At 43.5% G+C, this 144,179-nt stretch overlaps 1 protein-coding gene, 2 long non-coding RNA genes, 2 other non-coding genes and 1 pseudogene across 10 annotated transcripts; 2 read left to right on the top strand and 4 right to left on the bottom strand.

Moving 5' to 3' along the window:
* Window positions 1–18,030: 18,030 nt before the first annotated feature.
* On the bottom strand, window positions 18,031–30,848 carry LOC149315489 (uncharacterized; annotated as a pseudogene). The gene is made up of 6 exons (XR_016280358.1): window positions 30,713–30,848; window positions 24,927–25,265; window positions 23,746–23,844; window positions 21,934–21,955; window positions 19,334–19,376; window positions 18,031–18,659 (listed from the first exon to the last, which is right to left on the bottom strand). The product of XR_016280358.1 is annotated as an uncharacterized LOC149315489 (transcript).
* A 46,338-nt stretch (window positions 30,849–77,186) lies between these two features.
* Window positions 77,187–78,460, top strand: LOC149315488 (signal-regulatory protein beta-2-like). Its single transcript, XM_089513318.1, has 2 exons — window positions 77,187–77,511; window positions 78,111–78,460. Exons 1-2 carry the CDS (start codon window positions 77,187–77,189, stop codon window positions 78,458–78,460), a joined length of 675 nt encoding a protein of 224 aa, XP_089369444.1.
* A 4,650-nt stretch (window positions 78,461–83,110) lies between these two features.
* On the bottom strand, window positions 83,111–94,636 carry LOC149315485 (uncharacterized). Of its 5 annotated transcripts, none has more exons than XR_016280372.1 (8): window positions 94,501–94,636; window positions 92,770–93,044; window positions 91,422–91,633; window positions 89,345–89,496; window positions 88,668–88,788; window positions 85,975–86,017; window positions 85,015–85,232; window positions 83,111–83,392 (listed from the first exon to the last, which is right to left on the bottom strand). It is a non-coding gene; the product is annotated as an uncharacterized LOC149315485 (long non-coding RNA). The 5 variants fall into 5 exon arrangements; XR_016280369.1 differs by having other exon boundaries at window positions 94,378–94,635; XR_016280373.1 differs by having other exon boundaries at window positions 85,100–85,232; window positions 94,378–94,635.
* On the bottom strand, window positions 88,129–88,262 carry LOC149315487 (small nucleolar RNA SNORA5). The gene has a single exon (XR_016280780.1). It is a non-coding gene; the product is annotated as a small nucleolar RNA SNORA5 (small nucleolar RNA).
* On the bottom strand, window positions 92,419–92,552 carry LOC149315486 (small nucleolar RNA SNORA5). The gene has a single exon (XR_016280779.1). It is a non-coding gene; the product is annotated as a small nucleolar RNA SNORA5 (small nucleolar RNA).
* Window positions 94,637–125,268: 30,632 nt separating the features above from the next.
* Window positions 125,269–126,383, top strand: LOC149315484 (uncharacterized). Its single transcript, XR_016280668.1, has 2 exons — window positions 125,269–125,351; window positions 126,211–126,383. It is a non-coding gene; the product is annotated as an uncharacterized LOC149315484 (long non-coding RNA).
* Window positions 126,384–144,179: the final 17,796 nt, after the last annotated feature.

Here is a 144,179-nt window from a genome sequence, read left to right as displayed (position 1 = left end):
CCTGAGCCTGTTTTTAAATTCTCTTAGACTTCTTTTCTTAGCTCCCCCAGTTTGAGATGTTATTCACACAGTCTGCATGTGGATGGATCATATTCATATATATATCCCTGCAGTACAAGATTTCTAATACCTCCCAATCATTGCTGGGCTATACTTGCAGGCACATTTTCCTCTAAGAAAGCATTTCAAAACATGTTCTCTCATCTGCAGACATCATTTTTGCCATCTCTAGACTCCATCATTTCATTACCGTCTCATTCATAGAATCCTAGAGTTCGAAGAGACCCAAAAAAACATTTAGTTCAATTTAGAGCCATTGCAGGAATCTACTCTAAAGAATCCCCAACCAGTTCCTCAGGTTCTGTTGCATGGGTGTGTAGAAAAGTTCCTAGACCATGGATGAGGTTAGTTAGTTGGTTAGTTAGTTAGTTAGTTAGCTTATATCCCACGTTTTTTCCCACCACAGAATTAAGGGTAGTTCTAACAAGTTAAACTAAAAAGTACAACTTAAAAACTATTCATCCAGAAGAGCTTTTTTTAAAAAAAAATCAAACAATTCTATTTAAAAATGCAAGCTTAAAACATTTTTTAATAAAAACCCACATTTAATGCATAATAAAAAGATACCATAGTGGTTTGAATGCTGGAGACCAGTTTGATTCCCAGCTCAGCCATGAAACCCTCAAATCACATGCTCTTATCTTCAGGAGAAGGCAATGGCAAATCTCTGAACAAAGCTTGCCAAGAAAACCCCATGATAGGTTCAACTTAGGGTTGCCAAAAGTTAGAAATGAGTTGAAGGTACACCACCACCACCACCACCACCACAACCCATTAAAAGCCCAATCTCATAAGAGGTACGGTGCAATGCACAATTGCCCACCCTTTCTATATAGGCACCCTATATCTCCTTGTTCAATTGCCTTGGAGGCTGGTGGATTCTCCTGTTTTGGAGGTCTTTCAACAGAAGTTGGATGGCCGCCTCTCATGAGTCCTGTGTATTTTTGCAGGACTGGGCATTGTACTAAATAGCACTTGGGATCCATTCTAGCTCTATGGTTCTACAGTTGTTTCCTTCAGGCTAGGCCCAAAGGGTCATGCTTTCTATGCTTCTGCATTCTGGAATGCTCCGTCTTTGCATGTTCAGTCATCTCACTGTGCCAAAGGTATGTTGCAAGTGGAACCTTTCAGGTTGTGAGTGTAGTTTATGCATGTTGCATTAGCCTGGGGAAGCTCAGGGCCCCCGATGTGTATTCTGTTGTGCGTCACAGTATTTCTTTCTACACTGTCTAACCAGACAGAAAAAAGTCCTCTCTCCTTTTCAGTTACAATTTTCATCATGGACTTCCTTTGATCCTTGTGTGACCATCCCCTGGGTTACATTTTTATTGATGCCTCAACCATCTGGTAAAGATCAGCAGATGGAAAAGGCACTTGAAACTGCATGATCCCAAAAGTGCTAGGAGGACAAAAAGGATGACAGGACGATGGCTCAGCCTTCTCACAGAATTGCCATCATTGTGGACATCCATCATGAAGAGATAGATACATTAAGAATGCTGGCCAAGATTCCACACCACAATCTACATTTCAAAACTTCACAAATCCATAGCTATGTTGCAGAAACTCAATGAAACCCTGTCAATGAATTGCAACAATGCACATCAAGTCATTGGCAAAAGTGCTCTAGTGTGCATTGAGTACTTCTGATGTGCATGCAGCACTGCTATATTCCTCCAACACTTCCTAGCTAGTATCTGAATGTACATTTGGGAGTCACCTGATAAGCATTGGTGCCTGTGATGCATCAGGCCATGGTGCATCAGTCACACCATCATTTCACAATCGATGCCCATATGATGTAACATCATGGTAGACCCTAGGTGCATATGAAGACTGGGAAGATACCTAATCCAATTTTGTGCACATGTAAAGCCATGTATGATGATCCTGCCCATTCTCTAAGGTCTGCAGGAGAAGGCTTTCGCTTGGTCCCGCCACCATCCAAGGCACATCTGGTGAGAGCCTTTTTGGTGGCTGCTCCCAAGTTATGGAACGCCCTTCAACAGGAGTCCTTTTGACCCCCTCCTTGATGTCTTTCTGCAAGCAAGTAAAGACCTTCTATTTAAGGAAGGTTTTGGCTTTTAGTGTATGTGGCAGATAAAGTTTGTAGTGTTTTCATTCTATTACATTTTTAAACATCTTTTAATGCTGTTTTAAAACTTGTTTTTAATGTAATTTTAACTAGTGTTCTTTTAAATAGAAATTTAGTGTAGTTGCATTTTAACCTTTGTATTAACAGATTTTAAATTGTATTATGCTTTTAAAATGTTGTATGCTACCTTGGACCCCAAGGTGGCAGAAAGACAAGATATTATATAATTAAATATATAAATGAAGATGTACGTCCCAAAGAGAATGCCAGCCTACTTAAATAAATAAATAGAACAGACGTCTGATGGTAAGAGCTGTTCAACAGTGGAAGATGGAGTCCCTCAAAAAGGAGGAGGAGGAGGAGGAAATGGAAGAGGAAGAGGTAGAGGTATTATTGATGAGTTGTTGACCAAGCATCTATGGTCTTTCTCACACAGGGAAAATTGGGGATTTAAACAGCAATTATCCTGTGAAAATTGTGCAATCATGATTAACATTTTCACACGACGCCATGATTAAAGTGTCATTATTCCGGGAATAAACAGTCAATAAACAGCAAGAAATCATTCACTGGGAAATCCCAGGGCATTCCCAGGATAATGGTTCTTTCATTGTGATGTGTGTGAAAAATGTTAATCACAATTGCACGATTTTCATAGGATAATTGCTGTTTAAACCCCTCGATTTTCCCTATGTGATAAAGTCCTAAGGCACAGTAAAGCGTCATTAGATAATGTGGCACATTCGCAGTAGTGTCACTTTTTGTGATTGTGTTACTATGAGCATGTCTAATAATAATAATAATAATAATGCTCCATATTTTTCCCAGCCATGGGACTTAGAGCAGCTAACAAAAGTTAAAACAGAAACAGCTTGTGGCAACCTAAAACCTATCATGAGGCTTTTCTTGGCAAGGTTTGTTCAGAGAGGGTTTGCCTTTGCCTTTCTCTGATGCTGAAAGAGTGTGACTTGCCCAGGGTGAGTTTCCATGGCTTAGTGGGGATTTGAACCCTGGTCTGCAGAGTCATAGTCCAGTTTTCAAACCACTACACCATGCTGGTTAAGTAGTACAGGACACTAAAAATGCCCCAAACCTTTGCACACATAACTATCAGTTCCCGTTGCCTGCTGGAATATAATGAGTTGCTGATGAAAGGATAGCAGGGAGTTCCAATTCCAAATCCACTCAGTTTTACCACTTCTCCTGCCAATGCTCTGAGCTAAATGGGATTTCTTCCAGCACTAGGCTCTAGTTCCCATTGAACCCATCTTTCCTCCTGCCTTTGTCCCTCAATTACCATAGTTAAGACTGAACTTGTCACCTCATCACCATACCCATGTGTTTTGCATTTCTGCGGCTATTCATATCATCTGATTATAAAGGTCCTTCCTGGGCACCTGCACACTCCATGCATCTGAGGAAGAAGACCAAGTCCATGACAGCTTGTGCTACAACATCTTTCACACGGTTAGTCTCAAATGTGCCACAAGATCCTTTTCAATGCAGGACATGCTGTGTGGCATACATAATCTGCCCTCAGGCAAAGGGCAAGAAAGGGACTTTCTAAGACGAAAGGTTGGCAGTCTTCCTCTTTTGCCCCCAGCCTCTGCTATCTGAGTTGAGTACCTTACCATGTCTAATAGCAGGGCTGGACCTGCCTCCCAGCCACAACTCAAAGCAGGACTTTTTCACCTCTGTCAGCTCATCTTTATCTCTGTTCATGCTGACAACGTACATGAGAGAATGTTTTAAAATATCATAATTGCTTTACATTTACCTTGAGGCCATCTTTGACTTTCTCTTGGTGGCAGTTTCTCAGTAGATCTGAAACTCTGGAAGGTAAGGGCTCTGAGTCATCCGTATAAACTGAAGCCCAAATGTGGCGTGCTGAGAACGTTGAGCTTTGCCCTCCCTTTCAGTGACATCTAGTAGAACTCTTCTAGATCACAATACCATGAACTTCTAACTATATTTCCTTCCTATTGTAGCTGGGGAGGGAATTGGGGGAAGCTTTAATCTTTGAATGCACTAGCTTCCTCCATTCCAACAATAGGATCATAGAATCATACAATAGGAAGGTACCACAAGGGTCATATAATCCAACTGTCTGCCATACAGGAATAGAAAACTAACACGCTCCTGAAAGATGCATATCCAACCTCTGTTTAAAGACCTCCAGAGATGGAGAGTGCACCACCCTTTGAGGCAATCAGTTCTTCCACAGTTGAACAACTTTAATGTAAAAAAAAGCTCTTCCCAATGTTTAGGTGGAATTTATTATCTTCAGGTCTCTGGAGCTGGCAAAAAAAGCTGGCTCCATCTTCTACATGATATACCCTCTGACATTTAAAGATGGCTCTCATGTCACCTCTCAATCTTCTTTTCTCCAAGCTAAACATCCCAGCTCCCTAAGTTGTTCCTCCTAAGGCTTAGTTTCCCAAACTTTGATAATCTTGGTCATCCTCCTCTGGGCATGTTCCTTCTTGAACTGTGGTGCCCAGAATGGACATGCTCCAGGTGTGTTCTGACCAAAGCTGGATGCTGTACTCCACATGATGCAGCCTAGAACTGCATTAGCTTCTTTAGGCTGCTGCATACAGTTGATTCATGCTTAGCTTGTGTTCTACAAAGACTCTTTGATGCTTATCGCATATACTTTTGTCAAGTCAGTTGTCACTTAGTTGTGTCCTGCCCCCCAGGGTCATCCAGCACTGGGGTCAGGGCTACCAGGGGCATGGGGTGTGGGGCTAAAAGGGTGCATTCACCTCTTCTCCCTCCTCATGGCAGTGGTGGCCTTCTCATAAGGAGACCATTGCTTCCTCAGGGAAGCAGGGCTGGGGGTGCTCGGTCTTCTCCCTCCTCATGGTTGTGGAGGTTTCTTCATGACAAAACCACTGCTGCCACAGGGAAGCAGGGCCAGGTGTGCTCACCCCTTCCCCATGGGTTGGAGGATGGCCAAATTGGGTGTTACCCCTCTTTATCCTCAGGTTGAGCACCTCTTTCCTTTTCTGAGAACACAGAGGCAAAGAAGGTGTTGAGTAATTCTGCCTTTTCTCTGTCCCCTGTTAGCATTTTGCCATCTTCTCCACGTAGTGGCCCTACCATTTCCTTCTTCTTCCTTTTGCTGCGAACATATCCAAAAAAACCCTTTTTATTGTTCTTAACCTCTCTAGCAAGCCTGAGTTCATGCTGTGCTTTAGCTTTTCTGATTTTACCCCTACACATGCCTGCTATTTCTTTGAATTCCTTTTTCGTTTCCCCCTTTTTCCATTTCTTATACATGTTCCGTTTAAAACTTACCTCAATTGAAAGTTCCTTAGTCATCCATCCTGGTTTCCTGAGACACCTCCCATTTTTCTTTCTCACTGGAACTGTTTAATAATAATCATAGGTTTTATTTATATACCGCCCAATCACTGGGAATCTGGGCGGTTTACAACAGAGGGGATAATAGACAGTTCCCTGCCCTCAGGCTTACAATCTAAAAGACATGACACAAAAGGAGAAGGGAATGGTGAGGGGGGCAGGGGATCAGGTCCAACATTCTTCTCTCCCTCTGAGGCCTGGACCAAGGCAGATGGACTGGAGGGAGGGCTCTTCTTCTTCAGGCTAGCCCTGGTAGAACTGGGCCAGGTGATTCTCTCCCTCACCGGCTGAAAGATGGCAGTTATGGAGGGAGGACGCTCTATATTCAGGCTAGCCCCTGATGACGCTGGGCCAGCCTGTTCTCTCCCTCACAGGCCAAAAGATGACAGTTATGGAGGAAGGGCGCTCTATCTTCAGGCTAGCCCCTGATGATGCTGGGCCAGCCTGTTCTCTCCCTCACCGGCCAAAAGATGGCAGTTATGGAGGGAGGACGCTCTATCTTCAGGCTAGCCCCTGATGACGCTGGGCCAGCCTGTTCTCTCCCTCACCGGCCAAAAGATGGCAGTTATGGAGGGAGGACGCTCTATCTTCAGGCTAGCCCCTGATGACGCTGAGCCAGCCTGTTCTCTCCCTCACCGGCCAAAAGATGGCAGTTATGGAGGGAGGACGCTCTATCTTCAGGCTAGACCCTGATGACGCTGGGCCAGCCTGTTCTCTCCCTCACAGGCCAAAAGATGACAGTTATGGAGGAAGGGCGCTCTATCTTCAGGCTAGCCCCTGATGATGCTGGGCCAGCCTGTTCTCTCCCTCACCGGCCAAAAGATGGCAGTTATGGAGGGAGGACGCTCTATCTTCAGGCTAGCCCCTGATGACGCTGGGCCAGCCTGTTCTCTCCCTCACCGGCCGAAAGATGGCAGTTATGGAGGGAGGACGCTCTATCTTCAGGCTAGACCCTGATGACGCTGGGCCAGCCTGTTCTCTCCCTCACCGGCCGAAAGATGGCAGTTATGGAGGGAGGACGCTCTATCTTCAGGCTAGCCCCTGATGACGCTGGGCCAGCCTATTCTCTCCCTCACCGGCCGAAAGATAACAGTTATGGAGGGAGGACGCTCTATCTTCAGGCTAGCCCCTGATGACGCTGGGCCAGCCTGTTCTCTCCCTCACCGGCCGAAAGATGACAGTTATGGAGGGAGGGCGCTCTATCTTCAGGCTAGCCCCTGATGACGCTGGGCCAGCCTGTTCTCTCCCTCACCGGCCAAAAGATGACAGTTATGGAAGGAGAAAGCTCTATCTTCAGGCTAGCCCCTGATGACACTGGGCCAGCCTGTTCTCTCCCTCAGAGGCCAAAAGTTTGAAATTGTGCCTTCAGTATCTCTCTTTTGAGAAACTCCCATCTGTCCTGAACTCCCTTCCCTTTTAGTATTTCTGACCACAGGATCACCCTCAATACTTCTCTAAGTTTACTGAAATCCGCTCTCCTAAAGTCTAGGATGCGTGTCTGACTCTGCCTGGCTTCTCCTTTCCACTGTATTACAAACTCCAGGAGAACATGGTCCCTTCCACCTAATGATCCCACCACTTGTACCTCATTAACCAAGTCATCCTTGTTGGTTAGGATCAGATCTAAAATAGCTGAAGCCCTTGTTGCCTCTTCCACCTTTTGGACCATGAAATTGTCTTCCAGGCAAGTGAGGAATTTGCTAGGCCTTGAGGATTTTGCTGAGTTTGACTTCCAGCAAATATCAGGTAGTTGAAGTCGCCCATCACTACTACATCTCTCTTTTCTGACTGTGTGGTCATCTGTTCTAGAAAGATATCATCCAATTCCTCAGTCTGACTTGGGGGTCTGTAGTAGACTCCCACCGTAACACCCTTGTTGTTTCCCTCCCCTTTAATTCTTATCCAGATGCTGTTCACCTGGCTTCCATGATTGATGTCCAGGATCTCTTCACTGGTGTAAATATCTCTGACATATAGTGCTATTCCTCCTCCTTTCCTGTTTGGCCTATTTCTCTTAATAAGGTTATACCCCTCTATTTCCACATTCCAATCATGAGACTCATCCCACCAGGTTTCAGTGATGCCTATTATATCATATTTGCTTTGTTGTACTAGGAGTTCGAGTTCATCTTGCTTATTTCCCATGCTCTGTGCATTAGTGTAGAGACATCGCAGACCATGGTTCCCTTTTACTTGCTGCCTGTGCAAGTTTTTTTGCCTCCCACTGTTGGGTCCTTGCACTGTTTGCCTTGTTTCCTCTATGTCAGTTTGACTATTTTCGCCATCCCTTTCGCCTTCCTTAATATTGTCTCCCTTCCCCTCGGAACTCAGTTTAAAGCTCTCCTGATCAAGTTCTTGAGACTGTTGGCAAAAACATTTCTTCCAACTGGTGTGAGATGCAACCCGTCTGTTGCAAGAAGTCCCTCCTCATGGAACCGCAGCCCATGATCGAAGAATCCAAATCCTTCTCGGCGGCACCATCTGCGAAGCCAGTTGTTCACATCTGCTATTTTCCTCTGCCTTCCTGGACCGTGCCCTTCAACTGGCAGAAGAGATGAGATGACAACTTGTCATCCATTCCTTTCAGCTTCGTACCAAGCGCCTCATAATCCCTTTTGATGTTCTAAAGGCTGTGTCTTGCAGTATCATTAGTTCCCACATGGACCAAAAGGAAGGGGTATTGGTCAGTAGGCTTGACCAGTCTTGTCAGCCTCTCTGTCACATCACGGATCTTTGCCCCTGGGAGACAACACACCTCTCGAGACATCTTGTCAGGCCTACAAGTCACTGCTTCTCTACCCCTCAGCAAGGAGTCCCCCACTACGACCACACGCCTCGACTGTTCCCTCGGGTGGGACTCTCAGGCTCCCCTGCTCTGTCCCTGAAGTCTGTCCATGCTGCTCTTCTTCATCCTCCTTGATAAGGGAAAGAGCTTCGAATTGATTCTCCAGCTGCAAGAGAATTGTTGTTGCTGTTGCAGTTAACTGCCTTCAAATTGACCTTGACCTTGACCTATGGTGACCCTATGAATGAGAGACCATTAAGTCACCCTGTCATCAAAAGTACTGTCCAGTTTTGAAACCGTTCCCAGAAATGGCCTCCCTGGAACACATTGGGAACACATTTGGAACACATTTGGAACGCCTGGTGGTGATGGCGGCGTTCCGCTGTGCGGTAAACTAGCGTTCTGGCCCTCATCACGTTCCAGGCTCGCGCCCGTGAGAACGCATTGGGGAACGCTTTTACCCTAGTGCGGTAATCTCCATTGTGTGAGTAGTCATGCGTTTTCAGGCACTGCATAAACACATTCCCTATTGTCCTTTAACTGGACACCTCTTGATTGTTGTGCAACAGAAGCACACATCAGTGTGAAGTTGGCAGTATGGCTGGTTGCACAAGAAGGCAACCCAGTACACAGATCCAAAGTGTAGCTGTACTGGTAAAACTGCTGTGCAACCCTTCTATCAGAGCTTGACCATAGCTCCTCTCATCTATGCCTCCAAGTGTATATTGGGAAATTCTCAAGGAACAGAGCTGTCACAACTATGGGTGCATATGCAAAGGCCACTGCCTTGCAGAGACTTGTCTTTGTGTTGTACACTTGGATGCAAGCTGGGAGAGGCTGGCAAGGAGATGCATCTCCACTCACACAGGCTGACATTTCCTTATTGGCATACACATGTGGCTTAAGTGAAGACATGTACCTTTTGGAAGGGCTGATGGGGGCTATTTTCTTGTCCCTTTTCCCAAACCTTGCCTCCTAAGGCTAAGGCCAATTAATTTTAGTACCTGAACTTTAAAGTTCAGACTGTAACCCAAAATGGATTCATTGCCCCACTCCCATAGAAACCACTAGCTACTTCTGAATATATGTATTTTTTCACATTGGTCATGAGGGATAATAGTCCAAAAGAAGTCAGTATTCACCACAAAACACCCAAAGAGCTTCATTTAGATCTGAAGCCAGATCTTGCCCCAGCCAGCATGGCATAGTGGTTTGAGCACTGGACTATGACTCTGGAGACCAGGATTTGAATCTCTGCTCAGCCATGGAAACCTGCTGGGTGATCATACACAAGTCACACTCTTTCAGCCTCAAAGAACCCTGTGATAGGGTTGCCTTAGGGTCGTTGGAAGTTGAAATGACTTAAAGCACACAACAACAACAGCTTGCCAAAAACTCTGTTTCTTTAGGGACAGGGAAAATGACTCACCTTTTCCCTGATAAAAAAAAATATTCAACAACAACGCAACAAAAAACAACATTCTGTATGGGTTTGGGAAGGCGGAAACACAGGGCAGCTTTGCCATTGGAGGCTTCTGCAGTGTCATAACAGCACAAAACAACACGCATCAACAGACCAATCTTGAAAAATAGTGGGCTTGTGGTTTGGAGCAGGGCTGGAGGAGGAGGAGGCGGAGGCCGTGTGCTCTCTAAAGAGCCAATGCAGAACCCCCCACTGACCGGAGCAAGTGTCAGGAAGCAATTGCAAGCTCAAATTGTTCTGCGATAACCCTTGTGGGAAATAACTAGACCAAGGTAAAATTGCTTTCAGAATCATGATAAACACCAGGAAGTTGGGAGCTCAAAGCATTTGTTGAAATTCTATTTTGAAAATCCAGCATTTTTCATGGCAAAGCAGGCCTAAGCGACAGCACAGAGGGATTTGCTGGGGAGAGGTACAAAATTAACCAATTATGGTAAACTTCATTTCTTTGTTGATCTATTGCACCTTCCCTTTTATGCTTATCACTCCCTGGGCAGCATCTAACACCACTGAAACAATCCTTATAACAAAAAACAACTATTCCATTGAAACTGCCTAGCAATAAAATACTGTATAACCATACCTGCTGCAGAATTAAACCTCATTCAAACAGATTTAAAAAAAAGGCTTGGAAACAGTGGTGTCACTCAGGGAGTGTGAGGAGTCCGGTCCACACTGGGTGATGCCTCAGAAGAGGGGTGACACCTGGTCTGTCCCTCCTCTTGCTGTGGGATGTGTGGCACCTGCTCCTTCTTCTCCACTACCATGACTCTCTCTGTGAGGAGGAAGCCAAGGCATCAGCAGAGACAGCGTGTGCCCCTTCCATCCCCTTCTGCTAGCTTACAGTGTGCATGCAGCAGCCAGACAAGTGAGTGAGGTAGTGGAAGAAGATGGAGGAAGGGTAGGGTAGGGTAGGGTAGGGTAAGGTAATAATAATATATTTTATTTCTTTCCCATCTCTCCTTAAGGCTCAAGGCGAGGAGATGCAACATGTTAAAATACAAAACACAATTTAAAAAGTAAACATATAGAACCAGCAATTAAAATACAATACCATAAAACCATTAAAATACACTTACTATATATACTCATGTATAAGTCTAGAAATTTAGGTTAAAAAATTGGCCTAAAAAACCTGAGTTGACTTATCCACAGGTCAATGTAAGTACTGTACTTTAACTCATATATATATATATATACACACACACACACACACACACACACACACACCTGGGCTACCCTTGTGCCTGGTTCGGAAACTACAGCTGGTTCAAAACATGGCAGCCAGGCTTGTGTCAGGAACATCTAGAAGGGACCACATCACTCCAGTTCTGAGGTCCCTCCACTGGCTGCCTATTGGTTTCCAGGCCCAGTACAAGGTGTTGGTTATTACCTTTAAAGCCCTAAATGGCTTGGGTCCAAGCTATCTCAGAGACCGCCTCTTCCCATACAATCCTCCCCGCGCTCTCCGGTCCTCTGGGAGGAACTTGTTGCAGCCTCAAAAATCGAGGTTTGCGGCGACCTCCCGGAGGGCTTTCTCTGTTGTCGCCCCCAGGCTCTGGAACGGCCTGCCGGATGAGATCCGTCAATTAACATCTTTGGACAGCTTCAAAAAGGCTGTCAAGACGGATCTCTTCAGGCAGGCCTTCCCAGACTGAAATATCCCGGCCTCAGGATCTCAGGATTTCCCCCCTCCTCAGTAATGTCTCCAAAGCCCCCTTTTCTTTAGAACTGAAGTTGCAGTGGTTTATTGGTTGGTATTATTTTGTTTAATTTATTGTTATTTTAACTAGTTATTGTGGTTTTAATTTAGATATGTTGTTTAATAACTTTTTAAGGGGGGAGGGAAATATATTGTTTTTATGCTGTATGTTATTTTAATGTTGTAAACGGCCCGGATTGGTTCGCCACAGGGCAGTATATAAATAAAAATTTATTATATTATTATTATTATTATTATTATTATCACACACACACACACACATGCGCGCGCGCACATGCACACACACCCTGGTGAAAGGCAAGAGTTTAATCTGCCCTGGAAGCATTGACCCTCTTCTACTCTCTCATCTATTCAACCTTTAGTATGAGTACAAATAATTATTCCTGCTGTATTTTTGTGAGTTCTTTGGCATTGTTTTCCTTTGCTCTAACCTTTACATTTTTCACTACATATCCCTAAATTATACCCTTGACTTATCCACGGATCACATCAAAATCCATAATTTTGGTCCCAAAACCTGCCCTTGACTTATACATGAGGTCAACTTATAGTCGAGTATATATACTATATAGTACATTCTTTAAAATATAATGGTTAAAAACCATGATTTAAAATTGACTGGGTGGGCCTGCTGGAAAAAATATGCCTTCAGTGCTGTTTTAAAAGCAATCAGTGTTTTCAGCTGGCGATTCTACTCAGGCAGGTCATTACACAGTGTGGGGGCGGCAGATGAAAAAGCCCCCTGGGAAACCATTGCTAGTCTAGTCCTGGCCGACTGGAGCAAACATTTCACAGAGGACCCGAATGTACAGGGCAGATTGTACAGGAGAAGGTGATCCTGTAGGTAACCTGGACCCAAACCATGTAGAGCTTTAAAGGTAGTAACTAACATTTTGCACTTTGCCTGGAAACTACTGTTTATACGCATGTATAAGTCTAGACATTTTAGTCAAAAACACTGATCCAAAAAAACCTGAGTTGACTTATCCATGGATCAATGTAAGTACTATATTTTAACTCTTATATAAAAAAGGAATCATCCCCTGGTGAAAGGAAGAGTGTAATCGGTCTTGGAACTACTGACTTCCCTCTACTCTTTCATCTATCCAACCTTTAGTGTGAACACTGCTGGAATGTCATAAGTTCTTGGGCATTTTCCTTTGCTTCATCCTTTAGATCCTTTGTTAAGTGCCCCTAAGTTTTACCCTTGACTTATCCATGGGTCATATCAAAATCCATAATTTTGTCCCCCAAATCTGCTTCCACTTATACATGAGGTCAACTTATAGTCAAGTGCAGTGATTATTATTATTAAAAGATAACTATACAGATTTATAATGTCAGTTTTACATTTTTCACATCATGTTCATTCCATTACACATCACTGAAACATTACCTTATGTGAAAAAGGAAAAAAAGATAACTCCAATTTACCTACCTCTAAATTTCTTCTACTACATATAACTGGTTTCATATAACGTTTGTTTTAGCTCAGTATATACAACTTCTGATTTCCTGTCTTTTCATAGTCTCAACAGTTTGAAATGTATTAAGCACAGCTCTTTATAGTAATTTTTCCTTTAGATATGTATTTATCTAAACTTCCCATTTCTTCTTACATAATTCTACAATGGGATTCTCAGGAGAGTGATTTTAAGATTGTGATGTGATTAGTCTGGCTGGCATATTCTGAACCAGTTGAAGTTTCCGGATTTGGTACAAAGGTAGCCCAATGTAGAGTGCATTGCAGAAGTCCAGCCTTGAGGTTACCAGCGCCTGCACTGCCGTCTGTTTTGCTTTTGATCCGTGTTCAATAAGGGTAGGCCACTGTCTCCAAGTAGCCCTTTCTGGAACTGGCTGGGCATCAGCAAGAGGAGGGATGAATGTACTTCTCCTGGCTTCACCTCCACCAGCCTCCCACCTAAGGAGGAAGCCCAGCAGTGATGAATGAGAAGGGCAAACATTCTTGGGAAGATTACTTTTTCAGATAGGGTCTTTCAGAATTCCCGACAGAATTAGACTAGGACAAGATCACTGGGTGAGCCTTGATCAAGCCACTATTTCTAAACCAACTCCTTGTCGCTGTGAGGATAAAAGAAGGCCAATTCTCTGGTCTGTGATTTGGATATCTTAAGGACTACCATGTAATGTTAGTGTGCACATCTTATTATTCTACTTCAATTTCCCTCATCTGCAAACTAAGTACTGTCAACACTACAATTAATGGTCCAATGCCCTTGTGGCCTGTCAGGAGGTTCTTTTGGGGCCCTGAATCATAGCCTATGATCTCACTTTTGCAGTAGAGGAATTTCTGTTAATAAAGGAGCGATACAGATGGGCAGCATGCAGCCGTCCCTTTTCGCCCCAGATCCACTCCCTGGTGGGAGCAAAAAGAAACCCCCCCAAGCAGCTCCCTGGAAGAGGCGTCATAAGTGCCATGGCACGGTGTTATGATGCCCCTTCTGCGCTGTGCCATTTGGGCACTGCGGCGGAGCTGTGTCATCATGGCGGGTGCCGTCCAGAAGGACGTGCATCAAAATGGAGCCTGGGCAGCGGTGGCATAATAACTTGGTGTGTGTGGATGTTCAGCCCTCACCCTGCTCACAGGCTGGCACAAAGTGCCGATCTGTATAGCCCCAAAGTCTCTAACAAAGAAGCTCTTTTTTATAAAGTCCTTTTACACTTGCCCAGCCCCCACTTTTTCTCTTTGTTCTCTCTCTAGCCAGAACTTTTTAAGCTGCATCAATACTAGGAAGAGGATGGATGAGGGCTGGAGAAACACAAACTTTTGGTGTCAGGTTGCAGCAGTATGTCTGCAGTAAACAATGCAGTAAAGCCTTATCTGGGAAAGTTGGGAATTCTGCTCTAGCCAGTCCTACTCTAGCCACATGCGCTTGCCTACAATAGGTGAAGTAAACAGTAGCTGCCTCTAGAATCCCTTACTAAGCATGCATGAACTGCAAAACAAAGAGAAAGGGGAACAACAGAAAATTCCCCCTCCCATGCATAGGCCTATACGTTTGGCCACCAAAATGGAAACGTACATCTGTATTATTTTAATTGTTGGAAGCCGCTTTGATTGTTTCTTAAAAATAAGCAGGATATCAATAAAAGTTTTATTATTTTTATTATTATTTATAATTTATTATTTATAAAAAAGGTGGAGGCTAGTGAAAAGAAAAATGAATCTGAAAGAAGGTTTAAAATGGTGTCTAGAAGGTTCAAAATGTTTTTGTTTATTTATGCAAGGATTACCTGACCTGGTTGTTTCATTTTACTTGGGCACATTGTTAGTTTTGGTTGGAAAGATTGCTGAAGCAAGTTAAATGGCTTGTCTTTTTTTGTGGTGCAGGAACGTATCCTCATTCAGTCCATGTTATTCTGCCTCTGGTACCCAATTTTCTGTTTAAGAAATAATGCCCAGGAATGCATCTGGTTTGTTAACCAAAGTATGTCTGTATCCTTACAAATCCTGCCAGGATGCTGTTGGTTGTCATCATGTGCATGTGTAAGTACACCTATGGAAGTCAGTAGCGAGTTCAAGGTCATAGAAGTAGAATTGTGTATGCAGGACCACTCTGTATGCAGATGTCCATTCTCAGTTGTTGTGTACCCATCTGCCTCTGCTGAAATTCTCATAGCAAAATCAGTCAAAGGATATAACATAAAGTCAGACTGAATCATGTCAATAAGCCTTCAGGGGAAGCCAATAAACATCACTGTAATCCAAGTAAATGCACCAGCCACAGAGGCAGAGGAAGAAATTGAGAATTTCTATGAGGGAGTCCAGCAAGAAATTGACAACACCAAAAAAAGGACTGCTTGGTTATCCTAGGTGAGTGGAATGACAAAGTAGGAAGCAGAACACAATCAAGACAACAGGGTGGCTTGGGTTCAGTTCAAGTAAAAAAGCAGGAGAGAGGGTGATTTCCAAGCACCACAATCTATTCATCACAAATACCTCCTTCATACAGCTGGAGAGCAGACTGTACACATGGACATCACCAAATGGTCAACACAAAAAACACATAGATTATATAATAGCAACAGAAGATCGACCAGGTGCAGACTATGGCACAGACCCCAAACTACTAAAACCCAAAAGGAGAATAAAGCTGAAAAAGAACACCAATATGCTGCTCCTTTTTGTGCTGGGGAAAAAAACGCATTTTCCACTGCTGCCATGGCTTTTCAGCATTCTTGCAGTGTGTGATCTCTAAATGCCATGCTGCTGGAGCACCGAAAAGCTGCCCCAGTGTGGACCACAGAGTGGTATAACACTGGCTTTGAGGTGGAATCAGGGTGTGCGTCATGCACACACCATACCCCCACACTGCCCCAAAGCTGGTGTATTGTGCCAGTCTGTACCGGCCCTTAGCTGCACATTTGGTACCTTGATTCACTTTTTGCAGTTTTGATATTTGTTAAATACAGTCTGCCCTCTGCAGCCACAGATTCTGCATCCACGGATTCCACCATCCACAGCTTGAATTTTTTTGTTTAAATGCCAAAAAGCAAACCTTGATTTTGCCATTTTTTTAAAGAAAGGACACCATATTACTATGCCATTGTATGGGACTTGAGCATCCACGGATTTCTTCTGATTTCTTTTGTTAATAACTTAACGAAGATGTTGTTGTTAACTGCCCTAGGAAAGTTTTAACCTTGGCTGGATCTGCATTGCAGAAATTCTCTGGTTTGATCCAACATTAACTGCCATGGCTCAGTGCTATGAGATTCTGGGAATTGCAGTTTGTTTTGGCACCAGAGCTCTGCATGGACAACGAAGCCATAGCTGCCCATTTATAAGAGCTGAGCAGGGCAGTAGATGACCAGGGCATATGTAGGTCTTTCCTTCCTAGGGCCACCATAAGTTGAAGTCAACTTGACTGCACACAACAACAGTTCTCTTGCAGAAGGTTGCTATTCAATACACTGGTTGCATAGCACAATTAATGCATAACTTCCAGTGCAGAGATTTACAATCTACAACCCTGATGTTTGCCATGATATCTCTGTCTGATTGGCTGATATGAGCATGGGGAGCGCATGGGGTAGTTTTGTATTTTTGGCAGGGCAAGGCAAGGAGCGAGCTGTGGCCCGGCTGTCCCCTCGGGTCCCTTTGCATGTGAAAAACACTGCCGGCACCAAGAGCAGCCCTCCCTTGCCATCTGCCATGCAGGAGATGAAGCCATGAGCAAAGAGATCCCTCCTGCCAGCTCCGAGAGTGTGATTAAGAGCTCCCGGCCAGGAAGGCAGCTTGTGAAGCCATGTTATGCAAGGACAGCTTTAATGCAATTAAGAAGCCAAAGGGGGCCACCGAGGCCCCTTCAAGAAGGAGCAGAAAAGGAGGGCAGTCGTGGGGTGGGGGCAACCAGTCTTCTCTTTGAGCACTAGAGAGCACCATTGCTGGTCTAAAGGGATGCTTCTGCTGGGGATGGACTGCCTGGCACTGCAGCAGTGTTTTGGGCCTGGAAAAAACTTTGATCAAAAAGGCTTTTGTCCATTTTGGCGGGGGGGGGGGGGTAAAGGCTACTTTAGTCCATTTCTGAGCAATGGCAGTGCTACAGCGCCACCAGCTCACATGGGTTAAAGCTTCCAGGCTTCATCTGAAGCTTGCCACCCAGCCAACATATTAGCAAAACATCTGCAGAGAAGCTGTACTGTTGTTGTTGTTGTTGATGATGATAATGATGATTCGGTTGAAAGAGACTCTATCGGGGAACACAGAAAACATTTCCAAATATAGGAAGAGGGGGAAGGAAGTGAATAGGTTTTGTCACCAGCACATCCCCTTTTGCAGGTCAAGGGGTTGCTTTCTTGCAAAGGAGGAGAACTCAAACGCAGCTTGCCTATGCACTCACTAGGCTATGAGCACCATTCCGCCATGATGCATCATCCAATTTGCATCACTCGCTTCTGAAAATATATCATCCCTCATCAACTTCCTAGGGACACCCCTCTTTCCCTCCCTTGCTGTCATGGCTTTGCTTGCCTCGTAATCAAATTAATTAGCTCTGGATGGCTTGGCTTAGCCTGTTGTGAGTCTTCTTTTATAAGGACACTCTGCTTTTGGAGGTTTTTTTAAAAATGAAGTCATCTTAAGTCAACCCTCTCCTTTGTAAGTGTGTAAGCAGCTGTGTAATGTCCCCCACCCCCAGAAAGGGGGTTCAGAGAAAGAAATGGAGTGAAACCCTATTCAGTCTTTCTTCAATGATTTTCCTAGCCCATTGCCTTGCCCCTTCAGACCTTGCAAAGAGGGTCAAAAGCCATATCCTCCAACATTTCACACATGAAACCTGGGACACGTGTGGCCAGGCAATGTCAGAGTGTAGTCAAGATGGTAAAAATTATTAAAGAAAAACAACACATAAGCTAGGAGAGGCTGCAGCAGTTTGCTTTTACCTGAGCCTTCTGGGGAAAGCAAGATTCTGCCCCTCCTCTCTTCTTCCAACTAATTGACTACAAACCACTTTTGTAGTTTGAACTCTGTTTGCAGGAACTGAAATAAGCTGGAGACAAAGAGGGAAATTGGTGGGGGAGGGAAAAACAGGGCATTTTAAAAGCAGCTGAAAAAATCAGATGACAGAGGATTGCACTTTGCACTGTCCTTGACAAATCGAGGGTCATCTTCGCCCTTAACAGTAGGCTCAAGCTAATGCAATTGCTGCAGCCTATGCTGTTTTGTGTGTTCGCCTTCAGTAATAACTTGGACACTCTCTAATGTTGCTTGGCCACACACATCCCAGTTTTCATCTGTGAAATGCTGGCAAGTATGCTTTTGGAATAAGTCCACCAGCTTTCTGAATTCCCTCTCTGGTGGGAAAAAGCAAGAAGAGTTTGGTGCAGAAATGAGAGATGGCATCTTTCTTTTGCTTCTGGCCAGGACATTCCATTCCATCTTGAATTAGTAGGCTTCTTTCTTTCCTTCTCCCTGGCTTCACACACTGGCATAGTTTTATTCCAGGTTTTTTTTAAATCAAGACAGAGAAGCATCCTTTCTCTTTTAAGAACTGGGCCGAGGAACAGTCGGTGTTATCCGTATGGTGGCATATTCAGGACGTTCTTCTGGATTGCTTTGCTTGGCTCTTTGTAATCCCTTTGGATCCTTTAGGTCAGCATACACAATCTCTTTATCCCCTGAGACCTGAAAGAAAAATTGAATTATGAACTCCTTTGGGAAGGCATTAAAGCCAAGGCAGGATATGCCGTAATTCCAGACGAATGCAGAAAACCCATTCTGTACTTTGGACTACAGCCTGCAAAATCTGTCATGGGGGCTGGGAGCAGGGTTTGGAGAGTTGCAGTCATAAAAAGTAACTTTTTCTAACCCATGAGGGAAACTTCAGAACATGATATCAAGTGCAACTTTCTTTAATTAATTATTATTAATTTTACTGAGATTCCACCTTCCTCCCCATGCTCTCAAAGCAGGATTTAAGTGAGGTCTCTCATGCGTGCAACCCATCCTGTCAAAGCACACAGGTAGCCCTCTCTCATACTTTTGACTTGGTGGGTGAGGGAGTTAGTTGATCGTGGTGGAAGACAAGATCTCAAGGATTTAATACCTGTTGCCCAATTGGTTGTGGAACTGTGTGATCCAGCATAACCACGCTGGTGCAAATGAACCCCACACTGAAAATGCAGGGGATGTTTGCCTCTGTCCCCTCCTGCTCAGCTTGTATATTTCCAAATACACTGATTTTCCAACCTCTGAAGTTACTCTTTCTGTACACACAACAGTCCCTGCAAAACGGCTGCCCTCGTGACTTTCCGATCTGTAGAGAAGTAGGAAGTGCATACCAATATGATTATTCATACCTGATTAGGAGTTTCTGTGCTCTCTGGAAGGGAAGTTTCAGAGCTGGGAAGAAATAGTGCAGAGAATACAAATTAGATGCCCTGATGGATACCTTGCATTTCTATCCTCTTTGTAAGCTTTGACAGTATTCAGGGCTGTTTGTAGGCAAACCATTTTCTACCTCTCCTCTCTCAGTACAAAATTTGGTAACAAAGAAGCCCAGATTCCCTGCCTAGAATAACCAGAATTCATCACCTTGCCACCACTATCATAAAAATGCACCAATAAATGAATAAAAATGTGATTTTAATTCCCCCACCCCCACAAACTTTGTACGTTTCCCCAGAGATTTCTCACAGAATGGTTGTGTTGTTAGGGAGCAGGAGTCATCACCAAGAACCATTACCTCAGCCTTCCTTAGCCAATGGCCTTCCAGGTGTGTTGGACTACAAACTCCATCATCCACTTGCCTTGCTGGCTGGAGATGATGGGATTTGTAGGTCAGCTCCCCCAGCAGAGGAGAACCTTCTTGGGGAAGGCTCAACTAGATAATGAGCAGAAGTTATTGTTAGAGATGAAGTAATGGGATGCATAAACAAAGCCACCTTCGAAATTAATCTTCATCAGATGTAACTGTGATGATAGTGGGACCAAGAGAAAGACCTTCCCTGAAGGTCTTAACACTCAAGTAGGCTTATATAGGAAGACACAGTCTTTCAGGTTGGATACCTGCCTCATAGAGGGTCAAGGTGTTATAGTGGTCTCTTTGGAAATCAGGGTTTAGAGATCAGGGTTTGAATCCACACTAGGCCATGGGGATGTCACACTCTCTCAGCCTCATAGGGTGGCAAAAAAAAAAACACCTTCTGGACAAATCTTCCTGAGAAAAACCCAAGACAGAGTCACCTTAGGATTGCCATAAGTCATAAAAGACTTGACGGTGCACAACTACCACCTGGCTCTCAGGGGTACCTCTCTGTGTCCACCTTGTGGCATCACCAGGGTGGTTCTCCCCTGGTCTCACATTTTGGCCCTGAAATCTCTGGGGCTGGCATGTTCCTGATGGAGGGTGCATCTACATTGTCGAAATAATGCAATTTGATACCACTTTAACTGCCACATCACCATCCTACATAATCCTGGGATTTGTAGTTTTGTGAGGCACCAGCACTCTTTTGCAGAGAATGGTAAAGATCTTGTAAAGCTACAGATCCCAGGATTCCACAACACTCAGTGGTGTTCAATTGCATTATTTCTGCAGTGTAGCTGCACCCTCCGTCAAGATCTAGCTTGGCATAGTGGTTTGAACCTGGGAACATTCCCTCCTCAGCCATGGAAACCCACTAGGTGAGCTTGAGTGAGTCACACACTCTCAGCCCCTGAAAACCCTGTGATATGACAAGGTCCACACAAATGCAGAGATTACACCTTAGGGTCACCAGAAGTCAGAAACTACTTGAAGGCAGGGAACAACAATATGAATTCATAGTGGCAACTCTGCCAGTATTTTTATTTTTCGTGTAGGACTGTGGGAAGGGACAAGAATCCACCTTTCCCTTCATGCAGTTTCCTGATTTCAGTCCTCCCCCTCTCCTGATTTTATTGGCTCCAAAGCTGGAGAAAATGGTAGTATTTAATAACAACTTTGAGAGAGAAATGTATGTTGATGTGGGGAAATGGCGTAGAAGGCAAAGCTAGAGTTCCTCTGCTCTCATCTCCAAGCTCACACCGTTTCCAAAAGCAACTCTTCCAGATGATAACACCCAGAATCCCCCAGTCAACAAAAGTAAATTTTCCATGCTCTGCTGGCGCCACTCTTCCAATCAAGTTTGGAAGTCCCTGCAGAGGCATTAAAGTACAAATAGCATAAGGATGGAAAATACAAATAGAAAGATCAAGGGATTCAGTCACATGCCTCCTGCATCATTCAGCCACAATTTGTCTCTGCAAACAGGGGGGAAATAAATTATGCACAGAAGCCAAATTTATGCAAATGACAGGTTGCAGCATTTCTTGGCAAAGGCCGCCAGCTCCCATGCCAAGAAGGCTTGGTTTTGATCTCCAAGACTTTGTCTGGCATCCTGAGAGATGCCTGGAAGTTTGGACATGCCCAGGGGATGTTTTTTTTCCTATGTCCCTCCTGTCCAAACTGTCACAGCAGACCAGTGGTGACAGTGGAGCCAGTAAGGCAGTGAATCCACTCTGGGTTTGAGTCTGAACATCAGTGGAGCTGTCCAAGATCCTGAAGCCAATCCCCTTAGTCCTTGAATAAGTGACTTTAAAATTCTTACTAAAATCCAGAGCGGATTCCCTGCTCCACTGAGAGGGACGCCATCAGCTGTAGGACCCTCATGGCATATCAGAAGCTTCTCCATAAACTCTCTGATTCAAAAGCTATTTGGCACGCAGACCTAGCGGCTGCTGCTAGGGAAACATAAAGTGGGAAAGGGACCCAGTTGTGTTGTTTGCGTGAAACTGCTGGTGTCACATTCTCTGAATCCAAGCTGTTTTAGGGGCACCGCTTTGCCAAATTGCTGTTACTCTTCAAATGTTCAATGGCTCTCCTTCCAAATACTAGTGGGGAAAAAAGTTAATTAAAGGATATATAATTTAGACAGACCTTGAGGTGCAACGGTTCCAACCTAAATACATACACACAGGAGAAGAGAGGGCAGGATTAATTACATGGCTTTCGAAATTTAATTTGAAGGTATTTATTGCGATTAAATCCCTTCTCTCCTCCAAGGAGATTAAGGCAGCGGGAATGTTCCTCACCTCCCTAGAAGAGGTCATACTGTCCCCGTAGCAGGAGCCCTGTGCAGGGTGACCAAATGCCCTCCTTTTCCAGGACATGTCCTATATTTGAACCTTCTGTCCAGGAGTCATTCCAAAATGTCCTCTATTCTGAGCATGACTAAGAATCATGAACTGATAGTTATATGAGTGTTTTTAGCTTTTATTTGGTCATGCCCTAAATTTTTCTCGAATGTCCTACATTTTACGGTGCCTTGTCCTCTTTTGCGGTTAGGACATCTGGTCACCCTGGCCCTGTGAGGTTGGTTCAGCCACCCAAATGGGATCTAGACCCAGGGAGAAAGAACCTAGCAGATTCCACGGCAGGGAATGTCCTCTAAAATTTAGCTAGAAGTTTAAAGGAACTTTTCAAGGTGCTGATCCTCTTTGGGAGCTAGAGCTTTGCCCCTTGGGAAACTCCTTTGAAGTTCAGCCAAAACCCCAGAGTAAGTTCATCATCCCACTGACATGAGGACCAGAAAGCACCACAGAAGCTGCCTCTCCCTGGTCCAGATTTGACCTTCTGAAGACAATAAAGCTAAGAGAAATTGACCAGCCCACCAGCATCCCATGTCTGTCATAGCTGATAGGGATTAGAGATGTAATTCCTTCTTAATTTTCTTCTCAAAATGAGCAATGAGTAATTTGAGCTCTGTTCTCACCCCAAGAAAATCTTCAGAAGGGTTATTCAGGCAGAGAAAATAATCCCGGTAGAATGTGGGTTGAATCTTTGCTGTTCTCATACATTTCGAATATATTTGATTAAGTTGGGGGCTCCCAAAAAAAAACCACTTAACCTAGGATAATCGATCTCAAGCTTTTCTAAAAGATTTGCCTTGTCGGCTGTGTAAATAACCAGTGTGAATAGACCTGGGATAAACTGGGATAAAACTCTGCCTGCCTTGAACGTGTTTCGAATACATCTGTATCATCGACTCCATCTTTATTTGCAGTGCCAACATGTGTGAGCAACATGCACAGAGATGCAGTTCCGTTTTTAAAAAACAGTGTGAACAATAAAACTGGAATGTGTGAGTGAGATTATTCAGATAGTTGATCTTAAAAAATGTCTGAATAACCCCCAAAAGTGCAGTTTCCAAAGGCTATTCACAGTTTGAGATTTAGGTCTAATCTGCACTGCAGAAATAATGCCGTTTGACACCACTTTAATAGCCATGACTCCATGCTTTGGAATTCTGGAATGTGTAGTTTTGTGAGATATTTAGCCATCTCTGTCAGAGAGTTCTGGTGGCACAACAAACTACAGATCCATTATTTATGCTCTGCAGATTAGACATTATTCTGCATAAAATTCACATATGATTGCTTTGTGGATTTTCTGTGCAGGAAACAGCATTTTCTGGAAAATAATAGTTTATATGCAGAAAAAAATGCTTGCTGTTTTCTGCAGAAAAGACCATATATGAATTTTGCATAGAATAACTCCCACACTGTGAATATTCTCGTCAGTCCAGGATTGTCTTCATCGAGGTTTCTAGCCACTTGGGAAACATGTTTTCAACCAATTTTTGAATATTTTTAAAAATATTCTTACAATCCCCAATTGCGGATCCAAACCTACACTCTCCCTGTCCTGGCCCATTCTGATCCGCATATCTGAATATTTTATGCCACTTACCTCTTTTCTTCTTTCTGTAAGCATAAATGGCTGCAGCAAGTAAAAGAACAAGGAGGGCACAGACCAGGATCGGAAGGATATAGACAGTACTGTTGGAAGCTGGAGATAAACACAGCAATGTCAGGTTAAATATTTGAGCTGGCAATCTAAGTGTCTCCATGTGTTTGGAAATGTTTTAAACAATAACTCCCAGACTTCCCCTCTTAGCCAACATGGTGCTAAGCTGGTTTCTGGGGACTGTCAAATTTCTGAGATCTGTTTCTGAGTGGCAGCAACCATCCAGCATCTCTCAGAAGAAAGAGTTTTGGTGCCCCCCTTTATCTGTTCCCTAATTCTCTTTTTTAATAGGAATACCCAGCAATAGAACATGGCATCTTCTAAAGATAATGCAGTTTGATATCGTTTTAGCCTTCTCTTCCTCACAGTGCTGATTTCCCAGAAGCCTACAAATCCTAGGATTCTGTAAGATGGAGCCATGGCAGTTAAAGTGGTATCAAACTGCAGTATTTCTACGGTGTAGATGCTCTTCAATAGTTAAACCACTATACTAGGTTCTCAACAGCCTAGTCTGTTTACAGGGCCAGTTACAGAGAGTACAAGCACTGTCCATCGAATGAATGTGAATTTGTAGCAGGCACTAGACAATTGGCATGGGAGATTTGTTTGTTTGTTTGTTTTACGTTAAAAACAACCTTCATGGGGGCCCTGAAAAACTTGGAACCAGGCCCAGTTCAAACACTAATTTATTTATTTGTTTATTTATTTCATTTTTATGCCACCTTTGAACTTTATTACATGGGGAAATCGGGGGTTTAAACAGGCATTACCCAGCGATATTTGCATGATTGCAGTAAAGATTTCCACACACAATTGTGATTAAAGATGACTTATCCTGGGAATAACTAGGGAATAACCAGCAACAAATCATTCATGGGATTTCCCCTTGAAGAATTTGTTCCTGGTCATTCCCAGTTTATTCCTGGGATACAGCATCTTTAATCGCGATGCGTGTGAAAATTTTCACTGCGAATGTGCAAATATCGTTTGATAATGCCCATTTAAACCCCTGATTTTCCCCACTTGTGATAAACACCCAGGTCTTACTACCACAAGGAATGGTCTGAACCAACAGAATAAATGATTACAGAGAAAGCAAATTAGCCCTCATTTCCGCCTCTCACCTTTCACAACCACCTGAGTTCCATGCCCACTTTTCCAGTCTTTGTCACCTCCAGTTTCTTTCTTCTGCTTCACACAGTAATATGTCCCAGCATCCTTGAGAGTGACGTTATGAAGGATGATGGTGAAATCTGTGTCAGAGCTTTCTTCATGCCTTGTAACTCTCTCAGACTCTTTATGTGTCTTGTCTGCATAGATCAGTTTCCGATTGGGAACACTGCCCAGGAACCACTTCACAGGTCCGGGTGAAAGTCCGCTGGCCACCTGGCATTCCAGCTTCAGGGATTCTCCTGTTAGTACTGAGATCCAATCCTGCGGCTGGATCACCTGATCTGCAATACCTGAAAAGACAGGCACCAATTGGCTATTGCAATTCCTCATTGCTCTTGGATTGGCCAGAGCCATCCCCCTTCAACAAAGCACTGGGATCCTATGTTCCTCTTTCCCCTGAATTATTCAGAATGAAAAATAGTCGAGGCAAAACCTGAGGATCTCCAGAGTGGCGATGCATACAAAATTTGACCACAGTTTTCTTCACTTGGGTGCATCCCTAGTGCAGGCCCAGAATAATTGAGCACTTCCTCAGACTCCAAGCACAGTTAAAAGTGCTGGTTATGATGTATAAAGTCCAACATGTTTCAGGTACAGTGGCTTATTGGTATCCACTGTTGATACCAAAATCTGTGGATGCTCAAGTTCCATTAAATACAGTGGCAAGGTAGAATGGTGTCCCTTATAGGAAATGTCAAAACCAAGGTTTGCTATCTGGAATATATACAAGCCATGGATGGTTGAATATGTGGATACAGAGGGCAGACTGTACAAAGATCTGAAAGCTCATGCCACCTAATATGATCTTACTGGAGTTTTACAATTTTAGGAGGGGGCTTTCCCTCAGTTCCACCATCATCATAGGCATGTTGAGTGAGGGCATGGGACACAGCCTTCTTCTCTCAGGTTGTGTAACTCCTTCCCCCATGAGGTTGGACTGGCCCCCTCTCTGTTCTCTGTCCATTTGCAGGCAAAGACCTTTGTGTTTACCCAAGCCATTGCATGTTGCCTGTCTGTTGCAAAAGGTCTCTTAATTGTAAAGGTAAAGGTTTCCCCTTTGACAAGGTTGTCAAGTAATGTCCAATTGTAGAGGACAGTGTTCATCTCCATTACTGTACTAAGTCAAAGAGCCAGTGTTTCAAAGACTACTCTGTGGGTCATTGGGCCAGCATGACTGCAAAGAAAGCTACAGTCGGCCCTTCTTATACACTGATTTTTTTATACATGGATTCAAGCAACCATGATTTGAAAATGTTCAAAAAAAGTATAAATTTCAAATATCAAACCTTGATTTTCCATTTTGCTATGTCATTATATAGAAGAGACCCCAAGGGGCATCCACTACAATCCTCTGCCTTGGAGTAATATACCATTAAAGCACTCCTGGAGACAGATGGACATAGAATCATAGAACAGAATCATAGAATTCTAGAGTTGGAAGAGACCACAAGGGCCATCCAGTCCAACCTTCTGCCATCAATCAAAGCAACCCTGACAGATATCCATCCTCTGCTAAAAACCTCCAAAGAATGAGACTCCACCACTCTTCAAGGAAGGAGTGTGTTCCACTGATGAACAGCTCTTACCATCAGGAAGTTCTTCCTAAAGTTCAGGTAGTATCTCTTTTCCTGGAGCTTGCATCCATTGTTCCAGGTCCTGTTCTCTGGAGCAGCAGAAAACAAGCTTGCTCCCTCCTCAATATGACATCCCTTCAAATATTTAAACAGGGCTATCATATCACCTCTTAACCTTCTCTTCTCCTGACTAAACATACCCAACTCCCAAAGTCTCTTCTCATAAGGCATGGTTTCTAGACTGTTAAGCCATTTTGGTCACCCTCCTCTGGACACACTCCAGCTTCCTTTTGAATTTTGGTGCCCAGAATTGGTCGCTGGATTCCAGGGGAGGCCTATCCAAAACAGAATAGAGTGGTACTATTATTTTCCTTGAGCAAGACACTGTACTTCTACTGATGCAGCCTAGAATCCTATTGGTCTTTTTAGCTGCCACATAATATATGCAACATCTCGATATAGGACGTCTGTCGGATGTGGTTCCTAGTGAGGGACTATACACAGTATCGCTCCCAAGCACCCTCTCAGACCCACTTCCAAACGTAAGCCCTGGTATACGGAAGATCTCTGGGCAAGGAAGCGGGAGCTGCGACGGCTAGAGTACCGTTGGCGGAAACACCTTCGCTTAGACGACAACACTCTCCTAGCCCAACGGTTAGAGGACTACGGAGAGGCGATACGAGCAGCAAAGAACTCGTTCTATGGTGCTCGTATCGCGTCCGCGGAGTCACGTCCAGCAGAGTTGTTCAGGGTAGTTAGGGAGCTTACTCAGCTCCCTCCTACCCTGAACCAGATCCTTGAACCTTCTAAGGCCTGCTGTGACTTATTTAATGACTTCTTCGTGGATAAAACTTCTCGGATAAGCGAAGGTCTTAACGCCGACATTCAGGCAGAACCTAGCGTAGAGGTGTCCAGGGCCTCCGTGGACTTTATTAAGCTGGATCGGTTTGAGTTGGTAAGTACCGATGATGTGGACAAGATCCTCGGAAGTGTTCGGAAGACAACCTGCTCTCTCGATCCCTGTCCCTCGTGGCTAGCAGCCCAGGGGGGACCGGCTGTAACTTCATTGTTACGCCGGATAATTAACACATCTCTGAGGGAAGGGCAATTTCCATCTGTTCTTAAATTGGCCCTAGTAAAACCTATATTAAAAAAGCCCTCCCTCGACCCCCTGGTGTATAATAATTATAGGCCAGTTTCACTGCTGCCATTTTTGGGGAAGGTGATCGAGAGGGCGGTTGCAATCCAGCTTCAGGGGGTCTTGGATGAAACGGATTATCTGGACCCATTTCAAACTGGCTTTCGGGCGGGTTATGGGGTTGAGTCGGCCATGGTCGCCTTGGTCGATGATCTCCGTCTGGGCATCGACAGGGGAAGCGTGTCCCTGTTGGTGCTCTTGGACATCTCAGCGGCTTTCGATACCATAGACCATGGTATCCTTCTGGGGCGCCTGACAGAGGTGGGAATTGGGGGCACTGCGCTCCAGTGGTTCCGGTCCTACCTCTCCGGGAGGTCCCAGATGGTGCAGCTGGGAGACGTGTGCTCCGACGAGAGGGCCCTTAAAACTGGGGTCCCTCAAGGAGCCATTCTGTCTCCCATGCTATTTAACATCTACATGAAACCGCTGGGAGAGATCATCCGGAGACATGGGGCGCGGGGTTATCAGTACGCTGATGACACCCAGATTATCTTCTCTATGTCTCCGACTGATGCAGTGACTGAGGATGGCGTCTCTCCTCTCGTGGCCTGTCTGGAGTCAGTAATGGGCTGGATGAGGGAAAACCGACTCAAGCTGAATCCAGAGAAAACGGAGGTACTCGTGATAGGTTCCCCTGGTCCAGGAATGACGGTGGTTCCACCTGTCCTGAACGGGGTCACGCTCTCTGTGAAGGACTCCGTGCGCAGTCTGGGGGTGCTTCTTGACTCGTCCCTTCACCTGACTGCTCAGGTGAATGCGACGGTCAAGAGCACCTGTTATCAGCTTCGGCTTATTTGCCAGCTGCGCCCATACCTGGCCCAGAGGGACCTTGAAACTGTGGTACATGCCCTGGTAACCTCGAGACTGGATTTCTGCAATGGACTCTACATGGGACAGCCCTTATACCAAACCCGGAAGCTTCAAATGGGGCAGAACATGGCAGCAAGGCTGGTTACTGGTACGTCCAGGGCCAGCCATATAACACCGGTTTTAAAAGACCTCCATTGGCTGCCCATTCGCTTCCGGGCGCAATATAAGGTGTTGGTAATGACCTATAAAGTCCTAAATGGCTTGGGCCCAGGATACCTGAAGGACCGTCTCTCCCCGTACATTCCGCCCCGCACCCTCAGAACATCTGGGCAGCAACTACTTAGGGTTCCCGGGGCGAGATTATCCTCCACCTCTAGGAGGTCCTTCTCCATCGCCGCCCCGGCCCTTTGGAATACGCTGCCCATAGAGCTCCGCTCAGCTACCTCCCTGGCCCAATTCAAACGGGATTTGAAGACCTACCTGTTTTAAATAGCATTCCCCGATTAAGGCCCTATAGGCCCCCCCCTCCGCCGCACAGGCAATGGATTGGCTAACCCGGGGGCTTTTGCTTTGTTTTTGTTTTTGCTTTTTGCTTTTGCTTTTGTTCTGTTTTTGTTTTATTGTATAATTGATGTAATTTTGGTATGGTTTTAATTGAATATTGTGTATTTTAACTGCTGTAAACCGCCCTGATCTTATGGAAGGGCGGTATACAAATAAAATTTTTATTTATTATTATTTATTTATGTCACTGCATCACACTTTGCAGCTTGTCAATATCCCTCTTGAACTGTAGTGAGCAGAACAGGATCCAGTATTCCAGGTGAGGTCTGACCAAAGCAGAATAGAGTGGTACAATTACTTTCCTCGATCTAGACACTGCTCCTGAAATATAGGCAAATATTGGCTTTTTAGCTGCTGCATCACATTGCTGACTGCTGTTCAGCTTTTGTTCTACTAGGACTCCTAGTTCCCTTTCACATGTACTGTTTTCAAGCCACATGTCACTCATCTCATATCTTTGCATTTCTGTTTTTCTGCCTAAGTGTAGTACCTCACATTTCTCTCCCTGTTGCAATTCGTTTTGTTAGTTTTGGTCCCGCTTTTCAATCTGTTAAGGTCATTTTTAATTCTGATCCTGTCCTCTGGCTTGTTAGCTCCTGTCTATGCGATGCAGGAGAAGTTTTTCTAGGCTTGTATGAAGCTGCTGGGACTGACAGAAGGTGCTGCACAAGCCCTGTACTGCCAGACCTTGGGGAAATTTTTTCCTCAAGCCCTGTTCTTCTGCTGCCAGGGCTTACAAAACAAGAAGGGCCATAGGTTACAACACTGACAAGCACAATGAGCCCAGATGAATACATCCATCATCTATTTCCCCAGTCCCTTCTACTCATTCCTGGACTTGTTTGGTGTATTTCCATTGCACAGCTTCAATATCCATATGAACTTCTTTGCCCTGAGTTAGAGACACCTGAGACCAGCGCTCCAAGTGCAAAAAGTGACACAGTTGTTAGCCTCACCTACAAAATCAAACTTCCTTCTCCTTCAGTCCTGCTTGCTGGAAGATTTGTCAGATTAAGTACAGATAAATGGCCGATGTTAATCAGTGAACCCTAAAGACTATCATTCATTTATTTTATTTATTAAAATATTTACTTACTGTCCTTTGTCCAAAGATCTCAGGGTGGCACACAATTAAAATCAATTAGGGCCCCAAACCTTTCATAAACAATCAAGTTTTTACTTGGTGCCTAAACAGCAGCAATGTTGGCACCAATCGGGCCTCCAAGGAGACGATGGTCTATATCTAGGGTGCCACAGCAGAGAAGGCCCTCACCAGTGTCCTTGCACAGCATGTTGCTCTGACTGATGGGACACAGAGGAGGGCCCCTCCAACCAGAAGCATCACTTGGGGGGGGGGGGTGCAGGGAGTTCTGACTGCACAAGGTGCCACCTCAAAGGGAGATGTCACCTGATGCGATGGTAGGAAGAGGCTGCCCTCTGGATCTGGATGGACTGCTGGTCAGGTAGAAAAGTAAGTCGCCACCCTTTCCCACCCAGCCAGCAGCTCCACCAGACCTGGAAAGACCATAGCATCCCGCCCCCACCAGTAGCGGCATCACTCAGGTTGGCGTCACCCAGTTCAGTAACCCACCCCCGTGCCTGCCTCGGAGGAAGTGTGTGTGCTGCTGTTGCTGCTGCCGCTGTTGCTGCCGGGCGCCTCCCTGGGCGGAGAGGACACCAGTGCAGTTGCGCACCGCCACAGGGAGGATGCCTTCGGACTGGACCATCTTCACAACTGCGCAGTTTTGTCCTGTGGGGGGGCAGGCACTGAGTTGTGCCCCGGCTAGCGTGTTGTGAATTGATGTTGCATTTTTATTGTTTGAGCTGTTTGTCGCTGGCTGTATTGAGATATGTATTGTTAAATGCTATTGCTATGTATTGAGATATGTATTAATATGTATTGTATTGAGATATGTATTGTTTTATTTTCACTGTTGTACACCGCCCTGATGTTTCGAAGGGCGGTATATAAATAAACCTTTATTATTATTATTATTATTATTATTATTATTATTATGGTGTCACTCCCTCCCATTGATCACTTCCCATCCCACACCATCCAGAACCTTTAACGATGTTGTCTGTACTAATGTTACTCATTAATCATAATGCCTGCATATCACTGACTGTAATGGTAATAGCTGTGACATAAAACAACAAGCAAAATTAAAATTATACCTTTAAATTGCAATATCATACGCACAGCCTAAATGTATTTATATATACATAGTTTCATGCAGTTGAAGTGAAAATTTGGTAAAAGGTAGTTAAAAAAAAGTAAAGAATAAAAATATTTTTTAAAAAATAAAAAGTTTACATTTTAACATTTTAATTTAAAAAAAAACCTAGGGCCTCTCCTGTCTCCTTCCACTGAGCCTCACCCCATTCACTCCATCTCTTCAGCATTTTAATGGGAGACAGGTAAATGCCACAGTCCATTTTTGCCAAAAAGCAGATGTTTGAGGAGCAGTGGTGTCACCTCCTTAGAGTGTCACCTGGTGCATTCCACACCCCCAAAGACAACCTAATGGTGACACTGCCCACCAGTGGCTTCTGATGGAAAAGGGTTGTCTTCCAGGTCTGGTGTGTCTGGGTGCAAAAATGAAATGCCTGCCTTTTCTGCCCAGCCAGCAGCTCTGCAGACCCAGAAAAGTCTGTTGAAGAGAGAAGGGGGCTGTTAAAAATGATCCAAACTGGGTGTCAAATATATTAGTTATGCCACTGTTTCCAACAGACCTGAAATCTCAGGCCAGTGCATATACAGAGGTTTGCTCCTTCAAGTACTCAGGTCCCAAGCCATTTAGGGCTTTAAACATCATGAACAGGCATTAAATTCAGCCTGGAAATGTCTTGGCAGCCAGTGCAATTCCATTAAAACTGTTATATGGGTTTTATATGATGTTCCTTTTAGCAGGAACATCATATTGCAAGCAGCAATTTCTGAGACACCTTCAAGGCAGGCCCATGCACAGTGCATCAGAGCAGCCAAATTACCAGTGCATGGGCTACAGTGGTTACATTATCCCTGAGTAATTAATTTCAGTAGGCAGATCTATATCTGAACAGATTTGTATATGCTGGGGTTCTAGGACACCCCCCCCCCCTAAATGAATAACAAAATCCATGGATGCTCAAGTCCCATTAAATACAATGGCTTAATAAAATGGTCTCCCTTATATAAAATGGCAAAATCAAGGGTTGCTTTTTGGAATGTTTATATTTTTAAAATATTTGCAAGGCATGGATGCTTCAAACCGTGAATAAAAAATCCATAGATGCAGATGCCTGACTGTATTTTCTTTGGGTGGAACTAGGTGCAATGTATAGATAGGCAACTTGATTCTAAGTGCTAAGAATCCCACTTAGATGGAAACCCTACTGAGATCAATTTAAAATCAGGGAGCATTGTTCTGGTTTCTTAATTGTCAAACCCATGCCATGCTGCCTCGTGTCATCAATTTCAGCTATCCCTTATTGTTGTTTTCGAAATCCTTGCAACCTTATTTAGTTCTCCACCTGGAGATTCAAAGAAACGCTATGATTCCTTGAGACTTCAGTCAGTGTCCAGACACTTGGCAATCCAGCCACCATCTGAGATGCACCAAATGAGGCTTGTTCATAAGTAATGCCCCATTTGTCAATTGCTCTCTGCAGGTGGGCTTTTCTGGCACCTAAGCTGATGTTATTTCAACACCAAGCAATCTCTTTTCTCCTTCAGTTAGAATCATGATCTGTCATATCATGACGGTGTGCATTCCAGGTACGTTTATTTCCTTTTGCTCCAGTTTTGTTGGTTTGTTTTAAATTTCTCTTCTTGTGTTCTGCCACTTTGCAAGCCACCCAATGCGTTTTGATTGAGGGGCGCTATGCGGAAAGCTCGGATGACACACTGTTCAAGAATTCATTTGCATGAACTCTTTTTCCCCCCCAAGCTAACATCCCAGGCTCCAACTGACACACAACACGTCTCCACACTTTTTTTGCATAAAGAAACAACAATTAAATAAATCAGCGCTGTTCAAACATTTGGTAGGCCAGGTAATCAGGCATTCATTTCTAAGGATCTAACTCAATGTGCTAAGCATCTAACTAGTGGCTTAACACTGTCATTTCTGCTTTGATAGGAATTAAGTTAATTTGGAGGAGAAATGATTATATGGTAAACAGTAAATAGCAATCTCTCCCCTTTTCCTCTCTTGACTTGCATCACTGGCAGAATTATAGCTGTTTGATAGCACTTTATTATGGTTCCACCCAACAAAATCCTGAGATCTGTAGTTTTGTGAAGTAGAATCGTAGAATCATAGAATTAGAAGAGACACCAAGGGTCATCCAGTCGAACCTCATTCTACCAATACACAATACACAACCAAAGCACTCCCATCAGAGAGTCATCCACCCTTTCTTTAAAAAAACCTATAAAGAAAGAGTCTCTGCCACCCTCCAAGGGAGAGTATTCCATATTGAACAGCTCTCACTGTCAGAAAGGCCTTCCTAATATTTAGGTAGAATCTTTTTTCCTGTAGTTTGAATCCATAGCTCCCTGTCCTCTTCTCTGGACTTGCAGAAAACAAGCTTGCTCCATCCTCAATAGGACATCCTTTCAAATATTTAAACATAGCTGTCATGCCGCCCTTAACTGTCTCTTCTCCAGGCTGAACATAGCCATCTCTCTAAGACTAAACTGCTCCTCATTAGGGTTTATGGTTTCCAGACCTTTCACCATTTTGGTTGCCCTCTGGATATGCTCCAGTTTTTCCACATCCTTCTTGAATTGTGGTTCCCAGAACTAAACACAGTATTCCAGGTCAGGTGTGACCAAACAGAATCAAGTGGTACTATTACTTCCCTCAGTCTAGACACTACACTCTTATTGACGCAGCCTAGGATCATATTGGCTTTTTTAACTGCTGCATTACACTGTTGAATAATGTCTAGCTTGTAGTTAGGCCCTAAAGTTCCCTAGCACAGAATTCAAACTACAAATCTGAGGTTACCACATGATGGAGCCATGACATTTAAACTGATATCAAAGTAATCTAGCTGTGAGGTGTGGATGTATCCCAGGTCCCATTCCCCTGTTTTTTCCATCTCTACTAAAGGGGCACAGAAAAGGAGGAGACATTGCTATTTGCTACATGGACAGGGAAAGTGCAGTCTTCTAAATACTTACATTTCCAAACATCCCTGTGAGTGATCTCTGGTGCAAGGGGGAATCGCAATAGTGACCATCCTTCTAAAGAGATTATCGCATTGACTGATAATCCAACTGCTCCCCAATGGGATACAGTTGGGATGCAGGTTGCTACCGGGTATTATCAGACTTAATCCACCGCTGATTCCACCAAGCGATTGCAACCTGGCTGCATTCCTGGGTCCAGGTGTGCTTCAGAGACCACTTTTCCAAAACAAGAGCTTGCCATGCAGGATGCAGCCGGGTTGCATTCTCCCGGCAGAATCGGTGGTGAATTAAGTCTGAAAATACCCAGTAGCAACCACAACCCAACTGTATCCCATTGGGGAGCAGTTGGATTATTACTCAATGTGATAATTTCCGAACACTCACACCAGAAATCACTCATGGGAAGGAATGGAAATATAAGTCAGCCAATTCCTGATCAACAGGGGAATAGATCCTTGTCACTCACAGTGGCTGCTGCTCACTAAGTAAGGATTTGGAGGACTGGACCAGGAGACACTATGGTCAAGGTTCAAAACTCTCTCTGAGAAGATTCCTTTAGTTATATATACAGTAGCGAGTGCTTTGATTGTGTATTCCTGGCATGGCAAGGGGTTGGATTGGATGGCCCTTGAGAGGTCTTCCAACTCTACAATTTTATGATGCTATGTTCCTATGAAATTCTTGCAGACAAGCTTGTAAAATGTGGGCTAGACAAAGTAACTGTTACATGGATTTGTAACTGGTTGACCGGCCGAACCCAAAGGGTGCTCAACAATGGCACCTTTTCATCCTGGAGAGAAGTGACCAGTGGGGTCCCACAGGGCTCTGTCCTGGGCCCAGTACTGTTCAACATCTTTATCAATGACTTGGAGGAAAAAATTGGGGGAACACTTATCAAATTTGCAGATGACACCAAATTAGGAGGAATAGCTAATACTCCAGAGGACAGGATCAACATTCAAAATGACCTGAATAGACTTGAAAGCTGGGCCAAAGCTAACAAAATGAAATTCAACAGGGAGAAATGTAAGGTACGGCACTTAGGTCAGAAAAAAAAAATGCACAGATACAGGATGGGGGACACCTGGCTGAATGAGACAACATGTGAAAGGGATCTTGGAGTCCAAGTAGACCACAAATTGAACATGAGTCAACAGTGCGATGCGGCAGCTAAAAAGGCCAATGCAATTTTAGGCTGCATCAATAAAAGTATAGTGTCTAGATCAAGAGAAGTAATAGTGCCACTGTATTCTGCTTTGGTCAGGCCCCACCTGGAATATTGTGTCCAGTTCTGGGCACCACAATTCAAAAAGGACGTTGAGAAACTGGAGTGTGTCCAAAGGAGGGCGACAAAAATGGTGAAGGGTCTGGAAACCATGCCCTATGAGGAACGACTGAGGGAGCTGGAGATGTTTAGCCTGGAGAAGAGAAGGTTAAGAGGTGATATGATAGCCCTGTTTAAATACTTGAAGGATTGTCATATTGAGGAGGAAACAAGCTTGTTTTCTGCTGCTCCAGAGACTAGAACCCGGAACAATGGATGTAAGCTCCAGGAAAAGAGATTCCAGCTCAACATTAGGAGGAACTTCCTGACAGTAAGGGCTGTTCGACAGTGGAACAAACGCCCTCGGAGTGTGGTGGAGTCTCCTTCTTTGGAAGTCTTTAAGCAGAGGCTGGTTGGCCATCTGTTGGGGATGCTTTGATCTGGATTTCCTGCATGGCAGAGGGTTGGGCTGGATGGCCCTTGTGGTCTCTTCCAACTCTACGATTCTATGATTCCTACGACTCTTGAAGAAGATCTCCTTCTTTGGAGACCTTTCAAGGAAGGTTGGATGGACATCTTTCAGGAGTGCTGTACTTGTGTATTCCTGCCTGGATGGAGATTGGAATAGATGACCTTTGTGGTTCCTTGCAACTCTTGTGATTATGAAATCAGTGCCATAAAAATAAGGAGCAACAGCAGGAGAAGACAACGAGTGCTCTCACATCTGGCTAATGAGTTTCTTGTTGGCATGACTTACTGTTAGGGCATCTGGAATTCTGCCCTACCCTGGCCTTAATGTCTGATCCTGGAAAGTTCTTGATGTATTCTTATGCTCTAGTGCTTTTCCCACTGCATTATCTGTATCCCTTTGAACAGCTGCAGGTACTCATTAGATGTAGGAAGAGTCCTGTAGCGGAGATTCCCCCCATAAGCAGCCCTGGGGCAGAGGCTGGGCTCTTACAAAGCTAGATGCTGAATATCTGAGACTTTTATACTATTAAAGGGTGAAACCTGTTCATTTCCTTGAGCTATTGTCTGACTTTTCTAACAGTTCAAAATAATGATGTGTGCAGGTGTGTGATTTTACAATGCCGCAGTGTACTTTTCCTACAGTCTCTCTTTGTTTTCTGTCACATGACGGGAGAGTTTGTTGCAGCAAATACAAAACCAAAAGGATGTCTCAAGTCAAGCACAGAGAAAACAAATCCTCCATTAGTTTCTGCTCACCCCCATTTCTTTTCATATCTTTTTCATGTCCAGATTCTTTCTCCTGCTTCATGTACAAATAGGCTTCAGCATAAGGAGATTAAAAAAGAGCCTTGCTGGATCAGACCACAGTGGGGAACCTGATGCCCATAAGAAGTCTCCAATAAGAGGGCATGAGTTGAATCCTACTCACCCATTGATGTTCTGCTATATTGCTGCTATATTGAAGAAATAAAGCAGTTTGACACCACTTTAACTACCAGTGCTATGGAACTCTGGCATTTGTAGTTTTGTGAGCTATTTAGCCTTCCCAGTTACAATACTCTGGTGCAACACCAAACTACAAATCGCAGAATCCCATAGCACTGAGCCATGGAAATTAAAGTGGTGTAATTGCAGCGTAGTGTAGTGGTTTGAATGTTGGACTGAGACTCTGGAGACCAGGGTTCAATTCTCAGCTCTGCCATGAAACCCACTGGGTGACCTTGGGCAGGTCACACACTCTCAGCTTCAGGAAGGCGATGACAAACCTCCTCTGAAAAAACTTGCCAAGAAAACCCCATGACAGGTCCTCCTGAGGGTCACCGTAAGTCAGAAACGACTTCAAGGCACATAACAACAACAAGCTGCTTTATTTCTGCAGTGTAGCAGCAGCCAGGGACATACTACCTCTGATGCTAAAAGTAATATATAGGCAATTCAAGTTGAGATGATTACAGTACTATAAACCACCAGCCAGCTGAAGAAAAACGAAGGCTATACATGAAAATACAGTGAAGGTTACAAGTGGTATATGGTTGCTGGGTGCTATCATGCTTCCCTCTGGGATAGCAGCAATACAAGAGGATTTGGTGAAGTGCTCGGCACACCAGCACCTCAGTCGGTGCTGCTTCAACCATTCTCACTGAAAATAAGCCTATCAAGGCAGAGTATAGTGTAGTGACTTGAGTGTTGGACTATGGTTCTGGAGACCAGGATTCGAATCCCAGCTCAACCATGACACTCACTGGGTGACCTTGGACAAGTCACATTCTCTCAGCCTCAGGGGGAGGCAGTGGCAAACCTCCTTTGAACAACTCATGCCTGTGATAGGTTCGCCTTCAGGTCGCCGTAAGTCAGAAATCCAGGAGTTATGAAGGCACACAGCAACCACAACAGATAAGGCAGGCAGCAAACATTCACCAGGCACTGGAAGCAATATCTAATGCTCACTCTGTGGAAATCACACCAAGCCAACTCAGAGTATCTGCCCTGCTTTCTGGACCCTTAGAAGTGGATCTCTTCTTCTGCTTACCCCTCTGCCTGTCCTGGGGTGGGTCTACACTGGCCAGAATACTCTGGGTTGTTTCACAATGTGTTACCTCATATTGTGGAGCAACGCCAGGCAGCTGTTTACACAGGATCCCATTGTACTGCCCACCACCAAGGTCAGAAACAAGGTGCCCAGCATTGATTAGTGAGTCTGTCATCAAAAGTTACCTTTACAGAGTGGAGATTGTTCATGGTTGGGGTGAAAGTTTGGTGTGAAATTATGTATATTGGCATCATCACCTTCCTTTCTTTTACTTTGGGCACACTTGTGAGAGCCAGTGTGAAATAGTGGTTTGAATGCTGGATTATTAATCTGGAGACCAGGGTTCAACTCCCAACTCGGCCATGAAAACCACTGACGTTTGCAGTCTTCTTCTCTTTCTACCTCCCTCCCCCTTTCCCAGCATTATTGTCTTTTCTAACAACTCATGCCTTCTCATGATGTGGCCAAAATACGACAGCCTCAACTTGATCATCGTGGCTTCCAGGGACATTTCAGGATTGATCTGTTCAAGGACCCACTTGTTTGTCTTTTTGGCTGTCCATGGGATCCTCAGAATTGTTCTCCAGCACCACATGTCAAATGAGTTGATTTTCTTCCTATCTTCTTTACTGTCCAGCTCTCACATCCATACCTGGTGTTAGGGCAGTTAAACTTACATAATTCACCAACAGGAATCCAGCATTCCTGTGTGTTGGGTACAGAACTACATGTGTGGAACGCTATGTGTCTGATGCTGGATTTTGTGTATGATGCTGGATTTTGCCCAAAATCTCCCTCCTCTGAGCAGCCAGCTTCTCCAGGGTCTTCCTCCTCTTTGCTCACAGACTTTTCTCCCTCCTGTCACCACTGCCTACACATAGTAGTTACACCTACACAATTCACCAACAGGACTCCAAGATCCCTGAGTGTATTATCTGCTTCTTATTTTGTGCATTGAGCGCTTGGTGCATTTGGGCTAAGCAGCTTCTTTTTCCCTCTTCAGCTACTCATCAGTGTGCTGCTTCTTCCTCTTTGGAAGAAGAAGGGGGTGGCGCACGTGTCTGAGCTTGTGATGTTCCATGTGCATCAAACAAGGAACTTTGCCCTCTTTTAAAGAATGATGAAAATGACTTGCAAATTGGTTGCATACTTCTCTGCCTCTCGTAACTAGTTAGTGAGAATGAGGAACATGTGAGAGGAACATATGTGGGAGAGGAAAATGCAGGACAAACAGCAGTGGATTATTGCAGCTCTTAACCTCAAGACCCATAACCATGTGCAATCATGTGCGCTTACAACTTCTAGATCAGGGTAAGCAACAATGGCAGATCCAGACATCAAATTTCTGAGCCTGTGTCCCTTGAGGGGGGGCAAATGGACTGCTAAAAGTATTGTTGTTGTTAAAAACCATCATGACAGCTTCTACTTTTGGAAACCCTATGAATGAGAGAGCCAGTGTGGCATAGTGATTAGATTGTTGGACTACAACTGGAGACCAGTGTTCAATTTCCCACTGGGACATGAAACCCATTGGGTGACCATGGGCAAGTCACATGCTCTCAGCCTCAGGGGAAGGTAAGGGAAAACCTTCTCTGAAAAAATCTTGCCAAGCAAACCCCATGATAGGTTCACCTTTGGGTCGCCATAACTGAAAAAGGAGACCTTTCACCATTTTGGTCTCTTTTGGGCCTCTTCTGGACATGCTGCAGCTTGTCAACATCCTTTTTGAATTGTGGTGGCCAGAACTGGTCACAGTATTCCAGGTGAGGTTTGGACAAAGCAAAATAGCATGGCACTATCGTTTCCCTTGCTATATAGACACTATACTACTGTTGATGCAACCTGGGATCACATTGGGGTTTTTAGCTGCTGCATCACATTGTTGACTCATGTTCAACTACTAGAACCATTCCTTTCACTGTTGTCAAGCCAGGTGTCACTCATCCTATATCTATGCATTTCATTTTTTTCTCTCCCTAAGAGTAGTACCTTAAATTTCACTCTGTTAAAATTCATTTTGTTAGTTTTGGCCCAGCTTTTTAATCTTTTAAAAAGTTATATGGATACTAAAAAGACAAATAAATGGGTCCCAGAGAAAATCAAGCCTGAACTCTCCCTAAAAGCCAAGATGTCTAAACTGAGACTGTTCTACTTTGGCCATATCATGAGGAGACATGACTCACTAGAAAAGACAACAGTGCTTGGTAAGATAGAAGATAGTAGGAAAAGAGGAAGGCCATATTACAGATAGTTGGATTCAATCAAGGAAGCCACATCTCTAAATCTGCAATACTGGAACAGGCCTGTTGATGATAGGATGACCAGAAACTTTATCACACCAGCCTGCTGTCCTGCCACAACTGCACCAGTTTAAGAATGGAAGCATATTGCTTTAGCATCATTTTTCATCATACTTTTCCTCATGAGAGCACTTTGGCGATCCATGGTCCCATGATCTGTTTCCCACAATGCCAAACATCACCTTCCAGAAGGAAAGCAGGAGAACAAGCATTTATGGCTGCCAACCACCTCCTGAAGTCAGCCACCGTGTGACACCTGGAATACATGGCTGAATGAGACTATGTGTGAAAGGGATCTAGGAGTCCAAATACACCACAAGTTGAACATGAGTCAACAGTGCGATGTGGCAGCTAAAAAGGCCAATGCAATTTTAGGCTGCATCAATAGAAATATAGTGTCTAGATCAAGGAAAGTAATAGTGAAATTCTATTCTGCTCTGGTCAGGCCCCACCTGGAATATTCTGTCCAGTTCTGGGCATCACAATTTAAAAAGGACATTGAAAAACTGGAGCGTGTCCAAAGGAGGGCGACAAAAATGGTGAAGGGTCTGGAAACCATGTCCTATGAGGAACGACTCAGGGAGCTGGGGATGTTTAGCCTAGAGAAGAGAAGGTTAAGAGGTGATATGATAGCTCTGTTTAAATACTTGGAGGAATGTCATACTGAGGAGGGAGCGAGCTTGTTTTCTGCTGCTCCAGGGACTAGGACTTGGAACAATGGATGCAAACTGCAGGAAAAGAGATTCCATATCAACATTAGAAGGAACCTCCTGACAGTAAGGGCTGTTCAACAGTGGAATGCACTCCCTCGGAGGGTGAGGAGTCTCCTTCCTTGGAGGTCTTTAAACAGAGGCTGGATGGCCATCTGTCAGGGATGTTTTGGTTGTGGGTTCCTGCATGGCAGAATGGAGTTGGACTGGATAGCCCTTGTGGTCTCTTCCAACTCTATGATTCTGTGATGGTGAACAAAGCAACTGGCTTTGGAAAACTTTTGGCAGCCACAATCACTGCAAAGGACAGAGGAAAAGTAGCAGAATCACACACTGCCTGAGAAGTGGAACTGCAGCAGAAGGGACCTATCTCATGGCGGCACTAATAGAATAGCAACGAAATTGAGAGTCTATTGATTGGTTTTGCCTTTCAATGAAAAGGTGCGCTACAGTAATGAATGGAATGCAGGACAGCATTAGGATGGACACAATATTATGTGATAAGGGCCAGCCAAAGATGCTTTTATTCTGTTAAAATCCCAGTTTTCTAGCCTCGTGTGATAAATTTCCTGAAGGTCTCGCACTCAGAGGGTCATCATAAGTTAAAGGCTTCATCCACACTGCAGAGGGAAGGGTAAATGTCTCACAAAACTACCACTCCCAGGATTCCCTAGCATGGAGCCGTGGCAGTTAAAGTGGTGTCAAACTGCATTGTTTCTGCAGTGCGGAGGCAGCCAAAGTTAACTTTACAACAAAAATGTAGAATTCTCAGCCAGAGAGCTCTAGTGCCTCGCCAGTCTATCAATCCCAATATGCCAGAAAATGAAGCCATAGTAATTAACATGGGGTCATAATGCTAGAATTCCACAGTGTGAAAGGGCCCTTTGTCTCCAAAGGCAACCCTGTGGTTTTCCTCTCTATTGGGATCCTTTTTAAATATATATAACATAACATCAATTACAAACAATTAAATCACCTACATTGAACCCAACACATTACAGACGCTACACAGCACATCACTATTGATAACCTTCCTGGTCTCTTCACTTCTTCTGTTGTTTGACTGCAATTTCTTACTTCAGAAGTTCTTATTGTATGTTGTGACACCATATTCATATACATAGTTTTAATTCTTACTTCACAGTTGATATTTTCAACTAAATTCATTCCAAACCAGTAACAAAGTCTGGTCCCCATTCTTTTCTAAGATAAACTATCAAAGACTCCCATATCTTATTAAGTCTATGAAAAGATCCATGTTTTGAGATCTTCTAGGAAGGCCCTTCTATTTGGAGATTAGCGCACTGCCTTTCATTCCCGCTCTAGGCGGGGGATGTAAACACACAGGGATGGATTCTACTGCACAGCTCCATCCCCGGGCAGGACTCATCCCATACCTCACCTGGGCTTCTCCCAGACCTTTTAAAGAATGGGAAAATCCTGTTCTTTAAAAGGTCCATGATAAACCCAGATTGGGTACAGGATAAGTACTGCCCAGAGGCAGAGCCATGCAATAGAATCCGTCCTTGTGCATTTACATCCTGCACCCAGTACAGGAATAAAAGGCGGTATGTCAGTCTCCTTTGGACTTTATCACACTGGACAAATCCCATGCAGAAACTAGATTTAAAAGTAGAAAGAAAACCACAAATGCGGGGTGTTTTTCAGACGACGTTAGCACAAAAGAGAAATACAGTGGTACCCCGGGTTATGAAATTAATTCGTTCCGCCGCCGCTTTCGTAACCCGGAAACTTTCGCTAGCCGAAAAGCCCATAGGCGCTAATAGCGAAAGCCGCGATTCCGTGTGAAATCGCGCCGAAAAGCACCAAATTTTTCTTCGTAACCCGAAATAACCTTCGTAACCCGGAACTGTTTTTTTCAATGGATTTTTTTCGTAACCCGGAAATTTCGTAAGGCGGCGCATTCGTATCCCGGGGTACCACTGTAATGTGAAAATAACCCAAATGGAAAGTCGACAAAGATTACTCCTTTTTACTTTCAGGAAATTCCAAAAGTAAAAAGGAGTTGTTTTTGTCAGCTTCTTGTTCAGGTTATTTCTCTTTCAAGCAAACGCATCTGAAAACATCCCACATTCGCGGGGTTTTCCAAATTTTAAAATCCTGTTTCTGCATGGGATTTAAGCCATTTGCCTCCGTGTGATAAAGTCCTTTGTCTCACCACCCGCACAGATTCACCTTTTGGGGATATGAGAGAGGACCTTCTTGGTTGCTGCTCCCAGGCTCTTGAACTCCCTTCTTAGAAGGCTTAGGTTGGCACCTTCTCTATTATTTTTCCATAGGCAACTGATTTTTGTTTCCACAGTCATTTGAGGACTGATGGCTCAAGGGGAAAGGACCTTGAAAAATGGGCTCTATTGCCTTTTTCTTGATTTCTTTTTAACGTTTATGTTTATAACTGGATTTCATTTTATTGACAGTTTAGATATATTCTAAAACCCTGTCCTTTCCCTGCTTTTCTTTCACAGCAGGCAAAGACATTGTTTTTTTTATTCAGGCAGGCTTTAAATGGGTAAGAAGGGAAGGTTCTTATTGAGATGTGTGGTTTGCTTTCAGGACCCCTCATGGATGCCAAAATCTGTGGGTGATCAAGTCCCTTTAAATACAATGGCATAGTAAAATGGTGTCCCTTATATAAAATGACAAAAACAAGGTTTGTTTGGGAATTTATATTATTTTTGAAAATTTTTGAATCTATGGATGGTTGAATCCATGGATAAAAAATCCGTGGCTACAGAGGGCCAACAGTAATATCAGTAACAACATTGGACCATTCCATCATCGGTCATGTGCCATCCTCCAAAGACCGAACCACACTTTTCCATGCAGTTTCCTGTCACTTTCCTCGAGTCAACCTCATACACATGCTCCAAGAGTACAACCTGGAGGAGGTTGCTACCAGAAAGAAGTGCCTTGACTGTAATTCCATGTTATGTCTCCCAACCCTGTCCCAAAGTATTTTTCTGTCCACCATGGAGAAGACCTCAGACTTTTTCAACAGTTTCTCTTCAGCTGCTTTCCTGAACCCAGTTACAGCCCTTAAAACTGCCTCCTATTTTTCAAAAAAAGAAAAATTTCTAATGATTCCCAGATGCGGTGGGTTACCTATTTTTTTTATAGTTTTTTGTGGGATTTTTTGGGCTATGTGGCCATGTTCCAGAACCTCTGGGACCCATAAATAGGTTATCTATTTACTTGACAAATATGACTAAGAAAGAAGGGAGATGCATCATAGCAAAGTTTGCAAAGGAAAAAAGGAAAAAGAAACCTTAAGAAGATGGGAGAAGTGAAGCTGTTTTCACATCCACAGCGTCAAATAATAAAATCAGCATGAAGGAAGGAGCACAGAAGGCAGTGTGCTCTAGGAAAAGGTGTGATTGTTTGGCTGGATCGTTGAATATTTTATTGCAAGTCCCAGTGGTTTAATTTAAAAGTGCCTCCTGTGATCTCTGGCTTGTACTCACCTGTAGTTCTGTTTGCAAATGGATTCACCACCAGCATGAGAAACAGACTCCAGAAGGAGCTGTAGAAAGCCATTTGAGATGGTATTGATGCAGCACAAGCAATCCCCCAAGTCCTGTCGCACCTCAAAAGACAGACCGCTTGATTATTGCATATGTCGGTGCAACCCATAAAGCCAGCCAGCTATATCCAGTGATTCAGTTTAAGGCATTTCTAGAAGCTTGTAGTCAAGGTCTAGCCCACAAAAGACAAATGGGAAGTCACAACAGGAAATTGAGGCAAGCATGATTTCAACATCATTAAATCACTATCTGCTGTGTTGTTATTATGTGGCAGAGGGGGGAAAACGCCTTTTGAGCTAATGAGTATAGAGCTCATTTAATGCTCAGCGGAGTTTTGCTTAAGTCTTTTGGTAACAGACACAATACAGAGGGAGGCAATGCTTAGGAATGTTAGTTTGTTGGACTGAAAGTCACCAAACTTCTGGCTGGCCATACTGGCTAGGGGATGCTGGGAGTTTTAGTCATAACTGCCGGCATCCTGTATTGTAGTTACAGGTTTATAACCTAGAGGTATGGATCTGTAACTGCTCCATATTCACCTATGCAGACATAGACATATGAGTTTATCACACGAGTGAAATCCCGAAGAGAAACAGGATTTAAATGAGATTTAAATTTTAAAAAACCCACAAATGGAGGAGGTTTGTCACACGAAATGACTGCCAAAGTGAAATAACCCAAAGTTACAGTGAAGGTAAAACAGAGAAAAGGGGCAGCATTTTACTTTCAGGAAGTTCCAAAAGTAAAAAGCTGCCCTTTTCCTCCGTTTTACCTTCGCTTTAACTTCATGTTATTTCACATTAACAGTGACGTCATGTGATAAACTTCCTGCATTTGCGTTTTTTTTCTAATTTTGTGTGATAAACTCCAATGAAGAAAGAGAAATAGTAAAAGAATTCCCATACTGGGGATCAAACTTTGATAGAAATGGGGGCTGCAGCCAGGAAATCAGAAGATTAAGAATGAGGAAGGTGGCTATGAAAGAACAAGAAAAGATTCTAAAATGCAAAGATATACAACTGAGCACAAAAGTTAGAATCATACAAGCCGTTGTATTCCCTATTGCCATGTATGGATGTGAGAGCTGGACAGTTATGAAAGAAGATAGAAAGAAAATCCATTCATTTGAGCTGTGGGGCTGGAGAAGAGTGCTGAGGATCCCATGGACAGCAGCCAAAAGGACAAACAAATGGGTCCTAGAGTAGATCAAGCAGGAAACGCCAAGATGACCAAACCAAGGCTGTTCTACTTCGGACACATCATGAGACACATCCATGCCAGGATTCTCTGAAGATGTCAGTCACAGCTGCTGGTGAAACGTCAGGAATAAACTCTTCTAGAACATGGCCACATAGCCTGAAACCCCCACAAAAACTATACAATGGACTTTATCACACGGGAGGGAAACATCCTCCTCCCATCATTGACTTGCCATTAAATCCTGTTAATAGCACAATTTGGGGAGGGGGATATCACACCCCCATGTGCTTCTCCCATTCTTGTCCATCTGTAAAGAGTAATGGAGCCATCATTTGGTATTAACAGGAGTTTCCATTAATACCAAATGACACCCCCATTACTGTTTACAGAAGGGAAAAGAATGGGAAAAATTTCCATGGCTGTGATAACCTTCCCCCGATTGCTCTATTAACAGGATAAAACCTGAAAAATCTGGCCAAGTAAATTTTGTGATTGGATTGCTATAAATCAGAGTTGACTAGGACTGCATCTACACAGCAGGAAATAATGCAGTTGGATACCATTTTAACTGCCATGGCTTCATTCTATAGCATTCTGGGAACTGTAGTTTTGTGAGACATTTAGATTTCTCTGTCAGAGAGCTTTGGTGCCACAACAAACTACAATTCCCAGAATTCCACAGGATGGAGCCATGGCAGTTAAACTGGTGTCAAACTGTATTGTTTCTGCAGTGCAGATGCAGCCTGGAAGGCACATAACAATAATGACCAAAGTTTTACATGAAAAATTGGATGCACATTAAATGTTGGATTCACCTTAGCATCACCATAAGTCAGAAATGACCTGAGGACAGTACACACATATATGTATGTATGTAAAATATCTACATATTTTGATAGCTACAGTGGTACCAGATGCGCCTTCAGTCCCATTTAATTATTTTGGATTATTTTGTAAATGAATATGAAGGTGAAGGAGGCTTTCTTAGTCATCCATAAAGAAATTATAGAAAATATAATTTGCCTCTGCTAATGCAGACGGAGGAAATGGTGGATGCAAAAAGCAAACAATAAAGTACAAAGGACTCCTTCTTTCTTCTGCAGCTGGAAAGAGAACTGCTAAGAAGCGGGAGAGAAAAGGAGTATTGGACCGCATTAAGCTCTTCAGCAAGGTTGGTTCATCTGTTCCAGCTGCTGTCGGCCTTTCAGCTGCGACTCCCTGATGAGTGAGTGAAATGTATAGAAATAGTCTTCCCATTGATTGTGAGGCTCCGGTTTCAAGGAGCAGTGAACTGCTATAATAGGTGCTTTGGGAGGGAAACGGTGTGTGATTTTGTGCCGTTTGCAAGAAATGGATTTCCAAGCCAAGAGGCCAGCAGCAAGTCTAACATTAAGTTATCTACAGCTTTTTGGTCACCAAGTTTCCCAAAAGTTCAGAACCTGAGACTCAGTGGATGGTGCTCAGAAGCTAAAGGCAGACCTGGGTGGCTGGTGAACAAAATACAGCAGCAGGGAAAATCAAACACTGTACCTGCTGGGGTGGCTGTTTTATCAGTATCAGCTCTGGCTCTGCTGTTGCGCAGAATGAGGTTTGACCCAGGTGGTAGCAAGATGTTGCAGGCCAGGGCTCTATGCCATGAAGTTTGCCATGTGCTCCTGAGTTATGGTATTCTCCATCACCATGTACAGATGTGAGAGCTAGACAGTGAAAAAAGCAAATAGAAAGAAAATAAACTCTTTTGAGACGTGGTGCTGGAGAAGAGTGATGAGGATACTGTGGAAAGCCAAGAAGACCAACAAATGGGTCCTTGAACAGTTCAAGCCAGAAATCTGCCTGGAAGCCAAGATGGCAAAACTGAGGCTGTCATACTTTGGCCACTTCATGAAAAGGCATAAATCATTGTAAAAGATAATAATGCTGGGAAAGGTGGAAGGAAGTATAGAGAGAAGACAGCAAGCCAGATGCTTATACTCAATGAGCGAGGTCACGGGCAAGAACCTGCAGGTCCTGAGCAGAGTGGTTGAGGATAGAGGGTCTTGGAGATATCTCATTCACAGGGTCGCCGTGAGTCAAAACCAACTCACAGTCAGTTAACAACAACCCTTTGCTAGCCTGTTTCCTCCTACAGTGATCAAAGATCTTCTCTCGGGGGTGATGCTTCCACTGTAGGTTTCACTCTAGAAGAGGCATGCAAAATGCTGAACTTGTTTGGGGAATAGGGATCGAGACCTTGGATGGAAGGCTCCTTTAAAGTTTAGGCTCAGAGCAAATGCACTGTCCCACTGACAGGTGGACCACCAGCCACCATGGATGGCCCCTCAATGCCACTGTTGAAGAAGGATGTGATCACCAGTCCAGTTGGGTGACATCTTGTCCTTTGCCTCAGGCAACAGCATATCACTCTCAACCCAGAAAACCCCATGATAGGGTCACCTTAGGGTTGCCATAATATGGAAAGAATTCAAAGACAAAGCCATATCAGTCTGGAAAACAAGTCTTCAAAGGAAATTTGTAGTACCTTTGAGACTAACCGAAAGAAAGAATCTGGTAGCATTTTTTGTAGATTAGAGTCTACTTCCTTGGATGCATGTTTGGAGTTGAGAATCCAGAGGTAGACCTATATAAGCTGGTTGTGTGTAAGAACATCAATTCGAACTCAAAACATTGTGGGTTTAGAGATGGAAATGACTTGAACACACATAGCAACAAAGAACAAAAGGTCAGCATAAGTCGAAATCAACTTGAAGGCACATAAAAAGGCAACAACGTCCTTTTAGTTGTATGTCTTCTAACTTTTCTAAGCTGTCCCAATTTGCAGAGTTGGAGGAAAGGTGAGACGATGAGGATTATGGTGGTGAAAGAGCCTCCTTTTTTCTGCAGCATAGGCTTTTTCATGGAACAGGAGTTGAAGCTGTCCTCAGTTATTGGCATTCAATGACAAGGAACGCTTCAAGGCTCAAGATCCAAAAGGGCAAATCCGTCATGCCATCATCATTCTCGCTCATCACCTTTGAGCAGCTTACATGGGTCTGCAATCCAAATCACAAACTGGCTGAGTTAACTAATTAGCCCATGTATTAATGCTGTGTTTTCTCCCATGCGAGATCGAATGGGGACTAACTCTTCTGAGAGAGCGCCTTCCATCTCCCTAGTTCATAAGCACTTTTATTCAAAATAATTAAACCATTTAAAAACAACAACAAAAATCTCATGGCCAATTAATTCTTGGCAATTTTAGGTCAACAGAAATATTTTTAATTACTTAGCTAAAACAGAGATAGACCTTCTAAGAGGATCGAGAGGCAATCTCTCTCTCTCTCTCTCTCTCTGACACACACATCCACACAAAATTATTATGGGCTCCATCAGCCCCTCAGAAACAGGCAGACATAACAAGATTGCTTTCATTTTCAAAAATCCAAGGTGGGCTTAAAAAAACTGAGTACAACAGGAGGATAAAATAAATTGCAGGGATGTTGAGGAAAGTCAGAGACAGTACTGGATCTCTCTAAGCAAAGTAATCAGTTGGCCAGTCAAAAGCTGAATAAGTGTTGGAGTTAGCAGTTTTTGCATACTTATACTCACTAGTAGTTAAATTGCATGCCACTTTCTAGGAGTGCATCTACACTGTAGAACTAATGCAGTTTCACCTCTCTGTCTTCTCAGCTCCACGTTTAACATACCCAGCTGCCTAGGTTGTTCCTCATAGGGCTTAGTTTCCAGTCTATGAACAAAAAGTTAAGCTCCATTTCCTTAATGTTTAATCTCAACTTAATTCAATTGTCCTCAAAAAGGGTGTCCTCCAGACATGTTGGGCTAAACTTGATAGTCACGTTGCAGCCAAATACATCTTGAGGCCACCACAATGGGAAATCTTCTCTAACAGAGGAGTTTAGCACTTCCCTTAAATAACCTGGCCTACCTAATCCAAATTCAAACCTAAATCAAGAGGCAGCCGGGTCCTACCACAAGGATTTTGCCGCCGAAGCCACTGGGTGAGTACAGCCCAGCTACAGCCCGGGTCCCAGTCGAGCTCCAGCAGCCTTATTTCGAAGATGGGACTTTCCAATTTGGAAAAATGGCCCCTGGAGTTTTCCTGGGACCCGGGCTGCAGCTGGGCTGTATTCGCCCAGTGGCACCAAATCCTTGCGGTAGGACCTGGCTGCCTCCCGAGTTAGGCTTGAATTCGGAAGAGGTAAGCTAGGTTATTTAAGAGGAGCGATAAGCTCCAGAATCATCCTTTTTTGTCTCCCCAGCCTGTCCCCAGCCAGCCTACCTTTCACTGAATTCAAGAGGAGAGTGGCACCAGGACCATCAGTATTCTTCTAATGCCATTTCAAAGGTGTTGTTGACTTCTTCTTCCAGAACATCTCAGTAACTTGCCTTAAAAATGAGAGTTATCTCTTGATCCCACCACCTGTGTTGTGCCCTGAAGAAGAGTATTACCCCTTTGCGATACAAAAGCACTATGGAAATGTTTCTTTCAGAGAAAGACTGCCAGCTGAGCTGCCAAATAAAGCACAACTTCTCACCACCAAAGCCAGACTCTTGATATCAGCAGCATCCTATAAGGTATGATATCTCTGGCTTTCAACTTCTGACAAAGTTCTGCATCCCCAAGACAGTAAGCCATGGAAGCAAGAGGCATCCAGTGTCAGAAGAGTCCAGGGTCAAGAAAGCTGTAAATCAGAGTCAGGTTTCCAGGGAGACACAGTAGCCAAGCCATTAAAATATCCAGGGGTCTTAAAGTGGATAAACACACTTGCACAAGCCAACCTGTCTAGAGGAAGGATGGAGTTGTACTCAGGAAAGTAGCTGATCGCTGTAACTTCCTTACATAGGCAGCCTGTTCAGCCAGCACCCAGATCCCAAGCAGTATTTTGGGGGACCTCTCACTTTTGATCAGAAGATAGAATGCAGTCAAGAAATCACAACAAGATTAATAATGGGAACAGCAGCTATGAAAGAACTAAATAAAATCCTAAAGAATAAAAGATACACAGTTGAAAACTCAAGTTAGAATTGTCAAAGCCATTGTATTCCCCATCACCATGTCTAGATGTGAGAGCTGGAGAGTGAAGAAAGCTGATAAGAAGAAAATTAATTCCTTTGAGATGTGATGCTGGAGGAGAGTGCTGAGGATAGTGTGGATGGCCAAAAAGACAAATAATTGGGTCCCAGAACAAATCAAGCCTGAACTCTTCCTGGAAGCTAAGGCTGAAAACAGACAGCCCCTTTGTGCACCGTCATACCACGGCAACTGCACACAGTGGACCAATCTGGCCTTTTCCTGGCACAAAAAGAGTGGCAGAAAGCTGCTCCTTTTAGCACTGGGGAAAGGGCACTCCTTTCACCACCACTGCGGCTCTTCTCCACTCCTGCGGCATGTAGCATCTGGTCGCTGCACCGCAGGAGCATTCCCACATTGTCCGCATCTGGCTGGGTGGGCAGTGTGAGGCTGGATTGGGGGCAGAGTCAGGACATGCGGCCCCCACGCCCCACACCACCCCCGAGCTGGCTCTTATTACTGTTCTGTTTTGCCCCCAAGGTGACTAAATTGAGACTGTTGTACTTTGGTCACACCATGAGAAGGCATGACTTATTAGAAAAGACAATAATGTTAGGAAAGGTAGAAGGCAGCAGAAAGAGAAGAAGACTGCATGCAAGATGGATAAACTTAATCAGGAAGCAGAGAGCTAGAGAAATGGTGGGGGGTGAAGACATCTCATTCACAGGGTCACCATGTGCCAAGGTCCACTCAAAGACAACTAACAACAACAATTCAAGGTTTGTTTGTTTTTTGTTTGTTTTGTTTTGGGGGGGGGGGGTTTCGGGCTATGTGGCCATGTTCTAGAAGAGTTTCTTCCTGACGTTTCGCCAGCATCTGTGGCTGGCATCTTCAGAGAATGTTTGCCTGGAAAGGACTTTTTTGGAACATGGCCACATAGCCTGAAAAACCCACAAAAAACCATGGATGCCAGCCATGAAAGCCTTTGACTTTACAAACAACAATTCACTTTGTCTGTGAGGGACAAAGTGCCTGAGTATCTGAGTCCTTTCTCTATGTGTGCAGGGTCTCTTCTCCAGCTCCTCTACCTCCTCTGAACCCAACATGACCTGCTGAACCAAAAGAGGACTTGGCTGCTGTGGCTCTTCCAAAGGTGCATCTGGGTCATCTCAGCACTCCAAAGAAGATGAACTCTCAAGGGGACACACACATCACACCAGCAGGAGCACACTCCACAGTACTGAAAGAGAGAAGGAGCCTTGGTGCCGCAGTGGATAAATGCTGGTTCTGCAGCCACAAGGCTGTGTGTTCAATCCCAGTGCTCCAAGGATGACCCAGCCTTCCATCCTTTTGTAGGTTGGTAAAAGGAGTACCCAGCTTGTTGGAAGCAATGGGTTTACAGATTGTAAACCACTTAAAGAGTGCTGAGTTCACTGATAAGCAGTACAGAAATATAAATGCTATTGCTATTGAAAACACGGCTGCAAGCTTACTCTTTATTGACTGGACAACAGCCAAGCAACACCCACATCTGCCTGATCAGGGAAAGGAGGCCATGGCAATGGTAGACCAGCATAACCCCTCTACTTCCAGAAGAAATAGGAAGAAAGGGTTACAGCAGCAGCTATCCCTGAAACCCTGCTGATCTCTGCAGCTGGATCTTCTGCAAAGAACAAGCAACTTCCTGAGAGTCTGACTCTGTTGTTCATTAAAGCTGGCCAGGAGATTTATGAAGTCACCCTTGCCCCTTGCACAACTTGGATGTTCAAAAAAAGATTTGTGTTTACAGAAGATCCCACTGCTGGTGGCATTGCCGAGGAGCTGAGGCTGTTTCTGTCCTCTTTCTTTTGGGGGAGGGAGGGAGCTTTGCCAGTCCTCCCCCTCCTCCCTTGGTAGGTGGCCAAGAGATTGCCACAAACCTGTGGAGCACTCAGGTGGCTGTCAGACTGAGGTGGAGGAGGGCATGGCTGTGGTAGGCCTGTTTCATCTTTGGAAGGCCAACTCCCAAGCAGGGCATGACAGATGACTGAGACAGTGACACCTTTGCACTCTGATGGTTCAGTGTACATAAACTTTGTTTCATGAACAAAATTACTTAAAACATTACATAAAATTACTTTCAGGATGTGTGTGTAAGATGTATATGAAATATAAATGAAATGTGTCTTTAGACATGATCCCATCTCCAAGATTATGTATGTATATGGAAGTACAGGTATTCCAAACATTTAAAAAATCCAAACCCCCAAACACTTTTGGTCTCAAGCATTTCGGATAAAGGTCACTCAATCTTTCCAAAGCAGCAAATGCTCTTCCAGGGAAGGATGGGCAGTGGAAATTTTGCCACCTCCTTCCCCTGCTGCCTGAGGCAATCGTCTCACTGAGCTTCATGGAGAATCATAGAATCACAGAATTGGAAGGGACCCCAAGGGCCATCCAAACCAACCCCATTCTGCCATGTAAGAAGACACAATCAAAGCCATCCTGACATTTGGCCATTCAGCCTCTGTTTAATCACCTCCAAAGGAGACTTCACAACACTCTGAGGCAGCTTATTCTGCTGTTACCATCAGGAAGTATTTCCTAGCCTTGGAGACAGGGATGGATGGTTTCCAAAATCATCCATGCGCTAGATCCACTGCTTGTCCTGGTCTGTGCCACTTGCAGGTGTGTTTCTTTTAAAAGCAGAGATCTCACTAAGTTCTGACTTGAACGTTTTGCTTTATCTGCTCAGTTTCATCCAGTCTGGACCTAGATGTGGTCCCACCTTCATTTATCCAGCTGAAAGATTCTGTGAGGATCACCGGCAGTGTGGAAGAGTTTTATCCCAGCAACATAACTCTGGTTTGGCTGGAGAACTGGGAGGAGGCCAACCTGGATGAACATGACATTTCTATAATCCAGAATCGGTGTAGGACATTCTCCCTTGAGCATTCCCTAGATGGGTTTTTTTTGCAAACCGAGCAGATGTTGTCTGTATTCACCATCCAGGTAGTATGTGATTCATCAGTGAGCCTATCCTTAACGCTGACAGTTCCTTAAGCATCTGATGGTAGTGGTGATACCAACTGTTCATATGACACAGGTACGCCTGGATCTCACATTCTGTCTCTTCATGGATGTGAAGCTGCTTTGAAATACATAGAGGAATGTCTGGCTGATAGTTCCTGCCCCTCAGAACTGCATAATCCAAAACTCTCCACAGGCAGCCTAGAACTCCTACTGGAAATCCTTGTAATAGGAAATAAGGATGTAAGTGGAGTTCTGATGAATCAGAATAGAGGTTGATGTAGCACAGCAACCTGCTGTGGCTCATGGTGCCCAAGCAAATGCCTATGTGGAGACCACCAGCAGGGCAGGTGGGCAACAATCCTCTGATGGTGCTTTCCAGCTGATGACACTCAGCGGCACAGTGAACTAGAGGCTGGAAATGCTACTTTTGTTACAGCAATATCTAGAAATTATCATGCTGACAAGGGAAGCTCTTCACACTGTATTCTCAAAATGTAATGCAGATATAAAAGGACTGAGAAGGGAATTTGTATGAAGGCACTGGAAGGCAGTATTAGGATGGAGCAAAAACTTAATAGGGACTTGGATTTGAGCTAGGTAGACCGTCAGTATGTCAATTTGTATATGTTTTTGTATATGTTGGAGTACATTAACCGTGTAATGTTGTTGGCTTTGTTATATATATATAAGTATGTGTTTTTATTTATTTTTGCTTTATTATGTATGTGAACAAATGTTTAATAAATATATATACAGTGGGCCCTTGGTATCTGCTAGGTTTTTGGTTCCAGGAAACCCCATGGATAACAAAATCTGTGGATGCTCAAATCCCATTAAATGTAATGGCAAAGCAAAATGGTTTCCCTTATGTAAAATGGCAAAATCAAGGTTTGCATATTAGATTCAATATATTTTTAAAATATTTTCAAGTCTTCCAGTAGTTTCCAATTTATGGCACCCCTAAGGTGACCCTATCATGGGATTATCTTGGCAAGATGTGTTCAGAGGAGATTTGCTGTTGTTGTTAGGTATTTCACTTCTATGGGCTCATTCACACTGGTGGTATTGCTCCGGAAGGAACTGATCAAATTTGGGGGGCTCCCTCTCCGGAAGCAAGTGCTGACTACCAATCAGGGGCATTTTAACACGAATGCCCTCTTGGAGAATTCGGGTTTAAGGTGAAGGTGCCTGGCTGTCAATCAAAGTTAGTTCCGCGATGGTCATAGGTGACGTTTCCAGCACTGATAGGGGCATCAGAAGTGTGCTTTCCACCCCTCCTTTTTTTTAAAAGGACCAGGCATCACTTGTCAAATTTAAAAACCTCTGGGGTGTGTGTGTGTGTTGTGGGCATTTAGGTCAGTGTTGTAGATTATTATCTGCCCTTGGCCCCATTTTCAACCCCCAAATGAAAGCTAGTGCCATCTCTGTAGCTTGTATCCCACTCCCTTGGTACCCCAGAATGCCTCATACACAGGTAGTAGTATTAATAACAACAACAACAACAACAACAACAACAACAACAAAATTAATTCCTCACCTCGGAATGCCAGAAAAGGATGCATTTTTTAAAAACTTTCCCTAGGCTACCCCTGAATTCCTTAGAGACAGTACAAAAGCTGTATCAATTTACCAATTTGCCTAATTGGAAAGAGAAGCATTACATTCACATTCTAACATTCATTTGCTTTGGGGCAGTCATTCCAAAGGAAAAAATAGGCTACTCCTGAAGACAGTAGCAACAGCTGTATCAATTTGCCAAGTTGCAACAGTACATTCAAATTCTAATTCATTCTCATTGCAGCAGTCATTCCAAAGGAAAGAATATGTGCATATGCGCGCATATAAAAAAAATAAAATCCAAAGGTCTCTGCTGGATGGCAGAGGCTTTCCTTGCTGTAGCGCCCTGACTTGCCCTGAATTGACCCTTGCTCCTGCTCACGATCTATCTATATATCTATGTATATCTATATATCTTTACCTACAAACATGCGCATTTTGTGCCAAAAATAATAATAAAAAAATAAAATCCAAAGGAAAAAGGTCTCTGCCACATAGCATAGGCATCCGTTGCTGTAGCGCCCTGACTTGCCCTGACTTGACCCTTGCTCCTGCTCGCGATCTATCTATATATCTATGTATCTCTCCTCCTCCTTCCTTCAGACCCTCTCCTTCCTCGGGGATGCCCATTGACTCTTTCTCCCAGCTTCTTCATCCTCCTCCTCCTCTTCCTCCTCCTCCTTCATCACTTTCTCCACCCCCACCTCTGAAGCCCAAAAGTCACCCCTTTGCATCCAGATTCAGCTCTTTCCTCCTCCTCCTCCTCCTCCTCCTCCTCCTCCTCCCTCCCTCCCTTCTGATGATGGGAGGGAATGCCCTGCCCTTTGTCCACCCTCTGACCTAAATCCCTCCCTCAATTTGCCCCGGTCATGATCAGGCGCAAGTTCATATTCCACAGAACCGGGGTTTCTCAAAAGATACGCTATTTGAGCCGATTTCTTTTAACCCGCTCTAAGGGGCATTTGCCACAGAACGGGTGTGCAAGCCTCTGATTCGCTTGTGGGGGATTTGGGGTGAATATGAACTTCACGTGCAAGAATCGGTTTGAAAACCGGTGTTTTTTGTAGTCTGAACGGCCCCTATGCCGCCTTTCTCAGAAAAGGGACCTAAGTCTGTAGTGTTCACGAGATAAAAACATTATTAAAAGGACACAATAACAATGTAAAAGTAATTAAAATCATCTAGTTAAAATGGTATAAAATTAATACAAAAACATGCAACAGTTAACTAAACATACAAAACATAACTAAAAGACACACGCCCTTTAAAAAAAACCCACCCTGTCCTGATTATACAGTGCGCCTGTGCTATGCATGGATGCATTTTACATGGCTTCCAGCTTACGTGGAAGTCGCTTGGGGAGAAAACAATGGCACACACGCCCATGGTGCACACTCGCCACTCCGCCACATGCATGTGCCCCATTATTTCCTATGGAGCGCGACCATAGGCGGATTTTCCCTTACAAGAAGAGGACCCACTGTATGTTTAAAAGACCACTTAAATAAAAATATTTTTGCTTACTGGTGAAAGGCAAGGAGGAAGGGGGGGGTCCAGCCTAGCCACCCACGCAAGGGACTCTGCTGTTGCCTTCCCTGAGGCTGAGAGAATGTGACTTTCCTGAGAACACTCTCAGGACCAAGCTGGAAATTGAACCCCGATCTCCCAAGTGCTCTGAGAAGGGTAAATGTCTCACAAAACTACAATTCCCAGAATTCTATAGCAGTGATCCATGACAGTTAAAGTGATGTCAAGCTGTGTTATTTCTGCCATGCAGATGCAGCCTTAGGGGGCATTCACACTCAGTTTTTTGTCCCAAGGTAACGCAGATCACAGCTCTGATGCATATCGGGATCTTTGTTCCCATAACGTTTTGGGTTCGCGAATCTCTCCGAATCATTTTAACCCCTGTGTTATTCACACGTGCCATCATTTCAGGATAAAATGGAACTGCCTCCATTCCCTTGAATGATACAGAGCGATCCGAATCAATTCAGAAGCATATTCACACTACCAAAGATGCGGATCAATCTAGATCTTTCAGGAAAACACGGGAGGAAAAATGGTGTCGAATATCCTAGGTTAAGTGGGTTTTTTGGTAGCCACTGAGTGCCTTCAGGGCAACTGTGAACACCAAGAAAATAACCTGGATTCGTCACAGATTATTTTTGTAGTGTGAACGGGGCCATAGTTACGAAAGAAGTTTGATCCTTGTCATTACATAGATTAGTCACTAGATGGCAGTGGATGCCAATATATCAGGCTGGATTGAAATAGGTGCCTATAGATGTAACTCAGCAATAGGGGAACAGTGTAGGGGTCTTTACTCATTTTAGCAGATATCTTTTTAATGTAGGGTGAGGCATGAACATAGAAAAGACAGCTAGAGTTTAGGAATGCAACAGAGGTGAAAAATTAGTGCATCTTTCAACAGCTGAACAGCAAAGCCCTAAAAAGGAACTTCTGCCATTACTTCCTATTGCTTTCCTCCTCTCATTGCTACTGTGCAAAGGACTGGCAATGGGCATCTACATGTTCTATGAAAACGCATTTAAAGGAAGCTTCAAAATTGCTTTCTTTCTTTTTAAAATTTTTTTGTAAGGAGTTCTTTAAGAAGATACATTCTGGTTGGGAGGTGCTTTACCTGTTGGCCACCTACCAAATTTCCATTGTAAATCTCTCTGAGATAAATCTCTAATAGTTTTATGCTTTCTCTTTTAGGTTTTAATGCATCTGTGCTTTATAATATTTGGTACAGTTTTGTTTTGGGGTGTGGGTTTTTTTTCCAGATTTTTAAAAAATTGTAGTTCTATTTTTGCCCCATTTACCCCTAAATTACACCTGTTTTTAAAAGAGGAATGCAGATATCTGAGAGCCAGCGTGGGGTAGTGGTATGAGCATTGTATTACGGCTCTGGAGATCGAATTCCTGCTCCGTCATGGAAATCCACTGAGTGACCTTAGGTTAGTCACACACTCTCAGCCCCAGAAATCCCCATGATAGGTTTTCCTTACTGTTGCCGTTAAGTCAGACACAATGTGAAGGCACACAGCAGTAGCAGCAGCAGCAGCAGCAGCAAATATCTACAGATCCAGTGGTTGCAGTCCACTTTTAGGGGACATTTCAAAGAACTGGTTATTACCTATGAATTATTATTAGCATTATTATTAGTAAACTTTATTTATAAAGTGCTGTAAACTTGCTATGAAGCTTAGTTCCAGTCTATCTGGCAACTATATCTCTCCCTGTGAGCCCGCCCAGGCCCAAAGATACCCAGAAGGGGCCTTTCCTTTCACAGGGATGGTTGCGAAGTCGAAGGCTTTCATGGCCTGCATCCATAGTTTTTTGTGGGGTTTTGGGGCTCTGTGGCCATGTTCTAGAAGAGTTTGTTTCTGACGTTTCGCCAGCATCTGTGGCTGGCATCTTCAGAGAATGCTGGCATGGAAGAGAGTGGGCTGTGTCTATCTATCTATCTATCTATCTATCTATCTATCTATCTATCTATGCCGTGTGACCCTGAGTTGGAAGGAGTGGTTTCCATGTTAATCTGTGTATTGTTCTGTTGTTGAATGACCAGGCCTCAGGCTGGGAGGCTAATGCAAACGAGGATTAATGTCTGCTAATTGGTGATCATTATCTGCTGGGAAAGCTTCTGACTCTGAATGGTTTCCCATTTGCATTTGCTGAGTCCTTATTTTGCTATTCCTCAGGACTGATAGCCAAATTTTGTTCACTTTAAGGGTTTCTTCTTTCCGGTTGAAATTGTCCAGGTGTTTGTGGATCTCAATGGCTTCCCTGTGCATCCTGAGATGGTAGTGGTTGGCATGGTCCAGAACTTTGGTGTTTTCAAACAGTATTTTATGCCCAGGATGGTTTGTGGCATGTTCTGCTACTGCTGATTCTTCTGGCTGGCCCAGTCTGCAGTGTCTCTCGTGTTCCTTGATTCTTGTTTGGACGCTGTGTTTGGTGGTCCCTATGTATTCTTGTGCGCAGCTGCATGGTATGCGCTAAACTCCTGCGGCTGTGAGAGGGTCTCTCCTGTTCTTTGCTGAGCGTAGCTGACATTTGCTGGCGAAACATCAGAAACAAACTCTTCTAGAACATGGCCACATAGCCAGAAAAACAAACAAACAAAAAAAAAACCTACAGGAATGGTTGTTGGACACACAAGCCAGGGCCTTCTCAGTTACTGCCCCTAAATTCTAGAACTTCCTTCTACAGAAAATAGAATGGCTCACTCTTTGCTATGCTTCCATCAACAGGCAAAGATGATGATGATGGTGATGATTAATTTTATTATTTCCAACAGGCTTTTAGAAGTTGGAGGAATGAATGGATTACCTTATTGCTAAGTGATTTTCCAAGAGAGAAGAATGGTCAAGAGACTATAGAAATGTTCAGATGATTGGCATGAATATCTCAGATGAAGGAAATCTTGCGCTCTCGGAGAAGTGTCCTTTGTCTGTGAATGCACAGCCATGTCCTTTGGCCAAATTACCATCATCGCCCTCCATAGACAAAAGGGATTGAATGGGACTTGCGCATGCGTTGTATTTGGCTTATGGGGGGGTCTGGAACAGATCCCCCGCGTAAACCAAGGGCACATTGTATTTTTAAAAATTCAGGCATGCTATTAGAATTGAAGGCTCTGAACGGTACTGTTTTTCTAATGTGTAAGCTGCCCCAAATTCCGGTCTTGAGGAAGAGGCAGGATATAAATAAAGTTAACTACTAATACCATTATTACAACTACAAGTATAGTGTCAATTTCTTGTGCAATAACTGTACATATACAGGCAAAAAGGGCTTTGGACAATCAGCATACACCTCCTTTCTTGTAGAAATTAACGTACAAGATAGAGCACCAATTCTGATACCATCAGAACAGGGGAGGAGCAAATAAGCTGCTCCTTTTATCACGCACAGTCTTAAGTCACTTTTTGCAACGGATTTACCAACATCATCTTGTTAAAGAACACTTAATCAGCATTGTAGACATTTATCTGTGGATAGATTTATCTGTGGATAGATCTGGTACTAAAATATCTTTACAATAAGCTTCCTCTCTTATGCACTCTTTCCTTCAGCTGTTTTGCAATATTCACATTTCAGAATCAGATTCTTAGGAAGCTGATAAGAGGTTCTGCATAAATGAAAAAGTTCAGTTTTTTTCTTGATATTACCGTTGTAACAGGCTACAAATTGCATATCTTTGGAAAGGCATACTATATTATAGACAGCTCAATTGCAGATTCATTATTGCATTTTCCAATGTATCCATTTTCCTATTTTAAAAACTGGACTAGGATAGGGCAGTTGTCCCCAAAACCTTGAGTCGACTTATCTATGGGTCAGTGTAAGTACTACACTTTAACTCTTATCAAAAAAGGAACCATCCCCTGGTGGAAGGCAAGTCGACCTATAGTCGAGGGAACTAGTAACTGGCTTCATTCTTCTCTGTTTCCCCAAAACAGCAAGGTAGAAATTGTAAATGATAGCATTAATCACACTTTTTCTTCTGCAGATTTAAATGTTCAAGTAATAATCAAACACTAGTTAGCAACTTAGAAACACTTTGTATAAGAGTAATATTATTAACATGGTTTGACCTGATGATTTGACCTGAATTGGAAAACAGTGTCATTAGACCTATATGAGTATAAAAGTATCCCCTTTCCATTAATATTTGCATTCAGTTTTTATGTAAATGTATAATCACCTTACATTACATACTGACATACTGGATATGTCAGTACTGACTAAGATGGCAACTTTCTTATCTAAACATATCCTCCTTTCTTTTTCCATACCTCAAATACTAAAAGTTTCTAATTATAGCATTAACTTGCTTATTTAAACCTCAGTAATATCCAAGAAGTGAATACCATATATACTCAACTATAAGTCGACCTCATGTATAGTCGAGGGTAAGTTTTGGGGGCAAAATTATGGATATTGATATGACCCTTGGATAAGTTGACGGTTAAACTTAGGGACATGCAACATAGGATCTAAATGATGAAGCAAAGGAAAACAATGCCAAAGAACCTACAATATTTTGGCAGGCATAACCATTTTGGCTCACACTAAAGGCTGGATGGAAGAGAGAGTAGAGGGAAGTCAGTGCTTTCAGGACAGATTGCACTCTTGCCTTTCACCAGGGGATGGTTCCCTTTTTAAGAAGAGTTCAAGTATAGTATTTACATTGACCTGTGGATAAGTCGACCTAGGTTTTTGGGGGCAATTTTTTGACTAAAATTTCTAGACTTATACATGAGTATATACAGTAAGCTATAAGTATTCATACAATCAATGCTCAGAATGGGTAATATTTACACTTGAGCTAAAAAAATTCCTGTACTTCAGCCAGATCAATAAGTCATCTGACAGAATTCTTTTTGGCAAACCTTCAGTAGAAGGGAATCCCACAGAAAGAGAAAACCACTTTCTTTTAAAGGATATTTTTATACTACCTTACAATATTGGGGGCACTGCTTTGCAGTGGTTCAGGTCCTACCTCTCAGCCAGATTCCTGATGGTGTCGCTTGGGGACAGTTGTTCGGCCAAGAGGGAGCTCAAGTCGGGTGTCCCTCAAGGCGCGATTCTGTCCTCAATGCTGTTTAACATTTACATGAAGCCACTGGGAGAGATCATCTGGAGACATGGTTTAATCAGTACGCTGATGACACCCAAATATATTTCTCTATGTCTCAGACTGATGCAGTGACTAAGGATGGCATCTCTCCTCTGAATGCCTGTCTTGAATCGGTAATGGACTGGATGAGGGAAAACTGACTCACGCTGAATCCAGGTAAGAAGGAGGTGCTTGTAATAGGGACCCCTAATCTGGCAATGGAGTTATGCCAGCCAGTTCTGGATGGGGTCACACTTCCCCTGAAAGACTCTGTCCACAGCTTGAGGGTGCTCCTCGACTTGTCGCATCACCTGATGGCTCAGGTGGATGCAACGGTCAGGAGCACTTGTTATCAGCTTCGGCTGATACGCCAGCTGCGCCCCTTCCTGGAGCAGGGAGCCCTTGAAACAGTAGTACACGTGCTGGAAGCCTCTCGACTCGACTTCTGCCAAGTTCGGAAACTTCAATTGGTACAAAATATGGCAGCCTGGCTGGTCATGGGCATATCCAGAACTTCCCATATTACACCGGTTCTAAAATCTCTCCACTGGTTGCCTATCAGTTTCCGGGCAAGGTACAAGGTGTTGGTTCTAACCTTTAAAGCCCTACATGGCTTGGGTCCTTACTTGTGGGAGCGCCTACTTCCATACGATCCTCCCACACACTTCGGTTCTCTGGGAAGAATCTGCTACAACCTAAGAAGACCAGATTCTCTGCAGTGACCCAGAGGACCTTCATTAGCCTCCCCCAGGCTCTGGAATGACGAGATCCGCCATATTACCACCTTGGAAGCCTTGGCTATTAAGATGGATCTCTTCCAGCAGGCCTTCCCAAACTAGGTTAGATCCATTAGACTTGCCTCCCCCTCTAATGATACCTTTATTGTTCCGATATCAAAATTGATTGATACCATCCCCCCATCTCCCCCTCATTTCTTACGCTAATCTGCCTGAAATTTTAATAATAATAATAATAATATGTTTTATTTATAGACCGCTATTCCGCGATGATCATAGCGGTGTACAGTAAAATCGTTAATACAATAAAAATACAGTTAAAGGAGGGAGAAGTCTCATCCTTCAGGCAGTCCCTGATGTTGCTGGGTCTGCCTGATGGCTCCCTCTGAGGCCGAGATGACAGTTGAGGAGGGAGGGGCCTCTTCCTTCAGGCAGTCCAAGATGTTGCTGGGTCTGCCTGATGGCTCCCTCTGAGGCCGAGATGACAGTTGAGGAGGGAGGGGCCTCTTCCTTCAGGCAGTCCCTGATGTTGCTGGGTCTGCCTGATGGCTCCCTCTGAGGCCGAGATGACAGTTGAGGAGGGAGGGGCCTCTTCCTTCAGGCAGTCCCTGATGTTGCTGGGTCTGCCTGATCGCTCCCTCTGAGGCCAAGGTGACAGGAAGGAGGGGCCTCTTCCTTCAGGCAGTCCAAGATGTTGCTGGTCTGCCTGCTGGCTCCCTCTGAGGCCGAGATGACAGTTGAGGAGGGAGGGGCCTCTTCCTTCAGGCAGTCCAAGATGTTGCTGGTCTGCCTGCTGGCTCCCTCTGAGGCCGAGATGACAGTTGAGGAGGGAGGGGCCTCTTCCTTCAGGCAGTCCCTGATGTTGCTGGTCTGCCTGCTGGCTCCCTCTGAGGCCGAGATGACAGTTGAGGAGGGAGGGGCCTCTTCCTTCAGGCAGTCCAAGATGTTGCTGGTCTGCCTGATGACTCCCTCTGAGGCCGAGATGACAGTTGAAGAGGGAGGGGCCTCTTCCTTCAGGCAGTCCCTGATGTTGCTGGGTCTGCCTGCTGGCTCCCTCTGAGGCCGAGATGACAGTTGAGGAGGGACGGGCCTCTTCCTTCAGGCAGTCCAAGATGTTGCTGGGTCTGCCTGCTGGCTCCCTTTAGTGTATTCCTATGGGACAGTTTTAAATTTGGATGTTTACTCTCTTTGTATGGGTTGATCACTGTTTTTATGATGGGGGGGAGGGTTGGGTTTTTGGGGTTTTGAAATTGTAATTTTTAATAGTTTGGTGTTTTAATTATATTGTTGGAATCTGCTTTGATTCCTTTGTGAAAAAGCGGAATACAAATAAATATTATTATTATTATTTTCAGAATAGTTTCCATAACAATAGTAAGAGGTATTTCTTTACTAATGGTTAGATTACATCAAGACACAACTAGTAGCCAGGTCACAATCCCTTTGGAATTTTGTAGCTCAAATCCAGCCCAAAGAACTGTAGTTGGAAATTTGGAAGAAACTGCTGTAGACTCAGACACAGTAGTGAAATGCAGCCAGTAGTAACAACAAAGTGGGTAAGCACAGGTATAGACTCCAAATAGTCTGAGAGCAGAGCCAGACAAATCATGGTAGAGAAGAAGTCAAACACAAAAGGCAGATCTAATAAAGAATTGAATGGCTTTTTATCATCCAAATACATCAGGGCTGCAAATCTGAGAAACCAAGCAACTGCTGCATCTGTAAACATCCCCACTCCTAGAAGATTGTTCTGCCACAACCAAAAACATATTTTAATGTTATTATATAGTATTAAATAAAATTTTGATTTAAAAAACAACTGAAGGATTTTAAGAAAAGGGCTTCTAAGAAAGTGCTCTGTTGTCATTTTTAAAAAGACTGTTTTTACTGCTTTTTAAGGGTACATGTTGAATTGTTTCAAAATGGTTAATAGTTTCATTCAATTTCAGTACTGGCCCTTTGCATGTTTTAAACTATATTCTAATCAAGTGAATTTGCAAGCCATCATGAGTTGTAGTCTTGGGGAAAAGGCAAGGTATAAAAAAAGATAATGGTGATGGCTATGATGATGATGATGGCAATGGAGAGGATGATGGTGGTACAAGGGAAGGGAAGTTTTGGCATGAACTTCTAACCCAACCTGCTGATAGCTGAAATCCTCTCTATAAATGGTTTGAGAGCCTAAATCTTGTGATTATCTCTGATAACAATGCAGGTGAGGGGATATACAGAATTTAGGGGGGAGGCATTTAAATGCCCACAGTGTGACCTTGCTGTTTGTACCTGGAGTGGTACATGACTTTGCTGTGTGCTGGATTTTTCTGACCTGAAGGCTTTGAAACCCCTAAATTGACATTAGTTAATGGTAAAGGAGAGGAATCTCAAGGCAGGACTGTTGCCTTGAAAAGTAAGTTACCTGTCTAATGTAAAGTCGAAGGCTTTCATGGCTGGCATCCATAGGTTTTTGTGGGCGTTTTGGACTATGTGGCCGTGTTCTGGGGAAAAAATTATTCCTGATGTTTTGCCTGTATATGTGGCTGGCATCTTCATCTTCTCTGAAAATGCCAGCCACAGATACAGACAAAACATCAGGAATAAACTCTTCCAGAATACAGCCACATAGCCTGAAAAACCTACAAAAAACTATAGATCTCTGTCTGACTTCCTCATTTCATAGACTTGGTGTGCATCTACACTGTAGAAATAATGCAGTTTGACACCACTTTTAACTGCCATGGCTCCATCCTACAGAATCCTGGGATTTGTAGGTTAGTGAGGCATCAGCACTCTTTGGCAGAGAAGGCAAAAGACCTTGTAAAACTAGAAGTCCCAGGATGCCATAGGATGGAGCTCATACATCACTTAAAGTGGTGTCAAACTGAATTATTTCTACAGGCTGGAATTCAGTGTGGAACTTAAAGTTATGTCTAGCAAAACAACTTATAAATACAGAACTAAAAGTACTCAAATTCCACACTGAAGGACCAACCAAACCCGTGTATACTTCAGAGGAGACATTGGGATGCTCCATTATAATGCTCTTGAGGACTTGAAATTTATACTGCATGCCACACTCTCAGAAAGACCATCAAAATGCTGTGATTGAGAAGGAGGAAGCAACACAATTTCCTCTTTCTTCCTCAAGACAAAATAACATGAGAGAGAAAATGAAATAAAGTAAAAGAGAGTGCAAAGCCTTATTCCTGCCTGCCATCTCAATGGCTGTCTTGAGAGTCTTTTTTGGACTATTGTGTCCATTTCAGCCGCTGAGCCTTCCCTCCCAACTTCTTAGTAAGTCTTAAAATGTAAAAAATCACATTTGCTACCTGCATCTCAATGTATCAAGGCCTGTAATATTAATACGGCTGCAAACCCGACAATCCCCAAATAGTGCATAATTTTACCAATGCTTGATGTAATGTTATTCCGTCGGCTGTGCTTCCAGGGAATTCCTTGCAAAAATTGTATTTGTACAGGTGGAGATGGATTAGTAGAGTCCTTATGTCATGTGCTGTTCTCTTGTAAGAGGAGTGAATAAGACAAATTATACCTCTCTTACACCAGTTCCCTGAAGGGTCTTTTGATTGGTACTTGATTTATTTATTAGCAGGTGCTAATAAATGTTTAACGGAAATGGTTGCAAAGTTTCTTCTCTCTGCTGCCGAGGTTCGTAAAAACCTCATTCTGGCCCATTAATAATAGCTGGTGTTTTGTGTCCTCTTTTATAGTTTATTATGTTTTAAGATTTTAAATAACTGATGAAGTGTTACTTGCTCTATCGGTTTCCTATTGCATAATGTTGCATTGTATTTTGTATATTTATCTATTGTGTTCTCTTCCTCTTCACCTCTTCCCCAGCAGAGGACAAAAGGGGAGAAGATGGAAGGAGAAAGAAAAACTGGGACATTTTAAAAGGAGCTGAAACAGTGGGACAGCAGAGAATTATTTGGGACTGTCCCTGCCAAATTGGAACAGTTGGTGGGTATGCCCTATGACAATGATGGCAAACCTTTTAGAGACCAAGTGCCTAAACTCAGTGGTCTTCCTGCACCAGGTTTCACCTAGTGCCAGGCAGGAGGATTTCTAGGGTAGGGACTTCCAGAGGTTGACTTAGAATCATAGAATCATAGAGTTGGAAGAGACCACAAGAGACATCCAGCCCAACCCCCTGCCATGCAGGAAATCTCAATCAAAGCATCCCCGACAGATGGCCATCCAGCCTCCAAGGAAGGACACCCCACCACTCTCCGAGGAAGGATTGTGTTCCACTGACAAACAGCCCTTACTGTCAGGAATTTCCTCCTAATATGAAATCTCTTTTCCTGCAGTTTGCATCCATTGTTCCGGATCCTGTTCTCTGGAGCAGCAGAAAACAAACTTGCTACCTCCTCAATATGACATCCCTTCAAGTACTTAAACAGGGCTATCATATCACCTCTTAGCCCAGGTAGTGAAATTCATCCACCTGTCCTGAATGGGGTCACGCTCTCCCTGAAGGACTCAGTTCACAGCTTGGGAGTGCTTCTGGACTCATCGCTCCAACTGACATCTCAGGTGGATGCGGCGGTTAGAAGCGCTTGTTATCAGCTTCGGCTGATATGCCAGCTGCGACCCTACCTGGACCAGGGGGACCTTGAAACTGTAGTACATGCTCTGGTAACCTCTCGATTGGATTTCTGTAATGCGCTCTACATGGGGCAACCCTTGTACCAAACCCGGAAGCTTCAATTAGTGCAGAACATGGCTGCGAGATTGGTCGCTGGATGTTCCAGGGCAGACCATATAACACCTATCCTAAAAGATCTCCATTGGCTGCCTATTCACTTCCAGGCCCAATACAAGGTGTTGGTAATTACCTATAAAGCCCTAAATGGTTTGGACCCAGGGTACTTGGAGGACTGCCTCCCCCCATATAATCCGCCCCGCACACTTAGGTCAGCTGAGAAGAATCTGCTGAAGGTCCCAATTGCACAATATGCGGTGACCTTGCAAAGGGCCTTTTCCATCTCGGCCCCAAAAATGTGGAACAACCTTCCCGACGAGCTCCGTTCCACCACCTCCCTGGACCTTTTCAGAAAGAACCTTAAGACCTTTTTCTTTCACCAAGCTTTCCCCCCATGAGATGTGATATTATGCCCTCTCCCCCTATTGTGTAACGATTTTCGCAATGTTTTTGGATCAATTCAACTAAGCTGGCTGTGTAATAGTTTTTAATATGATATTTTTTACATTGTTTTTATTGATATGTATGTATTTTTATGTTGAATTTTAATCTGTAAGCTGCTTTGATCATTGTGGAAAAGCGGGATAAAAATAAAATCTATTATTATTATTATTATTATTATTATTATTATTATCTTCTCCAGGCTAAACATCCCCAGCTCCCTAAATCGTTCCTCATAGGGCATGGTTTCCAGACCCTTCACCATTTTAGTCACCCTCCTTTGGACATGCTCCAGTTTCTCAGTCCTTTTTGAATTGTGGTGCCCAGCACTGGACACAGGACTTCTGCCTTCTGGGGGAAAATGCAAGGCACACTCTCTCAGCCTCAGGGTGGCAAGAGAAAACTCCCCTCTGACAAAACCTGTCAAGAAAACTCCATGATAGCTTCACCTTAGGGTTGCCATAAGTCAGAAATAACTAGAAGGCACCACACACACAAGTCACGCTCCCTCAGCCTCAGAGGATAGTACTAGAAATCCCCTTCTGATCCCCCTTTGACGAAGCTTACCCAATGATAGTTGCACCTTAGGGTCGCAAGGAACAACTTGAAGGCACACGTACACACCCCCAAAGCTCACTCTCTCAGCCTCAGGCTAGCAATAGCAAAAATAAGTCAGCAACAACTTGAAAGTACTACACACACATGTCACACTCTCTCGGCCTCAAGGGATGGCAAGGGCAAACCCCCCTCCACTCTGTCCCCTGCCCTCTTGTGCCTTTAACTAGCTCTGGGAGCCAGTTAAAGGCATGGGGGGGGGATGAACAGGAACACTCTGGCTCTTCCTCTTCCCCTGCCCTCTTGTGCCTTTAACTGGCTCCCCAGAGACAGTGGAAGGGACAGGAGGGCAGAGGAAGAGGAGGAGCCAGTTCATGTGCCAGCAGAGGGAGCTCTGCATGCCAGAGACATCATGCATGCCATAGGTTCACCACCACTGCCCTAGGAGTTAGAGACCTTCTAGAGACCCTGTTATTAGCAGTCCTGCTTTTGGCTTCCTTCCTTGTTTGATTGATTGACTGATTGATTGAATCAGCCAACCTATAATGCAATCCTTTTCTTTACCTACTGCCTTCCACTTTACCAAGCATTATCACATTTTCCACTAATTCGCATTGCACCTTATGTCCACAGTGTGACAGTCTCAGTTTAGTCACCTTGACTTCTATGGAGAGTTCAAGCTGGATTGTCTCTATTTTTACTAAATACTCTCAAAGCCTCCAAACCCCACCTGAGCTTATAAACTAAGCAGAGTCAGTTCTGGTTAGCATTTGGATGGGAGACCATCAATGCATACTGGATGCTGTAGGTCTGTTTCAGAGGAAGGAACTGGCAAAACCACCTGAGCATTCCCTGGGGTCACCATAAGTCAACAGGTGACTTGAAGGCACATACACACACATTCAGAAAGGGCTCAATTTGCATGTGGACATATTCTGAAAATTCAGACTTTGCTAATATTGTGTGTTGTGTGCCTTCAAGTAGTTTCTGACTTATGGCAACCCTGGCGAGCCAATGACAGGGGTTTTTTTGACAATATTTGTTCAGAGGAGGTTTGCCATTGCCCTCTCCAAGGCCGAGAGAGTGTGACTTGCTCAAGGTCAACCAGTGGGTTTCTTGGTCAAGCTGGGAATCGAACCTTGGGCTCCAGAGTCCAACTCTCAAACCACTATGCCACACTGACTCCTAATATTAGAGACCCACAAACGGCCAATAAAGAAGGGGCAACACTTGTCATGTTGGCCAAAGTGAGTGGATTTACTGAGGTCTGCTTTTCAATGTCAAATATCAAAATGCTTAATGTTACTCTCTTCTCTCTCTTGAGCTATTAGCGCTGAGATAGTGTTTATAACATTGAATGATGATCAGATATTGCAAGCACCAAGAATAAATGTTGAACAAATGTTTGAATATCTAAAAACAAATAATCAACATGGAGTCAATTCACAGGGGATACTTGTTACAATAATCTGGGCAAAGCAATTTTGTTCCAGCTCTGGTCATAATCCTCTATCTGAGATATTTGCTTTGACTATGCTCTTGTGAGTCAATGATATTTATAAAAAGAAAGCAAACGCACTCCATCCGAATTCTGTCTTGCACTATGGCATGCCCATAGAATCATAGATCCAGTGTGAGATCCAAGGTGGTGTAGTGGTTTAAGCATCCAACTATGACTCTGGAGATCAGGGGTTGATTCCTGGCTCAGCCATGGAAACCCACTGGGTGACCTTAGGAAAATCACACTCTTTCAGCTTCAGAGGATGGCAACAGCAAACCCCTTCTGAAGAAACTTGCCAAGGAGGCCCTAAACCTAGGGTTGTCATAAGCTGGAAATGACTTGAAGGCATGCAACAACAAGAAAGAATAATATAATCATAGGTCAGAAGGGGCTGCCTGGGCCATCGAATCCAACACCACCACCACCACCCGCCACTCAATGCAGGATTTCCAGATAGACCATCCCTAGCAAGTAGCTGTCCAACCTCTTTTTGAAGACATCCACCACTTCTCTAGGCACTTGGTTACATTGTCAAACTGTTCTCACCTTCAAGAAGTTCCTTCAACTGTTCAATAAAAATCTATCCTCCTATAACTTGAAACCATTACACCTGGTCCTACTCTCTGGGGCAACAGAGAACATGCTTTCCTCTCTGTGGCAGCCCTTGAGATATTTAAAGAATGCAATCATGTCTCCCCTCAGGCTTTGTTTCACCAGGCTGAATATGTCCAGCTCCCTCAATTTTTCCTCATATGCTTTATTCTCCATACTTCTTATCACAAAGGGTGAGACTAACTGAAAGAGAAATGTTGGTAGCATGAGCTTCTGGAGACTTCGTAGGCTTGAATATACTTCCTCAGATGCATGACTCTACACATGTGAGGAAGCAGACTCAAGTCTATGAAAGTTCATGCTACCAGCATCTCTCTTTCGTTTGGGCTCAAAGGTCCTACAAGATCCATTTGCATTCTATTTTCCAGACTAACATGGCTATGTCTTCCTTTCAGGGACTTCTCCTCCAGACAAACAAGCTGACACAGTGAGTGTGTTACCCGGCATCTGTGGTTCTGAAAACAAGGAATGGGGACTGCATTGTTTATTTGAAAGGAGGCTGTGGATTCTCTCAAGATGCCAGCCACAGATGCTGTCGAAACGCCAAGAATAAACTCTTCTAGAACACAGCCACATAGCCAGAAAAACCCACAAAAATATATGGATGCCAACCATTAAAGCCTTCGACTTCACAGACTGTGGATGGATGGCTTGGTCCCTGGTTGAAATGACTATCAAAAATTTTGCCAGAAATGTTGGCTTGATGGAAATTTGCTGACATGTGCACTCTGCAGGAGTGACTTGACCAATTTTAGGAAGCTCTATTAGAGTGTACAAACTGTGCGATCAATGTGATCTGTCAGAGTGTGAGTCAGAAAGGCATTTCTTTTAATAAAGCAAGATCCTTGATTCACCAATTTGTTCTCCTGACTGGACTAAGTGTGACACAGGAAAAACTCCCTTTGAAGCCTTCCTATGAATCTATACATGAAGCTTTAGGGCAAAATAAAGCAGAACACAAAGCTTTCTTTCAGATGTGGAAGCACACAAGATGTTTGTCTCAAGCACCAAACCAAAGTGATCTGCTATCTGAAGTGGCAGAGTAGCCTCCAATGCCTCTTTTTCCTTTCCCAGCATAACCCATCATCTTGCATTAACACATATATGCACAAGCACACCCATTAAGCAATTAAGCATGGCAGGACATTCATATAATTTACATAAAGAGTTATCATGAGCTAACAATATCAAGACTGTTCATATTGATAGTGTCATAGTGTCAGGAGCTGCTTACGCAGCTTACCTGCCATGATATATTTAGTAGTTGGAATGATGGATTATATAACAGTTTACCAATATAGAGCAGTGGCGATCTCATTTGCAGGTGGTGAGATAACAGCCGGGAAGAGACTGGCTTTTAGCAGAAATATTCAATGTGAAAACAGCAACAAAATGTAGAAGGGAGGTGTGGGAACAAGAATGTAGCGCGGTCTTGTGATTTAGTGGGAATGAATGGGAAATAGTCCCACCATGATTTTGAAATTATGTATGATTTATTTAGTACAAGATAAAGGGTTGCTGGTCAGTTTTGACAATGGAAGTCACCAGACTGGATCTATAGTTTCTCAATAAAGATTTCTGGGTCAATATTACTAAGCCTGAATTTCTGAATTTTAGTATCCTGCTGGATCTGACCTGTGGGCATCGACAGGGAAAGTGTGCCCCTACTGGTGCTCTTGAACATCTCAGCAGCCTTTGATACCATTGACCATGGTATCCTGAACGCCTGAGGGAGCTAGGTATTGGGGGGCACTGTGCTCCAGTGGCTCCGTTCCTACCTCTTGGGCAGATTCCATATGGTGAGGCTGGGGACAGCTGCTCTTCCACGGGAGAGCTGACATCTGGTGTCCCTCAGGGCACCATTCTGTCCCGCATGCTATTCAACATTTACATGAAGCCACTGGGAGAGATCATCCAGAGACATGAGGCGCGGTGTTATCAGTATGCTGATGACACCCAAATTTGTTTCTCTATGCGTCCGACTGTTACAGTGGCTAAGGATGGTATCTCTCCTCTGAATGCCTGCCTTGAGTCGGTAATGGGCTGGATGAGGGAAAACAAACTCAGGTTGAATCCAGAGAAAATGGAGATACTTGCAATAGGAACCTTACGTCTGGGGAAGGAAATTTGTCAACCTGTCCTAGATGGGGGTCACACTTCCCCTGAAGGATGAAGTCAGCACGAGGGCAGTTAACAACATATTGAGGATGGAACAAGCTTGTTTTCTGTTGCTCCAGAGACTAGAACATGGAGCAATGGATTCAAACTATAGGAAAAGAAATTCCACTTAAACATTACGGAAAAAATTCCTGACAGTAAGAGCTGTTTGACAGTGGAACATACTCGCTTGGAGTGTGGTGGAGTCTCCTTCTGTGGAAGACGGCTGGATGGCCATCTGTCAGGGGTGCTCTGAATGTGCATTCCTGCATGGCAAAGGGTTAGACTGGATGTCCCTTTGGGTCTCTTCCAACTCTAGGATTCTGTGATTGTATGATTATATTATTCCAAAGTCAGAGCAATGGTAGTTGCAACACAGAGGGAGGGCCTCTCAACAGCCTCTGGTTCAAGGCACAATGGAGATGTGTCTAGCTGCTCCTCTCTCCCCCAGAGGCTACAGAGATGGCATTTGGAATGGAGGAAGGAGGTCTAAAGCATGTGAAAGTATCTCTGTAAACTATGTGGGCAATGGATACTTCTCACCATCCACAGATTCAACTGAACAAGGGAGATTTGTATTACATAGATGCTAACTACCCACCCTTGCCTCCAGAACAGAGGAAATCTAGTGCCAAAGGATATCATGGCAGAAAAACCACACCATAACTGTTCATTATGATCCCTTGCTCATACAAGGGCATTCAGTGCATATCTTTCTAGAGAAGTAAAAGCTCTTGAGAAATCTGTGATGTGTAGGAAATCCTGTAGTACAGGACACTGATTTCTCACTAAGAAATGCTGGAGGAAGATATGGTAATTTTATCTGAGAATTTTAACTTCTGCATCTGAAAGAGGATCAGGAAGTTATAGCTCAGACGTGTCTTCTGTGCCCCACCATCTCTAATGGCCACCTCCAGGTTCATCTTTAACTTGCTTTCCACATGCCTGCTGCTCTTCCTTTCCCTGGGAATGTCTGGTGAGTGTTACGTGTCGAGATTACGCTGGTTGGATTGCTCAATTTTGTTTGAAGCAGCAGCATCATGAGATGGTGGGGAAAGGGGAACTCACAGAGCTGAGAAGAAGCAAGCATGACATCTGATTTAGCTCAGGGACTATCCCAGGGCTGGCTTGCTAAGGAGCAACACAGAAAGGGAACTATGTAGCCATCAGATTTGAGGATAATTTTAAAAGCAGAAGGCTGGCTGGGGTCCCATGCACCCCTCACATTGGCGTTGAAGTCAATAAAGTTGGATTAAGGTGCTTGGAAGAATGAAGTCCTTCTTGAGGTCTCCTTTGGGTGTGTGTGTGTATCCTATTTGGAGATTGGTGGAATGGAGGCTAATTAACGCAATCTACAAATAAATAATAAAATGTGAGATACCATCGTTGTTGTCACGTCATTTCTGACTTGTGGCAACCCTAAGGTGAATCTATTATGGGCAAAATTTGTTCAGAGGAGCTTTGCCATTGCCTGCCCTTGAGGCTGAGAGCATGTGACGTGAGCAAGATGAGTTTCATGGCTGAGCGGGGAATCGAATGCTGGTCTCAAGTCATAGTCCTACACTCAAACCACTAGAGAGCTGCACAGTTATCTTCTCTGAACCTGGACATATTTTGAGATCTTTTGGGAAGGCTCTTCTCTCTGTCCTGCTTCCCTTACAGGCATATTGGGTGGGAACATGGGACAGGGTCTTCTTGGTGGCTGCTCCCAAGCTCTGGAACTCCTTTCCTAAAGAGGTTAGACTAGAACCTCCTTCCTATCTTTCCACAGACAAGTGAAGCCCCTTTTATTCAGGCAAGTCTTTGAAAGCTGATTCTTCAGGGGAAACAGGTCTTGTGTGACGTTCTAACTTTCATTTGTAATCGTTGTTTTATTTTAACTGGATTCACTTTTATGATGCTTTAATTGCTTTGGAACTTTTGTATGATGTTAATTTTTAAATTATTACTTTTATTTTCATCTTTTCATCACCACCAAACACTTTGAAAAGTATGTTTTCCAGAAATATAAAAGGAAAGACCTCTGAAAAATCTGAGGACAGAGAATCCTTCCTGACTACAGATTCCATTGAGACAAGACAGTCCAGCTTATTGTGAGAATGATGCTGACCTTTTGGAACAAGGAAAACCTAGTACAGGCAGATTCTATAATACATTTCAACTACAGTCCACCTGCTTTATCCAAAATAATAGCAAAAAGCTCAGCATATTATGATCCCTGGGGTATATACCTATCTGTGGCGAATTTTGCTAGACTCTTGCCAGGCCACATTGGAGGGAAAATTCCTCCCAGGCCTTGAGCTGCTGATGCCGGTAGACTTTCCAGATTTCAGGGCTTCACTCCTTTTCTCCAGGCCTCAGAGTGAGGGGAGGAATCTCAGGGCGACAGTGCTGTCTTCAAAAGTGAGTATGCATAGTATGGTGAGATAAGGATTCTGACTAGGAGAGGAAGTATACTTAAGTTAGTATAAAGGAAACTGTGATAAGCCTGCAACTGTTAGATTAATATAACCGCACAAAGTTTGGACACAATTTTGTGTTATTTAATAAAGTTACTGTTTATTTATTACAACAGATGTCTCTCTCTGAGTGACTTCTAGACATTATAAATAAAGGCAAACATGCTACCTGAGATATAGAATTAATAATAAGAAGACACATGGGACACTAGCCCTTAGACACTTAGAGAAAGTGTTAAAAAGCTAGAAGCAGGGCCAGAGTCAGTACCCATGGGCCTTTTCTGAAAAAGAGGTAAAGGAAACATTATGCATATAACCATGCATATAGGAGCCCTGGTGGCGCAGTGGTTAAGTGTTTGTACCGCAGCCACTCATTCATTAAACACAAGGTGGTGAGTTCAATACCAGCCAGGGGCTCAGGGGCGACTCAGGCATGCAGCCTTCTGTAGGTTGCTAAAATGAGTATCCAGTTTGTCGGGGAGCTTACACATTGTAAACCACTTAGGGAGTGCTTAAGTACACTAATAAGCAATATAGAAAAGTACTTGCTATTGCTTGCTATATAAGGAAGGTCCCACCACAATTACCTACAGCACCTGGCATTCTTTGGTGGTCTCCTATCTAAGTATTAGCCAGGGCTGACCTTGCTTAGCTTCCAAGAACAGAGGGGACCTGGTGCCTTTAGCCTCACTCCTCGCTTTTTGGCTTGCTGACACTGTACAGGTGCAACACAAAGACCACAATCTTGTCCATGGTGCCTGTAGAACAATGGCATCGCTAAGGGGGCACAGGAATTGTGGAAACACCAGCTGATATCCCAAAAGAGGGGTGATTCTAGTTGGGTTTTCCTCCCTCTGTGGGGTGACATGGAGCAAGCATGCCCCTCCTGGCTTCATGGTGGCAGTGGAGACAGCCTCCTCACAGGAAGGCTTCCTCTGATGCGGTGAAGGAGATGCCCAAGGATACTAAATAAATAAATAAATAAATAAATCTTTTATTTCTATCCCACTTCTCTGTTACAAACAATCGGAGCAGCTTACATAAAAATTCCAGCAACAACATAAAGGATGCTCTTTCTGGCTCCACTGCCACAGTGATGGGGAGCACTGAGAGCACCTTTTTGGAAGCCACTAGTGCCTGGCAGTCCCCCTGCACCAGGTGTTACCAGGGGTATGGACACCACTGCCTCAATAGCACATTTCAAATGAGTTGGTTTTCTTTTTGTCTGGTTTCTTCATTATCCAGCTTTCACAACCATACATAAAAAGTAGAAATGCAACGGTGTGGACAATCCTAATGTTACATCCTAACTAATCCATTAAGCCAAGGGTATGTATCCACTCTGTAAAGTACTACACTATTTTATCCTCATGCCCAAGAATGAATTATTAAAGTAGCTTTCTCCTCCCAGGAACAGAAAATGAATATTCCTCTGCAGTATTCTTCCTGTGTTTGAATGTCTCAAAGTGTTGCAGAGGAATTCATCTCTGGGGGGAAATAGGTGGGGGTTTTCTGCAAACTTGCATCTCCATATTCTGTGCAGAAAGCAGGTTTTCCAACACCAGAAACCCATTTTCTGTGATCTATCTATCTATCTATCTATCTATCTATCTATCTATCATCTATCCCACCTTTTTCCTCCACAGAATTAATTTCTTTGCAACATTTCATAAATTTGAATAAGGAAAGGAAATCTCATAAGGTTCTCACTGGCCTATTATTCTCCCTGATGGGGTTTCTGAAAGTAAGGAACCTTTTTCAAAATCTGGAAATAATTGAGAACATGCTTTCTTTCCCTAGAAAGGGCCTTCAGAGTTTTCCTCCATGGTTTTCCATATCTTATCAAAGTCCATCTTAGACCTGCTGTGTTTTGTTGATTATCATATTCTCAATTGATCAAAGCAAGAAAGGATGGCTAGGAGGACTTGTAACAGTGAATTGGTGTCTGTCTTTTCAGGTAAAGAGTATCCGATGGTGGACCAGCCACAAAATGTGGTCACAGTACTAACAGGAGAGTCCCTGAAGCTGGAATGCAAAGTGGATTTTAGCACTCCACAGGAATCTGTGAAGTGGTTCTTGGGAAATGGTCTCAATCCGAAGCTGATCTATGACAATACAGTGACGCCAGGGAGAGTTACAAGGACCAAAAAAGGCTCTGCCACAGATTTCACCATTGTCATCCATAATGTTACTGAGAAGGATGCTGGGACATATTACTGTGTGATGGATTACAGCTTTGCGGAGATCAACAATCCACAGTCACAAAGCAGGCATGGGACTCAGGTGATTGTGCAAAGTGAGTGGCAAAATATTCACAGGGAATTGGGTTGTTTGCAATTGTAATTGTTTCCCAAGACAGTGATGCTATTTGGGTTAGTGATAAAATCTGGGTTAGCTCCCATTTGTTTTGAGGGTGACCTACAGGAGGCTACAGATGGGAGCGAAATGAGGACATTTTCTCCAGATCAGAATTCTGTCCCCCTCCAGTTAAATTTTCCTCCAGCCCCCCACATTTGTAGCACTGCAGTGATTTAAGTGAAATTTCAGTTGAGGCTTTAGAAAGATAGCATGGAAACCAGAGATGACCAGTAACAGCAGTAAGAAACAGCTTCAACAAACTGTATAAGTGACAAACATAATAGTTTTTTCTAGCAACTATATCCAACAAGTAGGGATTATGAAGTCCTTTTATACAGGTATGTTTTAATGGAAAGAGTTATCTATGTGTCATAGATAAGTAGGGAAGTTAGCAGAAAGCAATTGTTTTTTAATGTAATTCGTATTCATGTGTTTTAATGTATGTATAACCATTGAAGAATCATGTTCCCAATCGATTAAAGCAAAAAAGGGTGGCTAGGAGGACTTGTAACAGCCAATTGGTGTCTCCCCTTTCAGGTACAGAGAAGCAGATGGTGGTCCAGCCACAGGATTTTGTTTCGGTACTAACAGGAGAGTCCCTGAAGCTGGAATGCTGGGTGGAAGGTGGACTTCCATCCGGACCTATGAAGTGGTTCTTGGGAAATGGTACCAATCGGAAGATGATCTATGAAGACGCATTGGCACCGGGGAGAGTTACAAGGAATCAGAAGAGCTCTCCCACAGATTTCACCATTGTCATCTATAACGTTACTGACAAAGATGCTGGGACGTATTACTGTGGGATGGAGAAGAGACTTAAAAGAAATGGAGGTGCAGACTGGAAAATTGGAAGTGGGACTCAGGTGGCTGTTAAAAGTGAGTGGTGAAAGATTCACAGGGAACTTGGTTGCTTTGCAATTGTAATTTCTACCATGGCCTCGGATTAGTGATATAATCTGGCCTAGCTCCCATTTGTTTTAAGGGAAACCACAGGTGCAGCTACAGGTGGGAGCAAAATGAGAGCACTACATCTCCAGATCAGAATTCTACTCCCCACCCCATGAAATTTTCCTTCAGTTGATGATTTAAGGGAATCTTCAGTTGAGGCTTGAGAAATGTAGTTTTTGATATACGAAAGAGATGAATAGTAATAGTAATAAAAGTAATAAAGCTTGATTAGACTAACTCTTTAAGGTGTGTGTGTGTGTGTGTGTGTATATATATATATATATATATATAGTGTTTGCGAGCAATTATAGCCAACAAGTATGGAGGAATGTTAGTGGAAAGTAACTGATTTTTTAAAATGTGATTTGCATTATTATGTGTTTTTTTTAACTTTATTTATAAAGTGCCATAAATTTACACGGCGCTGTACAAAACCAAGTAAAAATCAAAAATATAAAAGCCTGCCTATGGCGTACAATCTAAAAGTTAAAGCAACAAATTAAAATCATCAGGATACCTGAAGGACCGCCTCTCCCCATACATTCCGTCCCGCACCCTCAGAACATCTGGGCAGCAACTACTTAGGGTTCCCGGGGCTAGGCTTGTCTCCACCACTAGGAAGACATTTTCCATCGCCGCCCCGGCCCTCTGGAATACACTGCCCATAGAGCTCCGCTCGGCCACCTCCCTGGCCCAATTTAGGAGGGATTTAAAGACCTTCCTTTTTAGAGCTGCATTCCCCGATTAAAGTCCAACGGGCCTCCTTCCTCTTCACTGGCAAGGGGATCGGCTAACTCGGGGCTTTTCTGTTTTTATTGAATTTGTATTGCATTGCTGTTTTTATTGTATTGTTTTAACATGCTGTTAACCGCCCTGATCTGTTGGAAGGGCGGTATATAAATAAAAAATTATTATTATTATTATTATTATTATTATTATTATTATTATCATATGAAACAAGTTAAAACAGCAATATCCACAATTGAGTCAAGCATCTGAACAACCAGGACACAATCACAGACTCCCTGGGAACGCTTCCCTAAACAAAATGGTCTTTAACTCAGCTTTGAAGCTGGTTAGAGACGTGTTGAGTCGTGCTTGTAAGGGGAGGAGGTTCCAGGAGTGAGGGGCAGCAAGCGAGAAGGGATGGATCCGGGACGGGGCCGTGGAAATCCTGGTCTGGGACAGGAGACCTTGGCTACCAGAACGGAGGGAATGAGTAGGAATGTAGGGGAAAAGTAATTCAGAGAGATGTTTTAATCAGTCTTACTGTGTTGTGTGTTAATGTGTGTTGATGAGATAAATAAATCCTTTTTAAAGGGGGGGGGGGCATAGTTTAGACAATCCAAGAAAAAGAGCAGGCAAAGCAACCAAAGGAATACAAAGACAGCAAATTGTTTTAGGTGTGAACAGTTTTCAGTGTCTCACTCTCTGCAATGTTAGACATTTGAGAATTGAAGAAAACATTCATTCAGGGTCACAGAATTTTTATTGGGGGCAATGCCCCATTTTGGCCCCTATAGGGAGGATGTGCAACTGTGACCCGCAGTTCTTGCTACCGTTTAACACCCCTTAGGTAGCATTAACACAAATGTCAGTCTCACCATCTTCTCTTCATGCTAAGCATGCTCTGCCTAAAGGTAGAACCAATCCTTCTCTGTGGTCTCTTCCAGCACCCAGTAATCATTCAGGATTTCCATCATCTATTACTGATTCACTTTTAACCAGGGATGCTGACAATACAATCTACTTCAAAAGTTGAAAAAGGAGGATTTTCATGAGAAAATCTTGGAGAGATTGTCTGTTAGTCTCAAAGGCACAGTGACCTAAATCACTTGGTTAGTTTGACTGAGAGAGAAAGAAGAGTTTGCATGCAGGAAATCCCTATCTATCTAAGGAGGGAGAAAGAGAAGATAAAAATAGTTTTTTGTGGGTTTTTTGGGCTATGTGGCCATGTCTCCAGAAGAGTTTGTTTCTGATGTTTCATGAGCATCTGTGGCCACATAGCCTGAAAACCCCCCAAAAACTATGGATGCCGGCCATTAAAGCCTTCGACTTCAAAATGCAAAAATCTTCCAAGAGTTGCTTGTTACCATTAAATGTGCAGGAGCCCTTTGGGGTCTTCACTCTGGCAAATGGCAATGCATTAGAGATGCCCATTTCAAGACACTGGGAGTTGGTGCGAAGATCAAACTCTCCAGGTTAAAGTTCCAGGAGAAAAAAAAGAGGGTGGGATGGATGTTAATAAAACAGTTTCCTAGAAGAAGAAAAAGATCTTTAACTGTGGATAATGACCAACAGTACCTGATCTATCTTCTCCCAGCAGGTGCAGAATTACATAACTCCAACCCCATTGGTCTCTGGATTGGGCTTTTGCTGAACAAAGTCTTAATTGCCTTATTCCTCCTTTACCTTTTTCTGAGAAAAGGGCACAGCAAGATGGCTCCAGGACAGACAGCTGGGAGTGCCGGATTCAGCAGGGCAGACTAACTATCTGCCTAGGATTTCTTTGGGCCTTCTGCTCTTACCAGCTTACTATGGTGGGAAATTGGAGAAAGGACCTGTCAAAGGAGGGCTTCTACTGTGGAGGGAAATTGTGGTCGATGGGTTGCATCCTGCCCTTCTTGAGTCCTCCTCCCTTTTGCTGCCTAAGAAGCCCTACTTGTTTCTTTTTTCAAAGTTTGGTGGCCCATTTCATAGACTCATAGAAACTTAAAAAGATTTGGAAGAGCCATCCAATCCAACCTGCTGCCATGCATGCCTAAAGCACTCTGGACAGATGGACATCCAGCTTCTGTTTAGAGACTTGCAAAGATGAGACCATCACCCTCTGAGGCAGCCTTCTCCACTCTCAAGCAACTCCACTCTCAAGCAACAATACATTCTTCCTAAAATTTGGGCAATTTTCTACCCCAAAACTGTACCAAACTGCAAATACAACTGAAAAGATGGCAGTTATCACATCCTCCCCTCAAAGAAACACCATCCTAGCTGGCAAGTGGGTTCATCTTGTTTAACAAGTCAAGAGGTTCATTCTAATGTCTAGGTGAGATCTGTCTGTTTATGCCTCAAAAACAATGTCACAGGTTTGTGCCCTCTGCAAGGCTAAATTAAAGTAGCTGGGGCCCTGGAATAGGTACACCACTCTTAAGAGAGCTGGCAGATTAATTAATTAAATACATGAACAAATAAAACAGCAACACAAGTATCATTAAGCATGGGAGCATTTTCAACCCTACGATCCAAAATAGGGATAGCTGCTCTGTCCCAGAGATTACACAGCTGTGGGAGGTAAAAGAACAGGCAGGCTTCATAAGGAGATGTGCTTCTGGAGAGAAAAGCAAATAAGAAGAGCTGAAATGCCCTAAAGGCACCAGATCCTGTTGATCTTGGAAACTAAGTAGGGTCGGCCCTGATTAATACTTGGATGGGAAACAGCCAATGAATATGAAGTAGTGTAGGGTGTATTTCAGTGGAAGGAAATAACAAAGCTGCTTCAATAGTCAGCCCTCCATATCCATGGATTCTATATCCACAGATTCAACCAGCCATGTCTCAAAGAAACTAAACACACCCACAAATATATAATCTCTGAAAAACAAACCTCGATTTTACCATTTTATATAAGGAAACCATTTTACTATGCCTTACTATATATCTAACAGGACTTGAGCATCTATGATTTTTAGCATCCACAGAAGGTCCTGGAACCAAACCCTGATACCAAGGTCCCACTATATATCAAATTTCCTGCCTGGATGTTCTATCATGACTCTTGATTTATAAAGTTTTCACTGCTTTTTCCAGTTATTAGATGGTTTTAAAACTTGTACACATGTACAGTAATTTTATTCTGGTGTGAATGTAAGTTATGATGCAAACATACATCAAAAAGAATTTGGTTTCATATATTTAGAGTGCCAAAAGTTAGAGATTTGTATAAACAGCTGTGACTACTTTAATGCAGCCCACCCCCTACTTTATGTCTATACCTCCCCTTTCCCCTGTAGTACCTTAGTGCTGGGATTTCATACCCATTTCTGTAGTTGCTGGAAGTCAATAGATGACAAGAAGGCACATGCATAAAAACAGAGAGAGAACATAATGTAACATGGAACTGGAATGATTAACAAGGTTTGCTAGAAGCCTCCAGGTGCAGATTAGAAGACAAGGCGTTTGCTCTTCTATTTTACAATTTCTTCATGAACAGTTATGGAGGAAACATTATGGTACATCACCCTCTGCTGGTTGGCTCAACAATGACTTTGCAGTCAAACTTGTAAACCTTGAGATTATCACACCGGCTGTTTTCTCCCCATCATGGGCTGAGACTGTCACAAAGGTCTGTGCCCAGATCGGAGGCATCCCATACCCAATCAGGACTTCTCCTGTACTTAGCAAAATTGTTCTTTTTCGTTCATTGCTAAGTACAGGAGAGGTCCTCATTGGGTACAGGTTGCTTTCAATCTGGGCACAGAGCTGTGTGATTACATCCATTTATACAATCTCAGCCCATGCCTAGATTGGGGGGGAGGGGGGGGGAGCCATGCGAAAATCTCCTGACAGCTAATGCCTATAAAGAAGAGTAAAGAAGGGGAAGAATAAACAGAATGCAGTAGCAACTTTAAGACTAGCTGGTTTTTATTTTAGCATGAGCTGCAGATGCAGTACAGAGCAATATTAAAACCCCAGGTTATAAAGCATATTTATACACTTGTGGGAGTGCAAGAGAATGTAAAAGGATGCAGAAAGATGCAAATCATGTCTCTTGCTCCATGAGATATAGATCTTTCAGATCTTTACAGTAGTCAGTTGGTGTTGATATGCTCAGTTCATCAGTTTTTGGTGCATCTTCTTCATACATCACAGGGCTGGGGAGGAATCACACAGAGGGTATTTCAGGCAACAGTAATTTTAGATGAAGTGCTAGGAAGCAGGGTTTTTGGGGTGGTAGTCTCCAAAAATATATATTCACATTAAAAAAAAACTGTGCACATATATATCTGCATCTATCCAATTGCCTGGGCTGATTTAGATGGATTAAATAAAAACTGTACTGTTGTATTGTAGAATACAGAGACATTGCCTTGGTAGTCTGGAATATCACTATGCGAAGGGATCTTGCATCACCTTTGAGACTAATTGTGTAGATGCTGTAGCATAAGCTTTCTTAGACTTGGTCTATTTCCTCAGCTGCATTTGAGGAAGTAGTAGACTATGAGCCTGAACATATAGGCCAAAATAAAGCTGCTTTGGGTCACTTTGGAGGTATGCTATTTAAATGACACACTCGTCTTAAGAGGCCAGAAACTATGCCAAAGCCGCGCTCCAGTCCTTAGGACTGAAGCGTGGCTTTGGTGGGATTTCTGGCCTCCTAGGACGCATGTGTCATTTAAACAGCACACTTCCAAAGTGGCCCAAAGCAGCTTCATTTTGGCCTGTCTCTTTGGGCCCTATGTCTATGAAAGCTTATGCTACTTCTTCTACACAATTAGTCTCAGTGGTGCTATACAATCCCTTTTCTTTTATTATTATTAAGCATCCTTTGTGAGCCACCTTGGGTCCAATTTAGGACAAAATCAGCATATAAATAAAAAATAAATACAGGACATAAATTTCTAGTTATTCTTCTAAGGGGTAAATGTTGACAAATCCTAGGCTCAGAGGAACAGGCTAAGAAATGAACACAGTGCTGCTCAGCTTGTTTTTTACAAAACCTCTTGCTCCTCAGTCACAAGTGCAAGTAGTCAATTTAAAAGGTACGCTGCCTGTACCTAGACTGGTATCCCTCTTTTAGTGAAACAAGATGTTCACCTAGTTGCACTGAATCAGATTTTTCTCAGCTTGAAATGGAACCAACAGACCAGAGGTAGGCAAAAGTCCAGAGGCACATGTCTCTCAGTGGGTAAAAAAATTATTTTGGGAAAATATTTTAAGAGCAGAGGGAGTGGAAGGCATTCCCAACATATTTTGCCTCACCCCAGGGAAATTTAGGCCCAGGAGAAGCCTTTTTCGGAAACAAGAAGCGATTCTGCCAACCTTAAGGTGAACCTATAACAAGGTTTCCTTGGAAAAGTTTGTTCAAAGGGGTTACCTTTGCTTCACTCTGAGGCTGAGAGTATGTGACTTGCTCAAGGTCACCCAGTGGGTTTCCATGGCCAAGCAAGGATTTGAACTCTAGTCCCAAGTCTTAATCTAGTGTTCAAAAACTACACCACATTGGCTTTCTGATACTGCAAGGAATGTTCTAATAATACACATATGTACTCTGATCAGGTCACCTTAACACAACTGAACAATAAATTGGAATAAATCACTTTGGGTTCCCTGTCAAGTAAATAAGTAAGTAAATAAATAAATAATTAAATCAAATGCAATTTTTATTCAAAAAAATATTAATGGAACAAATCCAGCAATATCAAAAAAGTTTGCTCTTTTTAATGTAAAAATTAGCTTCATCCAATGAGAACTGAGCCAATTGTGTTCAAAATACCATTTCAAGGGAATGAAGAAATCCAGTTGAAGCTACCAGATGTGTTCAGCTGTTTGTGTTCATTAGTGATGATATTGCAACTCACATCCAACTAATTCCTTGTCCTCAGCATATATTCATCAGAGGTCATTCACAGACTGATTATCAATGATGTCCACCATTATGAAGCTGTGTGATACTAGAACTTGTGAAGTAAACCAATAAGAAGTCTTCTTAATCTGTTACAAAAAGATTTATTAAGTGAGTTTATTTCTCCCACAGAGAACTGCTAATCCAGATGGCCCAGTGTTTGAAAGACATATTGCTAGTAAGGTTTCAAATTAAATGAACAAGGCAGCATATATAGGGACGGCTCTTAAGAGAGTCAACATGGTATGTATTGTTTGAGAGTCAAGTTTGAATGTTCGACTAGGGACGCCAGTGTTCAAGTATGCGCTCAGCCATGAAAACCCACTGGGTGACCCTGAGCAAATTAAACTTTCTCAGCCTAAGAGGAAGGCAATGGCAAAGCTCTTCCAAAGAAACCTGACCAAGAAAAACCTTCAGTGGGGTAGAAGATTACAGCCTTGAGTCTTTTCCGTGCTACAAAATTACAACACTTTTGAGATCACTTTAAATGCCATGACTGCATCCCATGGAATCTTGGGATCTGTAGTTTGGGCAGGCACTGGAGCTCTATGCAGACAATTCCAAATAATCCACTGTACTACAATTCCCAGGATTCCACAGAGTTCTAAATTCCCTTATCTGGAATTCCAAACTCTGAAATATTCCAAAAACCAACACTTTTTTCATGGTTGGCTGAAATAGTGACACTTTGCTTTCTGATTGCTTATTGTACACAAGATTTGTTTCACAAAATTATTAAAAATACCATATATTCCGGCATATAAGACGACTGGGTGTATAAGACGACCCCCAACTTTACAACTTAAAATAGAGTGTTTGGAATATACTCACCGTATAAGACCACCCCTCTCTTCCATGATAAGTCAGAAAGGAGCTGAAGGCACACAACAGCAACAGCAGCAGCGACAGAGGAGAAAGAGGGGGGAGGGGAAAAAAGGAGAAGGAGAAAGAAGAAAAGGAGGGGAAGAGGAGGGAGACTCCATTACACTCTGAGAAAGGAGTCTGTTCCACGTTTGAAATAACAGCATACACAACATTATTTCACCCGCCTCAACAACTCCTCCCACCCTTCCTCTTGGTGCATCTACACTTTAGAATTAATGCAGTTTGACACCACTTTAAGAGCTGCTGCTCCATCCTATTGGAATCCTAGGATTTGTAGTTTTATAAGGTCTTTTGCCTTCTCTGCCCAAAGAATGCGGGGAGGGGCACTGATCCAATCTACAAATCCCAGGGATTCTGTATGGATGGAGCTGTGGCAGTTCAAGTGGCTCCTATTGGAATCAAAGCCCAGGAAGCTTTGTGCCAAATCAAAACGTGTTAGGCTGCAACTGCACTGCAGAAATAATCTAGTTTGACATCCCTTTAACTGCCCTGGCTCAGTGCTATGGAATCCTGGGAATTCTAGTTTTCTGAGACATTTAGCCTCTCTCAGCAAACTTTGGCGTGACAACTACAATTCCCAGGATTTCATAGCACTGGGCCATGGCAGTTAAAACAGTATGAAACTGGATTATCTCTGGAGTGAAGATGCAGCCTGAGTTGGATCCAAGACACACTTCAGAAATAATCCAGTTTGAGACTGCTTTAACTGCCCTGGCTCAGTGCTAGGGAACCCTGGCAATGGTAGTTTTGTGAGACATTGAGCCTTCTCTGTCAGAAAGAGCTCTGGTGCCACAACAAACTACAATTCCCAGGATTCCCTAGCACTGAGCCAGGAGAGTTAAAGTGGTCACAAACTGGATTATTTCTGCAGTGTGTTTTGGACCTTGGTTATTAAAAATGCTCAAGGTCCAATCCATACTGCAGAAATAATCCAGTTTGAGACTGCTTTAACTGCCCTGGCTCAGTGCTAGGGAACCCTGGGAGTTGTAGTTTGTGAGGGTGGGGGGCAACCACTGTCCTCTCTCTGATTGGCTGCTAGTGTGACTCCATCCAAACAGGACTGGTTGCTCTGTAGCCAGCCTCGCTCTCAGAGTCAGGGCTGGAGCTGAATGAAGGAAGAAAAAGTTAAGGAAGGAGGGAGGGAGAGAAGGAAGGAAGGGAAAAAAGCAAAGGAGGAAAGGGAATGTGGTGGAGAAAGAGAGAGAAACCTAGGAAGGGAAGGGAAGGAGGAAGGAAGGAAAGGAGGAGATGAACGAAGAAAGGGGAGGAAGGAAAAGGAAGGAACGGAGGAGGATGCTTCTTTGCCTTTGGGAGAAGGCTTTGCTGCCGAGGGCTCTCTTTAGGACCCAGGGGCTTTCCGGAGTACAAGACGGGCCCCGACTTTGGAGAAGATTTTTCTGGGCTAAAAAGTCGTCTTGTAGGCCGGAAAATACGGTAGTGTATGAAATTACCTTCAGTCCATGTGTATAAGGTGCACATGAAACATAAATGAATTTTACGTTGACACTTGTGGGTCCTCCATCCCTAATATATCTCGTTATGTACTTCTGTGCAAATACAGTTATTCCAAAATCCAATGAAATTCTAAACCCCAAACACCCCTGGTCCCATGTATTTCAGATAAGGGAGATTCAACCCGTATTGTTTCTGTGCTGTGGAAGCTTTATTGTTGTCATCAAGGAGCCTTCCTATCTTACAAATTTATCCCCGTAATAGTGTTGGAATATCATCTTTAAAGATATTTGCCACCTGTGCAGTTTACAGGTAACCAGGGCTTGTCAGATGTCCAGTGTCAGGGAATAATTCTGGGGGGCTTTCACACTGAGCAATTATAGTGTTATGATTCTACTTTAACTGCCATGCTAACCTTATTGAATCCTGAGGTTTGTAGTTTAAGGAAAGAGGCATTTAGAATTCTCTACCAGAGAGCTCTAGTGCTTCACCAACTATAAATGCCATGATCCCATAGGACCTTGCCATGGCAGTGCGGTGTTATAAATTCTGTAGTGTGAAAGGTTCCAAGGTTTGCCTCTGTGATGCATTTTGGGAAGCAGAATGAGTCAAAGGGGGCTATGTTTAGCCCCAGTATCTAGACACTGTGCTTATCTGTAGCATGCTTTTATCCCCAGATCAAACAACAAAGACCTGGGGCCCATGAACTACAGTTTTATGTGGCAACCATAGGGCTGGTCCTCCCCACTCAACAGGTGAGCACCAAATTTGACAAGGCTGCATTAGGGAGACCTGATTCCAAATGAAAAGCGGCAACTGAGCAGGGTTGCATGAAACAGTCCTAGGTGAATGAAGGTCTCTCTCAAATATAGCATGAGCCAATTTGGTTCTTCATGGTGGCATGAGAGTCAACCTGTCACATGTGTGATTAAGATTTGTCTGAAAAACAACCCTTCTTTAAATGGGGCTCACTGTTTGACATTGCCCACGTAGCCAAACAAGCAACCTTCATTATACAATTGGGCCACAAGTAGCATCTGGACACAGGTCCAGACAGTTGCTAAACTGCGCCATGATGTCTCAAATCCATCCAATGCCTGCTCCCAAGTATCAAAGCTCTACCCGAGAGCTCTGCAACCACACAGGTGATCATTCAAGACCACCAGAGTCCTTCCTTTGCCACTCACCTGCACAAGGCCACAAAAGGGGAATGATGAGACATTTAAAGCAAGCAGATAACTTGACACAGACACATTTCTACAGGCTATCCCAATACAATGCCATCTTCTCTGGTGGAAATTCAGCTTCCTTTAGAGAGAGAAAGAGCAAGAAAAGAAACAAGCAGTTATAAAGTCCTAAATGGTTTGGGTCCAGGGTACTTGGAGGACTGCCTCCCCCCATATAATCCGCCCCACACACTCAGATCAGCCGGGAAGAATCTGCTGAAGGTCCCAACTGTGCAATATGCGGCGACCTCGCAAAGGGCCTTTTCCATCTCGGCCCCAAAAATGTGGAACAACCTTCCCGACAAGCTCCGTTCCACCACCTCCCTGGATCTTTTCAGAAAGAACCTTAAGACCTTTTTCTTTCACCAAGCTTTCCCCCCCGAGATGTGATATTATGCCCTCTCCCCCTATTGTGTAACAATTTTCGCAATGTTTTTGGATCAATTCAACTAAGCTGGCTGTGTAATAGTTTTTAATATGATATTTTTTACATTGTTTTTATTGATATGTATGTATTTTTATGTTGAATTTTAATCTGTAAGCCGCTTTGATCATCGTGGAAAAGCAGGATAAAAATAAAATCTATTATTATTATTATTTAAAGATAGCCCCAGAAAAGGAGATGGTAGGAAAACTACCTCATATCCTTAAGTAGTTCTTCACATTCTAGTTCCTCATTTTTAAAGCTGATTCATTCTAGTTCCATTTTCTTTTGCTATCTGCTTTGCTTTGAGCATCCTCCCATCATCTCAAATGCATTTCTGCAGTGTGGCAGCAGCCAAAGAAGCTCCTTTTTACAAAGTCAGTAAGAAAATAAAACTTCAGTTGGGAAAGAATGAGAATCTGTTGTGGTTATACTCTGTAGCTATGTCTTCCTGGTTACAACAGGCAAAGTAAATAATAATAATAATAATAATAATGATAATAATAATAATATTTATAGCCCGCCTCTCCCCAGAGGATCGGGGCGGATTACAATAAAAAATAAAACATAGTAAAATAATAACACAATCCCTAAGCCACAATTTAAAATACAACAGCATTTGTATTTTGTAATTGTAACCACCAGCTGCCTCTAGAACTTGTTACTGAAGGCTAGTGAATGAAAACATCAGCCCTAGATGCCATTTGGAAGAAACCTTCAAGTGGTCTCTAGCAGGTTCTAATTTTTTTAATGCACATTTTACTTGACTTCTTTGTTTCTTGCACAAGTGCATACTGTTACTCTTAACTAAAAGGTTTGCCAAAACATGTTGAACTGCTCTTTTTTTTTTTTGCAACACATCAATTAATCCCTATTTTCCCATGTTATTTTTGCCACTAGTACCAATTTTTTTTGTTAAAGCAGTAATTGCACAGGAACACATATGTTTCTCAGAAGTATGTCTTTATCCCCTGGATTCTCAAACTACTGTGTATACTTTACTATAGCTCAACTTCATGTATAAGTCAAGGTCTGGGAGTCAAAATTATGGATTTTGATATGACCCGTGGATGTTGAGAGTAAAACGTAGTGACATGTAGCAAAGGATCTAAAGGATGAAGCAAAGGAAAACCACATCAACTTATAAAATCCCAGCAGGCATAATTGTTTGTGCTCACACTCTTTAGCTGGATGGATGACAGAATAGAGGGGGGTCAGTGCTTTCAGGACAGATTATACTCTTGGCTTTCACCTGGAGATGGTTCCTTATTTAGTAAAACTTAAAGTACAGTACTTACATTGACTTGTGGATAAGTCAACTCAGGTTTTTTTCACTAACATTTTTAGACATATATATAAATATATACACTATGTTGTGTGGCAGACTTGTCACTTTTGTTCTCAATGTGCCACTGGCTGCAACTGTTTCCTTCTACCCAGGAAACATACTGCAGACAGCACTGTTGTGGTCCATGGTCCACCATATAAAATCACAGAATCTCAGGAGTTGGAAGGGACAGGGCTATCTAGTCCAGCCCCCTGACTTGCAGGAATACACAACAAAAGCACTCCTGATAGATGCCCAACCAACTTCTGTTTGAATACCTGCCAAGGTGCAGAATCTACCATTCACTGAGGCTATCTATTTCACTGCTGAACACCTCTTACAGTAAAAAATAGTTCTTCCTAATGTTTAGGTAGAATCTCTTTTCCTCAAGTTCGAATCCAATGTTTGATGATCTAGTCTCTGGAGCAGCACAAAAAAGATGGCTCCATTTTCTATATGACATCTCTTCAGCAACCAAGTCACCTCTCATTCTTTTCTCCAAGCTAAACACTGCCAGTTTCCTCAGTCATTCCTGATAAGACTGGTTTACCAGAACTTTCACCATTTTGGTCACTCTCCTATGGATACACTCCTGCTTGTCCACATCCTTCTTGAATTGTGGTGTCCAGAACTGGACACAGTATTCCAGGTGACGCCTGACCAAAACAGAAAAGTGGCACTAACACTTCCCTTGACCTAGACACTATACTCTTGCTGATGCAGCCTAGAACTGTATTGGTTTTTTGGCTATTGTACCACACTGTTGACACCTTGCCACTCCATTTTTACTGTACCTTCATCATACCATATCAAGACCCACAATCACAGATTACCAGTGATGTGGGAGGGAGGTATGCCATAGTTGTATCCAATACAGTTGTGAACACAAGATGGATGCTAAATAAAGGAACCATCTGTAGTTAGAGAATCTGACTTGGAATAGAATTATCTCAAGTTAACTAACCTTTTTGGTTTCTCTGAAAACCCAAGTTCAGGACAAAGGGTGCAGAAAAAAGCCCAAGAATGGACCTTTCGACTGAGTAGCACAAAATGGCCTGGATGAGATGGATAGACCATTGATTCTGAAGTGGCAAGACCCACAGGTACTTTTTCATACGTATTTGGAGCTGTATGGCTCAGTCTATTTCAGTTCCAGCTGATAAGTCTCATGTGACACTGTTGTGGGACAAAAAGAATACAGGTTATCAAAATGTCTGATACCAAATGACAGTACACTATTTTGAAAGAGAAACAAAGAGAACGATATAGTAATCAGTAAATACAGTATTTTAAACAAAACAGTATATAGGCCTTTGTGAAGTCAAAGGCTGTCACGACCGGCATTCTTAGTTTTTTGTGGGTTTTTCGGGCTATGTGGCCATGTTCTAGGCAACATCAGGAATAAACTCTTTTAGAACAGGGCCACATAGCCTGAAAAACCCATAGGCCTTTGTTTGGCTTCTATTTAATACGGCACAGATACCTTGCTCTCAAGGCTGAATTTCAGCAAATATGTTAGGTAACAAAAGCACTGGTCAAATCAGAGTACTAGGACTATATGTGTCTGTGTAGATTTCACAGTCCAAAGGTAAAACACATATGTATAAGACTTCAAAGATGAAATTCCTAGCAACTCCAAGTAAACACAAACACACACCAAAACCTGAAGGCAAACAATAACAAACTACAGAGCCATTTATACCACTGGCCCAAAGAAGTATCATCGAGTCCCAATCTATGTCCCTCCAGTACAGAGGTAAAGACCTTCTGGCCTTCCAGATGTTTTTGTTTACAAGACCTATAAGCCCCAAACATTAGGTTGGAAATGTGGAGTCGCAGTCTATCTGGTTTGTTACTCTTCCTGGATTAATATGGCTTCTCTTAGGAGACCACATTTTACTTTATATCACCTCCCTTACCATGGAGTTCATACACTGATTCGGAAAAGAAGGGGCTGGTACCAGTGTCTGCAGAAAAACTATCCCCAGAGCTCACAAAGAGTTCTGAGGCCCATGAACTACAGATGTTGCTGTGGCAGCTGTTTGGGCCAATGCCCACCACTGAAAAGGTGGGCAATGAATTTGACACAGCTGCAGAGACCTTTGCGGGTGGAAAGGCTGTCCCAGCCATGCTCACTGACATGTGGATGCCAGATGGGCAGAAAAGCCGCCTATGAATTAATTAAAAAGAATGCCACCAATTAACTCAAGAATGAAAACAAAACAATACAAACCAGACTGAAAGAAAGCCACAAAATGAGGATATTCTACGTAAGGGATTGTGAGGTTTTTTTTGGCTGTATGGATTCTCACCTCTATCTTATCCTCCCATTGGCCCATCAATGCAGGAGAGAAATGCAACTTTAAGCATAAGGATCTTCTTCTCTTTACAAGTGAGTTCCACAGGCTTTGGCTGATGGCTAAGAAGCTCACTCTGGTTCCCCCTCATGCTGCTGGCAGAAGCGCCAGGGAAGCCTTTTTAAAAGATGTTTTAGTCAAGAGCACAGCATCTCTACTCTTATCTCCCTCATTCCGATCCTGTCACCATGAATTAAGGTTGCTCAGAAGGCTTTCCAGACCTAAGAAAACTGGACAGAAGACAGAAAGGCACACAGTTGGAAATGAAGGGGATTACAGGTTAACAGTCACTACTTTAGACTGCCTCAGAGTGTGGGGCACTCTCCTTCGTTGGAGGATTTTAAATAGAGGTTGGATAGCCATCTCCCAAGAGAGCTTTAGTTGTATATTTCTTAGATTGTATGCCGTGGGCAGGTTTACTTTATCTGTTTTATTGTTTGTACGTACAGCACTGTGGAATAGCACTGTGTAAATCTACTGTGCATAATAACAGTAACAATAACAATCATCATAATAATATTCCTGCATGGCCTGGGGCTGGGCTTCTAGTCCCTGGCCAATGACTACTAATGGGGAAAAGGCACCATGATTCAAATGACCTTCTCCAAATCTATGGCAAGAAATGTTGGCTATTCATGAAATTGTGCATTTAAGACATATATGATGGTATAATCTCTTAGGTTTCAGTGAACCCCGGTGCAGAGACACAGGAGCAGACCCATTCAATAAAGTGCCGCATGGTGGATCAGCACATAGCAAATGCCACTGGTTCAACGGATCGACTCCAGCGGTTGAATCAAGGGGTCCATCCACTCTCATCAGGGAGAGTCAACGTGGCGCAGTGTTTTTTGTTTTGGACTAGGGCTTCCGGAAAAGAGGGATCAAATCCCCATTCAATCCCTGCGGAAACCCACTGGTTGACAAGGGGAAGTCACACTCTCTCAGGTCCAAAACACACTGCAGAAATAATCCAGTCTGAGACCCTTTTAACTGCCCTGGCTCAATGCCAGGGGATTCTGGGAACTGTAGTGTTGCCATACCTTTAGCCTTCTGTCTGAGGGCTCTAGCGCCACAATACACTACAATTCCCAAGATGTCCTAGCACCGAGGAAGGGCAGTTAAAGCGGTCTCTACCTGGGTCAGTTTTGGGCCTCCGCCTGAGGGGAAGGCAACGGCCGACAGCCTCTCGATGAACCTTGTCAAGAATACCTGGGAATAGGGCCGCCAGGAGTCACTCAAGAGCATGGCCCCTGGAAGAGCCAGCCAGCATCGGGAAGGGCTGGGCGATGAACCAGGGCTCAAGCCCTCCTCAGTCAGGAAAGAGACTGCTGACCTTGGGCGAATCAGACTCTCCCAGCAGCCCTCCTCTGAAGAGTCAGGGAGCCTGCGGGAGGGGCTTCAAACTGGGGCTCAGGGAACACTCTCTCTCTCTCTCTCTCTCTCTCTCTATATATATATATATATATATATACACACACACACATATATATCTATATACCTGCCTCTATAAATAGGGAAAAGAAGAGAGTTTAAAATGCGTTTTTAACAACATGAGTTTAAGACCTGACTAATCCAAGGTTGTAATCCGTGGAAATCAAGGCACAGGGCGCCAAGCTCCTCTTTAACCGCTTCACGACTGCCTTCTTCAACCCCTGGCGCCCCGAGAGCCTCCCTGGCGCCACTCACCAGAAGAGAGCGAGGCAGAAAAGGAAGGCCCCTCCCTTGGTTACGTCACTTCCTTCTCCGGCCACTTCCTCCTCCTCGGCAACAGTCATCGGTTGACTCCCGGAAGTGGGACCGGAAACGGGCCCGACGCCATCTTGCTCGAAAGTGAACACAGAGCTAGGAATAATGAAGAGCGAGACTTGAACTAGGCGCTTCGCTCTCCGCCGAGGAAGCCCTCCTTTGCGAAACAGCAACACTCATTAGCTTCTCAGACGCTCTCTTTCTCTCTGTGACTCTTCTACTCCGCTTTCCGAACTCATTTACCTCAGAACTGCGCCCGTGAGGCTAATAAGCGCCTCACTCTCATCAAGCTCCAAAACTCACAAAACAGCTGACACTTCCATTATTGGGCTCCGTGACTCTCCTTGGCCTGTTCTGCCGTCTTTATCGGCCTCAGAAGCCGTTGGCGAGGAAAAATGATCTTTGTGTGACTCTATATTTTCTTATCTCTAGGGGCTCACTCTGCTCTCGCTTCGCTTTCCCCGCCTCTGGAATATTCTTGGCCAATCAGATGGGGGAAGGAGGCGGAGTTTGGGCTTGTTGCTAGGCTGCGACGCTCTAGGGGGCGTGGCTAAGGTGGGCGGTACCTATATATAGGCGAGAGTGCGCCCTTTTCCTCCATTTTGTGCGCAAGAGGGTTTAGTGGAGGGTTGGTCCGTTTTGGTTACTTTTAAAATTGAGTTGTGAGGAAAGGAATGCTGTTTGTTTTAAAGAAATTGTTTTAAAGGAATAATATTTTTCTTCCTTCAGTAAAAATTAACATTATTAGTAGTATTCCTTTTATTATTATTATTATTATTCATGGTACCTAATTTTTATATCATTTTTAATTTTTAAAGGGATTATTTCAAAGGAATAATAAATTTTACTTTAATACAAATTAACATTTTTACAAATATTGCTGTTATTGTTTTTCTTAGTACTTTATTTTTAAATTTATTTTTAATAATTCATTTTTTAATATTTATATATCCTGCTTTTCTCTCCAAATTGGGGCTCTAAGCAGCTCACAGTTTTAAGGAGCAGCACAATTAAAAACAGAGAAAGTGAGCGTTGAAATGAACAACATAGCATTCTTTTTAACTTTACAGTGTTTGCGCTGTAAGACGATGCGGAGTTTATTTTATTTACTCAAAAGCTTTTAACATTATTACTTATTTCGCTTCCCGCTTGCCTTTCTCCCAGAAAGAGCCCCAAAGGCGGCTCTAAACTTTTAATAGACAGATTTGAAAGGCACTTAAAACTAACTAGCTTTTAAAAAGTATACAATTAAATGGACTTTGTGTGCCCTTCAAGTAATTTCTGACTGAAGGCGACCCTGTTATGGGTTTATTTTTCCTGGCAAGATTTGTTCAGAGCAGGTTTTGCCATTGCCTTCTTTAGAGGCTGAGAGCGGGTTAGATTTCTATATTTCTATATTTAATTTTTATTAAAGAATTAAAAATTTACAAATACATACGTATCCCACACCTACAACAACACACAGACGTGAATACGTACAATTACATAGCTTCACATAGCTTTGATTCGTTGCTCACATTAGTTTCAAATAAAACTCCTCTTCAATTCTATTCCACTTTTCTCTGGCTTCAAAAAGTTTCTGCTTTCCCCTGATTTCATTTGTGATTATACTTAGTTTATATTTACCTGCCTGACTGATTTCATCCAAGTCATTTTCTGCTTGGGACTTTTCCTCTCTCTAATTTCTTAAATGATTTTTGTGTTTCCACAAAAGGAAAGAAATAGCCAACACAAAATGCTCAACTTTATATTGAACAAATGAAATAATCTATTACCACATAAGCTTACTTTAACCGAAGTTAAGCTCTCTTGTGTCTTCAGCTAATGTTTACCACTTCAGTTTTCCCCTTTTATATCAAATGATACAATTAGTCCCTAGTTTTTAAAGAACTATTTTTATATAGTCTGTGCTTTCTAATACTTCAGGTCCAGGATTTCTTGTCTTGTGGGGCTGGGTTTTTTAAGCCTTCCGTCTCTGGTGCTTTTTTTAATGCACTATTTAATGATTATTGAGTTTAACTGATATTTTAGGGGAAAGAAGGGATAACCGCCTTGAATGTCTTGACAGACAGGAGGGCTATAAATAATGCCTTCATTTATTTTGTTATTCTAACATCTAGAGAGGGTTTGGGTTTCTGTTGCCAAGCAGAGATTCGGACCCTGCGCCACGATGGCTCTCAAATAAACGTGCAAAAGTTTAAAACAACTAAAGCAGACGTCCTGCATAAAACCCTCCCTGGTGTCATTATGTACACAATTATTTTACTCTAGGGATCCCCTTTTACATTTAGATACAGAAGTTGGGGAGCCCCCCAACTCAATATAGTCTATGTATAAAAAATACTTTGCTTATTTAGCGTTTGCATGTTTTCATTTCCATGTTCACATATAATCAAGGAAGGAAAAAGCAACATGGGACATACAGTGATTGAAATAAAACATGTATGTGAGAGTCAGGGTGACTCAGCAGAAGCAAGTAGCAACCACACAGGTGTAAAAGATAATAGAATTAACAAGTCCTGAGTGCCAAGGACAAGAAATGTAAAGTAGTTAATTGAACACACCTGAGAATTGTTAAGTAGTCAAGGCTGAGATGATGAAATCATCAATTCTGGGTAGAAACAAGAGAACCAATGAGAATGGATGTACACGCCCACTGGGTGGATACTGACAAGAGTGGGTGGTATGATCCAAGGACTATAATAGTGGCTATGAATCCTAATGTATTGTGTGGGTAGCAGTTGGGTAGTAGCAGTGAGGAGTATTGTTGTGTTGGATAGTTTTGGAGCTGTATATAGTAGAATAAAGTAGATCTTTTATATAAGACTACTGAGTTGTCTGGTGTCTTGGGTGAAGATACAAGAGCCAGCTGGATCCTGAAGAAGTGGGAAGACTTCTGTGGAAGCAAGACTGAGAAGGCTTGGAGAGTTTGTCAGGGTCTTCAGCCTATTCTCTGTAACTCTGCTGCTTTAGAGCAAAGCTTTTATCCACTGGCTAAAACTGGTCAGCGTCGGTGCGCAACAAGGTGGTGAGTTCGAGCCAGAGGTGAAGAGCAACAACTCCCATCATCCCTGACAGTTTTCACATTTTGCAAGGGAATAACATTGTTCAAACAGCTTTATCTAAGTAAATTCATTATTTAACTCAGTGGTGGGTCTACCTCACAGGGCTGTTGGTGAGGATTTAAGCAGAGTTTGGAGCCCCAGAAGTTACTTAGGGCATAGAAATAGTTGGGACCTAAGGCAAAAATAAAAGCACAGCTTAAACAGGTAGTAGTCACTCGCTGCTTGGAGCTGAGTATTAAAGCTTTATTTACTTCTAATAAGTCAGTAAAGGTTTGCTTTCCTTAAGAGTGTTTTAAGTCACTGCTCTGCATCTTCCTTAAGTGGCTTCTGGCGTGTTCTGGAAGCTTCTTCCAATGAAAGTTTGTTAGCTGTTAGTCAGCTGCTAAATATTAATAATAATAATAATAATAATATATTTATTTATACCCCTCTCTTCAGCCAAGGCTATCAGAGTGGCTTACAGTTTGTTAATTAGACATTTCTCTGCCCTCAGGCTTACAATCTAAAAAAGACAAGACAGAAGGAGAAGGGAATGACAGTAAGGAAAGGAAAGAGTCCAGCAGAGCTGCTCTCCCTCAGAGGCCTGTTGGAGCTGGCTTGCCTTTCTCTCCTCAAAATGGTGGAGGGAGAGAGGAAGGGCCTCCTTCTTTTCAGGCAAGGCCTGTTGGGGCTGGCTTGCCTTTCTCTCCTCAAAATGGTGGAGGGAGAGAGGGAGGGCCTCCTTCTTTTCAGGCAAGGCCTGTTGGGGCTGGCTTGCCTTTCTCTCCTCAAAATGGTGGAGGGAGAGAGGGAGGGCCTCCTTCTTTTCAGGCAAGGCCTGTTGGGGCTGGCTTGCCTTTCGCTCCTCAAAATGGTGGAGGGAGAGAGGGAGGGCCTCCTTCTTTTCAGGCAAGGCCTGTTGGGGCTGGCTTGCCTTTCGCTCCTCAAAATGGTGGAGGGAGAGAGGGAGGGCCTCCTTCTTTTCAGGCAAGGCCTGTTGGGGCTGGCTTGCCTTTCGCTCCTCAAAATGGTGGAGGGAGAGAGGGAGTGCCTCCTTCTTTTCAGGCAAGGCCTGTTGGGGCTGGCTTGCCTTTCGCTCCCTCCCTTGTCTTTTCTGGAACAGCTTGATCTAGCTACTCCTTCCTGAGAAGAAGGGCTTTTGAATTTTGCAGTTTTAATAAGAAGTACTGTGTTCATGAGGTTGCTGTAAGTTGACATGAACGCATGTGGAGAAACACTGTATGGAGCAGAAACCTTAATTACTTGAATTAAATCCTCTAAAAAAAGAGACCACGTTCAGAGGCACCATCTTCCACTGTCAAATAGCTCTTACTATCAAGAAATTCTTCCTATTGTTGAGGTAGAATCTCTTTTCCTGGCATTTGCATCCATTGCTTCATGCCCTAGTCTCTGGAGTACTGGGATACAAGTTTGCAGGATCTGAGTAGAGTGCTTTGAGAACAGGATGCCTAGGAGACGTCTCATCCATGGGGCTGCCATGAGCCATAGTTGACTCAAAGGCAGTTAACAACAAACCTTGGTTAATGGTACATGTGTTCCTGGACTTATTTAGCAGGAACTTTGGTGCCAGAGGTAGAGATACATTCCTGTACCACACACACACACAAAGAATAGGCCAAAATATTTCAGCAAACCTGTCATTTGAAATTAACATTATGCACATGTGAAGTGAAACAGCTGGGTCAAATAAGCCTTGTATACGTAAAAGATATTTTGAGGCTTCTAGAGGCTGCTTGAAAGTATTTTCCAGAATCCATCTTGAGATGATTAGTTTTTTTCTTTCTCAACAGCCTTCATTTAAAAAAGTTGTTTTAGTGGAGAAACATACTGTATAATGCCGTATATACACTGAGCCCTTTCCATACTCATGGGGTCCGTTCCAGACACGCACAGCCACCTACGGCATAAATTGTGTATGCTTAAGCCCCATTGAAAACAATGGGGTGCATTCATGCGCGCTCCGCACCGTGCCACACATAATTCTTCCTGCCGTAGCAAGGTTAAAGCCACATATGGCATTCCCATGTATAGCACAGGCGCACTGTACTTGTCTATAAGTGTCAAAATTTATGCCCCAAATCCCAGGTCGACCTATTTATGGGTCAGTATGGTAATGTGATAACAGCGCTTTCAGATTTCCGCATGGGGTGGGAAGATAGTTTCTTTTTCTCTTGAGCCAAGCAGAAATTGAGTGATTAATTGCTTTTAAACAGATTGCAGGACAAAACGAAGCAAAAAGCCTCAATTAGAGTGTCATTTGCTGCATGCACACATACACACTAAAAGAGCCCCCAAGTTTTACCTTCAACTTATCCACAGGTCATGGCAACATCCATAGTTTAGGCCCCAAAACCTGTCCTTAGCTTATACATGAGGTCCACTTATAGTTGAGTTTGTATGGTACTCGACTCTAAATCTTCTGGAATTTGAGATAACCCAAAGATACGTCAAGGATAAAATTTAGGGGCATGTAACAAAGGAAAAGAATATTTCCCCCAAAAACTTCCCAAAGACATAACTTTTTGTGCTTACACTAAAGGAGAGTAGAGGGGGGCAGATTATTTTCTTGCCTTTCATGGAGGGTGGTTCCCTTTTTGATACAGTTTAAAAGTACATACTCACATTGACCCATGGATAGGTTGACTGGCTTTTGGGGCCCATTTTTTGACTAAAATTTCTAGACTTCTATATGGATATATACAGTATACCTCGATGCTTTTTTAGCTTGTTAGGATAGCTGGTGAGGGAGGCTTATTTACTTTCCCCTTCCTATATTTTGCTTTTTGAAACTGCTTAATAAGTGAGTATGGAAACCGCTGTTAACCTTCTCTGCTGTATGTAAGCACACATAGCTGCAGTAGGGTCACCTGGAGTAGAATCCAGTTCTTTCCCAACTCAAGCTTTAATTGCATTGTTTTCTACTGACATACTGCTGCAACCCAATGCTGAAAGATTGTCCTTCTCCAGAGGTCCTTTACTATCCCCCAATGTCAATGTTGAATAAAAAAACCTTTCCATCTAGACAGAAGTCAAGAAAAGGGAGGACCGGGTTAAGTTATCATAAATAGATTTTGTAATTAAGTTTTTTAATCAGAGATTCTGTCAACTGAGTTTTACCTGTATAGCTTAGAGTCCATTATGGATGTGGGAGCAGTCTCACAGGGATGTAGGCCGTAAGGCTAAAAGTTGCCCTTGATTTCATCCAGCTGTACTGTGTCACACAACACAAGTGTGTAAAAGGTCCTCAAGCTACCGATGTTGCAGCTGAGGTGTGATTGGCTTTAAAAAGCCACCTTTATGAATTTATGCCTCTGGACAGGCTCAACAGTATAGATGAGGCATGTCTCAGGATGTAAATAACCTTAATCGTTTTGTTAAGAAGGCTAATGCATTTCAGACAAAATATTTAGGGGCTGCTAGGAAAAGCATGATAAGAACATTTTGTAATTAAAGCTGATCGTTCAGAGACAAAGCTGACATGAAAAAATCAGCTAAATGTTGACATACATGTTTTCTAGATGTATTTTCTAATACATCAGGTCTGTCCTTGTCTCATGGGATTGGTTTTATTTAAGTCTTCTAACACCATTGCTATGTTTTTAAGTCATTTCCAACTTATGGCGACCCCAGTGTTTTCTTGGCAAGACTTATTCAAAGGGGGTTTGCCATTGCCTTCCCCTGGAGGCTGAGCTCAGGGTCGCCCACTGGGTCTCCATGGCCAAACGGGTTCAAACCCTGGTCTCCAGAGTCCTCATCCAAAGGTCAAACCACGATACCATGCTGTTTGCTTCTAACACCATTAAAGTGGTTTATCCAGGTTTTTTTTCTATTTGAAATTGTATATCCACAGAGCAGTGCTTCATTGCATTAATATTACCCTCATGACACTTTTCTCCAGTTCTTTAGAAAAGGCAATATATTGCTTTCAGTATTTGACCCACAATATCTGTGATGTAAACTGTATGTTACTAATATATTTCCAATTTCTTTGCCTCCAACATTTTAGGTTTTGTCTAGAAACAACGTAAGGATCTACTGGCAGTTTCCTGACTAGTCATTTGTCATTATTACAGTTTTCCAATAAGTCTTTTTATTGCACAAACAGTACATTGAAAGTCTGTCCTGTTTCATTTGTAATTTGTAGCTTAGTCTCTGTTGCATGATCACAGAGAAGCCCACGGAGCAAAGGATGTTCCTTTCATATTAAAAAATAGCTTAGAAAAGTTTCTTAGTATTGTTCATTCATGTGACGTATATGCAAATATGGAACTTCGGTGTGTTTACCATTTTCAAAAAGCATGAAATGTAACACAGCCTGAATAGCAGCACTTGTTTAAAGCGTCAAAACATAAGTCACACACCTGGGAGGGCTCTGGTCCCACTGCTGCCTCCAAAATATGTGATGTGCCACTCCAAAAAGACAGACCTTGTGAAGACTGTTTCAAAAGATCTTATAATGGTAATGTGGATGTATTTAAAATAAACACAAACTTAATTAAAATAAAAACTGAACTTCATTAAAACAGTTGTTACTTAAATACATAGCAGATAAACATTGATTCAGGCACTTGTGGTTTTTTTTTTAGTTTCATTTAGTTACAGATTTAGTTAACTTCTCCACACTCTTTCCTGTAATTAACAAACTTATATCCAGGACCCTTGCACTGTCCTTATCTTTAGGTTCTTTTCCTAAACCTATACCAGCCACCAAGGCTAAATATCCCTCAGGACCATGAAAGTGACCATGTTCTCCTGGAGTTTGTTATACAGTGGAAAGGAGAAGCCAGGCATAGTCAGACACGCATCCTAGACTTTAGGAGAGCGGATTTCAGTAAACTTAGAGAAATACTGGGGGTGATCCCATGGTCAGGAATAGAAGGGAGTTCAGGATGGATGGGAGTTTCTCAAAAGGGAGATACTGAAGGCACAAATTAAAACAGTTCCAGTGAGGAAGAAAAATGGGAGGTGTCTCAAGAAACCAGGATGAATGACTAAAGAACTTTCAAATGAGCTAAATTTTAAACGGAACATGTATAAGAAATGGAAAAAGGGGGAAATCACCAAAGAGGAATTCAAACAAATAGCTAGAGATAAGGTCAGAAAAGCTAAAGCACAGAATGAACTCAGGCTTGCTAGAGAGGTTAAGGACAACAAAATGGGCTTTTATTGATATGTCTGCAGCAAAATGGATATGCCATCCGCCGGCCTGAGAAGGGAGTTCGCCAGGCAGGGCCAGCCTGAAGGAAGGAGACTCTGCCCTCCATAACTGCCATCCACCGGCCTGAGAAGGGAGTTGGCCAGGCAGGTCCAGCTCCATCAGGAACAGCCTGAAGGAAGGAGACACCGCCCCTCCATAACTGCCATCTGCCGGCCTGAGAGGGAGTTCGCCAGGCAGGGCCAGCCTGAGAGGAAGGAGACGCTGCCCTCCATAACTGCCATCCGCCGGCCTGAGAGGGAGTTCGCCAGGCAGGGCCAGCCTGAGAGGAAGGAGACGCTGCCCTCCATAACTGCCATCCGCCGGCCTGAGAGGGAGTTCGCCAGGCAGGGCCAGCCTGAGAGGAAGGAGACGCTGCCCTCCATAACTGCCATCCGCCGGCCTGAGAGGGAGTTCGCCAGGCAGGGCCAGCCTGAGAGGAAGGAGACGCTGCCCTCCATAACTGCCATCTGCCGGCCTGAGAGGGAGTTCGCCAGGCAGGGCCAGCCTGAGAGGAAGGAGACGCTGCCCTCCATAACTGCCATCCGCCGGCCTGAGAAGGAGTTCGCCAGGCAGGGCCAGCTCCATCAGGGCCAGCCTGAGAGGAAGATACTCCACCCTCCATAAGTGCCATCCGCCAGCCTGAGAGGGAGTTCACCAGGCAGGGCCAGCTTGAGAGGAAGGAGACGCCGCCCTCCATAACTGCCATCCGCCGTCCTGAGAGGGAGTTTGCCAGGCAGGGCCAGCTCCATCAGGGCCAGCCTGAGAGGAAGGAGACGCCGCCCTCCATAACTGCCATCCGCCGGCCTGAGAGGGAGTTTACCAGGCAGGTCCAGCTCCATCAGGAATTTGTGACATTTGATCTCGATGACGATTTCTTCTCTCCAGTGGAAAACAGCTGAGAAAATGCAAAAAGAGAATACCTTGTGATGCAATCTAAATGGAAAATTCCATAGCAGAACACACAAAGTGGTCTCAAAACTATTCCCAAAACTACTCCCCTTCCGCCTCCTGCACAGCTTGAAAGAGTTCAGGATCAATACGCTGTTTACAATTAATACCTAACATTCAGTATGTGGGATTTAATTAAATTATTGACTTTATCATACTCCACATTCCCTTTAACCTTCTCAAGCAGGATTTCCCAACCCAAATTCCAAGTTTCTACTTTCCTTTCTCCAGTATATTTTTATCTTCTGTCTCTAATAATATCAAACAACAAGTTATCTGCCAAAATCTACCTTGGTGAAGTTCCAGTTTTCACTTTCTTTCCATCCTGATGCTATCACAGCCTGTGTTGCTTTTAATATTCTTTATTGCTTTCTCTTCATTGTTCTTCAGTCCCTTATTCTTCGAATTTAAAGTTACACAATTCTCTTTGCTCAAATGAACATCCTTGCCTATAATTTTATTAATCTCTCTTATCACTTTACCCCAAAACTTCTGAACACATGGACAATCCCACCACATGTGTGTGTAAAAACCCTTGGATCCACTGCAGTGCCAACGTTTAGCTGATAGATTTTTATTGAAAAGTGCTAATTGAGAAGGGATCCTGTGCCATCGCCCTATTAATTTCATCTGTTGCTCTTTTATCCTAGTGTGCTTGTTTCTCTTAACCTCTTGTATCCACAGTTGTGTATCTTCGCTTCTTAAATTTAGATCTCTTTCCCAAACTCCTTTCAAAATGGCTGATTTTAAACTGATGCTCTAATATTATTCTATATATAAATCCAATAATACCTTTGCCTTCATTTAGCATCTTTTTGATGATCCTCTCCAATGGAGTTACGCTATTTTATTTCGTATTTTTAACTATGTTCTTTAACAGTTTATTAATTTTGGCTTCATGGACCCGATACTTCTTTCCAATTAGATTGGTGAGTCTCTACAATCCCGCATGGGTTGCCTTTTCATCAAGCAGGTCACCTATAACTAAGACCTTAATTTTTTAGTTTCTTTAATGTTCTCCCTAAGTCATCGTTATTTCTTGCATTCAAACTTTCTATAGGAAACCGTTTAAAGTTTCCGTTTACCATTATGTTTTTCCTGAAATAACAAATTTACAATGAATAAAATCAGCCCAGTCCCTGGTCTTCTTCCAGAAATGCTTGGCTGCCCAGGAACAAGAATGGAGAAACCAAGTGATAGGAGTGAGCCAGGGCTGTGACTTACTAGAAGTCTCACTGTCAAGTGTTGTGGATAAAGTTGAATCAAGTAAAGAGACAGCTGGATCCACAGAATCATCAAAGTTTACAGATGATAGGGTAGAGTCCAATGCTTGGCCAAATGTCTCAAGATTAACAGAATGAAGATCTCAGAAAGCACATTCAGCAATTCGATGGGGAGGCGGATTATGGGCGAGTGCGAAAGAAATAAGATAATGATTGAACAGCGGCAATTAAGTGGCCGCATAATCAGACACGTTTTATGAATGAAATGAATGAAAATTTATTTATATACCGCTATTCCTATATAGATCATAGCGGTTCACAACATAAAATAATACAATTACAATGACATATATCCCCAACTAGACAAACAAACTACCCACCCCAATTAAAAATACACTGGTGCCTCGGGTTACAAAATTAATTCGTTCCGCCATTCCTTTCGTAACCCGAAAATTTCGTAACCCGAAACACTTTTTCCATTGAAAATAACTAATGCGTTCTATGACCTCAGACTGAACCTGCAAGTCAAAACAAACTTACAATAGAGGCCTATTAAGCTAAGTACCCTACAATACAATGTAATACAAAGTTGCCTGAGGCACTAAAGAGCTTAAGAATGACTTGCAGGTCCATTCTAAAGGTTTCTAAAGGATAAAGAAAAAAAGTTTTTTTCTTTCCTTTGCTGGTCCTGGCATCTCAGAGTGAGGCAGGAGGAGGAGGAGGAGGGGGGGGGGCAGCCAAAACACCCAAATTTAAACCCAGACAACCAATTCAACCAATTTAACCAATTCAACCAATTTAACAAAGTTAACCATTTTAACAACAATTTTTTTTTTAATTTGGTGTTTTTTTTAAGGGTCATCAGCACCTTTGCCCTTCTTGGATGACGGTTCTCCCTCTTTGTGAAGAACTGGTCCAAGGATGTCTGCTTTTGCCGGGCCTTAAGCAGGTTCCTAAAATGGCTAAGGCAGACATTATTATAATGTGCAATGGCATGGCTGGTGAACACCTTCTCAGGGTGATGCTTCTCAACATAAGAAGACACATTGTGGAATTGCCGCAAAATGTCTTTCATTTCTGCCGTTGGCAAAAATGCCCCCGCCGCCTCCTCCTCCTGGCCCCTGTCAAAATGGAGCACGTCCTCATCCACGGCCGAGTGTTGCATGGCCGCCAAGGCCTTGAGGTCCTCTGTTGTGAGGTCCTCACTGTGCTCCTCAATGAGTTCCTCCACGTCCTCGTCATCCACGTCGAGTCCCAGGGACCTTGCGATGGAGACAATCTCAGTCACCTCTTCTTCACCTGGCTCAGCACCCTCGGTCTGTGACCCTTCCAAGGAAGAAGCATCAGGCCACAGCTTCCTCCACGCAGCAATCAGGTTGCGCCTGGTGATCTCCTGCCAGGCCAAGTCCACCATCTTCAAGCACACGACGATATCGAAATGCTGCTTCCAGAACTCTCGCAGGGTCAGCTGTGTGCTCTCCGTTACATCAAAACACCGCTTGAAGAGGTGCTTGGTGTAGATCTTTTTGAAGTTGGCAATGACCTGCTGGTCCATGGGTTGCAAGAGGGAGGTCGTGTTGGGCGGCAGAAACTGGACCTTGATGAAGGAGAACTCAGCAAGGATGTCCTTTTCCAGGCCAGGCGGGTGCGCAGGAGCATTGTCCAAGAGGAGGAGGCACTTCAAGGGCAAATCCTCTTCCTCCAGGTACCGCTTCACAGTCGGGGCGAAGACACTGTTGATCCACTCCACGAAAAGGAGGCGTGTGACCCATGCGCGGCCATTGGAACGCCACATCACTGGCAACCTGTCCTTTTGAATGTTGTGTGCCTTGAAGGCCCTTGGATTTTCTGAGTGGTAGACCAACAGGGGCTTGATCTTACAGTCCCCGCTGGCATTCGCACACAACGCAAGTGTGAAGCGGTCCTTCATAGGCTTGTGGCCTGGCAATCTCCTCTCCTCCTGGGTGATGTAGGTGCGGCGAGGCATCTTCTTCCAGAAGAGGCCCGTCTCGTCGCAATTGAACACTTGCTGCGGGACGTAGCCTTCCTCCTCCATCATGGCCTTGAACTTGATGACAAATGCTTCGGCAGCCTGGTGGTCTGCGCTGGACGCCTCGCCGTGACGGACAACAGAGTGGATCCCGGTCCTCCTTTTGAACCTTTCAAACCAGCCACGTGAGGCTTTGAATTCCGGGGTGGCTGGCTCCTCCTGGGAAGAAGTTCCTTCGCCTGCCTCCTTGCTGGCCAGGTCTTCAAAAATGGTGGTGGCCTTCTCACAGATGACCGAGGTGGTCACAGTGTCCCCGGCTCGCTCCTTTTCTTTAATCCAGAGGAGCAGCAGGCGCTCCATCTCCTCGTGCTTTGGTGTCCTCTGCTTGGCAATCGTAGTCACGCCTTTCGCAGGAGCCACAACGCCTCTGATGGCCTCCTTCTGCTTGAGGACAGTGCCAATTGTCGAAGGGTTTCTTCCATACTCCTTGGCAATGTCCACCATGCGCACGCCCCTCTCATGCTTGGCGATGATTTCCCTCTTGTCCTCCAAGGACAAGGGAGCCCTCTTCTTTTTGTCACCGCCGCTTTTATCTGTGGCTTTCTTGGGAGCCATAGCTCAAGCCTAAAAAGGACAAAAGGCACAGACACTGAGCAAAAGCCACAATTGGAAACCACCCCCACCCCCATGGTCACACTCTCTGGCCCACATGGGACCAAGGCCAAACTTGCAAAAATCGATGCCCACACTTTGAAATCATCACAGCCATGACCAAACCACCCCAGAACCCAAACTCAAAGGCCAGAAACCCCAAATCTAAAAATGCAACCCCATGGTCACACTCTCTGGCCCACATCAAATCAAGGCCAAACATGCAAAACTCACATCCCACACTCTCAAATCATCACAGCCATGACCAAAGCACCCCACCACCCCACAGCAAAAGCATGGTCACACTGTCTCACCCCACAAGAAGAAGGTAGAAATCCATACACCTACCTGTACGTACAGAAATTCCTGATGGCAGGTCTTGATCCGAAGTGTACACCTGGCATTGTACACGTACAGTACAAAGCCAGAACAAGTCCAAAGGCAGAAAGCCAGAAAAAGTCCAAACCTCCACTGGAACCACGAGTTAGAGTTCAGAAGCAACTCTTCCTCACCAGTCCACAAGGCCAGACAAAGGGGGCAGATCAATGGAAGCCGGCTTTTGTTTCTGAAGCCAGGCCACCCCACCCCCCCAATTTCGTTAGCCAATCCAGATGATCAACTTGATTTCTCAAGCCAATCAATACTGCTAACGAAATTCAAAATTCGCGCCAAAGCTAACCCCTAACCCAGCCCCCTTAGCTAAGAGAAGGCTTTCCGTTAGCACTGGAAAGCCTATAGCTGCACTTTGCAGCATTTGAATTTCGCGCCGAAATGAATTTCGTAACCCGAAACAGTTTTTGCCAATCCACCTTTTTCGTATCCCGGAAATTTCGTAACCCGATCATTTCGTATCCCGAGGCACCAGTGTATACAAAAATCTAAAAATCATTATATACAACCATTAAAACCATGCCATTAAAACCAAACAACAAGATAGCTAGATCGAACAATGTGCAACAAGAGAGGAGAAGATAGTATTAAGGCACATGGGGGAAGGCTTGACGAAAAAGAAAGGTCTTTAAATTTTTCCTAAATAAATCTAGGGAGGTGACTGAGCGGAGCTCGTTGGGCAGAGAGTTCAAAGTCTGCGGGGCCGAGATGGATGGAAAATGCCCTCTGTGAAGATGAAGTAAATCTTGTCTTCAGAACTCTTAACAGATGTTTTCCGCCTGATCTGAGAGTGCGGGGCGGACTGTATGGGGAGAGGCGGTCCTCCAAGTACCCTGGGCCCAAGCCATTTAGGGCTTTATAGGTGATAACCAACACCTTGTATTGGGCCCAGAAGCGAATGGGCAGCCAATGTAGATCTTGCAATATAGGTGTTATATGGCTGGTCCTGGAACATTCAGTGACCAGCCTTGCTGCCATGTTCTGAACCAATTGTAGCTTCCGGGTTTGGTACAAGGGTTGCCCCATGTAGAGCGCATTACAGAAATCCAACCGAGAGGTTACCAGAGCATGTACCACCGTTTCCAGGTCCCCCTGGCCCAGGTAGGGTCGCAGCTGGCGTATCAGCCGAAGGTGGTAACAGGTTCTCCTGACCGTCGCATCCACCTGAAATGTAAGGTGGAGCGACGAGTCCAGGAGCACCCCCAGGCTGCGAACTGAGTCCTTCAAGGGGAGCGTGACCCCATTCAGGACAGGTGGACAAATATCCATCCCCAGGCCCAGGGAACCTATCATGAGTACTTCCGTTTTCTCTGAATTCAAACTGAGTTTGTTTTCCCTCATCCAGCCCATTACCGACTCCAAGCAGGCATTTAGAGGAGAGATGCCATCCCTAGTTACTGCATCAGTCGGGGACACAGAGAAACATATTTGGGTGTCATCAGCGTACTGATAACACCGCGCCCCGTGTCTCCGAATGATCTTTCCCAGCAGTTTCATGTAAATGTTGAATAGCATGGGGGGACAGAATAGCTCCTTGAGGGACACCAGATGTAAGCGCCCTCTTATCGGAGCAAACGTCCCCCATCTGCACCATCTGGAATCTACCCAAGAGGTAGGAATGGAACCACTGGAGTACAGTGCCCCCAATACCCAACTCCCTCAGGCGTTCCAGAAGGATACCATGGTCAATGGTATCGAAGGCCACTGAGATGTCCAAAAGCACTAACAGGGACACGCTGCCCATGCCCAGATGGAGATCATAAACTAAGGCAACCATGGCAGTCTCAACTCCATAGCCCGCCCGGAAGCCAGTTTGAAATGGGTCTAGAAAATCCGTTTCATTCAAGATCGCTTGAAACTGGAAGGAAACTGCTCTCTCAATCACCTTTCCTAAAAAAGGCAGCAGCGAAACAGGCCAATAATTATTCCGAATCAGGGGGTCTAGGGAGGGCTTTTTTAGCAAAGGTTTTACAACAGCCATTTTAAAGCTAGATAGAAACCGCCCTTCCCTGAAAGATGAATTAATAATACAACGCAGCATATCAGTTACAGCCGTTCCCCCTTGAGCTGCCAGCCGTGAAGGGCAGGGATCGAGAGAGCATGTCATCTTCCTAACACTACAAAGAATCTTGTCCACATCCTCAGTACTTACAGACTCAAAATGATCCAGTATAACAAAGTCCACGGAAGCTCTGGAGATCTCTATTCTAGATTCTTTTTTTTTAACATTTTACAATATTATTTCAATATTCTGTATTATTTACAGTATTATGAAACAAACATTTTCATAGAGGAGAAAAGAAAAGTATAAAGATATAATCAACCGCTTATCATATTACTATACAGGTTATACCTTCTCTTAGCACCAGAAAGACAATTACAACAATAATTTGCATCTATATTATACAATTTCCATAAAAATGGTGACAAGAATAAAATCCCTTTATATTATTAATACATATGTACTAAATAATTATTCTAGTAGTTATCCAATTCTGACCTACAAACTTCCCTCCTCATATCACATGTATTGTATAGATACATTCTCTTTCATCCATATATACCTTATATCAATAAATCTTTGTTTGTATCAAATTTATTTTCCCAAAACTGTAGAATTGGCAGCCACTCTTCCATTACTTTGTCATTGGATTTATCCTTTATCAATGCTGTAAGTCTATCCAACTGCCATAAATCTTGTAATCTCATAAACCATTCATCAAAGTTCAGTGCGTCTTCTTTTTTCCAGTTTTTTGCAATAACTAATCTATTGGACACTGTTCATGCTACCTGGAGAAGTAAGAGAATGGTTCCTTCTGGAGAAGCCAGAAAGAAGCATTCACTGATCATTGAAATTCAAGATAAAGATCACTCAAAATTGAATTCAAAGATCAGTGCCATGGATTTGTTGTTTGTTTGTTTATTGAAAGGAATGTTTCACTCAAAACACTACATTTCCCATAATTACATCGCAAGGAGGCATGGCATTTAAAGTGGTGCCAAACTTTATTATTTCTCCGCTGTGTTGATGCAACCTATAGCCACAGGAACTGTAGCAGGTATAGTCAATTGTTGATTTGCAATGAAAGGTTGAACCAAAAACTAAAAGATAAATACATTTATAGAAATGATTTATTGATATACATTATATTAAAACATATTCTTGCTGCATACATAAACGAATACTACTTTTGCAGTCATGTTATTATTTAATAGTCATTTTTTATTTTTTAAAATTTATTAGATTAAAAGAACATAAATACATTTATACATATATCTAAACAAATACATTATAGATAGATCACAGACATGTCTAATACCATTAAATCCCCGATTAGAACAACAACATACTCTAACATCCCCCCTCTTCCCCTAATCCCTCCCACTACCATATTAATACTATACCACCTTACCGTTAAACAAACATTTAAACACTAAACAATAGACAAACAAGTTGACTTCCTTCTACCAGTCCATCTCTTGGTGTTAGTATTTGGCTGTCCTTTAACACTCCTTTTTCCACTATTATCATTATAAAAAGAGAGTTACTTGTTAGTATATAATAATTCCCGTGTCACTTAAAAGGAGATTGGCGGAATTTTCTAAATCCACTTTCAGATTGGTGTTAAGATCTAAAACAGGTTAAAAGTCACCTCTTTACCCCACTCTTTTTCAAAAAAGATTATTACCTTTTTCCAATTATCTATTGGTTTTATCCCGTATTCGTTTTTCATTGCTTGGGTCAAGATATCCATACCTATGCCCTCATATAGTTTTAATAACCACTCTTCATAGGTTGGGGTTAGCTCATTCTTCCACATTTGGGCATAACAAATTCTCGCTAAGGAGATCATGTAGAACACCGCCTTTTCGTCTTCCTTTTTAATTCCCTCCTCCATTATCCCTAGTAAATATTGCTCGGGTTTTAAAGTTAAATTTGTCCCCAATATGTAATTAATCGAATTGTTAATCATTTTCCAGAATGTTTTGGCTTTGCAACAATCCCACCGACAATGGAAAAACGTCCCCTTTTTCTTTTTACATTTCCAGCAATTTTCTTTCTTTGTTTTATAGATCTTGGCCAATTTATAGGGTGAGAGGTACCAAAAGTACATCATTTTATAAAAGTTTTCCCTGATGTTTTGAGAGAGAGTTAATTTTTTAACGTCTTTCCAGACCTTTTCCCATTGGTTTAGCATAATTGGATGGCCAAACATGTAGCCCATTTGATCATCTGATCCTTAATCGTTTCCTCCTCCATTTCCAAAGTTAAAAGAAACTCGTAAAGTTTTCCAATTAGCCTATCTTTTTCTAAATACAAAATTTTCCTCAGTTCTACATTCTTAAAATCTATTTCGAATCCTTGTGTTTTTATATCCATCCTGAATCTTTCACTAATTTGTCTGTATGTGAACCAATTGATATTTACGCCGTCTCCTTCTTTAATTAGCTCTTCTCTTGTTTTTAGGGTTATTTTCCCCCCTTTTTTATTCCATAAATCTTCGTATTTAAGCCACTTATTCTCTACGTTGGATTCTTTTCTACAAATAGCTTCATGTGGGGATACCCATCCACAAATTTTTGGAAGAATATATTTCTTATATTTGTCCCAAATCTTGTAAAGTGGGTGCCTAATTGCGTGATTTACAAATGATTTATTTTTTATACTATTGCCATATACTATGAAAGCATGCTAACCAGCATTTAAATCATCGCCTTCCAGATCTAATAACTCTTTATTTTCCAGAGTTACCCATTCTTTGATCCACATCAAACCACATGCTTCGTAATATAACTTCAGATTGGGTAAACCTAAACCTCCTCTTTCATTCTTATCCTGTAAATTTTTTAGCTTTATCCTCGGTTTTCTCCCTCTCCAAATGAAATCTGAGATGTCTTTGTTCCAGTTTTTGAAGATTTTATCATTTACGATGATAGGTATTGTCTGGAAAAGATAGAGCATTCTTGGTAGAACATTCATTTTCACAGTAGCTATTCTTCCTAATAGAGATATGTTTAATTTATTCCATTTAATCAGGTCTTTTTTTATTTCTTTCCACACTTTTAAATAGTTGTTCTCAAACAGTTCTGTCGATTTCTTTGTAATGTCAATCCCCAAGTACTTAACTTTGTTTACTACTCTGACATTTGTTAATTTACATAGGTTGGACTCTTCCTCTTTTTTAATATTTTTAGTTATGATGTTCGACTTGGTCTTATTTATTACACACCCCGTTACTTTACCAAATTCCTCTAATATCTCCATCACTTTTGGAATGTTATTTGACGGGTCATCAACAAAGATGACCACGTCATCTGCAAAGGCTCTTATTTTAGTCTTTGTTTTCCTCAGTTTAACTCCTTGTATTTTAGGTTCTTCTCTAATTCTCTTGATTTATATCTCAATGGTTAGCAGAAACAAAAGGGGAGAAAGGGGACAGCCCTGTCTTGTACCTCTTTGGATTTTAATTTTTAATTATTTAATAGTCATTTAATAGTCACCTAACTTTTTAAAGAATTTGTAGGTCGTGAAAAAGTTATGAATTAAAATATACCACAAAGGCATCCCTTATCTCCTCCCCCAATTTCTTCTCATCATCATCACTGAGGTAACGTCGTGGGTCTATAAGAAATGTTTCCGGAGAGGTGTTCCTTCCATTTAGAACCTACCCATTGGTTTCAGTAATGTTGTGCAGAATGCAACCTGCAAGAATTGCTGACGGTATGTTTTCCACGGAGAGATCGAGCCCGCACTGGAGGGTGCGAAATCTTGATTTCAATCTCCCAAAGCTCCTCTCCAGGACACAACGTGCTTTTGACAGCCTTCTGTTGAACACCCCCTCCCTTTTGCTATGTCCCACCTGGAAAGGGATAAGCAAGAAAGGTTTTATTGGGTAACCACCATCTCCCAGCAGAATTGGGCCAACTTGTTTTCCCGCAATAGTCACAGTCGGACACCCGGGCACATAAATCCCAGCCTTAAGTGCGTGGAAAATAGGGGATTCTTTAAGCAGAAACGTATCGTGATTGGCTCCAGCGAACCCCGTGAACAAATCAAGAAATTTTCCTTTAAGGTCACATGTCGCCTGCAGAATCATGGAGTGCTGTTGTTTCCGATTGATGTACTGCGCGCCCTCATGAGCAGGTGCAATTATTGAAATATGGCAGCCGTCTATTGCTCCAACCACCTGTGGAAATCCTAGCTGCTCAAAACCAGCCATTACCTAGGTATGAAACATTAGAAAAGACTGTGTCAATGATCGTTGAACAATTACAAAGTAGATAAATGCATTGATACATTTCTAGATATATTATTACATAAATTCCCTGCAAGGAGCACCAAAGCCAAATGTGAAGAAGGCTTTATTTTCCTTCTGTTTGTATTCTCTCTCAAAAAAGCTTTGAAGGCAGGACGGATGGCTTCTTTCCCTCCTCTGTCTCTCTATCTCTCTCTCACACATACCTCACAACTCCCTGTGGCTGAAGCGACCCCTCCAATTCCCCCTCTAGGGTTTATCATAAACATCTCTCTCTCTCTATCTCTATCTATCTATCTATCTATCTATCTATCTATCTATCTATCTTCAAGTACAATTCCAGGTTATGTGTGTCTATTTAAACTAATTTAAACTTATCATTAGTGCAATTTGATAAATAAACTACAGAAAATAAGAAATTATTGCATTTTGTGGAGTATGTAATATATATGATTAAAGGTAACCAACCTGTCTGTAGTCTCCAAGGTAGACTGCTCTACGGAGTAGAACCATCTCCATGCAAAGGAACACTTGAATTATTGCCTTGTATGCAGTTGACTTGCCAACTCCAAAAAAAGTAGCAATTGTTGCATACGAGCCTTTATGGGCCAGGTACATGATGGCCATGGCTATTTGCTTTTCCACAGGGACTGTCTTACGTAGCCTTGTGTCTCTACAGGTAAGATGAGGACGCAGCTCCTTCACAAGCATATTAAAAATCGCGCGCGGCATTCTGAAATGCCGTTTCCACATCCCATCAGACCAGACAGTTCTGGTATAAACGTTCCAGTGAACATCACTTTTGGGGTATATCCACCACCTTCTAGACATCGGCTGCATGCTCAACTGGGAATTTTGCGAGTAGAAACGAAGCATGCCATTAAGATCTTCCAGATGTGCACTCATTTCTGCATCATGCTCACCATTGTCAAACAGACACATCACTATTTCGCACTGCTCCATCAAGTTATGTATCAGCATGGTAATCATAGCAAAAAAATTGTGAAGCTCGCCTCGAGGATCCATGGCTGTAGGAATTAAATGAAGGAGTTGCACAGGAGGTAGGAGGACTGCGGAGGAGGAGGGCTTTTAAAGGCAGAAGCGCTCATGACGTTTAAGAGCTTAAGCGCCGCCTCACTGGTCCATTAAAAAAAAAAGGGCGCCAAACAGAAGAGGAAATGATAACGGACGGATAAATGGGAACGAAGAAAGAACATACATCGGGTTATATTACTCCGGGTTAATACTACGTCACAACTACGTCATTTGATTGACAACCACAGAACCGGTTTATATGCTACATTCGACTTCCATATACACCGATCTATTTCTTAAATGGGAACGATCGGGAACATTAAAACCAGAATAAATGGATAAATGGGAACGGGGGAAAAAAACGAATCGGAAAGCAGGGTAAATAGCGTGGTATTTTACATCGGTTTTATCAAAATCGATGTATTTAATCGCGGTGTAAAAGTTAAGTGGGAACACCCCCACCTTGATCTAGTGGTTGCAGCAGTGATGTTGTGTTTGGAGGCAGGAACATCACTTCCACATCCTCATTGGCAAAACAGAGAGATTGGGGATGGCCAGGAGCATTGTCGAGTATGAGGAGGACCTTGAATGGGATCTCCTTCTGTTCTAGGTACTTCTTTACTTCAGGGATAAAGCACTCGTGGAACCATTCTAAGCACAAGATTGCAGTCGCCCAAGCCTTCTTGTTGTGCTGCCAGAATACAGGCAGGCAATTTTTGTTTTTGTTCTTCAGGGCCCGGGGATTCTTTGCTCTGTAGACTAGGCCTGGCTTGATCATGTGCCCTGCTGCATTGCCACACAGCACCAGAGTAATGCAGTCTTTCCAAGCCTTAAATCCCGGAGCCTGCTTGGCACTCTTGTGGATTTAGGTACGACTGGGCATCTTTTTCCAGAACAAGCCAGTTTCATCACAATTAAACACTTGCTCTGGAAGATAACCTTTCTCAACTATGACTTGCTGAAACTCTTCTGGGAATGCTGATGCTGCCTCTGTATTGGCTGATGCAGATTCTCCTGTGATCTTTAGGTTCTTGAGGCTGTAGCGCTTTATAAAACTAGCCAGCCATCCCTTACTAGCCTTAAACTCCTTCCTCTCACTTGCCTCAACCCCTTCAGAGTAGTGTTTATGGAGGCTAAGTGCCTTTTCACATAAAATGTGGCTATCGACAGGGATATGCTTCTGGGACATGTCCTCTAGCCACACACTTAAAGCTTTCTCGGTTCTAAAAAGCAGTTTATCACGAACCATAGAGACCATTTTGGCCACTGTAGGTTCAGCACAAACACAACCACGAATTTCTTCTTCTTTCTGTTTAAATGCACGGATGCTAGATTCATTCTTACCGACCTTACGACTCACTTCTGCTGATGACATGCCACTTTTCAAAAGGTCTCAAATTTTTATTTTCTCATCCAGAGTTAGAACTCTACGAATCCTTTTTTTCTTTGGAGACATCTTTGAAGGATTGGCTTGGCCACTGATTTCCCTTTTAGGAGCCATTTCTTCTCAAGTGTTCACACAGCAAGAGACAACAAAAATACCAAGATAAGCAAAAGAGTGGGGGGCCTTGATTCCTAGCGCGCCAAACAATTGCATCCCTTCCCCCCCCCCGCGCAAAACAATCCCCTTTCCCGCCAACAACTGACAGGAAGTTTGAGAAGCATCAATTGCCTAATCTGCTGTAGGAACAGCAAAATTGACAAAGTCAAGTTCCAGGGCACAGCATCCCCATAGCAAAGCAACCCCTGCCCCCTCCCCCAGAGGCAGACCCATAGGACTCTCCACTGCTTCCTTTAAACCCTGTTTTTGGATTGATTCCTATGGGGAAGGGAGGAGGATGGAGAGAGAGAGAGAGAGATTGCAGGGCATCCCCACAGCAAAGCAACCTCTCTACCCCCAAATGCAGACCCATAGGGCTCTCACCTGCTTCCTTTAAACCCGTTTTTGGATTGATTCCTATGGGGAAGGGAGGTGTGGGATTTCAATAAGCCGAGGGACTCAAGGAGAGGCAAGCCCCAAGCCTCCCTTCTTCCTGTTTCCTGGGAGCAGCGCCAACTTCCTCTCCTGAGCCACATGGGGAGGAGGAAGAGAGAATGTTTCCCTGGTGCTAGAGCTCTTCCCCAAAGCCTCTCCCCTGCCCCAAGAGTGCTTCTCAGCCTCACTGACATCAAGTGAAGGTAAAAAAAAGTTCGTTCCTTTCAGTCCGCGTATGCTCAAATCAGCGTATACCAAATCCGCGTATAATGAGGGCGGACTGTATAAAGTTGTGATTATAATAAGAGATGTAATGCTTGATGGATAAAGTGTATTAAAATTAATAAAATATTTTTAAAAAAGCTTTCAATATCTATAAAAATCCTAGTTGTTCATTAATATGATTATCATAGCATAGTATTCTAATAAATTAATTATATATCGTACATTGTCTTTCATTTGTCTTTGGAATAAATCCTCTTTGATCTCCTATCCAATCATTTAAGAAAAAAATTAGTCTGTTATTATTATTAACCTTTATTTATAAAGCGCTGTAAATTTACACAGCGCTGTACATACAATCTTTTAGTCAGACGGTTCCTTGCCCTTAGGCTTACAATCTAAAAAGACACGACACAAAAGGAGAAGGGAGTGGTGGTGGGGAATGGGATCAGGTTCAGCAGATCTTTTCCACCTCCAAGGCCTGGACCAAGGCAGATGGACTGGAATAAGGGCTTGGCTTCTTAATGGATGGTTAAAATGAGGCTTCCTGGGTCAGAGAGGGGCTCGCCTCTGGGAACGCTTCTCTAAACAATATAGTCTTTAACTCAGTTTTGAAACTGGGTAGAGAAGTGATGAGGTGCGCATGTGTGGGAAGAAGGTTCCAGGAGTAAGGGGCAGCAAGCGAGAAGGGACGAATTCGGGAGGGGGCAGTGGTAGTCCTACACTGTGACAGGAGACCTTGACTACATGAGCGGAGGGTGCGAGTAGGAATGTAAGGAGAAAGAAGGTCAGATAAGTAAGGAGGGGCCAATCCATGGAGGGCTTTGAAAGTCAATAACAAAAGCTTGTACCGGATGCAGAAGAGGAAGGGGAGCCAATGAAGGGAGGATAAAAGAGGAGAAACATGGTCAAAGCGGCGAGCGGATGTGACAATACGGACAGAGATTAAAGGATGGAGGTGTGAAAGAGGAGGCCCTGTTAGAAGGAGGTTACAATAATCTAGTCGCGAAATCACTGGGGCATGGACCAGAGTCTTGGCAGTAGAGATTGAGAGGAATGGACGGATCTTGGCAATGTTGTGGAGAAAGAATCTACAGGCCTTGGCGGTGGCCTGGATCTGGGGAATAAATGACAGAAGAGTCAAAAATGAAGCCAAAACTGCGGGCTTTATTATTAAAGGTTAATAATAAATAGAAGTGTCGACAGAAACAGAAAAGGAATAATGAAGGGTGGGTTTAGGTGGAAAGATGAGAAGCTCAGTCTTAGACTTGTTGAGCTTCAAGCACCGAAGCCGCATTCACTGAGAGATGGCAGTCAGACAAGAAGAAACTTGCTGTTCAAGCCCCGTCGAAAGGTCAGGGGTGAGTGTCGTCGGCGTACAGATGATAGGAGAAACCAAAAGAACAGATGAGTTTACCTAGGGACTGTTGGGGTGTGAGTATTAAAGAAAAAATGACAGCAGAGGTTTGAGGAAATTTAACAAAACTACTTAACAGAAGTCTCAAAAAACTGAAGCAAACAGAACAATATGAATAGCATAGTACAAAATCTTGATTCAGCAGAATGCATACATTACCATGAGGGCAGCATGGAGAGCAGGATACAATGAAAGCTCCCAAGACTCAGTAGATCCACAAGGCAATTATACCTTTCCAATTAGTTAACACAATCTCCTGGTTTACTTGGCTTATTACCATGGTCTACACCTGCCTGCTCACTAGATTCTCATCCAGTCACAACTTATTACCTGGACAGGGACAGTGTGTATAGAGAGAACAGAAGGGGACCCAAGACAGAGCCCTGGGGAACTCCAACAGATAGGGGAACAGAGGATGAAGTCTGACCACCCGTGACCACTGCAAAAGATCTGTCTGACAAGTAAGATTTAAACCAGTCGAGAGCAGAGTCGGAGAACCCAAGGTCAGAAAGTAAATCAACCAGGAGACAGTGATCAACAGTGTCAAAGGCTGCAGACAAATCAAGAAGAATGAGAATAGAGTAGAGGCCATTTGCCTTGGCCCGCAAGAGTTAGTTTGAGATCTTGGTGAGAGCTGTCTCTGTAGAGTGCCGCGGGCGGAAGCCAGACTGGAAAGGGTCCAGGATGGAGTTTGTTTCAAGAAACTTAATACATCGAGAATAAACGACCTGTTCTAGGACCTTAGAAAGAAAAGGAAGAAGAGAGCCCTGGTGGCGCAGTAGGTAAATGCCTGTACTGCAGCCATTCACTCGAAACCACAAGGTTGCGAGTTCAAGACCAGCAAAAGGGCCCAAGCTCGACTCAGGCTTGCATCCTTCTGAGGAGGGAGCTAAAATGAGTACCCAGACTGTTGGGGGCAAATTAGCTTACTTGCTAATTAGCTTACTTGCTGTTCACCGCTATGATCTTTGGAATAGCAGTATATAAATAAAACTTATTATTATTAGAAATTGGACGATAGCTAGACAAAGAAGAGGAGTCGAGAGAGGGTTTCTTCAGAATTGGGGAAACGAGAGCATGTTTGAAGTCAGAAGGGAAGGAACCCATAGAGAGAGAGAGAGATTAAAGATATAGAGGAGCGAGGGCAGAAGAGAAGGGGCTATAGAGATTAGGAGACAGGAGGGAATAGGATCAAGAAAACAGGTAGTAGGTTTGGAAGAATTTAGCAGCGTAGAGAGTTCATCCAAAGAAACGGGGAAACCCAGAGAGTTTATTAGTAGAAGGTATCAGGAGGTTAGTGGTAGGGGGCAAGTCGGGAGGAACTATTTCAGATTGAATAGTAGTGACTTCAGTGATAAAGTAGTTGGCGAAGTCAGTGGGGGAAAATGATGAGAAGACAGGGGGAGAGGAAGGTTTTATTTTATTTTTTTTCTCCACAAACAGATTACGTTTACTTGCCAGTTCCTGACAGTTACTTGTGCCCAATGTCCAGTCCTCAGTTTTCTTTTCCCCCCCCCCAATATTTATTTCAATAATATACACAATACAATATGTAATTACTACACATAAAGAAAGCAAGAAAATAACAAAACAAAGAACGCAAAAAAGGGGAAAAAAAGAAAAACAATAGCATAGGCCAATATAAACCACCCCTATATTGTTAACATTACTATATAAATCATATCTGTAATATCTTTTTGTCTACGATTACAACATAGGTTTATCCTAATAGTAAGTCTTCTTTGACATCAAATGCCTTACCCCACATTTGTGACACCGGGTACCATTCTTTATTCAAGACATGTTCAGGTTTATTATTTAGTAGTTTTGTGGGCCTATCCATTTCTTTGAGCTCTTGAGTTTTTAGCATCCAATCTTCAATTAGGAGTGGTTTGTTATTTTTCCAGTTTTTTGCAATTTCAAGTCTTGCCGCCGTAGCTAAATATAACAGCACTCTCCAATGGATTTTTTCCTTCTTTTTATCCATATCTGGTAACATGTTCAATAGATAAAACTCAGGAGATATGTTAAACTGGATAGAAAATGCTTTTTGAATTGCTGTATGTATTTTAAGCCAAAAATTTTTAACCTTCTTGCAAGACCACCACATGTGAAATAATGTACCCTCGCCTTTCTCACATCTCCAACACTTTAAGTTTGGTATTTTATTTAAAAATTTGATTTTTGATGGGGTAAAATACCATCTAAGTTTTTTAATAGTAAGTTTTATTTATAGACCGCTATTCCGCGTTGATAATAGTGGTGTACAGATAAGAAATGCAATGACAAATACAAAATACAGGGTAAAAATTGCAATACATAGATAAAACTTCAGTAAAAACATTTCAAAATTACAAATTAAAACCATACATCAGATCCAGGCCAGCTAAATGCGCTCGATAATACTGTACATATAGGGGGGAGTCGCATAGTATCAAGGGACATCGGGGAAGGCTTGCCTAAACAGGAAGGTCTTAAGTCTCTTTTTGAAGAGATCCAGGGAGGTGGCGGAGCGGAGTTCCTTGGGAAGGGTGTTCCAGATCCCAGGGGCCAAGATGGAAAAGGCCCTTTGTGAGGTTGACACATATCTCGTTGTCAGGATCCTCAACAAATTCTTCCCAGATGACCTGAGTGTGCGGGGCAGATTATATGGGGAGAGGCGGTCCTCAAAGTACCCTGGGCCCAAGCTATTTAGGGCTTTATAGGCTATAACCAACACCTTGTATTGTGCCCGGAAGCAAACAGGCAGCCAATGGAGATCATGCAGAATCGGCGTTATATGGTCAGCCCTGGGACATCCAGTGACCAACCTAGTTGCCATATTCTGTACTAGCTGAAGCTTCTGGGTTTGGTACAAGGGTTGCCCCATGTAGAGCGCATTACAGAAATCCAACCGAGAGGTTACCAGAGCATGTACCACTGTTTCAAGATCCCCCCAGCCTAGGTAGGGTCACAGCTGGTGTATCAGCCGAAGCTGGTAGCAGGCGCTTCTGACTGTTGCATCCACCTGAGAAGTCAGCTGGAGCGACGAGTCCAAAAGCACCCCCAAACTGCGAACTGAGTCCTTCAGGGGGAACGTGACCCCATTCAGGACAGGTGGACAAATTTCACCACCCGGACCGGAAGAGCCTATCACTAGTAGTTCTGTTTTCTCTGGATTCAAGCTGAGTTTGTTTTTCCTCATCCAGCCCATTACCGACTCCAAGCAGGCATTTAGAGGAGAGATGCCATCCCTAGTCACTGCATCAGTCAGAGACACAGAGAAGCATATTTGGGTGTCATCAACATACTGATAACACCGCGCCCCGTGTCTCCGGATGATCTCTCCCAGCGGTTTCATGTAAATGTTAAATAGCATGGGGGGACAGAATAGCTCCCTGAGGGACACCAGATGTAAGGGCCCTCTTATCGGAGCGACAGTCCCCCAGCTGCACCATCTGGAATCTACCCGAGAGGTAGGAACGGAACCACTGGAGTACAGTGCCCCTGATACCCAACTCCCTCAGGCGTTCCAGAAGGATACCCATGGTCAATGGTATCGAAAGCCGCTGAGATGTCCAAAAGCACTTACAGGGACACGCTTCCCCTGTCCATGCCCAGACGGAGATCATCAGCTAAGGCGACCATGGCAGTCTCAACTCCATAGCCCGCCCGGAAGCCTGTTTGAAATGGGTCTAGAAAATCTATTTCTTCCAAGATCACTTGAAGCTGGAAGGAAACTGCTCTCTTGATTACCTTTCCTAAAAAAGGCAGCAGCGAAACAGGTCGATAACTATTCCGAATCAGGGGATCCAGGGAGGGCTTTTTTAGCAGAGGTTTTACTACTGCAGATTTTAAGCTTGATGGAAAACGCCCCTTCCTGAAGGATGAATTAATTATACAGCATAACATAGAAGTTACTGCCGTTCCCCCCTGGGCCGCCAGCCATGAAGGACAGGGATCGAGAGAGCATGTTGTCTTCCTAACACTTCGAAGAATCTTGTGTCAGATCCAGCTATCACCAAACAGTAATCCACCACAAACTCTTCCAGAAAAGATGAAGTTTATTGGAGATACAGACAGATGTAGCTAGACAGGCTTTTTTGCAGAATCTGAAAGGCAAACCTCAAACACCTAGCTGAAAGCACATTCCCTCCCACCTTTTTTTCCTGTGGGCACTTTTCCCTCCTCGTACCATGAGAACCAGGCTCTTTGGCCTTGACTATTCTCACAGCTGCCCGACCGTTATCACCTAACATTCCAACCCTCTTCCAAGCAAGCAAGCTAACTACCAGCAGCAATTCCCATTCACTACCCTCCCCATCCCCTAATTCCCTTAGCAGGCAGAACTACAGCTAAAGCAATTATTAAAATCAAAATGAACAGTGAAAATACAGGAACTGGGAATATTGATTGGTAATTGACTTTGGAGTTCTGACACTTGTCCACTTCTCAGTACTCACAAACTCAAAGTGATCCAGTTTAATGGAGTCCACGGAAGCTCTGGGAGCCTCTCTTATAGGATCTGAAGAAATACTAGCGTGGAGATCAGCCCTTAGCCAAGAGATTTTATCCACGAAGAAGTTGTTAAATTCGTCACAGCAGGCCTTAGATGGTTCTAAAATAGGGTTTGGGAGGGGGGAGCAGTTGTGTCAGCTCCCTCACTACCCTGAACAGCTCTGCCGGACGCGACTCCACGGACGCAATACATGCAGCATAGAACGAATGCTTTGCTGCACTTATTGCCACTCCGTAAGCCTTCAAAAGACTCAAGGAGTGTCTTGTCGGCTAAGTGCTGGTGTCTTTGCCAGTTGCGCTCCAGTCGTTGCACGGCCTGCTTCCTTTCCCTGAGATCTTCTGTGTACCAGGGTTGCTTATTGGAAGCAGGCCGGAAAGGACGCTTGGGAGCGATACTGTATATAGCCCTGGAGAGAGCTCTATCCCAGGTGTTAGTCAGGGCATCAACAGAGTCGCCGTCAGTTCCAACCATGTAACCTTCTAGGGCTTCTTGGAACCTTTTGGGTGCCATCAGCCTTCGAGGGTGGACCATCCTAATAGGTCCTCCACCCCCAGGGGGGCAGAAGCCTTGATTCAAGCCTCGACCAGGAAATGGTCCGTCCATGATAGGGCAGAGATATTGAAGACCTCTGCCCACGGAGTATCCATGTCCATACTAAAGACAACATCGAGAGTACTACCAGCGCAATGCATGGGCCCTGAAACCAATTGGGACAGGCCCATGGCAGTCATGGTAGCCCTGAACTCCCGAGCCACACCAATTGGACTATGACTGGCCTCGAAAGGGATGTTGAGGTCCCCCAGAACAAGAAGCGTAGGAGACTCCAACACCAGTTCCGAGACCAGTTGTGTCAGCTCGGCCAGGGAGTCTGTTAGCGCACGAGGTGGACAGTAGACCAACAGAATCCCCAGTCTGTCCCTGGCATTCAGGGTCAGGTAAACACACTCGATGAGGTCAGTTCTACGGACCTGGTTCCTGGTCAAAGGAAGGGTGTTCTTATGGACCAAGGCAACACCACCACCACCACCCCCGCCCACCTAACCTGATCTGGTCCTTAACTGAGTACCTGGCTGGAAGGGCCTGTGCCCACACTGCTTCACTCTCAGGCCCGAGCCAGGTCTCAGTGATGCAAGCCAGGTCTCAGTTCGTATCTTGAATGAGATCGTTGATTATGTGGGTTTTATTCCTAACTGGCCAAGGGAAAACTGGGAGGTGATACCCTAAACTGAAATAAACAGATGAATGGACAAAAAGTTTAGGGGGGATAAAAATAGAACACACAGCAATTTTATTAAGACAATATGTTGCACTAGAATGCTAAAAAGGTATTTTTTTAAAAAATTGTAAAGTAAAGAGTATATAATATCCTGAATACAAAAAGGCTTGTTATGGCCTGTAAGCCACGCCCTAACAAACACAAGGCTAATATGACCAGTCAGTACTGGGCTGGGAAACTGCAAATCCCATGAGAAAGTATTAAGCACACAAAATACCAGTTCCTTTGTGCCTCTCAGAATGGAATTGAAAGAGATGACATAGGGGCCATTTCCACTGGGGTATAACGCGGGTTACGAAACGAATTCATAAAGTAGCGTGCCCATTTGAACCCGATTTAAACCTAGAACGGTTCTAGATCACCCCGCATGCGTCCCCATTAGAAATCAATTTATATCTGACTCCTTTTTTTAAACTGAATTAAATGCCTTTAACACGGGATAAAAAAATAGAAGGTTCAACCCTACTATTTTACTTTAATCCGGGATAGGAATCGATGTATTTTAAATGGGAACAATAATACGTGATTCGGGTTACCTGTATGGGAGGAGTCAAGTGCGAGGGGGGCTGGCTCCTTGCCTTGCCCCCATCCGTTGTGGCAGTCGCCATTTTCTCATCAGTCGTCCTCCTTTGTCTGCGGCTCCGGAGGTAAGATCAGTATTTTTTAATATTTTAATATTTTTTTTCTGGCTTTTTTCACATAGCGCAATTCCGAATAGCATAGCGGAGGCCTCGCCATCTGTCATACGTGTCAACCCCCCCCTGCTTGAAATGTATTTACATGTTATCTGAACGATTGCTTGACTACGCATTATTTATTTAATTTTTCACATTGCTGTCAGACATCTGTCATTCCCCAGCTGAAATGTATTTAAATGTCATGTTGACTATATGCATATCATCATTTTTTATTTAATCTGCTTTCTTGGTTTAAATTGTAATGTAACACTATTATGGATTGATTTTGCCAAACCATATGTATGCATTGTGTGTACATGTGTGTCTGTGTGTGTATGCACTCTCCCAAAAGTTGCATCCCACACGCGTGCATGCAAACACACACAAAGAAAATATGTGTGGTTATTTGCCTATATTTACTTGTCTGTGTGTGTGTGTGTATATGTGTGTGTGTGTGTGCGTGTGTGTGAGATAGTACAGAAAAGCATTTGTATATATATAAATGTATATATATGCGTGTATTTTTATATATATAAATATATATATGTATATATATGTGTATATACACATACATGTATATCTATATATATGTGTGTGTGTATGTATACATATCTACGTGTATATGTATATGTGTGTATTTGCGCATACAAGTATATATATATCTGTGTGTGTGTGTGTATGTGTATATATGTATGTATATATATGTGTATATACACATACATGTATATATATATGTGTGTGTGTGTGAGAGAGAGAGTACAGAAAAAAGGCATTAGTATATATATTTATATATATATGTGTGTGTGTGTGTGTGCTTTTGATATTGCAGACTACAATTCCCAGACTACCCTCCCTTCAAATCGCTGTAATATCCACCGCATATCCGGAACCAGTCAGCATTCTACAACAACAACAACTAACTGATTTCCAAGTGATTTCTTGTATTTTTCTATTGTTGGCCTGTTATGATTACTTTCAATAAAATCTTTTTTCATGTTGTAATTCATTCTTCTGTTGTAGAATTATTTCTACCTCAAATTACTGTATTGTTATATATATAGATAGAGAGAGAGAGAGAGAGAGAGAGAGAGAGAGAGAAAGTTAGATTTGTGTATATAAATACATTACGGAATTGTTATTGTTATCTAGATAGATAGATAGATAGTTAGATAGATAGACAGACTAATATATTTTCCTGTAAATATACACATTACTTTATTGCTATTGTTATCCATATGGGATATATATATATGTGTACATATAGATAGATGGATAGATAGATAGATAGATTTGAATGTTGGGAGTTGTTGTTTTGATGAGGTTTTTGGCCATCTCTGCCAGATGCCATAACAAACTAAAATACCCCAGCATTCATTAATTATAGTGGCATCTATTTTTTTCCCCCAGTCCAGTGCTGAAGCAAACATATTCCTATTGTTATGCTTTCCCATTGATATGCTGGAAAGGGGCAAGTTTTCGGGGCAGGGCAGCTTTGGCAGGGCGGGTGAGTGAGGAGAGGCAAGGAGCAAGTGGGCGGTGCCAGGGCAGGGTTTTGGGTCAGAAGTCGCGCTTTGCCAGGGAGGGTCAGGGAATGGAGCTATTCTGTTCACGAGCACAGCAGCCTACAAGCTAAGGGCACGGCTCCACTTCAGCTCCTCCAGATCGGGGAGGGGGATGTGCGAGCGCGCACGCGCACGCTCCTACAAGCACCTTTTCCTCTTGGCCTCTGGTGGGGGGGAGGGACAGCATTTGCATCTTTTGGTACCTCCATTTGTCTCATACAAGAACAAAGAACAGGAACTAGGACATTGCCTGTTTTAGGATGGAGTCAAAGGTGTGGAATTCTCACCTTTTATGTATACTCCTCCCTCTTTTCATCCCTCTCTTCTCTGTAGAGCCATTTTTCAAAAACAACGCTTGCTTGCAGGTCGGCCGCTTGTGTTCCTCGTTGGCAACTTTTGGCAAAACCAATTTTAAAATTTTCAAAACAGACATGGAGGACACCGCAAAAGTTGGTGGGAGAGGATGTAGTTGGAAAGTAGATGAGACTAGAGCTTTGATTGCTATCTGGGGTGAAGAGAATATACAGATGCAACTAAACAAGAGTCACAGAAACATATGTGTTTATGAAAAAATAGCAGTTCAGCTCTCTAGAAAAGGATTTTCTAGAAGTAGTCAGGAATGTAGGACGAAGTGTAAAAGCCTAAAGAGATCTTATAAAAAAGCTGCTCAACTATCTAGAACAAGTGGTATGGGAGCCATAAATATCCCATTTTTTAAGGAACTGGAGGAAATATTTGCTGGTGACGCCTCTGTGGAGCCAAAAAGAGCTGCTGGTGGGAACCGCCTTGAGTTCAGGCATCTTGAGGACACAGATGAAGCTATGGAAATGCCACCTGATACCCAGTCAAGTGATGATTTGAGCACCAGTGCTGGTTCAGAAGATTTATTTTCACAAGGTAAGATTTATCATTTAGTATTCCTGTTAATCCTAATTCATTTTCAACACATTATTTTAGGCAACAATAGGTTTCTCATATATATATATTTCTATATATTTTACTTATTGCATAACATTACACAGTAATTTCAAAGTAATATATTAAATGATGTCCTTATTTTATTATGCATAGAAAAAAACTTATACTTGATTAAAATAAATTCTAAAAGGAAGACGTTGCTATTATATTATTATTATTATATTAATTATTTTTTGCTGCACATCTTGCAGAAGCACAAGCAGGGACAATTCTGCACAACTTGACACCAGTTAATGATGACATTGACCTAACTCAAATAGGAGAAAATATTGAAAATAACAGCAATGCAAATGTTCAGCATAAGGATAGCCAAGATGTAAATATGTGTCCTGAAGATGAAGATAATGAATGTGAATTTCCCAATCTGCAACCAGTGAAACCCAGTGGTGAGAATTATCCCTATTTTCTGCTGCTCACTATTTTTTCTAAATCTGTTCATGGTGATGATCATTTATTGCATGAATCATGGGTTCAGAGGTGCTCTGTAAGGCTGGGTGTGTTAGTTTGGAAAACTTGTCTAGCTATCTCTGACAGGAGGCAGGACAAACTTCATATAGCAACATTGAAGCAAATTTACTAGTAGTTCTTTAGCCTCAAAAAGGATTCTGTAACAAATGGCAAAGATGTTGATGTTTCTCTTATTTCAATATATATATATATATATATATATATATATATATATAATCTACATATATAAATATATGTGTATATAATACATATACTATATATATTGTATTCATACATATAATGTATATTTATTTGATATATATATAAATATATATACTGGTGCCTCGGGTTACGAAATTAATTTGTTCCGCCATTCCTTTCGTAACCCGAAAATTTCGTAACCCGAAACACTTTTTCCATTGAAAATAACTAATGCGTTCTATGACCTCAGACTGAACCTGCAAGTGAAAACAAAGGTACAATAGAGGCCTATTAAGCTAAGTACCCTACAATACAATGTAATACAAAGTTGCCTGAGGCACTAAAGAGCTTAAGAATGACTTGCAGGTCCATTCTAAAGGTTTCTAAAGGATAAAGAAACAAAGTTTTTTTCTTTCCTTTGCTGGTCCTGGCATCTCAGAGTGAGGCAGGAGGAGGAGGAGGAGGGGGGGGGGCAGCCAAAACACCCAAATTTAAACCCAGACAACCAATTCAACCAATTTAACCAATTCAACCAATTTAACAAAGTTAACCATTTTAACAACATTTTTTTTTTAAATTTGGTGTTTTTTTTAAGGGTCCTGAGCACCTTTGCCCTTCTTGGATGACGGTTCTCCCTCTTTTGTGAAGAACTGGTCCAAGGATGTCTGCTTTTGCCGGGCCTTAAGCAGGTTCCTAAAATGGCTAAGGCAGACATTATTATAATGTGCAATGGCATGGCTGGTGAACACATTCTCAGGGTGATGCTTCTAAACATAAGAAGACACATTGTGGAATTGCGGCAAAATGTCTTTCATTTCTGCCGTTGGCAAAAATGCCCCCGCCGCCTCCTCCTCCTGGCCCCTGTCAAAATGGAGCACGTCCTCATCCACGGCCGAGTGTTGCATGGCCGCCAAGGCCTTGAGGTCCTCTGTTGTGAGGTCCTCACTGTGCTCCGCAATGAGTTCCTCCACGTCCTCGTCGTCCACGTCAAGTCCCAGGGACCTTGCGATGGAGACAATCTCAGTCACCTCTTCTTCACCTGGCTCAGCACCCTCGGTCTGTGACCCTTCCAAGGAAGAAGCATCAGGCCACAGCTTCCTCCACGCAGCAATCAGGTTGCGCCTGGTGATCTCCTGCCAGGCCAAGTCCACCATCTTCAAACACACGACGATATCGAAATGCTGCTTCCAGAACTCTCGCAGGGTCAGCTGTGTGCTCTCCGTTACATCAAAACACCGCTTGAAGAGGTGCTTGGTGTAGATCTTCTTGAAGTTGGCAATGACCTGCTGGTCCATGGGTTGCAAGAGGGAGGTCGTGTTGGGCGGCAGAAACTGGACCTTGATGAAGGAGAACTCAGCAAGGATGTCCTTTTCCAGGCCAGGCGGGTGCGCAGGAGCATTGTCCAAGAGGAGGCACTTCAAGGGCAAATCCTCTTCCTCCAGGTACCGCTTCACAGTCGGGGCGAAGACACTGTTGATCCACTCCACGAAAAGGAGGCGTGTGACCCATGCGCGGCCATTGGAACGCCACATCACTGGCAACCTGTCCTTCTGAATGTTGTGTGTCTTGAAGGCCCTTGGATTTTCCGAGTGGTAGACCAACAGGGGCTTGATCTTACAGTCCCCGCTGGCATTCGCACACAACACAAGTGTGAAGCGGTCCTTCATAGGCTTGTGGCCTGGCAATCTCCTCTCCTCCTGGGTGATGTAGGTGCGGCGAGGCATCTTCTTCCAGAAGAGGCCCGTCTCGTCGCAATTGAACACTTGCTGCGGGACGTAGCCTTCCTCCTCCATCATGGCCTTGAACTTGATGACAAATGCTTCGGCAGCCTGGTGGTCTGCGCTGGACGCCTCGCCGTGACGGACAACAGAGTGGATCCCGGTCCTCCTTTTGAACCTTTCAAACCAGCCACGTGAGGCTTTGAATTCTGGGGTGGCTGGCTCCTCCTGGGAAGAAGTTCCTTCGCCTGCCTCCTTGCTGGCCAGGTCTTCAAAAATGGTGGTGGCCTTCTCACAGATGACCGAGGTGGTCACAGTGTCCCCGGCTCGCTCCTTTTCTTTAATCCAGAGGAGCAGCAGGCGCTCCATCTCCTCGTGCTTTGGTGTCCTCTGCTTGGCAATCGTAGTCACGCCTTTCGCAGGAGCCACAACGCCTCTGATGGCCTCCTTCTGCTTGAGGACAGTGCCAATTGTCGAAGGGTTTCTTCCATACTCCTTGGCAATGTCCACCAAGCGCACGCCCCTCTCATGCTTGGCGATGATTTCCCTCTTGTCCTCCAAGGACAAGGGAGCCCTCTTCTTTTTGTCACCGCCGCTTTTATCTGTGGCTTTCTTGGGAGCCATAGCTCAAGCCTAAAAAGGACAAAAGGCACAGACACTGAGCAAAAGCCACAATTGGAAACCACCCCCACCCCCATGGTCACACTCTCTGGCCCACATGGGACCAAGGCCAAACTTGCAAAAATCGATGCCCACACTTTGAAATCATCACAGCCATGACCAAACCACCCCAGAACCCAAACTCAAAGGCCAGAAACCCCAAATCTAAAAATGCAACCCCATGGTCACACTCTCTGGCCCACATCAAATCAAGGCCAAACATGCAAAACTCACATCCCACACTCTCAAATCATCACAGCCATGACCAAAGCACCCCACCACCCCACAGCAAAAGCATGGTCACACTGTCTCACCCCACAAGAAGAAGGTAGAAATCCATACACCTACCTGTACGTACAGAAATTCCTGATGGCAGGTCTTGATCCGAAGTGTACACCTGGCATTGTACACGTACAGTACAAAGCCAGAACAAGTCCAAAGGCAGAAAGCCAGAAAAAGTCCAAACCTCCACTGGAACCACGAGTTAGAGTTCAGAAGCAACTCTTCCTCACCAGTCCACAAGGCCAGACAAAGGGGGCAGATCAATGGAAGCCGGCTTTTGTTTCTGAAGCCAGGCCACCCCCCCCCAATTTCGTTAGCCAATCCAGATGATCAGCTTGATTTCTCAAGCCAATCAATACTGCTAACGAAATTCAAAATTCGTGCCAAAGCTAACCCCTAACCCAGCCCCCTTAGCTAAGAGAAGGCTTTCCGTTAGCACTGGAAAGCCTATAGCTGCACTTTGCAGCATTTGAATTTCGCGCTGAAATGAATTTCGTAACCCGAAAAATATTTCGTAACCCGAAACAGTTTTTGCCAATCCAACTTTTTCGTATCCCGGAAATTTCGTAACCCGATCATTTCGTATCCCGAGGCACCAGTGTATATATCTACATATATAAATATATGTGTATATAATACATATACTGTATATATTGTATTCATACATATAATGTATATTTATTTGATATATATATAAATATATATATATATATATATGAGTGTATATATATATAAAATTAGATTAATATTACTTTTATCGGATATATCAAATATATCAAATAAAAACCTACGTTTAACATAGCAGGTATGTTTTTTCAGGTACAACTTTAATACTTTAAATACTCATTTTGAAATTATACATTTGGCTAGATGTATTCTTCTATTTTATTGTACTGTAATTATTATTTCATTAATTTCTGATATACTAAGTTTTTTAACATTATATTTATATATTTTTATTATATTTTTATTTATGTATATTCCTGATATTTATATAATACAAAATTTATTTATTATCAGTATTCTTAATGAATGTAAGTAATACATACATTACATTACATATATCTTAAAAAGATACATGATAATATTTCAAAATAATTTTCATTTTCTTAGTTAATGTTTAATTAAATATTTATTTAAATTATCTTACTAAAAATATTAAAATTCTGTTGACATGCAGGAATTTACTATCTGAACTGTTTCTATATTTACAGCCACTTACATTGCCAGGCAAAGGCAAAGCTTAACCCCGCAGGAGAAATTAGCGATGATTAAAAGAAGAAACGAGAAATCGGCCTGTGTTCAAATGTGTGAACAATTGATTCAGTGTTCCAAAGAGAATGTACAAATGATTATTGAAAACAGCAATGATCGGCTATCAAAAGAGATTAATTGGAAGGAAATGTATTTTGAAAAAACAAATGCTAATTTTATGAGGCTTATTTCTGTTTTGGAATAATGGATAATGAATAATTGTTGAAACAGTTCACTATAACTATTTTGGAATGGTATGTATATGTAACCAATTTGTTTTTCCCAAATAAATATTCAATTCATTTCTGTAGGAAAACTTCTTTTTCCAGTTTACCTAGATATCTTATCAATACTACATACCCAGAAATTATTCAAAGCATTTTGTAAAATATTTATTACAGAAATATATATTATGAACAATTACAAACATAATTAAAAAAAACTGGTGAAAACAATATAAATAACTTAAATTACAATACACATAAATAACCAAAAACAGAACTATGTAAACAGTAATACTTGAAAAATAAATAACATTACAAATTGCAATCATGACAAAAAAGTGACTTGAAATGTAATAATAGTGCTGCTTTATAAAAAAAATTGTGAAGCAGGAAGCTATCAGAGTTCCTTTGGGTCCTCCTCATTCTTCTGGTCTGTCACTAATACAAGGGAAAAGGCAAGAATTAATGAGCTATAGTGGATATTATCCATGTTTAAAGAACTATGTATTATTGTACATACTTTTCTGCATCAAAATGCTTTCTAGGAGCTGGACTTTTGCCTCCAAGGCACATATCCTCTCCTCTTGACTTTTATCTGAAATTGAAAAATGTAATAGAACGCTTATGTTCATAAGTGTAAAAAGCATTTTAAAAATAATTAACTTAACTGGTTGATGCAGAATTGAAATCATCTGACAGAACATAAATATTACATTACATACATATTTCATTATTCAGTGATGTGCTGCATGATGTGCACATTACTGAATGATGTGCTAAGTAAGGGAGCACATCATTCAGTAATGTGCTGTATATGTTTTAATACCTCCATGGATAGTCCTTATGTACAACTCAACTATGGTGGGCAGAAAGAGCAGAATGTAGGAGGTGGTGGTGGCGAGTTTTGTCTCCCTGTAATTAAATTAATGATAAAGATTTAATATGAAGTTATTGGTTTTTTAAAACGATAACCTTGGAAATTAAAGGGGGAGCGAAAATGGGAAAACAGAAACAAAACAAAAAAAACTAGTCTCAGCTTCATAGAAATGCATGGCAACATTGCTAGGCTAGACCCTTTGTGGGAGCAGCCTTGGTTTGCTGGGGAATTGCATTTCTGATTGTTAGTTAGCTCTAATTAAGGCTGGGGAATTGAATATTGGAATGGGCACCAAGACAAGGAAAGGATTTTTTGGGTGCATTTCTGATTGTTAGTTAGCTCTAATTAAGGAAGCACATCAGTCAGTACTGTGCAGGAATATTATCTTTTATTATCATGGCTTCAACTTCAGTATCTGCAAATAATGATGATGAAATACTTGCCATGTGATGTACCTTCCTGTGGATCCTGGGGAACTGTTTAATAAGAGATATGTATTGTCAATCATTCCATCATGATAACTAATAACATAACATTTAACAATAAAGAACAGTATTTTTATTGTTTTCAAAAACATATGCCAACTGTGGTGTTGGAAAGGTCGTTCCTACCTGGGGATGGTAGACCGCCAGGATCTTCTAATCTATGGGGAGCTGGTGGCGAATTTTGTCTTCCTGTAATTTAATGAATGATAAAACTTTAATATGAATAAATTGGTTTTTGAAAACCATAACCTTGGAAATTTCCAAGTTCGTTTTCATGGAGATTTCAGAAAATCTTCATTATGGTATTACAGAGGAAATGAGGTGTTGTAATCTCACCTGTCTAGTACACCCCTCCCCCGCATTCCCCTAAATGCTCCATGAATAGCCCTTATGTACAAAACTACTTGTTAGCTATAGCTGATAGCAGCCCTAGGTTAAGGGGGAGGGAAAATGGGAACTGTGCCCCAAAACTAACACAAGCAAAGAAAAACACAACACCTCAGCCTCATTGGAAATGCATGACAAAATTGATAGGCTAGACCCCACACTGGGATTTTGTTTGTGGGCGCAACCTTGGGTTAATTGTGAATAGGATATGGGAATGGGCACCAAGACAAGGAAGGGATGTTTGGTTACAAATTTGATTTGGGGATGGGTGAAACATGCCTTTGGGTAAGAGGGGAAGATTACCAATGTGAAATAGCCTCAAAATGGGGGATGGGATGGCTTGGATGTTACACTGCATCTGGCTGAAATGGGGGAAGGGAAGTCTTGTCTGTACTCTGCATTTGGCTCATGGGGGAAGGGAAGGCAAGGCTTGTTTGTACTCTGCATTAGGCTCAGGAAATGAATGGAATATCAAAGGACAGCAAAGGGATGTTGTTTAAGAGAGTAGCCTTGGGTTAAGGGTGAGAGGGAATTGGTTAAAAAAAAACCCTTGTCACATTAGCCATTAAAAAAGTTTGAACGTAGTCTGTGCCACCCTTCTCATAATCCACCCCAATAGTCCTCTGATTTAATCCGGCACCCCCAAAAACACGCGTGCGCACACACACACACACACACAACCAGGTCACACTGTCTCAGCCTCAGAGGAGATGTATGACAAAATGGCTGGGCTACATAGACCATAGGGAATTTTTGGATTTTTGGAGTAGTGGGGGCCATCTGCCACTGAGGAATCTCTTGAGAAATTGTTTTTGGTATCACAAAACCCATAGCCACATGGTCACAGCCTAAACTTGAGAGGAAAAGATTACCAATGTTAACTAAAGTGGGCAGAAATTGGGGGGGGGGGGAGAGATGGCTTGATTTTACACAGCATTTGGCTAACATGGGGGAAGGGAAGGCTTGTCTGCTGCTGGCTGAAGAAAGGAAGGTATATACCTCCCCCACATTCACCTACATCCTGGGACAGCACTATTGTTGTAAACAGCTATGCAGACTCTTTAGGCATATTCATATGTTTTAAATCTAATGCTGAATGACTGTTTAGGCAGAACAACACACACACACACACAGCCAAGTCACACTGTCTCCGCCTCATTCAAAGAAAATGCATGGCAACATTATTTTGCTAGACAACACACGGATGTTTTTTAAGAGCCTTGGGTTAAGGGGGAGAGGGAATTGGTTAAAAACAACCCTAGTCACTATTATCACAGGAAATGCATGGCAACATTGCTATGCTAGACAATACAAGAAAGGTATCTTTGGGGGGCTTTAAACTTACCAGCTGGAAAGCGTTCGTCCGGGTGTGGTGATCCCGCAATCTCCCACATTTCCCTGAGAGTAGGGAAATGTGTAAATCTGGCAATCTCATGTTGAGGAGGATTCGGGCCAAAGATATCTATTAATTTATAAAATTTGTTTTTTAAACATTTAAATTTCCTCCGTGTCATTTGCCATGACCGGGGGTAGCCACTATCCCGCAGTTCTTTAGCCACGCGGCGGAAAATATGGCAATTTTTCCGCGGTGTGCTCTGCATTAGTAATGGCACAATTTTTTTGTACCGCAAAATTATGGCCAGCATAATTGGCACCTCCTCTGTCCGCCAATACATGTACCTCTTTACCTGCTCCATCCTCAAACCCACGGAGGTTACAGTACCCGCAGTTCCTTTTTTTATACCTTTTGCAAAGGTTAAAAATTCAGATAGTAAACAATGTTGCTGTTTATTTCAATAGAGATGTTAATAGCCGTATATGGGAACCACCCATATGTATTTAAGTACTTCTTTACAAAGTTTAATTACATTATTGTTACAAAAAGTTGCTACCAAGGTCATCCATAGGCGATGTTTTTAAAAACACTATTGCCGGTCATATATATCTCTATATATATTGCATAGAATATCGGGAAGAAGCACCAATGTAATACAATGAAAAAGCGCTCAACTCACATAATCACTGAAAAGAGAAGACAATGGAAAAGCGCCCAATTCACAGAAGAAATGGCATGTTAAAAAAGGGCATAGTAGAAGTTAGTAGCTGTGTCTCTCATTGCTAGAGCTGCTGCACTTTGCTTTGATAGCTATTACCCTTATCAGATGAGTCTGGAACTGGGGGTCTTCAGCACTGGGCGGTTCGAATTCACGTTATTTCGCACAATACCATCATACCTTGGAGCCCCTCCGAATTGGCAGGATTCAAATTGGCCAATACGCATTCGCGCGAAGTGCATTCAGTGCAGAATGTTTTGTCACACCGGTGCTCAACATGAGGATTGGCCGATTCGTATCGGCCCCCTCGCACATGCTCAGTGGTGCCCTGCATGGGTTGCGACCTTAAACGCTTCCGGGGTGAGAAATGAGGTCACTTCCCTTTCCTGTTTCTCGCGCACATGTTCATTGCCCAGCGGGAACAGCACAGCGCGATACAACGTGAGAGTCACCGCTGCCTCTACTGTTCTGCTTCTCTCGCTTTCCTTTCCCTTTGGTAGGAAGGAACGATGCCCGGGACTCCCGCCATGGAGGCTCTCCGGCTCATGCTCTCTGTGCTATCCCAGCTGATTTTTAGGTACCAGCAGCTGCAGGATAGAAGGAGGGCAAGGCGCAGGATATGGTTTAGGTTCCTGACAAAGTGGATGCGAGCCAGGGGAGTCGGTGATTTCACCACTAGGCAAGCTTTTAGACTCCTGATGCGGATCGGGTCCTGGCTTTTGTGGCAACAATGCCGGCACCTCGGCGCTACTGGATCCGCCCGAAGATGAAGGGTAGCTGGTGGAACGAGGAGCTGCTCCACATGTGGGACGACGAAATGTGGATGCAGCACTTCAGGATGCCCAGAGGCACCGTCTTCCGCCTTGCTGAAATCCTTCGGCCCCATATTGCTGCGATGGACACCGTGATGAGGAGGGCCATCACTGTGGAGGAGAGGGTCGCCATCACAATTTGGTGGCTGGCTGGCCCACTCATGTACCAGAATGTAGCCCGCCAGTTCCAGATTGGGAGCTCCACAGCGTCTGTGATCTGCATCCAGGTGTGCGAGGCCATTGTGAAGGTGCTTCTCCGGAAAGTGGTACGGCTGGAGAATCATCATCGGGTAAGTATGAATGCGAGTGTGTGCGTGTGTCATATATGCTGATATATAGACCCCCATAGGATAGCATTCATATACATATACATATAAATAAACAGATATATATAGATAGAAAGATAGATACACAGATACACGTCTGTGCAAGTGTGTGGGTTCTGTCTGCTACCCCCGCACCCATGAGGGCCTCCCCTTCTAACTGCTCCCTCCTCACCCATCATCCACAGACTGTTTCCCAGCACCCATGAGGGCCTCCCCTTCTCTCTGCTCCCTCCTCTCCCATCATCCACAGACTGCTTCCCAGCACCCACCCATGAGGGCCTCCCCTTCTAACTGCTCCCTCCTCTCCCATCATCCACAGACTGCTTCCCAGCACCCACCCATGAGGGCCTCCCCTTCTAACTGCTCCCTCCTCTCCCATCATCCACAGACTGCTTCCCAGCACCCACCCATGAGGGCCTACCCTTCTATCTGCTCCCTCCTCTCCCATCATCCACAGACTGCTTCCCAGCACCCACCCATGAGGGCCTACCCTTCTATCTGCTCCCTCCTCTCCCATCATCCACAGACTGCTTCCCAGCACCCACCCATGAGGGCCTACCCTTCTCTCTGCCTCCTCTCCCATCATCCACAGACTGCTTCCCAGCACCCACCCATGAGGGCCTCCCCTTCTCTCTGCCTCCTCTCCCATCATCCACAGACAGCTTCCCAGCACCCACCCATGAGGGCCTACCCTTCTATCTGCTCCCTCCTCTCCCATCATCCACAGACTGCTTCCCAGCACCCATCCATGAGGGCCTCCCCTTCTCTCTGCTCCCTCCTCTCCCATCATCCACAGACTGCTTCCCAGCACCCACCCATGAGGGCCTACCCTTCTATCTGCTCCCTCCTCTCCCATCATCCACAGACTGCTTCCCAGCACCCACCCATGAGGGCCTCCCCTTCTATCTGCTCCCTCCTCTCCCATCATCCACAGACTGCTTCCCAGCACCCACCCATGAGGGCCTCCCCTTCTCTCTGCCTCCTCTCCCATCATCCACAGACTGCTTCCCAGCACCCACCCATGAGGGCCTCCCCTTCTCTCTGCCTCCTCTCCCATCATCCACAGACTGCTTCCCAGCACCCACCCATGAGGGCCTACCCTTCTATCTGCTCCCTCCTCTCTCATCATCTACAGACTGCTTCCCAGCACCCATCCATGAGGGCCTCCCCTTCTCTCTGCTCCCTCCTCTCCCATCATCCACAGACTGCTTCCCAGCACCCATCCATGAGGGCCTCCGCTTCTAACTGCTCCCTCCTCTCCCATCATCCAGACCATTTATGAAAGTATTATGCAAGAGGGCATGATCGACATAAGCTAATTGTTATTTTTCCCTTACAGATCATGGAAGGATTCGAGCAGTTAGGCTTTCCTAACTGTGTGGGGGCAGTGGACGGGACACATATCCTTATACGCCCACCGCGAGGAAAGGCCAAAGAATACTACAGCCGCAAATATGGGTTCTCCATTGTGATGCAGGGAACTACTGACCACACCGGGAGATTCATTAACATAGAGGCGGGGTTTTCTGGGAGACATCACGGAAGATCTCAGGGTAAGGAAGCGGGCTGCGCAACGACTAGAGCGTAACTGGCGAAGACATCAGCGCTTATCCGACAGGACACTCCTTCGCTCTCACTTGAAGGCCTATGGAGTGGCAATAGGTGCAGCAAAGAACTCGTTCTATGCTGCACGTATTGCGTCCGCAGAGTCGCGTCCAGCAGAGCTGTTCAGGGTTGTGAGGGAGCTAACTCAGCTCCCTCCCTCCCTGAGCCCTATTTTGGTACCATCTAAAGCCTGCTGTGACGATTTTAACAACTTCTTTGCGGATAAAATCTCTCGGATTAGGGCTGATCTTGACGCCGGTATTGATGCAGATCCTGTAAGAGAGGCGTCCGAAGCGTCCGTGGCCCCGGTTTTACTGGATCACTTTGAGTTTGTTAGTACCGATGAAGTGGACAAGATCCTTCGAAGCGTTAGGAAGACGACGTGCTCTCTTGATCCCTGTCCCTCATGGTTGGCAGCTCAGGGGGGTGATGTGGTGTTGACTATGTTGCACCGCATCGTTAACACATCTCTAAGAGAGGGTCAGTTTCCATCTAAACTAAAAGTAGCAGTGGTTAAACCCTTGCTTAAGAATCCCTCCTTAGACCCCCTGATACACAACAATTATCGGCCCATCTCGCTGCTACCTTTTTTGGGGAAGGTGATCGAGAGAGCAGTCGCCTTCCAGCTTCAATCGATCTTGGATGATACCGACTTTCTGGACCCATTTCAAACCGGCTTCCGGGCGGGCTATGGAGTTGAGACTGCCATGGTCGCCTTAGTTGATGATCTCCGTCTGGGCATGGACAGGGGAAGCGTGTCCCTGTTAGTGCTTTTGGACATCTCAGCGGCTTTCGATACCATCGATCATGGTATCCTTCTGGGACGCCTGGGGGAGTTGGGTATCGGGGGGCACTGCTCTGCAGTGGTTCCGGTCCTACCTCTCGGGCAGATCCCAGATGGTGGAGCTGGGGGACTGTCGCTCCGACATGAGGGCCCTTACATCTGGTGTCCCTCAAGGAGCGATTTTGTCCCCTATGCTATTCAACATTTACATGAAACCGCTGGGAGAGATCATCCGGAGACACGGGGCGCGGTGTTATCAGTATGCTGATGACACCCAAATAGTCTTCTCTGTGTCTCCGACTGATGCAGTAACTAAGGATGGCATCTCTCCTCTAGATGCCTGCTTGGCGTCGGTAATGGGCTGGATGAGGGAGAACAAACTCAGTGTGAAACCAGGGAAAACGGAAGTACTGGTGATAGGTTCCCCGGTTCCGGGTGATGAGATTTGTCATCCGGTCCTGAACGGGGTCACGCTCCCCTTGAAGGACTCGGTGCGCAGCTTGGGGGTGCTCCTTGACTCGTCGCTCCAGCTAACACCTCAGGTGGATGCGACGGTCAGGAGTGCTTGCTATCAGCTCCGGCTGATACGCCAGCTGCGCCCTTACCTGGACCGTAGGAACCTTGAAACTGTTGTACATGCTTTAGTAACCTCTCGATTGGATTTCTGCAATGCGCTCTACATGGGGCAACCCTTGTACCAAACCCGGAAGCTGCAAATTGTACAGAATATGGCAGCTAGACTGGTCGCTGGTATTTCCAGGTCGGACCATATAACACCTATTTTAAAAGATCTTCACTGGCTGCCTATTCGCTTCCGAGCTCAATACAAGGTGTTGGTTTTAACCTATAAAGCCCTAAATGGCTTGGGCCCAGGGTACTTGGAGGACCGCCTCTCCCCACATAATCCGCCCCGCACACTTAGATCATCCGGGACAAACCTGTTAGAGGTTCCTAGAGCACATCTTGTAAGGACCTCACAGAGGGCTTTTACCATCGTTGCCCCATCTTCCTGGAATAAGCTCCCCTTAGAGCTTCGCTCTGCCGCCTCATTAGATTCTTTTAAGAAGAATTTAAAAACATACTTATTTAGATTGGCCTTCCCTCTTTAGTTTAATTGATTTTTCTCTGCCCTTGTTTTCTTCCTTTGACTCCGAAATATTTGTGATTGATTGTTTGTACCCTGATATGTGTATTTTTTGACTCCTGTTCCTATTCTTTGTAGTAATGTTTTAACTTTTATATTGTAATTTAATTTGTATTGTAAATCTTATTGTAACTGTTTTTAACATTTGTAAGCCGCCTTGATCATTTTTTTGGAAAGGCGGGGTATAAATAAAATTTATTATTATTATTATTATTATCACGACGCATACATTTTCCGCCAAACAGGAATCTTCAAGGCGATGGAAGCGCAGATGTTTGTGCCGGGAAATCCCAGTATTACTATTCAAGGTGTTCAGGTGCCACCACTGTTATTAGGTGATGGTGCATACCCCATCCGTAAGTGGCTCATGAAACCTTACCGGGGGGGCACCATCACTCCAGAACAAAAGAAATTCAATGCCGCTCTATCCCGTGCCCGTTGCGTGGTGGAGAGAGCCTTTGGGAGGCTGAAAAATCGATTTGGATGCTTACTCGGGCGCCTCACTGTGGGGGAGCCCAACTTTGCTACTGTTGTGAGTGCCTGCGCAGTGCTTCACAACATATGTGAGACTAGGGGTGCATGCTTGAATGACATTGATGCTGTCAGGGACATTGGGGTGGTTGCTCTCCCAGAGCTCCTGAATGTTGACCAAGAACGTTGCCGGAAGGAAGGGAAAGTTGTAAGAACTGCTTTAACCAGGTGGTTTCAGCAGCAACGTTGAGGTGGTGGAGATCGGTCCCATCCATGTTCGTAACCTACTGTTGTTGTAATTATAAATAAAAAATGTTAATGCTCTGTTCATGCGGTCGGGTTCTCCTTTTTTAAAATTTCCACGTGTGTCCTATATAACAGGCACCGACACCTACTTGTTGGGCAGGGGACCCACTGGTCAGTTTGCTTGTTGCCGGTCCCTGGCCCCTCCAACAGACAACATCAATCTCTTCCTGAGTGTTCCCTTGCCCTAAAAAACCCAGCAAGTGCTGAAGAGGGGGTGTGTGGGTGCGAACCTTCATCATTCCTCATGGAATCATAAGAAGCGTAGAGTTGGAAGGGACCACAGGGGCCATCCAGTTCCTGCCATGCAGGAAATCGAAAGCAAAGCATCCCCGACACTTGGCCATCCATCCTCTGCTTGAAGACCTCCAAGAAAGGAGACTCCGCTACTCTCTGGGGGAGTTTTTTCCATTGTCAAACAGCCCTTACTGTCAGGCATTTTTTCCTACTGTGGTGGTGGAATCTCTTTTCCTGCAGCTTGCCCAGAACTGGACCTAAACATCAAGGTGGGGCCCTACCACAGCAGAATATAGTGCGAATATTACTTTCCTTGATCTAGGCACTACACTTCTACTGATGTAGCCTACAATATCCTTGGCATTGTTTGCCGCCGCATCGCACTGTTGGGTCATGTTCCTCTTGTGGTCTACTCTGACCCCTAGATCCCTTTCTCATGTTGTCTCCTTAAGTCAGATGTCCCCCATCCTATATCTGTGTATTTCATCTTTTTGTCCTTAGTGCATTACCTTACATTTCTCCCTGGGGAAGTTCAATTTGTTAGCTTTGGCCCAGCCTAACCCCATTCTGCCCTGCAGGAACTCTCTAAGTCATCTGGGCCTTTTTGGTGGGATGCTCTGTGGCAGCCAAAAAGGACCATTTCAGATATGGTCGCATCAGTTAGTTACTGCTGGACGAAGTCCAGCGTTCTTCACAGCCATGTGCCTGTACATCATAGAGGAGGAGTCCTCTGCCTCTTTAGACAACATCTCATTATAACAATTCAAAAGGAAAGTGCAGCATCCCTTGCTACAGCACCACGTGTTTACCAGTCTGCAAAAGGATCCAACACACCTATGGCGTCATGGGTTCCGATGGGGCCAGAGATGGGAAGAAAGGGAGAGACCAAGTTTTTATGCCCCCACCTGCACCCCTGGCAGAGTCCCACACCTAATGTTAGGCATAGTGCCTTCAATGGCCCTGGCAGAGGCCTCCTAGCAATGCCTGCCCCGAGCAGGGTCGTAGCTAGGATTTTAGGAAGGGGGGGGGGGGGGGGTCCAGACTAAGTGCCACCATTATAATGGGGCTTGAGTGCGGCGGCGCAGCAGCACACACCATTCATTTTTCTAAAGGAAGGGGGGGGTCCGGACCCCTAGATCCCCCCCCCCCTGGCTACATCCCTTCCCCGAGAGAGGGCATTAGATCTGGAAAAGGTTTTTTGGGGGCTAGAGAGAGGGCCCCTGGTCCTCACCCTTCTCCTGTGTCTTCTGGCTGGCGGGCCTCTCTGACCTTGGTCCTGTGTCATGCTTTGCAGAGGTGATGCAGAGAAATCCCTTGACATGGCTTTTGGATGCTGTATGCATCCTAAGAATCCGACAGCTACACCACAGCAGCACTCCAGCACCTAAGAATGGAGTGTGGCTTTGGCACACTTCTGGACTCTTAGGATGCATGTATCATTTAAACAGCATATCTCCAAAGAGACCTGAATCAGCTTTATTTTGGCAGTCTGTAACAGGCCAGAGATATGGAGGGGATACCCCTCATCATCTGTTTCCACGGCTCCCATGTGCTGCAATGCTGTTGCACAAACCTTGGGACCATTTCCTACATGTGGCATCCCTTTATAAGTTCGCTTCCCACTTTCCCTGCATCCTAGGCCCGCTATGTGTTTTGGTTCTGCCATGGCTTCCCTCACAGGCTAGCCAGGCAATTACCCTAGCCGGACCAGCAAAGTGTTGATTGTACTAAAGTTTACTAGTGCAAACATAACATAACACAACATATCTTGCTAACTGAACGTGTACTAAAAACAAGTATGATGGGTGACGTTCAACAGACAGCAGTCATGATGGTGAATACAGGTGCCTTTTTTTTATAACCCTCTTCTTTCTCGCGGGCTCCGGTACTATTTCGGACTCGACTGGAAGTGTCCATTGTGACCCAGGAACAATTTCTTCCTCCTCTGTTTCCTCAGCCATGGGGGGAGGCTGCGCTATTGGGGCTT

Source organism: Sceloporus occidentalis, unplaced genomic scaffold (assembly GCF_023333645.1).
Source record: "Sceloporus occidentalis isolate IW3139 unplaced genomic scaffold, rSceOcc1.0.p SCAF_3, whole genome shotgun sequence".
NCBI lineage: Eukaryota > Metazoa > Chordata > Lepidosauria > Squamata > Phrynosomatidae > Sceloporus > Sceloporus occidentalis.
This window is presented reverse-complemented; position numbering and strand designations above follow the sequence as displayed.

Coding starts and splice junctions, on each gene's coding strand:
- LOC149315488 (XM_089513318.1), top strand. CDS start 77,187: ATGGTGGACCAGCCACAAAATGTGGTCACAGTACTAACAGGAGAGTCC. Junction 77,512..78,110: donor GACTCAGGTGATTGTGCAAA/GTGAGTGGCAAA, acceptor CTCCCCTTTCAG/GTACAGAGAAGCAGATGGTG.